Here is a 143,749-nt window from a genome sequence, read left to right on the forward strand (position 1 = left end):
TAGTGGCGTGGGGCATGTGCTTTGGCAAAGTGGGTGGGGTTATATGCTGCCTGTTTGGCCCTGTCCGGGGGTATCGTTGGACGGGGCCACATTGTCTCCCGACCCCTCCTGTCTCAGCCTCCAGTATCTATGCTGCAATAGTTTGTGTCGGGGGGCTAGGGTCAGTCTGTTATATCGGAAGTATTTCTCCTGTCTTATCCGGTGTCCTGTGTGAATTTAAGCATGCTCCCTCTAATTCTCTCTTTTTCTCACTTTCTCTCTTCTCTCGGAGGACCTGAGCTCTAGGGCCATGCCTCATGACTACCTGGCCTGATGACTCCTTGCTGTCCCCAGTCCACCTGGTCGTGCTGCTGCTTCAGTTTCAACTGTTCTGCCTGCGGCTATGGAACCCTGACCAGTTCACCGGACATGCTACCTGTCCCAGATCTGCTGTTTTCGACTCTCTCTCTCTATCGCACCTGCTGTCTCTAACTCTGAATGATTGGCTATGAAAAGCCAACTGACATTTACTATTGAGGTGCTGATCTGTTGCACCCTCTACAACCACTGTGATTATTATTATTTGACCCTGCTGGTCATCTATGAACGTTTGAACATCTTGGCCATGTTCTGTTATAATCTCCACCCGGCACAGCCAGAAGAGGACTGACCACCCCTCAGAGCCTGGTTCCTCTCTAGGTTTCTTCCTAGGTTCCTGCCTTTCTAGGGAGTTTTTCCTATCCACCGTGCTTCTATATCTGCATTGCTTGCTGTTTGGGGTTTTAGGCTGGGTTTCTGTATAGGACTTTGTGACATTGGCTGATGTAAAAAGGGCTTTATAAATACATTTGATTGATTGATTGTGACAGGGTGATATAATAGACAGCCAAGTGGTCAATTGCATTTTGTACTAAAGAAAGGAGAAAGCTTTTTGCTAATGCACTTCACAATCAAAATGACTCTACTCTACTAGTTGAATCTTTTTAGCTGTGGAATTAGCCTACTATTTTATCAAGCCAGGTATTTTTTAATATAACTTTTCATATTTCACATAATACACAATACCCGTCATTGTTGATGAAGGTGTCTGTGTCATCAGGGCAGTAACTCGGGTCACTATCAGAGGCCTCATGATGGTGTGTCCTTTTCATAGGAGTCGAGGAAGACTGGCAACAACGTAGGTGTCAAATGGGTACTTGTGTCGCATGACAGACTTTTATTCTGGACAGACTTTTATTCTTAGGTCTTGCCTAACAAGCTGCGAAAATAGCAAGTGAACACTGAATTAAATTATTTTTGGAGGTTGCTAAACATTGCAATCACATTGCTGGACATGTTGTGATACCCACCTTTGCTCTTTCTGGTATGTCTCGGCACCAATTCATGACCAGAGGATCAGTCTGTCACCCAACTGTGCACTTTGTCTAACAGAAAAACAGGGTCAACGATTGTCATCATCCCTCAATTATAAACATAGCTTGAGAAATAACGTAATCTCGTTTGGAAGCAAATTCTATGCTTTACAGATGTAGATGGACTGGCTCCAGATTAGATTAGATTCAGGCCGGTGATGCCGTTACACTATGCAACCAACTGTGATATGTTTTGCTATGGCCCAGTTAGTACACTGTTGTAGTCAGACATGCGTTAGCTAGTACCACCATAGCTGCATCCAATATGTATTTGTGCCCTAGACATGGGTTGCACTGTTTTGTCTGTTTTGTCTAAATTATACTAATTTAGAGTGGCATGGAAATACGATGACATTGCTTTAGTAGGCAAATAATTAGTAGGAAACAACTTTGCCATATCATGATGTCGTCAAATTTACTCTAGAGAGATGGCAATGTCACCATAGCTGTGTTCGAATACTCATTATAACCTCACAAACCGCACTATTTGTGACATGAATTGAGTATATAGTATGCTTTTTAGTCATAGTATGGATATAGTTAGCATGCCAAAGTTCCCTGATGTCATACTAAATTCAGCAAAATACGAAGTATACACGCAGAGGACACTATTTCCGTATTTTTAGGGCCCATAATGCAATTCTTCAGAAAATGTGCATGGCTTCACAACGTTTTCAGATTTGAAGAAAATGGTGGAAAATATGCAGCCGATGTCCAACGAGAGCGAATACAAATGAATTGAACTAACTAATGACCAATATTAAGAAAATGTTGAGCAATGAAATAAAGTAATGACTTTCAAATAAGTTACGTTACACGGCTGACAATTAGTTAGCTCCGCTGTCCTTACGAGCTGCATAGCATTAAAGCAGTATGTACCGGTATGTTAGTTAGTTACCTAATGTTAGTTGGATACTAATACATCGAACTTGCCAGGCAGTATATTAACTATCTGCTATCTAACTAACTAACCAACTTTATTGACCTGATTATTCACATCATTCTTAGCTAAGTGGTATAGTCGTTGTGCATATTAATGGCCATTGTTAATTCTGGCTATCTACGCCGATTTCAGAGCACTCTCGCGCACCGTTGAATATGGCCGGTATCAGTAAACGTCTGCAAAAGAAAGTGTAATAAATTGTTGCCAGCAGCACAGTTACAGTCACCAACGTTCTGGATAACTTGAAAACAGCCTAACCAGCTCTGCTATGGTGAGTGAAATGGTCAGAGTGAAGTGTTGTCTCATTTGTGTCTGGAAGTAGCTAGCCAACATTAGCCAGTTAGCTTGGGTGCTTGACTGCCATTGAACGCTCGGATCAACCCTACTCCTCGGCTGGAGCGTCCAGTATGCGCTCTAAACGCTCCGAGAGCGAAACGCTCTGAATTTACAATCTGACAACGCTCTGGATTTACGAACGCCCAGAGCGCACTCTGGCACCGCAGATTGAATTTATGAACACACCCAAAATCATTAAATGTTTAGCTAGTCATTTGTTATGCTAGCAAGAGGTTGTATAGCAACAGCATCAACTTCTGGTAGACAGGCAAAGCTCTAGCACACTCAACTGAAACGATTCCATGCATTTACAGTACACTAAAATGAACTAATAGTATATAGTATGTTAGTATGGGTATTCGAACACAGCCCATTACTGTTACTAGCAAAGTTAGTCAGAAATAGCTAGCAATGCTAATGTTAGATAGTTAAAATACAGTGGTCCCCTCAATCTTAGTTAGTTGACTAAAGTTATACTGCATCTAAAATCAATCTGGCAACATCACAATAATTACAAAAGGTTTTCCTACTTATTATTTGCCTTCTTTTGAAATGTTATCATGTTTCCAAGCCAAATTTCAGTTGTATTAAGGTAGGCTAACGTTAGCCAGCAAGCTACAGTAGGTACAGTGGGTCCTCATTTAAAAGTTGCGTCATACCATGCAGAGGGTCTCTGTTTAAAAATATGTTTTCCTAGAAAAACTGCAGCTCCATGCCTACTGATGACAATCAGCAAATACCCGTTTGTGGAAAATATCCTTCCTATTTTAATCTGTTATATTCCATCATATTCGTATAAAAAATATGTGTGAAGAGCTCCTGAGTGGTGCAGCGGTCTAAGGCACTGCATCGCAGTGCTAGCTGCGTCAGTACAGATCCTGGTTCGATCCCAGGCTGTGGCGCAGCTGGCTGTGACCGGAAGACCCATGAGGCGGCGCACAATTGGCCCAGCATCGTCTGGGTTGGGGCAGGGTTTGGCCGGCCGGGATGTCCTTGTCCCATTGCGCTCTAGCGACTCCTGTGGCGGGCCAGGCGCAATGCATGCTGACACGGTTGCCAGGTGTACGGTGTTTCCTCCGACATATTGGTGCGGCTGGCTTCCAGGTTAAGCGAACGTTGTGTCAAGAAGCAGTGCGGTAGGGTCATGTTTCGGTGGACGCATGGTTCTCGACCTTCGACTCTCCTGAGTCCGTACGCGAGTTGCAGCGATGGGACAAGACTGTAACCACCAATTGGGGAGAAAAAGGGGTTACATTTTTTTATTTGAAATGTGTGACTGGTAGGCTGGGGAATATAAGCATGTGATGTCTGCTAAATTAACAAGTTCATTTCATTGACAGGGCGTAGCCATAGCCTCCGTTACTATAGCACAGATAAATACATCTTATAACATGCAATTCTGTTCTTTTCATATACATTGTTGTTTTTTATGACCTTCCTAAACAAAATATCAATGGCTTTCTTTGTGATTGTGTATATTAAATAGATGTATTATTATAACAATTGGATGACTTTGGGAGTTTCAGTAAGCAACAATTTGTGGCCTTCAATTGCATTAGTCTACTTTATTCCAATATTTCCATCATTCAGTGATATTTATTCCCACAGTAATTATTTATGGATCCATCTAGATGTGGTTAGAAAAAACTATACAAAGACATGGGTCAAGTGACATGCCACGTAAACAACCACTAATACATGTCAAGTCCCTAAATGATTGTCCTGCTGATAGCCCATCAAGGGTCGATGGCTTCTTATGTATTCCAGTTTATTGAAAAGGCTGCTAAACCATTTACACCTGGCCACAGCTTTTAGCGTACTTACAGTACAGTGCACTGTGATGGAAAATGTTTGTGCTTTTCTAATAACCAATTTCTGTGTTCTTGCAAGTGACTAATTGAATGAATCCTCACTATCAGCATCTGCAATTTGGCAGTACGCCCAGACCCTTGTTTTAAGAACGAAAGATATCTCAGTTTCAAGGTCTCAGATTAGAGAGAAGAACCCTCGAGAGGTATTGGTCTGTCACATTCATGACCCAGTATTGGTCAGTGACATGAATGAAGCAAACGTTAATGATTAATTCATTAAGAATGATGAATAAGCTAAATCCTGCAAATATAACTTTTCTGTATATGTGTACTTGGTGCATTGAGTTGGTTGGAACCTCTCCAGTGCGCTGATAATGCACTTTCAGTCCATTCTCCGCCTGCCTCTCTACTAATGCCACCACATCAAATCAAACATTAATTGTCACATGCGCCGAATACAAGTGTAGACCTTACGGTGAAATGCTTACTTACAAGCTCTTAACCAACAGTGCAGTTTAAGAAGAGTTAAGAAAATATTTACCAAATAAACTAAAGTAAAATTAATAAAAAGTAACACAATAAAATAACAATAACGAGGCTATATACAGTGAGTACCGGTACCGAATCAATGTGCTGGGGTACATGTTAGTCAAGGTAATTTGTGCATGTAGATATGAGTGAAGTGACTATGCGTAGATAATAAACAGTGAGTAGCAGCAGTGTACAAAACAAATGGGGGGTCAATGTAAATAGTCCAGGCAGTGATGCAACGGGTCACGATGCTCTTGAAGGTGCAGCTGTAGAACTTCTTGAGGATCTGGGGACCATTGCCAAATCTTTTCAGTCTCCTGAGGGGGAAAAGGCTTTGTCATGCCCTCTTCACAACTGTCTTGGTGTGTTTGGACCACGATAGTTCGTTGGTGATGTGGACCCAAGGAAGCTCTCGACCCACTCCACTACAGCCCTGTCGATCTTAATGGGGGCCTAATCGGCCAGACTTTTCCTGTAGTCCACGATCTGCTGCTTTGTCTTGCTCACATTGAGGGAGAGGTTGTGGGAAAGGGCAGTGTGGAGTGCGACTGAGATTGCGTCATCTGTGGATCTGTTGGGGCGGTATGCGCATTGGAGTGGGTCTAGGGTATCCGGGAGGATGCTGTTGATGTGAGCCATGACCAGACTTTCAAAGCACTTCATGGCTACCAACATGAGTGCTACGGGGTGGTAATAATTTAGGAAGGTTACTTTCTCTTCCTTGGGCACATGTAGGTATTACAGACTCGGTCAGGGAGAGGTTGAAAATGTCAGTGTCTTCACTTGCCAGTTGGTCCGCGCATGCTTTGAGTACACATCCTGGTAATCCATTTGGCCCTGCGGCTTTGTGAATGTTGACCTGTTTAAAGGTCTTGCTCACATCGGCTACCGAGAGCGTTATCACACAGTCGTCCAGAACAGCTGGTGCTCTCATGCATGCTCTGTGTTGCTTTCCTCGAAGCGAGCATAAAAGGCATTTAGCTCGTCTGGTAGGCTCCCGTCACTGGGCAGCTCGCGTCTGGGTTTTCCTTTGCAGTCAATAATAGTTTTCAAACCCTGCCACATCCGACGAGGGTCAGATTCAATCTTAATCCTGTATTGACGCTTTGCTTGGTTGATGGTTCGTCTGGAGGGCATAGCGGGATTTCTTATATGCGTCCGGATTAGTGTCCTGCTCCTTGAAAGCGGCAGCTCTAGCCTTTAGCTCGATGCGGATGTTGCCTGTAATCCATGGCTTCTGGTTGGGATATGTACGTATGGTCACTGTGGGGACGACGTCGTCAATGCACTTATTGATGAAGCCGATGACTGAGGTGGTATACTCCTCAATGCCATTGGATGAATCCCGGAACATATTCCAGTCTGTGCTAGCAAAACAGTCCTGTAGCATAGCATCCACATCATATGACCAATTCCGTATTAAGCAAGTCACTGGTACTTCCTGCTTTAGTTTTTGGAAGCAGGAATCAGGGGGATAGAATTATGGTCAGATTTGCCAAATGGAGGGCTGGGAGAGCTTTGTATGCATCTCTGCGTGTGGAGTAAAGGTGGGTGGTCTAGAGTTTTTTTCTCCCTCTGGTTGCACATGTGACATGCTGGTAGAAATGAGGTAAAACGGATTTAAGGTTGACTGCATTAATGTCCCCGGCCACTAGGAGCACCACTTCTGGATGAGCATTTTATTGTTTGCTCATGGCCTTATAGAGTTGGTTGAGTGCGGTCTTAGTGCCAGCATCGGTCTGTGGTGGTAAATATACAGCTACAAATAATATAGATGAGAACTCTCTTGGTAGATAGTGTTGTCTACAGCTTATCGTAATGTATTCTACCTCAGGCGAGCAATACCTCGAGACTTCTTTAATATTAGACATTGCGCACCAGCTGTTATTGACAAATAGACACACCCCCACCCCTCGTCTTACCAGACGTAGCTTCTCTGTTCTGCCGGTGCATGGAAAATCCCGCCAGCTCTATATTATCTGTGTCGTCATTCAGCCACGACTCGGTGAAACATAAGATATTACAGTTTTAATGTCCCGTTGGTAGGATAATCTTGATCGTAGGTCATCAATTTCACTTTCCAATATTGCACGTTGGTCAATAGAACAGATGGCAGTGGGAGTTTACTCGCTCGCCTACGAATTCTCAGAAGGCAACCCGACCTCCTCCCCCTTTTTCTCCGTCTTTCCTTCTTGCAAATGACGGGAATTTGGGCCTGTTCCCAGGAAAGCAGTATGTCCTTTCTGTCAGACTCGTTACAGAAAAATAATTCTTCCAGTTCGAGGTGAGTAATCGCTGTTCTGATGTCCAGAAGTTATTTTCGGTCATAAGAGACAGTAGCAGCAACATTATGTACAAAATAACTTCAAATATAAGTTACAAACAAGGAGAAAAAACGAACGTAATAGCAGAGTTGGTTAGGAGCACGTAAAACGTCAGCCATTTCCATTATAGATCCTTCTTTCTATTGTTGTTGGAAGAGCAATTCTTACAATCTTGTTCTAAATTCAATCACCCTCTTTTTCTTCATCCTCAACATTCAGTTAATTCAAATGAAATTGTAAAGTCATGTGCACAATTATCAGTTTCTATTTGGTTTATAACGCCCATTCATTGGCACATTCATTCAGTGAGGAGAGAGACACATTAGTGCCTTGGGACCAATGCTTTACACTGTACCCAAAAGCATAATCAGTGGTCTAACTCCCCCTTGCGATGGTCTGGAGCAATGAAGCAGTGACGCAGTATAACGTACTATAGCACAATTTACCTCAATGTCCCACGGCATAATCTCAAAACCTTCAATTGAGGAACGTCAGCTATGCTAGCAATGATAGTGATAATGATTATCAAAATATACATAACCAGATTTGGTCCTGCCGTTCATACCTACACATACGCTATGGTCACAAGACGCAGGCCTCCTTATTGTCCCTAGAATTTCTAAGCCAACAGTTGGAGGCAGGGCTTTCTCCTATAGAGCTCCATTTTTATGGAATGGTCTGCCTATCCATGTGAGAGATAGAGACTCGGTCTCGACCTTTAAGTCTTTATTGAAGACTCACCTCTTCAGTGGGTCCTATGATTGAGTGTCTGGCCCAGGAGTGTGAAGGTGAAAGGAAAGGCACTGGAGAAACTAACTGCCCTTGCGGTCTCTGCCTGGCTGGTTCCCCTCTCTCCACTGGGTTTCTCTGCCTCAAACCTTATTGCAGGGGCTGAGTCACTGGCTTACTGGTGCTCTTCCCTGCCGTCCCTAGGAGGGGTGCGTCACTTGAGTGGGTTGAGTCACTGACATGATCTTCCTGTTCTGCCTGCAGCTATGGAACACTGACCTGTTCACCGGACGTGCTACCTGTCCCAGATCTATTTTTTTTTACTCTGTAGAGACAGCAGCAGCGGTAGAGATACTCTGAATGATCGGCTATGAAAAGCCAACTGACATTTACTCCTGAGGTGCTGACCTGTTACACCCTCTACAACCACTGTAGGTTTCTTCCTAGGTTCCGGGCCTTTCTAAGGAGTTTTTCCTAGCCACCGTGCTTCTAAACCTGCATTGCTTGCTGTTTGGGGTTTTAGGCTGGGTTTCTGTACAGCACTTGTGACATCAGCTGATGTAAGAAGGGCTTTATAAATAAATTTGCTTGATTGATAACCAGCACTCTATGATCTAGTGTAACGCCCTGGCCATAGAGAGGGTTTTTTTGTTCTTTATTTTGGTTAGACCAGGGTGTTACATTGGGTGGGCGTTCTATGTTCATTTTCTAGGTTTTTTGTATTTCTTTGTTTTGGGCCGTGTGTGGCTCCCAATCAGGCACAGCTGAAGTTCGTTGTTGCTGATTGGGAGTCACACATAAGGAGCATGTTTTTCCTTTGGGTTTTGTGGGTAATTGTTTCTGTTAGTGTTTTGCACCTGACAGGACTGTTTGGCTGTCATTTTTTTTCTTATTTTTGTATAGTGTTCTTTCTGCTATTAAATATTCAATGATGAACACTAACTCCGCTGCACCTTGGTCTACTCTCTCTCACGACAGCCGTTACATCTAGCTATACTCACCACCACTCGGGACCAACAAACTTCAACCACCTATTCCCCATGATAGAGTCCTTCGACCGGGCATGCAAACCAGTTGTTGGCTGTGCATCCTGCTGGAAGCTTAGGTTCGAAATATTCCCATCTTCAACTTAGATGGAAGCATGCATTGTATGGTCAATCCGTATATGTCTTTCAATCTCAAATGACCCTGATCCTTTGAACATGTTGGTTGGGGGCGATGAAACAACGGAGCCCCATTCAATGAAGGGAAGAGAAGTGGGCGGAGGGGCGATTTGCACGTGGAGCTTGGCAAAAGGGTGCATGATCTGTTGACATAATTGCAATCCAAATCAAACCTTAATTTACTTGTTGTGAAGCACGGAGGTTCCAAATGCCGTTTTAGACGAGACTGACCAAAATTATCCTATTCATACTTTGTAGTCAATTTTGATACTAGAATAAAAATGTTTCTGACTCATATCGATGCCACATAGGCTGTTTTCAAAGGGATTAGTTGTTTTTTAGGGGAAGTCACTCTTTAAATATAACCATAAGGAAACATTATGCTAAAGTACCGAAATTTCCACAGAAGAACGTTGTTTCTTAACGTTCTCTGAACTATTTGAGAACATTCCCAATGTCGAACCAGTTGGCGAACGTTCCAAGAACATTACCAACATTTGAATTAAATGTAACCATGTTAGAATATTTAGGAAACATTCTGTTAAAGTAATGAAATACCAAGAGAATAATGTTTTTTTTGTCAAGTTCCTTAAATATGCTGAGAATGTTCCATAGCCAAGAAACTATCCTACACCATTTCCAGAAAGTTGTGGGAAGGTTTTATGCAAAATAATCAATGGACAACCACGCACTCACAACCAAGCTCTAAGAAACATAAGGTTCTCAGAATGTTATGTGCTAGCTAGGATGTTTATGTGAGAGTCCATGCTTCATTGCTCTCATAGGACCGTCCGTCCTGGACCTTCTCCTAAGGCAACATCTCACAGGCCAATGTCTCATTAAAACCCTGAGAAGAAAGAATAGAAAATGTTTTTGCTTTTCCTCAGGGGTGTGTTGAAATTACAAGTGACATGACACATCACCATAAAACAGAAATATTCCTATAAAATAACACAATAAAATAGATGTATAAAATTAATGGGTGAGCAAGTTGTACTTGTGCCCATGACAATAGCCCAGGGGGTTCCAGTAGGCACTTAATATTATGGTATAATTGTACCCTCCAACCTGACCTGTTAAATATCTGGCAGATTGGCACACTATAACTTCATTAACATAATTTGGAATGTTATTGAACACCTCCCCGTTCCCCTCCCGCACAATCTCTCACATCTATAATGTATGTCAGTTCATCACAGACATGTATTTATTTTATTTAACCTTCATTTTAGCAGGAAGTCACATTGAGACCAAGGCCTCTTTCCCAAGGGAGTACAGCAATTTATAAAATGTACAACATTCAAACACAATACTACAAGCAATTTAAGAAGCAGAAAAATTTCTCAACAATGAGATCCTCCATTAAGTTCAACTGCACTAGACACACCAGAGCATCAAGGTGCAGAGAGCTCTGCAGATCATTCCATACAGGGTGGCACAAAAAACTGAATGCAGATTTACCTAATTCCATAGAGATCAACAGGACCTCTAGAGTATTTCTGTAATTTAACAATTAAGTAAGGTATGGCAGAAGTTTGCACAAGAGTGCTTAATAAACGAAGAGAGCAGGTGCATTGATCTACAAAACTTAAGACAAGGCCAGCCTACTTTCTGATACAGAATGCAATGATGTGAACTGAACCAATCGCCCGTAATAAAGTGTAGTGTGCTATGATAAACTGTGTCCAATGGCTTCAATACAGTGGCAGCTGCATCCATATAGACGATATTGCCATAGCCTAAAGCCAGGAATGAATGTCAACTGAATGATTTGTTTTCTGCTATTTAACGAAAGGCATGCCCTATTTCTATAAAAAGAGCCCATTTTAATTATTGTATGTATAGTGTCAGAAAGTGTGAACGGTCCACCCTATTTAGAGAGGTGAGTCATGTTAACAACATGTTTATGTATTCTTGTGTTGAGCTGTGGAAAGTTAATCAAGACCAGATATATTAAAGATCATATCTGTGTGTTGTTAACACAGCTGGTCATCAACAGCTCAAGGCTACATCAAAAATCGGACTACTAAAACACTGTGCACTTTGATTAGATTATCGCTCCAAGGGAACTTTCCACTTAGAGTAGCACCACATAACAATAAAGGGGGATTAAAAGTGGACAGGAAACTGTAAAGCTCTCTGTTACAAGGCAGATGTATAGAGCCAAGATAAACCCACCCACCTCCTCCTACTCCTCCTGCTCCTCCTCCTCAGCTGGCCTCGGCAAGGTCTCTCTCCTCCTAAAGCTACTCCTCTTTATGTTCCTCTGCCAGCTGGCCTGAGAGAGACCTGGTGAAGGAGGGTAAAGAATCAAAGAGAAAGGGATGGAGACAGACAGAGGTGGACAGAGTGAGATGGCGAATACTCTACAAGTTTGCATTCCCTGCAGCGCGGGACAATTGTCTGTGAAAACAGAGTGATATAATTAAGAGGGCACAACTGTAGAAGTGTGTCACGACTTCCTCACGAAGTCGGTCCCTCTCCTTGTTCGGGCGGCATTCGGTGGTTGATGTCATCGGTCTTCTAGCCATTGCCGATCCACTTTTCATTTTCCTTTTGTTTTGTCTTTGTTTTACACACCTGGTTTCAATTCCCCAATTACATGTTCATTATTTAACCCTCTGTTTCCCCATGGATTTTGTGCGTGTTTGTTCGTTGTTAAGTGGTCGAGATTTCTGTGAGCTGGTGTGTTTCCCTGCGTGGAATGATTTTGTTGTTTTATTTGAGTAAAGGAAGTTTTTTACTCAGTTCTGTGTCCTGCGCCTGACTCCGTCCTACTCGCTGCACGCTGACACTTGACAGAAACACGCACCTCAAATATATAGTCAGCAGGTGCACCCAGTCCTCCGTTACCGGTGTAGAAGCGCGTCCAGAGCACGCGTCGATGCTCCAAAATCTTGGCACAGCCATGGAGTGATGGTAGAGAGGGGGTTTTCCCACACCCCCATCAACTTCACCCCAACCCACACCGCTGTCCACCCCTCCGTCACCTGGACCCAGTGAGATTCGGCTCTCGCTCCCGAGGGCATATGATGGAACGGTTGCCAGGTGCCAGGGGTTCCTGCTCCAGTTGGAGCTCTACCTGGCGACCGTCCACCCGGCTCCCTTGGGACACGAAAGCGTGTCCGCCCTCATCACCTGTTTGTCGGGGAAAGCGCTTGAGTGGGCCAACGCCGTATGGGGAGGAGTAGATGCAGCGTTGGTCCGCTATGAGAACGCTTATTCCATCTCAGACAGGGGATGAGGAGCGCACAGGACTTCACACTGGACTTCAGGACCCTGGCTGCCAGTGCAGGATGGAATGACAGGGCCCTGATCAACTATTACCGGTGCAGTATGCGAGAGGACGTTCGTTGGGAGCTGGCTTGCAGGGACACCACCCTTAACCTCGACCAGCTGGTGGATTTATCCATCCGGCTGGATAACCTGTTGGCCACCCGCCGACGTCCGGATCGGGGTCCGTTAATTCCATCCCCCAGCACCTCCGATCCTACACCTATGGAGGTCGGAGGTGCTGCTCTAAGGGTGACCGGAGGGGGGGGGCGTTTCCTGCACCACATGTGGCCGCAGAGGGCACATCGCTGGTCGGTGCTGGAGAGGTTCCCCAGGGAGTCGAGGCAGCAGGCAGGGCACTGGTGGATCATCCCAGGTGAGTAGGCACCCGACTCACCCAGAGCTCCCTGTTGCGCACATGTGTGTATGTATTGAATTTCCTGAGTTTTCCCCGCATTCCCAGCATAAGGCGCTAGTAGATTCAGGTGCAGCTGGGAACTTTATTGACTGTTCGTTTGCACTTAGATTAGGGATCCCTATTGTTCCTGTTGATGTGCCCTTCCCTGTACATGCCTTAGATAGTCGTCCTGTAGGGTCAGGGCTGATTAGGGAGACCATTGCTCCACTATTTATGATAACGCAGGAGGGTCATGTGGAGAGAATCAGTCTCTTCCTGATTGGTTCTCCTGCGTTTCTCGTGGTGTTGGGTCTTCCCTGGTTGGCCTATCATGACCCCACTATTTCCTGGCAACAGAGGGCTCTCAAGGGATGGTCACGTAAGTGCTTAGGGAGGTGTGTAGGTGTTTCCATCGGTGCTACTACGGTGGAGAGTCCAGACCAGGTCTCCACCGTGCACATTCCCTCTGAATATGCAGATTTGGCTCTCGCCTTCTGTAAGAAGAAGGCGACTCAACTACCACCCCATCGACGGGGGGGATTGTGCGATAAATCTCCTGGTAGACGAAGCATTTCCGAGGGGTTAATACGATAATAAGAAGGAAGTTGTAACCTGTAACACACCTCGTTTATTCTCCTCAGGACTTTAAATGGCCCCACAAACCGCGGACCCAGTTTCCGGCAGGGCAGGCGGAGGGGCAGGTTCCGGGTTGAGAGCCAGACTCTCTCCCCTGGGGCAAACACTGGGGCCTGACTGCGGCAACGGTCCATGCTCTTTTTTTGTTGTCCCCTGGCCCGTACCAGTGACTCCTGGACGGCGTTCCAGGTCTCCCTCGAGCGCTGGACCCAACACACATTGGAAGGGTGACAGGTTGGTCGAGGAGTGGCGAAGAGAGTTCTGAGCTAACTCGCCCCACGGCACGAACCTCGCCCACTCCCCTGGCCGTTCCCGGCAGTAGGACCGCAGAAACCTGCCCACATCCTCTCTACCTGCCCATTACTTTCGGGGTGGAACTCTGAGGTCAAACTGACCGAGACCCGCAGTCGCTCCATAAATGCACGCCACACCCAGGACGACCAGGATCGCGGTGTTGCCCTGGGACGGCGGGAGATCGGTGAGGAAATCCACCACCAGGTGGGACCATGGTCGCTGCGGAACCGGGAGGGGCTGTAATTTCCCTCTAGGCAAGTGCCTAGGAGCCTTACTCTGGGCGCACACCGAACAAGAGGAGACATAGCGCCTCACGTCCTTACTCAAGGTGGCCCACCAGTATTTCCCACTAAGACCACGCACCGTACGCTCAATCCCTGGGTGACCCGAGGAGGGTAGCGTGTGCACCCACTGAATCAACCGATCGCGGACACTGAGCGGGACGTACTTACGACCCACGGGACACTGAGGAGGAGTAGGTTCCGCCCGTAACGCCCAATCGATATCCGCATCCACCTCCCAGACCACCGGTGCCACCAGGCAGGAGGCTGGAAGTACGGGGGTGGGATCGGTGGACCGTTCCTCAGTGTCATGGAGATGAGAGTGCGTCGGCCTTAGTGTTCTGGGAACCTGGGATGTACGAGATTGTGAACTGAAATCTCGCAAAGAACATTGCCCACCTGGCTTGACGAGGGTTCAGTCTCCTCGCCACCCGGATGTACTCCAGGTTACGGTGGTCGGTCCAGATGAGAAAAGGGTGACGCGCCCCCTCAAGCCAATGTCTCCACACCTTCAGGGCTCTTACCACAGCCAGCAACTCCCTATCCCCCATGTCATAGTTACGCTCCGCCGGACTCAACTTCTTAGAGAAGAAAGCGCAGGGGCAAAGCTTGGGTGGCGTGCCCGAGCGATGTGATAGCACAGCTCCTACCCCAGCCTCGGACGTGTCCACCTCTACTATGAATGGCAAAGAGGGATCCGGATGCGCCAGCACCGGAGCATCGGTGAACAGAGCCTTCAGACGACTAAAGACCCTGTCTGCCTCCGCCGACCACCGCAGCCGCACCGGGTCCCCCTTCATCAGTGAGGTGATGGGAGCCGCCACCTGCCCAAAGCCCCAGATGAACCTCCGATAGTAATTGGCAAACCCCAAGAACCGCTTCACCTCCTTCCCCGTGGTGGGAGTCGGCCAATTACGCATGGCCGAAATGCGGTCACATTCCATCACAACCCCGGATGTGGAAATGCGATATCCCAGGAAAGGGACGGCTGGCTTGGAGAACTCACATTTCTCAGCCTTGACATATAGGTCATGCTCCACCAGTCACGCAAGCGCTTTACCCACCAGAGACACATGCTCGGCGCATGTAGCGGAGAAGATCAGAATATCATCGATGTACACCACCACACCTAGCCCTACAGGCTAACTCCCGGCGGACGTCCTCCCTCAAACTACACCGGTAGTGATCTATAAGGGCCCTCTCATTCCACCCCGCTCCAGCGGCCAAGGTCCGGAACTCAAGAGCAAAGTCCTGCGCGCTCCTCGTCTCCTGTCTCAGGTGGAATAGCCGCACCCCCGCCGCTCTCCCCTCCGGGGGATGATCGAACACTCCCCGGAAGCGGCGGGTGAACTCCGGGTAGTTGTCCCTGGCTGAGTCCGGACTGTCCCAAACGGCGTTGGCCCATACCAGGGCTCTACCCGTGAGACACGAGACAAGGACGCTGACACTCTCCTCCCCCGAGGGAGGAGGACAGACGGTCGCCAGGTATAACTCCAGCTGGAGTAGGAACCCCTTACACCCAGCGGCCGTGCCATCGTACTCCTTGGGGGGGGCGAGTTTAACCCCGCTGGCACTGGGTGCTGTGGGTGCTGGTTGGGTGCCGGCTGTTGAACTGCCTGGTCAGTGGGGCCAGAAGCGCTTCGGTCCCATCTCTCCAGGCGCGCCAGCACCTGGTCCATGGCGGTACCCAGATGGTGGAGGAGGGTGGAGTGTTGAGCGACCCTCTCTTCCATGGATGGGGCTGGCGCTGAAGCTCCTGCTGACTCCATTTTCTTTGGTGCGGGATTCTGTCACAAGGTGTGGCTCAAGGAAGAGGTAGAGGTAGAGTCAAGCGCAGGAGACAGATGATTCTGTGAATAATACTTTAATATATCCACACAAAAAAAAACACAAGCACGGTCGGGCAGGGCATAATAATAAAACGCACCACCCTCTCCAAACATAACGCAGGGACGCAGCCCAATATAAACTCCGCGTAAAACACGGGCAGAGGAAAACATAGACCCTCACTTCCAAAACAAGAGCCCTGACAAAAACAATCCCACACAAAACACAAACCTACCTAGCTAGCCTAAATACCCCCCCCCCTACTAACAATTAATACAAAACAGGTGCGTGCCTATCCTAGACCTAACTAACAGAACCTGAAAACAGAGGATCGGTAGCAGCTAGTAGGCCGGCGACGACGACCGCCGAGCGCCGCCCGGGCGAGGAGGGGCGCCACCTTACGTAGGTGTCGTGACAAATATGATATGTATTACGATTCTCACGGTTCTATATGTATTGCGATTCTCACGGTTCTATATGTATTGCGATTCTCACGGTTCTATATGTATTGCGATTGTCACGGTTCTATATGTATTACGATTCTCACGGTTCTATATTATATTGTGATTCTCATGGTTCTATATGTATTGCGATTCTCACGGTTCTATATGTATTGCGATTCTCATGGTTCTATATGTATTGCGATTCTCACGGTTCTATATGTATTGCGATTCTCACGGTTCTATATGTATTACGATTCTCACGGTTCTATATGTATTGCGATTGTCACGGTTCTATATGTATTACGATTCTCACGGTTCTATATTATATTGTGATTCTCACGGTTCTATATTATATTGTGATTCTCATGGTTCTATATGTATTGCGATTCTCACGGTTCTATATGTATTGCGATTCTCACGGTTCTATATGTATTGCGATTCTCACGGTTCTATATGTATTGCGATTCTCACGGTTCTATATGTATTACGATTCTCACGGTTCTATATGTATTATGATTCTCACGGTTCTATATGTATTATGATTCTCACGGTTCTATATGTATTACGATTCTCACGGTTCTATATGTATTGTGATATTTTTTTTATATGGAGAACATGCTGTGAAGGTACAGCCAACTAGCGCAAAAATAATATTGAGTTATTGTCAAAGCGATACAAAATATCGTAAAAATGTATATCCCGATATCTAACTGTATCGACCCCGCCCCGTCACCAATAAAGTATAAGGGTTTGACAGGCTGAACTTCAGTCTGTATTGGGTAAAAATAACCTTTGCTGATGGACAAAAGAAAAATCTATAAATGCAGGAAATTGTATCCAAGCCTATTGACTGGAGTACAGACTGAGAATAGAGGGGAAGTCATCCTTGTCTGAGAACTGGCTGCTTTCATTGACTGAAATTGAGCCAGAGAAAACCCAGGCATAGCCTAAAGGGCCAGCTGGGGGAAACACTGACTCATGTCCACTGCCCCCCCCCCCCCCCCCCCCCCCCCCCACACACACACACAAACACAAACACACACACACAATATTCTTCATTGTGACCCTTGTTGTATTCGTTTTAATAATAGTGGTGTGTGTGTCTAGACAGAGGGAGCACAGGGTTATGAGCTGACTCTCTCGCTCACCCAGTTTGCTGTCCAGAGGAGGGGTAAAGGTGAAGGATGGTGAGAAATGGGAGACAGAGAGAGACAGCAAAATACAAAGAAAGGGAGAGACCGAGAGGAGAACATAGTCAGAGACATAACTTTGTGCCAATATCAGTAGTGCAGTAATCATTTGAGGAGAAATAGAGACAGAAAAACACAAAGCCCTGTGCTTCTAACACTAGTTTTCTTTGGAGCGATGTGCAGAAGCCACAGTGATCCTCTGAGCTGTGAGGAGTGATACACTATGCGTGAAGACTGAGGAGTGCTAATGACCAACATATGAGAGGAGAGAGGTACTTTACTCTGAACATCTAGAACAACTAGAATTCCTTAGAGGAGATACGCTGGAAAACAGCAGTCCTATAGAAAATGAATAATACCCCAGAGTACTAAAACAAATATATCCTCCACACAGAATAATAATTTTAAGCAGAACATATTTTATAACTGTTTAATACACAGTTCATCACCTACTATCGCATAGCTAAACAGATTAATGACTTTTAGGTGGTGTTGAAGAGAGTTCAAAAGAAGGCTTCCAAAGACCATGGTGGATTCATGAGACAATGAATTAGTGGAACAATAATAATGTCCACTGGTTTTACAGTAGATATTGACAGGAGTTGTGTCACATCCTGACCATATACTTAGGTAATTTTGTATTATATTTGGTCAGGACGTGGCAGAGTTATGTTTGGTTATGGTATAGTGGGGTTGTGAGTGTTGGGTTAGGTTCTAGGTTAGGTTTTCTATGTGTAGGTGTATGTCTATGTTTGGTTAATTGGGGTTGAGACTCTCAGTTGAAGGCAGGTGTTGTCTATCTGCCTTTGATTGAGAGTCCCATATAGTGGGGTGTGTTTGTGTTTGGTATTTGTGGGTAATTGTATTTTGCACTGTGTTTCGTTTCTCCTGTGAAACTGTCACCTTTCGCCTTTGCGTGTTTATTTTGTTTTGTCGTTTCCATCAATAATAAATATGATGTGGAACAGTCAACCTGCTCCGTATTGGTCATCAAGTGATTTCGACATATCTTCCGATGAGGGAGAAGACGAGGAACGTGACAGAATTACCCACCAACAAAGGACCAAGCAGCAGAGGAAGGAGCAGCACAAGGAGAGGCACCAGGAGAAAAGCTATCTGGAGTCATGGACTTGGGAGGAAATCCTGGATGGGAAAGGACCATGGGCTCAAGCTGGGGATTATCGCCGCCCGCAGTGGGAGATCGAGGCGGCGAAAGCTGAGAGGCGCTGGTATGATGAGAGGGAGCGCAACGGACACGGGAGGCAGCCCCACAATTTTTTTGGGGGGGGGGGCACACGGGGAGATTGGCGGAGTCAGGTGGTAGACCTAAGCTAACTCCCCGTGCTTACCGGAAGCAGCGTGGTACTGGTAAGACACCGTGTTATGCTGTGGAGCGCACGGTGTCCCCAGTGCACGTTCAAAGCCCGGTGCGCTACATACCAGCCCCCCGCAAGTGCTATGCGAGTGCAGGCATCGAGCCAGGGCGGATGGTGCCAGCTCAGCGCGTCTGGTCTCCAGTGCGCCTCCTCGGTCCAGGTTATCCTGCGCCGGCGTTGCGCACTGTGTCTCCAGAGCGCTGGGAGGGTCCAGTTCGTCCAATGCCTGCTCTCCGCCCGTGCAGGGCCAAAGTGGGCATTCAGCCTGGAGTGTGGGAAAAGAGTGTCCGTACCAGAACTCCAGTGCTCCCCTACAGCCCGGTTTATCCTGTGCCTCCTCCTCGGACCAGGCCTCCAGTGGGTCTCCCCATCCTGGTCCAACCTGTGCCACCTCCCAGGACCAGGCCTTCAGTGGGTCTCCCCATCCTGGTTCATCCTGTGTCACCTCCCAGGACCAGGCCTCCAGTGGGTCTCCCCATCCTGGTCCGTCCTGTGCCACCTCCCAGGACTAGGCCTCCGGTGGGTCTCGCCAGTCAACAGTCGTCAGAGCTGCCCGCCAGTCAACAGTCGTCAGAGCTGCCCGCCAGTCAACAGTCGTCAGAGCTGCCCGCCAGTCAACAGTCGTCAGAGCTGCCCGCCAGTCAACAGTCGCCAGAGAGGTCAGACTGCGCTGAACTGCCGGAGTGGCCAGACTGCGCTGAACTGCCGGAGTGGCCAGACTGCGCTGAACTGCCGGAGTGGCCAGACTGCGCTGAACTGCCGGAGTGGCCAGATTGCCCTGAACTGCCAGTGGCCAGACTGCCCTGAACTGCCAGAGTGGCCAGACTGCCCTGAACTGCCAGAGTGGCCAGGGACGCCCCCCAGCCTGGTGAGTCCTGTGCCTGTGCCCAGGGCCAGGCATCCATCATGTCTCCCCAGCCTGGTGAATCCTGGGTCAGGGCCGTTGGAGTATCCGACACCGGGGTGCGACCCAGAGGATCCGACACCGGGGTGCGACCCAGAGGATCCGACACCGGGGTGCGGCCCAGAAGATCCGACACCGGGGTGCGGCCCAGAGGATCCGACACCGGGGTGCGGCCCAGAGGATCCGACACCGGGGTGCGACCCAGAGGATCCGACACCGGGGTGCGGCCCAGAGGATCCGACACCGGGGTGCGACCCAGAGGATCCGACACCGGGGTGCGACCCAGAAGATCCGACACCGGGGTGCGGACCAGAGGATCCGACACCGGGGTGCGACCCAGAGGATCCGACACCGGGGTGCGACCCAGAGGATCCGACACCGGGGTGCGACCCAGAAGATCCGACACCGGGGTGCGGACCAGAGGATCCGACACCGGGGTGCGGCCCAGAGGATCCGACACCGGGGTGCGGCCCAGAGGATCCGACACCGGGGTGCGGACCAGAGGATCCGACACCGGGGTGCGGCCCAGAGGATCCGACACCGGGGTGCGGACCAGAGGATCCGACACCGGGGTGCGACCCAGAGGATCCGACACCGGGGTGCGGACCAGAGTATCCGACAACAGCTTGCGACCCGGGACTGAGGGGAGCTGCCTGTGACCCAGAACCGGGTGAGTCTGGTCACAATTCTAAAGTAAAGTTGATTAACTATGACTGTGATGATTCTGCCTACAACCCAGAACCGAAGGAGTCTGCTTACAGCCTGGGACCGAAGGAGTCGGCCCACGAACCAGAACCAAAGAAGTCTGCCTACTGTCCTAAGCCCAACAGGTCGGTCTACGGTCTGTTGGACAGTAGGCCAGAACCGGAGCCACCTCCAATATAGGTGGGTTGGGGAGGGGGGGTGTAGCACTGTGCCGTCGTTGACGGCAGCCACCCTCCCTTCCCTCCCTTTAGTTAGGGGTTAATTGTGTGTTGCATTCAGTGTATGCACCTTTAGGGGGGGGTAATGTCACGTCCTGACCATATACTTAGGTAATTTTGTATTATATTTGGTCAGGACGTGGCAGAGTTATGTTTGGTTATGGTATAGTGGGGTTGTGAGTGTTGGGTTAGGTTCTAGGTTAGGTTTTCTATGTGTAGGTGTATGTCTATGTTTGGTTAATTGGGGTTGGGACTCTCAGTTGAAGGCAGGTGTTGTCTATCTGCCTTTGATTGAGAGTCCCATATAGTGGGTTGTGTTTGTGTTTGGTATTTGTGGGTAATTGTATTTTGCACTGTGTTTCGTTTCTCCTGTGAAACTGTCACCTTTCGCCTTTGCGTGTTTATTTTGTTTTGTCGTTTCCATCAATAATAAATATGATGTGGAACAGTCAACCTGCTCCGTATTGGTCATCAAGTGATTTCGACATGTCTTCCGATGAGGGAGAAGACGAGGAACGTGACAAGTTGAAAGATCTGTGTGAAGTCCCAATCCATCAGGGGTGCACTCATAATGCATAATGCTCAAACTAACACACTCACACAGGCACACATTCTAATCTAATAAATATGGCCATTCCTCCAACTGGAAAGACTCCAAATCAAACACATCTCTAACAAATTTGAATCAGCTGTGCAGTGTTAAGGCAAAAACCAAAACGTGCAACCCTTGGGATCCCGAGGACCGATTTTGGGAAAAGCTAGTCTAGCTCTATCTCATTGGCCCTTTGAACATGTAAACTGCTCTCGCTTCTGGACATATGTATACAATTAATTCAGAAAACTTAATTATGTAGTCAGAGAATGCTTTCTTACATTTATCATAGGACTCTAATATCAAAAACACTGTAAATAATGAAAGTGGAATTGTGTGATAAGTGTGAGTTTTGCATTTACTGCATTATCCCTGTTTTGCTTGAGAGGCAGAAAGCCAATCGCAATCAGCAAGGGTGACTCCAAATTCCTAAACCTCCAACATGAAGAATATTACACCACAAATCAAACAAACCCAACTCAGAACATTCCCTCTCTCAATGTGTTCGTTAACAAGATAACAAGATGGCACCGACAGACACGGTCGCCCTGTTTCTTGCTCCAAGCCAACTTGGCAATATTTTGCTTTTTTTGGCGTTATTTCTTACATTATTTGTTTCTAGTATTATTCCTACATCCAAAAATAACTTTTGGACTCCTTTGTTTAGACGTCCCGAGGCAGCCCCATTCATCCCGGGTGCTACACCAAAACGTCGACGCCGGAGGAGAGGTGGGGTTCTAGCCAGGCTTAGGCGGCAAGCAAACCATTCACCGCTTCAGAGTATATTACCTGCTAACGTATAGTCCCTGGACAACAGTCCCTGGACAAGTAGATGAGCTCAGGGCGAGGATCTCCTTTCAGAGAGACATAAGTGACTGTAAAATACTCTTTTTTACGCAATCATGACTCTCTCCGGGTATACAGCCAGCACGGTTATCCATATATTGCACGGACAGGAAGAAAGAACTCTCCGGGAAAAACAAAGGTGGAGTGGAATGTCTCATGGTTAGCAATATGGTGTGATTGTGGTAATGTACAGGTACTCAAGTCCTTTTGTTCTCCCGATCTGGAATAGCTCACCATCAAATGCCGACCGCATTACCTGCGGTTATTGTCACTGCCGTGTATATTCCCCCCCAAGCCGACATCGCAAAGGCTGTCAAGGAAATAAACTGGACTGTGCAAACTGGAAACTGCATATCCTGAGGCTGCATTTATTGTAGCTGTGGACTTTAATAAAGGCAATCTGAGGAAAACGCTCCCGGAATTCTACCAACACATCTCCTGCGTTACACACAGAGAGAACACGCTTGACCATTATTACTCTCCCTTCCGGGATGGGTAAATCCGATCACGTCTCCATCCTGCCCCTCCCCGCCGCCTATATGCAGAAACTTAAACTATAGGCACCCGTGGATTTTTAAAATTTAACCTTTAAAATAGGCAAGTCGGTTAAGAACAAATAATTTTTTACAATGATGGCCTACCCCGTCCAAACCCAGACAACGCAGGGCCAATTGTGCACCGCCCTATGAGACTCCCAATCACGGCCGGATGTGATGAACCAGGTACTGTAGTGACGCCCCTTGCATCGAGATGCAGTGCCTTAGACCGCTGTGCCACTAGGGAGCCCGAAGAGGGACTCTTCAATGTTGGTCTGACCAATTGGAATCTATGCTTCAGGATTGTTTTGATTACGCAGACTGTGAAATGTTCCGGGTCACCTCTGGGGATAGTCACGACGTACAGTGCATACGGAAAGTATTCAGACCCCTTGACTTTTTCCACATTTTGTTACGTTACGGTCATATTCTAAATTGGATTGAATAGATTTTCCCCCTCATCAATCTACACACAATACCCCATAACGACAAAGCAAAAACAGATTTTTAGACATTTTTGCTAATTTATTCAAAATAAAAAACTGAAATATCACATTTACATAAGTATTCAGACCCTATACTCAGAACTTTATTGAAGCACCTTTGGCAGTGATTACAGCCTCGAGTCTTCTTGTGTATGACGTTACAAGCTTGGCACACCTGTACTTGGGGAGTTTCTCTCATTCTTCTCTGCAGATCTTCTCAAGCTCTGTCAGGTTGTTGAGCGTCGCTGCACAGTTATTTTCAGCTCTATCCAGAGATGTTCGATCGGGTTCAAGTCCGGGCTCTGGCTGGGCCACTCAAGGTCATTCAGAGACTTGTCCCGAAGCCACTTCTGAGTTGTCTTGGCTGTGTGCTTTGGGTCATTGTCCTGTTGGAATGTGAACCTTTGCCCCCAGTCTGAGGTCCTGAGTGTTCTGGAGCAGGTTTTCATCAAGGATCTCTCTGTACTTTGCTCCATTCATCTTTCCCTCGATCCTGACTAGTCTCCCAGTCCCTGCCGTTGAAAAATATCCCAACAGTATGATGCTGCTACCACCATGCTTCACTGTAGGGATGGTGGCAGGTTTCTTACAGATATGACGCTTGGCATTCAGGCCAAAGAGTTCAATCTTGGTTTCATCAGACCAGAGAATCATGTTTCTCATGGTCTGAGAGTCCTTTAGGCTGCAGGGCCAGACGGATTTCCAGGACGTGTGCTCCGGGCATGTTCTGACATTTTCAACATGTCCCTGATTGAGTCTGTAATACCAACATGTTTCAATCAGACCACCACAGTCCCTGTGCCCATGTCGGTAGCCATGAAGTGCTTTGAAAGGCTGGTCATGGCTCACATCAACACCATTATCCCAGAAACCCTAGACCCACTCCAATTTGCATACCGCCAAAACAGATCCACAGATGATGCAATCTCTATATCACTCCACACTGCCCTTTCCCACCTGGACAAAAGGAACACCTATGTGAGAATGCTATTCATTGACTACAGCTCAGCGTTCAACACCATAAAGCTCATCACTAAACACCTCCCTCTGCAACTGGATCCTGGACTTCCTGACGGGCTGCCCCCAGGTGGTGAGGGTAGGTAGCAACACATCTGCCACGCTGATCCTCAACACTGGAGCCCCCCAGGGGTGCGTGCTCAGTCCCCTCCTGTACTCCCTGTTCACCCACAACTGCATGGCCAGGCACAACTCCAACGCCATCATTAAGTTTGCAGATGACACAACAGTGGCAGGCCTGATCACCGACAACGACGAGACCGCCTATAGGGAGGAGGTCAGAGACCTGGCCGGATGGTGCCAGAATAACAACCTATCCCTCAACTTTACCAAGACTAAGGAGATCATTGTGGACTACAGGAAAAGGAGGACCGAGCACGCCCCCATTCTCATCGACATGGCTGTAGAGGAGCAGGTTGAGAGCTTCAAGTTTCTTGGTGTCCACATCACCAACAAACTAGAATGGTCCAAACACACCAAGACAATCGTGAAGAGGGCACGACAAAGCCTATTCCCCCTCAGGAAACGAAAAAGATTTGGCATGGGTCCTGAGATCTTCAAAAGGTTCTACAGCTGCAACATCGAGAGCATCCTGAGTGGTTGCATCACTGCCTGGTATGGCAATTGCTCGGCCTCCAACCGCAAGGCATTACAGAGGGTAGTGCATACGGCCCAGTACATCACTGGGGCTAAGCTGCCTGCTTAGCCCCAGTGACACAGCTGCAGGCTGTGTCAGAGGAAGGCCCTAAAAATTGTCAAAGACCCCTCCCACCCCAGTCATAGACTATTCTCTCTACTACCGCATGGCAAGCGGTACCGGAGTGCCAAGTGTAGGACAAAAAAGGATTCTCAACAGTTTTTACCCCCAAGCCATAAGACTCCTGAATAGGTAATCAAATGGCTACCCGGACTATTTGCATTGTGTGCCCCCCCAACCCCTCTTTTACGCTGCTGCTACTCTCTGTTTATCACATATGCATAGTCACTTCAACTATACATTCATGTACATACTACCTCAATTGGCCCGACCAACCAGTGCTCCCGCACATTGGCTAACCGGGCTTTCTGCATTGTGTCCTAATCACCCAACACCCGCCAACCCCTCTTTTACGCTACTGCTACTCTCTGTTCATCATATATGCTTAGTTACTTTAACCATATCTACATGTACAGTTGTGGCCAAAAGTTTTGAGAATGACACAAATATTAATTTCCACAAAGTTTGCTGCTTCAGTGTCTTTAGATATTTTTGTCAAATGTTACTATGGAATACTGAAGTATAATTACAAGCATTTCATAAGTGTCAAAGGCTTTTATTGGCAATTACATGAAGTTGATGCAAAGAGTCAATATTTGCAGTGTTTACCCTTCTTTTCAAAACCTCTGCAATCCGCCCTGGCATGCTGTCAATTAACTTCTGGGCCACATCCTGACTGATGGCAGCCCATTCTTGCATAATCAATGCTTGGAGTTTGTCAGAATTTGTGGGTTTTTGTTTGTCCACCCGCCTCTTGCGGATTGACCACAAGTTCTCAATGGGATTAAGGTGTGGGGAGTTTCCTGGCCATGGACCCAAAATATCAATGTTTTGTTCCCCGAGCCACTTAGTTATTACTTTTGCCTTATGGCAAGGTGCTCCGTCATGCTGGAAAAGGCATTGTTCATCACCAAACTGTTCCTGGATGGTTGAGAGAAGTTGCTCTTGGAGGATGTTTTGGTACCATTCTTTATTCATAGCTGTGTTCTTAGGCAAATTGTGAGTGAGCCCACTCCCTTGGCTGAGAAGCAACCCCACACATGAATGGTCTCAGGATGCTTTACTGTTGGCATGACACAGGACTGATGGTAGCGCTCACCTTGTCTTCTCCGGACAACCTTTTTTCCGGATGCCCCAAACAATCGGAAAGGGGATTCATCAGAGAAAATGGCTTTACCCCAGTCCTCAGCAGTCCAATCCCTGTGCCTTTTGCAGAATATCAGTCTGTCCCTGATTTTTTTCCTGGAGAGAAGTGGCTTCTTTGCTGCCCTTCTTGACACCAGGCCATCCTCCAAATGTCTTCGCATCCCTGTGTGTGCAGATGCACTCACACCTGCCTGCTGCCATTCCTGACAAGCTCTGTACTGGTGGTGCCCCGATCCCGCAGATGATTCAACTTTAGGAGATGGTCCTGGCGCTTGCTGGACTTTCTTGGGCGCCCTGAAGCCTTCTTCACAACAATTGAACAGCTCTCCTTGAAGTTCTTGATGATCTGATAAATGGTTGATTTAGGTGCAATCTTACTGGCAGCAATATCCTTGCCTGTGAAGCCCTTTTTGTGCAAAGCAATGATGACGGCACGTGTTTCCTTGCAAGTAACCATGATTGACAGAGGAAGAACAATGATTCCAAGCAGCACCCTCCTTTTGAAGCTTCCAGTCTGTTATTCGAACTCAATCAGCATGACAGAGTGATCTCCAGCCTTGTCCTCGTCAACACCCACACCTGTGTTAACGAGAGAATCACTGACATGACGTAAGCTGGTTCTTTTGTGGCAGGGCTGAAATGCAGTGGAAATGTTTTTGGGGGATTCAGTTCATTTGCATGGCAAAAAGGGACTTTGCAATTAATTGCAATTCATCTGATCACTCTTCACAACATTCTGGAGTATATGCAAATTGCCATCATACAAACTGAGGCAGCAGACTTTGTGAAAATTAATATTTGTGTCATTCTCAAAACTTTTGGCCATGACTGTACATACCTTCTCCGCTATGCAATCTGGTTTCAGAGCTGGGCATGGGTGCACCTCAGCCACGCTCAAGGTCCTAAACTATATCATAACCGCCATTGAAAAGAGACATTACTGTGCAGCCATATTCATCGACCTGGCCAAGGCTTTCAACTCTGTCAATCACCACATTCTTATCTGCACACTCAACAGCCTTGGTTTCTCAAATGATTGCCTCGCCTGGTTCACCAACTACTTCTCTGATAGAGTTCAGTGTGTCAAATCGGAGGGCCTGTTATCCGGACCTCTGGCAGTCTCTATGGGGGTGCCACAGGGTTCAATTCTCGGGCTGACTCTCTTCTCTGTGTACATCAATGATGTCGCTCTTGCAGCTGGTAATTCTCTGATCCACCTCTACGCAGACGACACCATTCTGTATACCTCTGGACCTTCTTTGGACACTGTGTTAATTATCCTCTAGACGAGCTTCAATGCCATACAACTCTCCTTCCATGGCCTCCAACTGCTCTTAAATGCAAGTAAAACTAAATGCATGCTCTTCAACCGATCGCTGCCCGCACCTGCCCGCCCGTCCTGCATCACTACTCCGGACGGTTCTGACTTAGAATATGTGGACAACTACAAATTCCTAGGTGTCTAGTTAGACTGTAAACTCTCCTTCCAGACTCACATTAAGCATCTCCAATCCAAAATTAAATCTAGAATCGGCTTCCTATTTCACAACAAAGCATCCTTCACTCATGCTGCCAAACATACCCTCGTAAAACTGACCATCCTACCGATCCTTGACTTCGGCGATGTAATTTACAAAATAGCCTCCAATACCCTACTCAATAAATTGGATGCAGTCTATCACAGTGCCATCCATTTTGTCACCAAAGCCCTATATACTACCCACCACTGCGACCTGTACGCTCTCGTTGGCTGGCCCTCGCTTCACTCTCGTCGCCAAACCCACTGGCTCCAGGTCATCTACAAGTCTCTGCTAGGTAAAGCCCCGCCTTATCTCAGCTCACTGGTCACCATAGCTGCACCCACCCGTAGCACGCGCTCCAGCAGGTATATCTCACTGGTCACCCCCAAAGCCAATTCCTCCTTTGGCCGAGTTTCCTTCCAGTTCTCTGCTGCCAATGACTGGAACAAACTGCAAAAAACACTGAGGCTGAAGACTCATATCTCCCTCACTAGCTTTAAGAACCAGCTGTCAGAGCAGCTCACAGATCACTGCACCTGTACATAGGTCATCTGTAAATAGCCCATCCAACTACCTCATCCCCATACTGTATTTATTTATTTATCTTGCTCCTTTGCACCCCAGTATCTCTACTTGCACATTCATCTTCTGCACATCTACCATTCTAGTGTTTAATTGCTATATTGTAATTACTTTGCAACCATGGCCTATTTATTGCCTTACCTCCCTTATCCTACCTCATTTGCACATACTGTCTATAGACTTTTTTTTCTACTGTATTATTGACTGTATGTTTGTTTATTCCATGTTTAACTCTGTGTTTTTGTATGTGTCGAACTGCTTTGCTTTATCTTGGCCAGGTCGCAGTTGCAAATGACAACTTGTTCTCAACTAGCCTACCTGGTTAAATAAAGGTGAAAAAATAAAAATAAAAATACACCTCAATCAGCCCAACTAACCGGTGTCTGTATGTAGCCTCGCTACTTTTATAGCCTTGCTACTGTATATAGCCTCGCTACTGTTATTTTTCACTGTCTTTTTACTGTTGTTTTTATTTCTTTACTCACCTATTGTTCACCTAATACCTTTTTTGCACTATTGGTTAGAGCCTGTATGTAAGCATTTCACTGTAAGGTCTACTACACCTGTTGTATTTGGCACACGTGACAAATAAACTTTGATTTGATTTGATTTGAAATTGTCCCTCAACACCGACACCGTGGTGAAGAAGGCACAACAGCGCAACTTCAATTTTAGGAGGTTTAAGACATTTTTATTGGGACTTTAAGACCATCACGAACTTCTGGTACGGCAACTGCCTTTTCCTGCAGTCAAATGACCTTGTGGCCTCATGGGTAGAATGGTATTAATATTTTTCATAATTTAATAATCAATAAACATTATTTAAAAAACCTGCCAAAAATCTGGTGTTTCTATGTCAAACAGTTTTGTTATATTTCAGTCTTATGTGGTGTATATAAAGTGTAATATTTCAATGTAAACTCAAAACTGAATACATTTCAACTCTATATCTGAAATGGTACAGGTGTATTATTTTCTTTTAAGCCCATAACCATGTGTGTGAGGTGTATACCTTTGTTTCAAAGTAGATTTTTTTATGACAACCAAGAAACACTCTGTGTGACCCTGATTTAGCCCACTGTAGTAAAAGGTTTTAAGAGCCTTGAGGCTGCATGTAAAGAAGTTATCACTGGTGTGCATTAGCTACCACAGCTGCCTCACCTCAGACCTACAGCCAGCTGTTAGCAGTAGCCACTCAGATAAATGATTATCTCTTGGCCTAGTGGGAGAACATGAGTGTTTGAAATGCCGATTATACTTGAAGTGCAGAGTATACGTTACTTATATTTTTGTGAGTGAGTGAAGGTCTGTGAACAGATTTCTGTGCCCACTCCTTTATTCTTGAAAATAAAATAGCTGAGTTTGAGTGGGTTGTGTTTTCCCTGGACAGTAAACAGCACTAGGATCTTAGATACCATCAATAAGCACATGTTTATTCTAGCAACCACACAGTTTTACTCACTCAAACTGACCCGCTTTACAATTTACAAATCACTCAGTTTATTTTCCTTTCTCATCATATACAGTACCAGCTGCCTCACCTTAAACCTACAGCCAGCTGTCAGCAGTAATCACCCAGATACATTATTAGCTCTTGGTCTAGAGAGAGAGTACGAAGTTCTGATTTCATATGGTTCAAATCTTGGATGGGCCTAACAATGCATAATAAAGACATTGAAATGCACTTTAGCCCTCCTCTGGTTTTAACTGTGGGTTGGAGAAGTTACGGCACAAAGAGTGAAAGAGGCGTGCAAGAGAGCTTTCCATCCCATGTAAGCAAGATTTCATCAACACACATCCGCCAATAAGCTGGTCTTTCAGCAAGACTTCTTTGAGAAAATAAACCAGCACCTGAATCTAACCACATTGGTGGAATTTATGACTGAATGTTTTCATTGACCTGAGTAGTCTAAAAGCACGGAAACACAGTTAGCATTTGCCGTCCAAGAGTACTTAGCACCTCTGAACAGAGTGCCAGAGTGGCAGAGTGCCAGCCATACTAGCAAACCGATTCTACATGTAGAATCACGCAAAAATGTTGTCAGTCAGACGTCCACTGGCAGGTGGTCCCTAAAACAAACTGAGCCGAATGAACGGCAGATGAACAACAGATCGACATTCGGTGTGGTGTGTACGCTCCCTAAAGGAGGTGCATGCAAACCCACTCATGTTTAGACCACCCTTTGGGCTTCACTCAGGGACACCAGAAGGAATGTAGGAAAAAAAGCAATCACTCTGTCATGCTGATTGAGTTCGAATAACAGACTGGAAGCTTCAAAAGGAGGGTGCTGCTTGGAATCATTGTTCTTCCTCTGTCAATCATGGTTACTTGCAAGGAAACACGTGCCGTCATCATTGCTTTGCACAAAAAGGGCTTCACAGGCAAGGATATTGCTGCCAGTAAGATTGCACCTAAATCAACCATTTATCAGATCATCAAGAACTTCAAGGAGAGCTGTTCAATTGTTGTGAAGAAGGCTTCAGGGCGCCTAAGAAAGTCCAGCAAGCGCCAGGACCATCTCCTAAAGTTGAATCATCTGCGGGATCGGGGCACCACCAGTACAGAGCTTGTCAGGAATGGCAGCAGGCAGGTGTGAGTGCATCTGCACGCACAGGGATGCGAAGACATTTGGAGGATGGCCTGGTGTCAAGAAGGGCAGCAAAGAAGCCACTTCTCTCCAGGAAAAAAATCGGAATGGAAAGGAATGTAGGAAAAAAGCGGTTAAGAGCGGTGGGCCAGTAACTGAAGGGTGGCTGCTTCGAATCCCCAAGCTGGCAAGGTGGAAAAACCTGCTGTTCTGCCATTAAGTAATACAGTTAACGCCCAAAAACAACTGCTTCCCAGGCACCAATGACCTTGATTCAGGCAGCCTCCCCTCACCTCAGATTCAGAGGGATTGGGTTAAACGTGAAAGGATCATTCTATGAAAATTGTGGATTTTTGAACAGCGAACTTTTACAAATTTGTATTCTTTTTGTTTTATCAAAACTTATAGTCAGATAATAGTTAACTGCTTAACATTATAAATCAACATAAATGACAGCTTAACATCGTTTTTTATTTTTACTACATTACATAAAAAAATGCTTGTGCTGCCTTTTTGTCACTGGTGTTACTTATATTTCAGATGACAATTCAGGCTTTCTAGAATGTAATTTTAGACTTTAATTTGCATATATAATCAAAGGGAGAAAAGGTTAATGATAATACTAAGAAATTGTTTGGATTAGTAATAATTGACTTTAAACACGCTTGTGTAAAGTTCTATTGTCTGACATTTTTTCATTTATACTATTGTTTTTTTGTTGTTGAAACATTAGAAATAATTGAGGTTGAGACATCAAAATTGAATGATCATATTCTTAAAATGTTTACTAATGAATGTAGCAACAGTTAGGTACTGTAGATACAAAAACCATATTCAATTAAATTGGGCAACACCAATTTGCCATACAGTAATACCATTGACGCAATGTAACACCAGTGACACAATGTGAAACCAATGACAAACATAAGATTAATTAAACAAATTGTATACATTTATTAGTAATACCATTGACGCAATGTAACACCAGTGACACAATGTGAAACCAATGACAAACATAAGATTAATTAAACACATTTTATAAATGTATTAGTAATATTTTTAATTACAAATAATTTCAGATTTCATAAAATGGGGTGATTTAATATGAACAATAAAATGATGGTTGTTGGTCAAAGATTAAGACCAAAAGATGAAGTGTATTGACTAAAATGTTTTGCCTGCTGAAATCATGTCTTAGGTAGAACTGTCGTACGGCTCTCTTGTATATTTCAGACAAGCTTGTTTGTCGAGCTCTGTTTCATGGCTTCCAGGCTTTGTATGAAAAACCAATGCTCTGCTCACATAACTTTTTGAATGTATATTTCTTTATCAGCTTTCCTGACTGTCACGTCCTGGCCAGTATAAGGGTTAATTGGTATTGTAGTTTGGTCAGGACGTGGCAGAGGGTATTTGTTTTATGTGGTTCAGGGTGGTGTTTTTGTTGTAAGGGCATTTGATTTAGTATTCCGGGGTTTTTGGGCACTGTTTGAGTTTCACGTATTTCTATGTTGATCTAATTAGTTGTATGTCTATGTTTGGTTAATTGGGGTGGACTTCCAATTGAAGGCAGCTGTGTGGTGTTGCCTTTGATTGGAAGTCCTATATTAGTTGGGTGTGTTTGTCTGTTTATTGTGGGAGATTGTTCTGAGTTTAGCCTTGTGCCTTGCCAGACTGTCTGTAGTTCGTTTTGTTGTTTTGGAGTGTTCTTTTTGATTTAATAAATGTTCAAAATGAACAACCGCATGCCTGCTGCGTTTTGGTCCTCCTTCACCGACAACTGTGACACTGACAGTATATTTACAAACCCCTGTTTGGCTTTGGCTGCTTTGTACTTTGCTCTTAGATCCCCCCAAGAGACCATAGTGGAAGTTTAGAGTTGTTCTAATTGATGAAGAGGCCGGGCAGCCTTGTAGAGTGCTTCTCATCTTCGTTTTTGGACTGTCACAGTCTTGATTTTTAGCCTGCAAACGGTGACGTTTTTGTATCTGTGGTGTAGTCTTTTGTACTTCTCCATCTTCTCTTGCAACACCTGACGTTTTCTTCTGCCTATCTGTGCTTCTCTCCTGCGCAATCTCCACCCTTGGATTCGTTGTCTGTGAAGATGTAATATATACTTGTATTCGATTTCCAGTGTAAGATGCAGGCAACATAATACAAATATGAAATGCTACTCTGTCACACCTATCCACAAAACTACGTAGCTTGTTAAAACAGTATATATCAATTATTGTGCCATGTGACAAATATATCCTTAAAGGGATAGTTCATCTGAATTACGAAATAACATATTGGTTTCCTTACCATGTAAGCAGTCTATGGATAAGGTATGATCGCAATCAATGCTTTGGTTTTGTGCCACAAATGCAAAATAATTAGCATTTGAAACAGTGGCCAGGTAAACAAAAGCATGGCTTGCTGTCATACCTTGTCCATAGACTGCATACATGGTAAGGAAACCAATATGTAATTTTGTAATTTGGATGAACTTCCCCTTTAAGTAACTCTGTAGATACAGAGTACATATGTCTTCCTACAGACACACTGTCTTAATTCTGACCTTGCCGTACTGGGTTCACTGTCTGGAGTGGATGGGGGGGTCAACACTGTCGCTCCTGCTCTCAATCTATCTGTGTTTTGCCTGTCTGACCCGCAATTTAGTTCGCCCCTGTCTTATTTCCCTTTCTGTGAGATCCTTCACTCTCTTTCTTTTTTGAATCTCTAAATCCTTTAAGTAAGTCTGGTGTTTTTGTTTAAGGTAGGCTGCTCTGCGGTGTGGGTCAGCATGCCTGCGCTGTTTGTAGAGTCTTTGCTTTTCAACAGTACCTAATTTCACCATATCTATCAAAAGAAAAGCCATATTATGCGATTACAATATTGAAACAGTAATAAAATGCTAATAGTCTTTTTTTTATATAATTGTTGGGGGTTTTATGAAACATTCCGTTGAGAAAAAAGTTTGTGGTGTTATTGATTGTCACTGGCGTTATCGTCATGTCACTGGTGATACCAGCAAGAACAGTAACAACAGTGACAAATCTGCAGACAAGATGGCATATCTAAGATGGCATCCAATTACCGGTAGCTCAAACCACAAATCTTAAATTGTAAATAAATCACTTAATCATGCAATTTTATCAATAATTGTAACACAATTTCCTTTCCCCTTACTATAAACTGTACAACACCAGTGACACAAGTCCTTGCATGAAATTACCAAGTTAATCATCAAATTGTTAAGAGAGAGAGTGCACACTCACCATGTGCTTTTCAAAACAGTCCCATCTCCAATGAACATGTGACCCAGGAAGAACTTGGCAAGGATGTTGCATTTTTTCAAAGTGGTGTTTTTTATACATTTTAACACCAGTGACATGAAATTAAGGGTCAGCTATTACTTGTAAATTATTTGTAATATTTATTTGATATGTTTGTTTTTTAAGTAGTCCACTAAATAACATACTTTCCTTTGTATTATGACATTTAAAGAGGGATAAAAATATATTTTTTAAATATTTTGCAATATAACTGTCTTACATATGTTTTATTAATAATAAAACACTTCAATTAAAAAAAAATATATATATTTTTGGTGTCATTATCTCACACTTTTAAGTGTTGGGCCTGGGACAGGAAAGCCACCATTTTCGTAGAATGACCCAAAAGACCATTTTAGGTTGAATGTGTTCAGTTGTGCAACTGACTAGGTTATCCCGTTTCTTTTTATTGCCACCATATCCTTCTCTTTCAAAAATCTTCTCTCTCCAGTGCTCTTTCTACATTCCAATCTATCCCATTCCCCCCCCCCTCCCTCCTGTCAAACATGCTTATTTCTTCCTCAACCTCTTGAACTTTATTAAGACGTCTGTTCCCTTTTCCTTTAAACCTCTACATAAAACATTCACTCAGAAATCCTCCTTTTCTCATTTCCTGAATAACTGTCCAAAACTGTTCTGTATTTTATTCTCCTCACACCATTTGTTATCTTCACTGTCAAAGTGGAGGCACTTTTCTTAATTGTCCCAATTAGAATGCTTTATTTCCCTCAAACAAACTAAACAACAACATTTACTCACATCCACGGACCAGGATGGAATCAACATCAACATCTGTACAGCAGGAATGACTTACGCTGAGTTTAGATGGCACGAGGAAGACGGAAGACGGCAAATCGGATGTCATTGTTTTCAAGGAGAGAACGACGGTAAATGCTGTTAAGGTTGGCTGTGAATGCCATCAGCAGCCACCGTAGACGGGACTTGCAGCCAGGGCTCAAATATTTACATTTCTTCTGTCTGCCATAGCGTGGTTTTCTACCGGATGTTGATTTGCACTGTTTGTTTACTGAAATCACCATAGCAACACATACCGTCGTGCTGGCTAGCTTTTATAGTCACTGTTTTTCTTACTTTCTTGTCCCGCTATGCCGATTGGTATGACCGTTTTTGCGTCACATTGACTCCTTTACCGCATCTATTGTATGTGGAGCCCACAGGCTTGCTGCTCCACAAAGGGCTAAACCTCTAGAATGGGGTGTGAAGTTCAGTCGAGGAGACTGTTATAATAGTGTTTAACATACATATTTGCACATTGTTGTTTGAAACCCACACTGGAGTGATTATCATCTCTCTCTAATCTCAGAGATAATCTGGCACATCTCACTAGGGAGGGAGAGAAGAGAAAGAAGTGCCATATTACATAAAGAGAAGAGACATAGAATGAACACAAACACACAGTGTGTTCTCGTTCTACTCCTCTGCTTTACCTCACTTTTGCACTCACCATTCAGCTGTTGGTATATCAATATGAAAAGTTGTTGTTATTATGGCTATCTTAAACAAACCATTTCCGTCCTGTCATGATGATGAATGACAACGACCATCTTTGGCTCTTTCATTGACCTCTGTTCCACGAGGCTGCTGAGGGGAGGACGGCTCATAATAACGACTGGAATGGAACCAATAGAATCGCATCAAACACATGGAAGCCATATGTTTGATGTATTTGATACACTCATTCCACTCCAGCCATTACCACGAGCACATCCTCCCCTATTAATGTGTTAGCAACCTCCTGTTCTCATCAACCAATGGAAGAGTTCTACCAGGCTGCCCATTTACACATAAGGGGAAAAAGCAAACAGTTCTTATATCCTTAAAAGCCTTATAATGGCATGCATTGTTGCATGTATGGGACCCATATATAAACAAACACAGCATAGGAACAGAGAGTCACACATCCACAGGAAGTTACATGTTAAGGCAGACATATATATAGTAGCATGAACCAGCCAAAGCTCTCTGTTAAAGACTGACATTTTTAGATCTTTGACTGTGAGTACTGCTATTGCTATACTGTGTATTAAAGAGGAAAGGATGAGGAAGGGGAGTGGGGAGGAAGGAGGGAGAGGGGGAGAGAGGGAGGAAGAGAAAGAGAGAGTTCATTTGGTGAATGAGTGCCTGTGCAGCCAGGAGGCCAACCCATTGTCAAAATAAACCTGCTGGAGTTGAAATGCAGGTTGTTCCTTAAAAGTGCAATATGCAAAAATCGCCCCGGCATTTCCTGGTTGCTGAAATTCTAATGGTTCACCTAATTTCAGTTTGTGACAAAACAAGCAAATATAGTGTAAAGAATCATTGTTCCATCTAAACCGCTGTGAAATATATTTTCCATAACCAAAAATATTGTATTTTCAGCTATTTTATGCTGGTGTAGAAAAACGAAAGTAAAAGACAAAAACGAAACTTAAGAATGGGATGCATAGAAATAGTGCACATAGAACAGATCTACCCGCTTCTTAGACTTGATTTCAATGAGAATAACAGACCTATAACTCACATTTCTATGTGCATTTGGTGGGGTTGCAGCTTTAAGATTTATGAAGGTCTAGAGTTGAATCAATGTGTGCAGACCATCTGCCTCTGACTGAGAGACAGCACAGGCAGTGTGTGAAGACACAAGCCGTCAAAGGTTACCTGACTGACATAAATCTCAATTTACAGTTTTGCCCACAGACACTGAAAACACAAAACATATCCCACACACCAACTCAACGACTGCCAGCCTGCCATTCAATAAGTTATTTTGTCATAAAACAATACAAAGCAACACCTGTAGATGTGTGAGGTGGTCAATGCAAATAAGTATACTGGAGCAAAAAAAAGTATAAAATACAATAACACGTTTTATATCATTTGCCTGGTTGTGGACATAAATTCCACAGTTCACATACTGAAGAACTTCATTCAACTTCAGTCGGTCCTCCTCCTTGCTTTCCGCAACACCAGGCAGTACCTCCCCCGGTGTTGCCTTGTAACATGAACGAGCCGCACTTTGTTATTCCCTTTTTTTCTTCATCATGGACAAATCTCAGTGAAGATTGGAACGGCGTTCCATTGCGTTCCGTTTGTTTGATGCGCTGGCGATGATGGGACGCGGTCTTTCACTCACTGAATCATACCCGACTGGATGAAATACCGATTTATATATTAAAAGAGGCATTTTGCTGACTTCTGCATTTCTTGTCAAATGCTTGCAGGTATGAGTGTTTTGTTTACTCTCCATTTCAATCAGTTCACGTGTTAGGCAGGAATGTATAGACACAGGCCAGGCATTACTAATCAATGATCATCAGCTTCAATTTCGACTACAGTTGCATTATTTACTTTCCATTGTGATTTTCTATGGGTGATTAGACTACTATGACCATTCTGAGAAAATGTGATCGTTTTATCACCATTACGCTTCACACTATAGCCAATAGGCCTATGTACAGTATTTCCACTAAATCATCATCGTTTCCGTATTAATAAAATCATATTTCTGGTCAGGTTCATACCTATGTTCTTCTTTTATCAAGCAGTTTCTTTTGTAGTCTTGCTGCATTATAATAAAGATTTCGAAAGTCTATGACAATATTTATAGTTGGAAAACAAACATCAAATGGCCTTAGTTCCATTTTTCAATCATGGTATCATCAGGTGAAAGTGGGCTATTGTTGGGGCCCAACGTTAGTTAGGCTACTACTTGTCTGAATAAGCCAGTTGCCTATGCCACATAACTGTTCCAAACGTATAACGGACTTCACTACCAGCGGCATCTGCCGGTGAGACCGCTATTGCAAAGATAAGCCTTCAATAACGCTGAAGCAGTTTGTGATGACTGTTGGGGATAGAGCACCCTCTGCTGGCCTGAGCCCTCATTTTATACACCAGTCACCTATGTCTTTCTTTTAGCTCACTCTTCCCTCCTCTCTCCTCTGTTTCTTAGGCCCTGTTGGAGCAGTGTGATGGGCCCCATTCCCCTGTGTCTGCTGCTCTGTGCCCTGCCCCTGTGTGTTCCTGTCAGGGGGGGCCACGGTGACGATGATGATGATGATGATAAAGAGTATGGCTGGTCCGTGCAGAGTGTCCCGTTGATTCTGGACAGGCACACAGTGCATCTGCAGACTCCCAAATTTGGGGGGAAGGGTGAGGGGGCAGATGGGGAAGGGGAGGGGATGTGTGGGATAGAGTGTCGGAGCGCTCTCCCCCCTCCCGACCAGGCCACGGTGGAGAGCATGCTGGGATACGAGACGGTGTACGAAAACGGCACGCGCACGCACACCGATGTCATACTGCAGGGCCTGAATGAGACAACTTCACGCACACCCTCACACACTCGCAGGAAACGTCAGGTGTACGGCTTGGACGGGCGCTTTGTCATCTCAGACAGCCACTTTACCACCAACTACCCGTTCTCCACGGCGGTCCGCCTGTCCACAGGCTGCTCCGGGGTCCTGGTGTCTGCCAAACACATCTTGACGGCAGCCCACTGTGTCCACAACGGGAAGGACTACCTGCAGGGGGTCCACAGGCTGAAAGTCGGGGTCCTACAGCTAAAATCTAAACGAGGTAGGGGTGGGGGGAGGAGGGGGGGGGGGGAGGAGAGGTGGGAGGAGAGGAGGAGATGTGGAAAGGGTGGGAAAGGTGGAAGGAGAGGAAGAGGTTGGAGAAGAGGAGGAGGATGGGAATGGGATAGATGAAGAAGGACCGAGACAGGAGCAGAGACGGAGAGGAGGGAGGCGGAGAGGAATGAAGGGAAAGGGGGAGATACAGAACGCGGTTGATGGGGAGACCGGAGCAGAGGGAGGTGAAGAAGGGAACACAGAGAAGGAGAGAAGAGAGGGAGGGGGTAGGCAGAGAACGAGAGGTAGCAGAAGTAGCCGTGTACAACGCAGCACAGAAACTAAAAAGCAGCCCTCCTTCCGCTGGACACGCGTGAAACAAATCCACATCCCCAAGGGTTGGATACACACAGGGGACGATGACACTAATGCCGTCACCCCTGACTATGACTACGCCCTCCTAGAGTTGAAACGGCCAATCAAACAGAAGCACATGGAGCTGGGGGTTGCGCCCGCTTCAAAGCCCCTCCCCTTGGGTCGCATCCACTTCTCAGGGTTTGACAATGAGCCAGAGGGAGGACAAACGGAGGGAGAGAGAGAAAAGGTGGTCTATCGCTTCTGTTCAGTGACGGAGGAGTCAGACGACCTGTTGTATCAGCACTGTGACGCCCAGCAGGGGGCGTCAGGTGCTGGCATATACATCCGGCTCAGACAGGAAGTGGAGGGGTCCAATAAGAGGAAGTGGCAGCGGAAGGTGATTGGAGTGTTCTCAGGGCACCGCTGGGTGGAAGGGGACCGGGGTGAAAAGAGGGATTATAATGTGGCGGTGAGGATCACTCCACCTAAATACGCTCAGATCTGCCACTGGATCCATGGGGATCCCAGCATGTGTGCGAAGGCCTGAGAAGCCAGGGATCTGCTGGATCTGTCAGACCGATCAGAGGAAGAAACAAATGATCATCTAGCACTTTTCACTGAGACCTCAAAGTGCTGAAATGGTGGTCAACGAACTATCAAATGGCCAGCACAGACAGATCAGATGGAATAGGATTTTGGAATATGGGATGATTTTCATGCTCCGGTCAATCAAACAGATTCCTATCCAGAATGCCCAAAAATTATTTTGAGGTCTCAAAATTCTATGGTGCTCTCCGAACACTAACAGGCTTTTCAGTCTTATATGTCTTTATGTGTTGCTTCCAAGAAATGACCATTGTGCACGTAATACGGGGGCTAAGATTAATTCCATTGGTGCTTATTTTTATCATCTCTGCATGATTCATAGTTTTGCTATCTGGCTTAAATGTAAATGTGTCTTTTGTTGAGTATTTCCTAAATATAAATTTAGCTTGTTAAAAATAATCTGTATTTCTTTATATTAAAGCCTACCATTGAATACCCAAAAAATGTGTGATGGACTGAACATCAAGCATGAATGACAACAGTGAAGACATCAGTGTATTTGAATTTTATTGGATCTCAATGGGACTCACATGCAAGTGGGGGAGATGAGAGGAGTGATGCCATCCAAGAACCAAACAACACTGCCTTCAACCAAATATATAGCAAACATTGTTATCCACATTATTGTATATGATACGTTTTATGTATCTTTTTCTTTCTCAACACATTAAGATAGTCACTTTGGAAGAAAAACGACACATGGAACATCCAGTGTATATCTGAACACTTTACAGCCAATTAGTTCGCAACACCCCTGGAGTGTTGCTACAGGGGACGATACAACCGTACTGATCACTGCACCACAATGACCTTGTGGAAGTGTCCCAATAATGTTTACAAACATTTCCTTGTCTCATTCACTCCATGACCACTGATAGGTGTAAGGACTGCATTGTTTCCACCAACTGCCTTTCACCTATCGATTCAATTCAGATAATTGGCCGTTAAGGAAAGGAGACAAGTATGTTTTGATTTTTAAAAGTATTTGGATGCAGCCCAGATCAACTTCACTTGACATGCTTAAATGCAGTACCACTTCACACCAATAGGGAGTGCAACAGTAAACACTGGGACTGAGTTTGCATTCAATACTGCCTTCAAATACAGATAGGGAGATACTGTACAAGGGAAAGGATCGTTTTTGAATCTTCTTGCATTTTTTTTCAATCTTACAATTCATAGACATAATTAAAATATATGATACATTTTCTCTCAAAATAAAGACTAAAGAAATATATGTATAATCTATCATTTAAAATGTTCAAAAACGCATATGTCAATTTGAACATAGTCAACAAATTTTGCATGTAACACACAATAAAAAAAACAGACAAAATAAAAACAAAAATGAATTGAATGTAAAATGGAAGTTGTCATATGATTCGTCATCTCGTAAACCCAGATTTGTGATGATACATATTTCAATATTCATCAATATACACCCAAAGAACTGTATAAGAGGCTGGATGGATCAATGAATGGAGAGAAGTACAACTAAGTGTTGAATAACATCAGCAACACAGCTCAGTACAGAATTTGATTGGACAGCAAGGGAGGGGATAGGGCAGGGATTGGCCAGTGAGGTTTACACACACCGAACACAGTCCACGGTTAACAACACATTCCAACTCAGCTCTTTCAGGGAGTACCAGAATGATTCAAAATACAATATAATTTTTTATGTTACATTTTTTGTCTTAATTTAAGTAAAGGATAACATTGAAGTACACTCACACAGACATACACATTTTTGTTTTCTGTATTTATGATTCACATCCACGGTTTGTGCTAAAACATCAGACAGAGAGGGAGGGCGGGGTTACGGGGAAGTCAGAGGGCAGGGGTCGTAATGCTGATGGTTGACTGGCTGAAGGGACTTGGGCGTGACAGGAAGGCGGGGAGTGCACACATCCACATCCATAGAGCTCCAGACACAATGACAACCTCTGGAGAGGAGAGAGAGAGTTGATTACCACAATGTTATTCTGAAACTCTCTCTTTTCATTGCATTGTGTGTATGTAGTTTGGTGCCACTGTGAGAGAGAGAACCCTACCTTGAAGGGTTAGAGGGGTTTACATGAAGTCCTTGATGTTGAGGTCATCCAGGGCATTCTTGGGGGGTGGAGGCCTCCTCGGACTCCCGGCCATCCCTGGAGATCCCATCTGTCACAGGAAACACTGTGTCATGGAATAGGTGTGTGTGTGTGTGTGTGTGTGTGTGTGTGTGTGTGTGTGTCTTACTGGTGCTCCTGGGGTTGCAGGGGCTCCAAAGCCTGTCCTAACCATCGGCATCATGGGAGCTCCAGCCCCGACCGCTCCACCCTGAGACAGAGAGAGGAGACAGTCAGACGCTATGGCAGCTACTATCTCTCACAGTGGCACCAAACTACATGGGCCACCTAATGGGGTCATTGGCCATCTTAGGTGCTCCTAATGGTCCTAGACCGAGGGCGGGGTGGTCTTACCATGCTGAATCCTTGGTTAGACCCCATAAAAGAAGGGGACCCCATTGGAACGTTCTAGGGGTGTGGAGGGGGGAAGAGGAGGTGGGATGTTACTACACTACATACAACACAGGCACAACAAAGACAACACTGCAACAGCAAACACACAGACATATCATTGACACACACACACAACACAGACAAAGACATCATTAAAAGAGATTCAACACAGAGAGAGAGAGAGAGATCACATAGAAAACCTAGCCTCTAAAATCAGGTTCAGGTGATTTGCTCAAGCAGAAGCATTTGAAGAGCACAGGGTCAATTATAGGAACACATGATCAGGCAGACCAGTTTAATCAGCAACTAAATATCAGATTTTTATATCAGTAGTGAGGCTTTGGCTAAATTAACAGCTGAAGCCATGGGGTAATACAGCAACTATAGACCCTATAGCGAAAGCTTTTTGGCCAAGTGAAGCAATGGTAAGTGCAGCATATTAAATTATGAAGCTAAAGTGATCGAAATGTGACTGTTTTGTAGTGTGTTTCATTTGGACCCTAGGAAGAGGAGCTGTTGCTAAAGAAAGCCAATGGGGATGGAAATAAAGATATATGCAGATGAGCAGGGCATTTCGGGGTCAGCGAAGGGTCATGTGGTTTGCTCGAGGTCAGAACCATAAGAGAAGAAACGGGAAGTGGTTTTCCAAGCAGCTCCTTAGTTTGGGACAAACATCAGCCCTCCCAGAGCTCTCCAGGGGTTATTCCCAATCCAACCCCTAGTTTTCCCACAAAATGTTCACCCCTTTTAAACCGAACGCCAAACTCCAAATTTCCATTTTCCCAGTGTTGTGATTGGACCACCCTGAAGAGTCAGAGAGGAACGGCGCGTGTAATTGGTTCCATTCCATGCCTGTCACTGCCATGTCGCTGCACTCCATGCTATTTGAACCAGACAACATTTACCATGGGAGCGCCCCAACTGGGAGGAGCTACCTGAGGAGTTGACCAGCCTCCCATCGTGTTCTCCCCCCTGCGGAAAAGATGTCAATTAGTCAGTAAGCCAAAAGAAAAAGAGAAAGAAAAGACAGCTATAGCCTCCCAACCTTTTAAAATGTAAAGCTCATTGAGCACATGGAAAATGCTATGTGATTGTAATCCATGGCATTAAGTGACATTTCGACACACAAATAGACACAGACTCAAAACAGGAAAACTTACGGTTTTTGGCTCCCCATTCCCAGATCTGAGAGAGAGAAAATAAGACATTGGACAATTAATATTTCCCAGTCACAGAATAATGTCCGTTCAGTATCTTATCACATTTGTAAGTACTATGAAACATGATGTACCGCCACTCTAATGACAATGTACCTAGCAGCGGTATGTAACTCCCATGTAAATTCATGTCTATGCATAGGTGGGCAGCACCATGATTCTGAAATGCTTCAGGCCAATTAGAGGTCACTGTCCTGCGTCTGCTCAGAGACTTACTGCTAGCCATGCTAGCCATGGTGGCGTCCAGGTCTCCTCCCATAGGTTTGACTGGAGACGAGGCTGCCCCGGCCTGGGGCGTCATAGAAGGCATCAACACATCCCCTAGACCATCAAACGCTACAGGAGACACGAGGAGGGGGGAGAGAGAGATAGCAATGGGGAGGGGGGAGAAGAGGATGGAGAGGGGGAGAGAGAAAAGGGAGAGAGAGAAAGGGGTGAGAGAGAGAGAGGGAAAGGGGAGAGTGAGAGAGAGAGAGAGAGAGAGAGAGAGAGAGAGGGAGAGAGTGAGAGAGAGCGAGAGAAAGAGGGTGAGAGACAGGTTTAGATCAAACAGCCACAATAATCCTCTCAGATCATAACAGGAGGGGTCCTCCTTACGAGTGGGATTACCATGATAACATATTGATACGGTCTCCATGTCAACAGTGATCAGAGACGAGTATAGCAAGCCCTCGTACTGACACTCACTATGACTGTGAGGACATGTACTGTGCTTTCACACACACACACACACACACACACACACACACACACACACACACACACACACACACACACACACACACACACACACACACACACACACACACACACACACACACAGTTTAAGTAATGCTCTCCATGTACATGTAATATCAATAAAGAGCATTTATATTTTGTTTACTTAACACTACTCAATAGTGTTACACTCTTGTGGTGTTATCTACAACCTAAAAGGTTTCTTCGGCTGTCCCCATAGAATAACCCTTTGAAAAAACATTTTTGGTTCCAGGTTGAATCCTTTTGGTTTCCATGTAGAATCCTTTCCACAGAGGGTTCTACATGGAACCAAAAAGGGTTCTCCTATGGGGACAGCCGAATAACCCTTTTGGAACCCTTTTTTCTACGAGTGTAGTATCTTATTAGCTAGATTGTTTGAGATAGGGTATCACCCTCTGTATCTAGGTGACAGTTAGGATGCAGCCTCTGCTCTAGAGTGAGAAAGCACTGCAGCCTAGCCAGTACAAAGCTAAATGGGCATTGTGATGTGAGCATCTCACACATTGTATATATTAAGCATCTGTCAGAGCAGAGGGAACAGAACAGCAGCAGTGGCTCTCCTACTGCAATGCAGCAATGCACTGTGGGAAACCAGCACATCAATGGGCCAGAACACTCACCCAATCAGAGTGCAGGAAGCAAGCAATGAGCCAGCCCCAGAGCCAGATGGAGAGAGGGTGGAGAGAGAAGAGAGAACGAGAGGATAGAGAGTGTGAGAGCGAGTGATTGAGAGCGAGAGACAAAGTGCAGAAGGACAAAAAGGGGGAGGGAGAGGATGGAAGGGTAAGAAGAAAGGGAGAGAGTAGTGAAGGGAAAAATAATGGAGTGAGTTAGATGACAAATGTTGCAAGAGAAAGAGAGATGGAGGAGAAAGAGTTAAGCCTTAAGCAGAAGTATTTGCAGATCGTCAGTAACATAGCATGCAGGCTAGTGACAGCCATGACCATGAAACAGGGAACATTGCCACGGTAACCCAGTTACCAGGGTTACCAAGTGGCTGAGTGAAAAACACTCAGTTGTCTCACACTTAGTTGTCTCTCTCATCAACGGAGTGAGAGAGACAACTAAGGACAGAAGCTAGAACAATAATGACCATACAAAACAGCAGTATGCATGTGGAATGGCCATAAAACCAAGTTACATACAATCAGGACGTATTCATTCAGACAGACACATGTTCATATACATGTGTGCTGTCTGTTGTTACTAATACAAGTGTTATTAAATAAGTCAAATCAAGGAATGATCACTGTATACAAAATATGGATGTGAAATAACATATCTAGATTGTCAAAAATACACACACAATATGCTTTTAATATAGCCACTGTAACTGTATAATGTCAGATATATTTGTTAATGTGGTTACATATTACAGTACAATGGAAAATATTATGTGGTACAGTTGAAGTCGGAAGTTTACATACACTTAGGTTGGAGTCATTAAAACTCGTTTTTCAACCACTCTACAAATGTCTTGTTAACAAACTATAGTTTTGGCAAGTCGGTTAGGACATCTACTTTGTGCATGATACAAGTAATTTTTCCAATAATTGTTTACAGACAGATTATCTCACTTATAATTCACTGTATCACAATTCCAGTGGGTCAGAAGTTTACATACACTAAGTTGACTGTGCCTTTAAACAGCTTGGAAAATTACAGAAAATGATGTCATGGCTTTAGAAGCTTCTGATAGGCTAATTGACATCATTTTAGTCAATTGGAGGTGTACCTGTGGATGTATTTCAAGGCCTACCTTCAAGCTCAGTGCTTCTTCGCTTGACATCATGGGAAAATCAAAAGAAATCAGCCAAGGGGACTGATGCACTTCACAAAATACACTGTGTGCACAATTATTAGGCAAGTCAGTATTTTGACCATATCATCATTATTATGCATATTTCCCAACTCTAAGCTGTATAAACTGGAATGCTTATTGGATTTAAGCATATCAGGTGATGTGTATTTGTGTAATGAGGGAGGGTGTGGCCTAAGGAGATCAACAGCCTATATCAAGGTGTGTATAATTATTAGGCATCTTCTTTTCCTCAGGCAAAATGGGCCAAAGAAAGAGGTTTAACTGACTCTGAAAAGTCAAAAATGTTAAAAAGTATTTCAGAGGAATGCAGCACTCTTGAAATTGCTAAGATATTGAGGCGTGATCACAGAACAATCAAATGATTTGTTGCAAATAGTCAACAAGGTCGCAAGAACAGTGTTGAGAAAAAAAGACGAAATTAACTGCCAAAGATTTGAGAAGAATCAAACGTGAAGCTACCAGGAACCCGTTATCCTCCAGTGCTGTCATATTCCAGAACTGCAACCTACCTGGAGTGCCCAGAAGTACAAGGTGTTCAGTGCTCAGAGACATGGCCAAGGTAAGGCAGGCTGAAACCCGACCACCACTGAACAAGACACATAAGTTGAAACGTCAAGACTGGGCCAAGAAATATCTGAAGACAGATTTTTCAAAGGTTTTATGGACTGATGAGATGAGTGACTCTTGACGGACCAGATGATGGGCCCGTGGCTGGATCAGTAACGGGCGCGGAGCTCCACTTCGACTCAGACGCCAGCAAGGTAGAGGTGGGGTACTGGTATGGGGTGGTATTATTAAAGATGAGCTAGTTGGACCTTTTTGGGTTGAAGATGGACTCAAACTCAACTCCCAAACATACTGCCAGTTTTTAGAAGACACTTTCTTCAAGCAGTGGTACAGGAAAAATTCTGCATCTTTCAAGAAGACCATGATTTTTATGCAGGACAATGCTCCATCGCATGCATCGAAGTACTCCATTGCGTGGCTAGCCAGTAAAGGCCTTAAAGATGAAAGAATAATGACATGGCCCCCCTTCCCCACCTGACCTAAACCCTATTGAGAACTTGTGGTCCCTTCTTAAACGGACGATTTACGGTGAAGGAAAACAGTACACCTCTCTGACCAGTGTCTGGGAGGCTGTGGTTGCTGCTGCACAAAACGTTGATGGTCAACAGATCAAGAAACTGACAGACTCCATGGATGGAAGGCTTATGACTGTTATTGAAAAGAAGGGTGGCTATATTGGTCACAGATTATTTTTTTTTAAATGTCAGAAATGTTTATTTATACATTTTGAGTTGTTTGTTTATTATTCTCACTTTAACAGATGAAAATAAACAAGTGAGATGGGGAATTTTTCATTTTTCATTTAGTTGCATAATAATTCTGCACACTAATAGTTGCCCAATAATTGTGCACACACAGATATTCTCCAAAGAAAGCCAAGACCTCACTTTTACTTTCTTAAATATTAAGGTTTGAGGTTTATTAACATTTTGGATTGACCGAGAGCGCTGTAGTTGTTAAATAATAAAATTAATCCTCAAACATACAACTTGCCTAATAATTGTGCACACAGTGTAGATGGCCTCATGAGGAAGGAAAATTATGTGGAAATATTGAAGCAGCATCTCAAGACATCAGTCAGGAAGTTAAAGCTTGGTCGCAAATGGGTCTTCCAAATGGACAATGACACCAAGCATACTTCCAAACTTGTGGCAAAATGGCTTAAGGACAACAAAGTCAAGGTATTGGAGTGGCTAGCACAAAGCCCTGACCTCAATCCTATAGAAAATTTGTGGGCAGAACTGAAAAAGGATGTGTGAGCAAGAAGGCCTACAAACCTGACTCAGTTACATCAGCTCTGTCAGGAGGAATGGGCCAAAATTCACCCAACTTATTATGGAAAGCTTGTGGTAGGCTTCCCGAAATGTTTGACCCCAGTTAAACAATTTAAAGGCAATGCTACCAAATACTAATTGATTGTATGTAAAGTTCTGACCCACTGGGAATGTGATGAAAGAAATAAATGCTGAAATAAATCATTCTCTCTACTATTCTATTATTCTGACATTTCACATTCTTAAAATAAAGTGGTGATCCTAACTGACGTAAAACAGGGAATTTTTACTAGGATTAAATGTCAGGAATTGTAAAAAAAAACTGAGTTTAAATATATTTGCCCAAGGTGTATGTAAACTTCTGACTTCAACTGTATATTTAAGCAATAATGCCCGAAGGTATGTGGTATATGACCAATATTCCATGGCTAAGGTCTGTTCTTTAAGCACGACTCAACGTGGAGTGCCTGGATACAGTCCTTATCCCCCGAGATGCCTTATTGCTATTATAAACTGGTTACCAACGGAATTAGAAGAGTAAAAATAAATGTTTTGTCATACAGTCTGATATAACACGGCTTTCAGCCAATCAGCATTCAGGTTTTGAACCATCCAGGTTAAAATTACTGTTATGTGTCTTGCATACAATGTGAATGGGTCATGCCTGGTGCGTGTGTCATGCATGGTGGGTGTGTCGTGCATCGGTAGGTACGTTACCTGCCATCAGCTCAGCACCAGAGGCAGCTGCAGGGGCAGCAGGCTTGGTCTCTCCACCAGTGGAGTCTGATGGGTCAAACCAAACCAAGCCAAGCCAAACCAAACCATACCAGGCCAAGGTGGGCCAAGCCATTAGCAGTGCAGCATGAGGGCAGAGAAGGGTTAAGAAGTCAGCCTTCCGCTCCACACTAGGAACGCCAAACAGATAGAGCAGCGTTATCACTGCCAGATAGGACAGTAGACATACACAGGTATACACACATACAGTACACACCAATAGAAACTAATTTGATCCCAATATGCTGTGGCAAGTCTACATCTAAACTCAGCAAAAAAAGAAACATCCCTTTTGCAGGACCTTGTCTTTCAAAGATAATTCGTAAAAATTGAAATAACTTCACAGAGGCGGCGGCAGGTAGCCTGGTGGTTAGAGTGTTGGACTAGTAACCGAAAGGTTACAAGATTGAATCCCTGAGCTGACAAGGTAAAAATCTGTTGTTCTGCCCCTGAACAAGGCAGTTAACTGACTGTTCCCCGGTAGGCTCACTGAAAATAAGAATTTGTTCTTAACTGACTTGCCTAGTTAAATAAAGGTAAAATTAATTAAAAACATCTTCATTGTAAAGGGTTTAAACACTGTTTCCCATGCTTGTTCCATGAACATGCACCTGTGGAACGGTTGTTAAGACACTAATAATTTACAGACGGTAGGAAATTAAGGTCACAGCTATGAAAACTTAGGACACTAAAAGAGGCCTTTCTGCGGGCTCTGAAAAACACCAAAAGAAAGATGCCCAGGCTCCCTGCTCATCTGTGTGAACGTGCCTTAAGCATGCTGCAAGGAGGCATGAGGACTGCAGATGTGGCCAGGGCAATAAGTTGCAATGTCCGTACTGTGAGACGCCTAAGACAGTGCTGCAGGGAGACAGGACGGACAGCTGATCGTCCTCGCAGTGGCAGACCACGTGTAACAACACCTGCACAGGATCGGTACATCCGAACATCACACCTGCGGGACAGGTACAGGATGGCAACTACAACTGCCTGAGTTACACCAGGAACGCACAATCCCTCCATCAGTGCTCAGACTGTCCGCAATAGGCTGTGAGAGGCTGGACTGAGGGCTTGTAGGCCTGTTGTAAGGCAGGTCCTCACCAGATATCACCTGCAACAACGTCGCCTATGGGCACAAACCCACCGTTGCTGGACCAGACAGGACTGGCAAAAAGTGCTCTTCACTGACGAGTCACGGTTTTGTCTCACCAGGGGTGATGGTCGGATTCGCGTTTATTGTCGAAGGAATGAGCATTAGACCGAGGCCTGTACTCTGGAGCGGGATCTATTTGGAGTGGAGGGTCCGTCATGGTCTGGGACAATGTGTCACAGCATCATCGGACTGAGCTTGTTGACTTTGCAACCAGTCACAACATTTTGCGTTACAGGGAAGACATCCTCCTCCCTCATGTGGTACTCTTCCTGCAGGCTCATCCTGACATGACCCTCCAGCATGACAATGCCACCAGCCATACTGCTCGTTCTGTGCGGGATTTCCTGTAAGACAGGATTGAGCACGTCTGGGACCTTTTGGATCGGCGGTTGAGGGCTAGGGCCATTCCCCCCAGTAATGTCAGAAAACTTGCAGGTACCTTGGTGGAAGAATGGGGTAACATCTCACAGCAAGAACTGGCAAATCTGGTGCAGTCCATGAGGAGGAGATGCACTGCAGTACTTAATGCAGCTGGTGGCCACACCAGATACTGACTGTTACTTTTGATTTTGACCCTCCCTTTGTTCAGGGACACATTATTCAATTTCTGTTAGTCACATGTCTGTGGAACTTGTTCAGTTTATGTCTCAGTTGTTGAATCTTGTTATGTTCATACAAATATTTACATATGTTAAGTTTGCTGAAAATAAACGCAGTTGACAGTGAGAGGACGTTTCTTTTTTTGCTGAGTTTACTTAGCAACACAAACTCAATATGCTCTAGAGAAGATTATGGGTCATCAAAAATGAGAAATGTTGATGAAGGTGAATGACATGATAAAAATAATCAATTAAATAATCAAATAATAAATCAAAATGATGGATTTTTTGCTCAAGAGAGATATTTTTTCACAAAGGCCACTCGTGAAGACAGTCAACCTGCAGCAAGGGGCATAGTGAGGGGGGGGGCAGGGTGTACAGTTACCCACCCCCAAACAGGTCCATGATCACCCCCTTGTCCATTGGGGGGGCTGAGGAGAGGGGGGTAGGGGAGGAGAAGGCATCTGTTATAAGGGGAGGGTAGAGGAGGATTAGATTGGTACACAATCAGTATCCCTGAAATACAATAATTCACATATAGAAACAGCACTCCAAACACATGCTGAGAAAGACAACAAGGTTTTAATTTATAATACATAAACACACTGAGACCAAAAGTAGAGTGGAGTAAAAGAGAGAGAGAGAGAGAGTTAGAAGCTGAGGCCCTGCTCAATAGCCTGTAGCAGACCCAGAGGAAACCATTCACAATTCCTTTTCTTCACTGATCAAGGACAACAAGATAACCGATGGAGAGAAATAAGATGGAGAATGGAGGAGAGGGGAAAAGAGGGCAAAGGGAAAGAGGGAGAGGGGAGGAGAGTAGCAAGGAGGAGAGCAGTGAGATGACGCTAGTCTGGGTACCTGCTCCAAACATGTCAACACTGGGGGCAAGGTCTGCTTTGGTGAAGCTTGGATCTGGCATGGAATCAAACATAGCTACAGGGCAAAAAAACACCCACCCCCACACACACACAGAGAGATGAGTACAGCAGAGTACAAACACTGATTAATTAGATTAACAATTGTGATTGAAAGTCAATGCAGGAGCAGAGAGGCAGCAGAATGCATCCAAGCTGAAAGGTAGCAGAGGAACAGAAACATGTGCAAGTTAGCCTCACAAAGAGAAAAGGACACCCAGGAAAAATGCAGTCGACTGAAAAAACGCAGAAGAGGAGAGGACATGGATGCAGAGTAGAGGACAGGGACGAAAGGGGACAAAAGCAAAGGTTAAGAAGTACCACACACACGTGCATAAACATTTACCACTCAAGAGGTCTATCGATGGGGGTGGTGGAGGGATAGGTGCTGTGATGATGGATGAGGGGGCAGAAGGGGGCGCCACTGAGTTAAAGCAGTTGTTCTCCATAGGCATCATGGCAAACAGGTCCAGCCCTGGGCCTACTGCATCTGAGCTACCACCAGAGGGGGCAAAGGGGTCTTTGGGAGGAGAGAACAGGGGGAAGGGATGACAAGAGAAGATGAGGATGTTACGCAATGACCACAACACAGTGTAAAACGAAGAGCTATATTCTGTTCAATAGGGAAGAGGAGTAGCTGCATTTGTCTGAGATTCTGAGGGAGAAGATACAAGCTCAGTTAGGAATTCACAGCTCCATATTCTTTAGGAACACACAGTAAATGTAAAAACGATGAAGTACTGTATATGATCAAGAGATAATCTGGAAATATGCATGTCTGATGAAAAATTATAGGAAAAGAGCATGATTTGTGAAGAGGTGTAGCAGGAAACATCTTTGAAAAAACAATATTAGTAGTATTCATCCTCTCTCATTATACTCTCTGGTATCCCAATAACCAGTGGTGTAAAGTACTTAAGTAAATATACTTTTTGGGGTATCGGTACTTTACCATTTATATTTTTATCAACTTCTACTTCACTACATTCCTGAAAAAAACTATGTAATTTTTACTCCCTACATTTTCCCTGACACCCAAAAGTCCTTGTTACATTTTGACAGGAAAATGGTCCGATTCACACACTTATCAAGAGAACATCCATGGTCATCCGTACTACCTCTGATCTGGTGGACTCACTAAACACAAATGCTTGATTTGTAAATTATGTCTGAGTGTTGGAGTGTGCCTCTGGTGATCCGTCAATAATTTAAAAAAATAACATTGTGCCGACTGGATTGCTTAAAATAAGGAATTTGAAATGGTTTATACTTTTACTTTTGATACTTAAGTACATTTTAGCAATTCCATTTACTTGTAATACTTACAGTTGAAGTCGGAAGTTTACATACACCTTAGCCAAATACATTTAAACTCAGTTTTTCACAATTCCTGACATTTAATCATAGTAAATATTCCATGTCTTAGGTCAGTTAGGATCACCACTTTATTTTAAGAATGTGAAATGTCAGAATAATAGTAGAGAAAATTATTAATTTTAGCTTTTATTTCTTTCATCACATTCCCAGTGGGTCAGAAGTTTACATACACTCAATTAGTATTTGGTAGCATTGCCTTTAAATTGTTTAACTTGGGTCAAACGTTTAACGTAGCCTTCCACAAGCTTCCCACAATAAGTTGGGTGAATTTTGGCCCATTCCTCCTGACAGAGCTTGTGTAACTGAGTCAGGTTTGTAGGCCTCTTGCTCGCACACACTTTTTCAGTTCTGCCCACAAATGTTCTATAGGATTGAGGTCGGGGCTTTGTGATGGCCACTCCAATACCTTGACTTTGTTGTCCTTAAGCCATTTTGCCACAACTTTGGAAGTATGCTTGGGGGCATTGTTAATTTGGAAGACCCATTTGCGACCAAGCTTTAACTTCCTGACTGATGGCTTGTATTGTTGCTTCAATATATCCACATAATTTTCTTTCCTCATGATCCCATCTATTTTGTGAAGTGCACCAGTCCCTCCTGCAGCAAAGCACCCCCACAACATGATGCTGCCACCCCCTTGCTTCATGGATGAGATGGTGTTCTTCAGCTTGCAAGCGTCCCACTTTTTCCTCCAAACATAACGATGGTCATTATGGCCAAAAAGTTCCTTTTTTGTTTCATCAGACCAGAGGACATTTCTCCAAAAAGTACGATCTTTGTCCCCATGTGCAGTTGCAAACCGTAATCTGTTTTTTTATGGCGGTTTTGGAGCAGTGGCTTCTTCCTTGCTGAGCGGCCTTTCAGGTTATGTCGATATAGGACTCGTTTCATCTTCACAAGGTCCTTTGCTGTTGTTCTGGGATTGATTTGCACTTTTCGCACCAAAGTACGTGTCACGCCCTGATCATAGTGAGCCTTTTATTCTCTATGCTGGTTAGGTCGGGGTGTGACTAGGGTGGGTTATCTAGGTTGTTTTATGTCTATGTTGGCCTGGTATGGTTCCCAATCAGAGGCAGCTGTTTATCGTTGTCTCTGATTGTGGATCATGTTTAGGCAGCCATTTGCCCACTGGGTTTTGTGGGATCTTGTTTTGAGTTAGTGCATGTAGCACCTGTGATGTTACGGTTAGTTGTTTGTTTCCTTTTGTTTTGTAAGTTTCACTAAATAAAATTATGTGGAACTCAAAGCACGCTGCGCCTTGGTCCGTCTCTCCACACAACCGTGACGGAAGATCCCACCACAACAGGACCAAGCAGCGTGCCCAGGAGGAGATGGCATCCTGGGCTTTGGAGGAGATCGAGCAGAAAATATCCTGGACTTGGGAGGAAATCATGTCAGGACACGAAAGCCTGCTGTGGAAGCAGACGCAAGGAGAGAAGGGAGGACAGCGACGACGCCGGGGTTCGCGGCCACGTAGAGAGCCCAAAAGACAGCCCAATTTTTTTTTGGGGGGGGGGGGGGCACACGGGGTGGTTGGCGGAGCCGAGGGGTGAACCAGTGACAACCTGGGAGGAGGTAGAGAGATTATCAGTCGACCCAGGGAGAGTGCCAAAGCCCGCCTGGGAGTCAATGGAACAGTGCGAGGAGGGATACCGGAGAATGGAGTTGGCGAGGAATATGCGGCAATGCAGGCGTTTGGAGGAGCGTGTCACCAGTCCGGTGAAATCTGTGCCGGTCCCACGCATCAGGTCTCCAGTGCGCCTCCCCAGTCCGGTACGTCCTGTGTCTCCTCCTCGTACTCGCCCTGAAGTACATGTCCCCAGTCTGGTACGTCCTGTGCCTGCTCCCCGCACTTGCACTGATGTACACCTCCACAGCCCAGTACGTCCTGTGCTAGCTCCCAACACTCGCCGTGCGAAGTGTGTCATTGTTCCGGTACAAGTTGTGCAGTACAGTCCGGAACCTCCTGCGACGGTCCACAGTCCGGAACCTCCTGCGACGGTCCAGAGGCCAGAGCCTTCCTCTGCGACGATGCCCAGTCCAGGCACGGCGTCCAGTCCAGCTCCAGGGCCGGAGCTTTTCTCTGCGCCGGTGCTCAGTCCAAGCACGGCGTCCAGTCCCGCTCCGAGGCCGGAGCCTTCCTCTGCGCCGGTGCTCAGTCCAGGCACGGCGTCCAGTTCCGCTCCAAGGCCGGAGCCTTCCTCTGTGTCGGGGCCCGGTCCAGGCACGGCGGCCAACTCAGCTCCATGGCCGGAGACTTCCTCGGCGCTGGTGCCCAGTCCGGGTGCGGTGTCCAACCCAGCTCCATGACCGGGGCCCTTCTCCGCGCCGATGCTCAGTCCGGGCACAGTGTTCTACCCAGCTCCATGGCCGGACCCGTGGTCTGGGCGGGGGCAAAGACCCGCACCAGAGCCGCCACCGACACTAGTATCCCCCCCTACCCTCCCCAGTTGGTTTCAGGTTTTGCGTCCAGAGTCCGCACCTTTGGGGGGGCTACTGTCACGCCCTGACCATAGAGAGCCTTTTTTATTCTCCATTTTGGTTAGGTCGGGGTGTGACTAGGGGTGTGTTCCTATCTAGGTTGTCTAGTTCTATGTTGGCCTGGTATGGTTCCCAATCAGAGGCAGCTGTTTATCGTTGTCTCTGATTGGGGATCATATTTAGGCAGCCATTTCCCCACTGGTTTTTGTGGGATCTTGTTAATGTGGAGTTGCCTGTGAGCACTCCATAGCTTCACGCGTTCGTTGCTCTTTATTGTTTTTGTGAGTTTAATTTAATAAAGATGTGAAACTCTACGTACGCTGCGCCTTCCTGAGTGGTATGATGGCTGCGTGCTCCCCTGCGTGCTCCCCTTCAGGCATTTGGAAATTGCTCCCAAGGATGAACCAGACTTGTGGAGGTCTACAATTTTTTTCTGGGGTCTTGGCTGATTTCTTTTGATTTTCCCATGATGACAAACAAAGAGGCACTGAGGTTGAAGGTAGGCCTTGAAATACATCCACAGGTACATCTCCAATTGACTCAAATGATGTCAATTAGCCTATCAGAAGCTTCTAAAGCCATGACATCATTTTCTGGAATTTTCCAAGCTGTTTAAAGGCACAGTCAACTTAGTGTATGTTAACTTCTTACCCACTGGAATCGTGGTACATTGAAATGTAAGTGAAATAATCTGTCTGTAAACAATTGTTGGAAAAATTACTTGTGTCATGCACAAAGTAGATGTCCGAACCGACTTGCCAAAACTATAGTTTGTTTACAAGAAATTTGTGGAGTGGTTGAAAAATGAGTTTTAATGACTCCAACCTAAGTGTATGTAAACTTCCAACTTCAACTGTAAGTATATTTCAAACCGAATACTTTTAGACAAGTACTATTTTACTGGGTGACTTTCACTTTTACCTGAGTCATTTTCTATTAAGGTATATTTACCCTTACTCAAGTAAAAGTATAATGGTGCCGGAAGGGATGGCTGCCGTTTTACGGGTTCCAAACCAACTGTGCTATTTAGTTAGTTTTTTCGCATTGTTGCAACTCATTTTGTACATAATGTTGCTACTACCATTTCTTATGACCGAAAAGAGCTTCTGGACATCAGAACAGCGATTACTCACCTCGCTCTTGGCAAAGGTTTTTCTTTAATGAGTCTAACGCGAAGGATATACTGCTTTGCAGGGTGCCTTGTAAGAATTTGCAGCTGAGTAGGTAAACCACCACTACCCTCCGTATTATTGACCAACGTGCAATCATTGGAAAACAAACTGGACGATCTACGAGTAAGACTATCCTACCAACGGGACATTAAAATCTGTAATATCTTATGTTTCCCCGAGATGTGGCTGAATGACGACACGGATAATAAATAGCTGGCTGGCTTCTCTGTGCATCGGCACGACAGAGCAGTTACATCTGGTAAGACGAGAGGCGGGGGTGTGCGTTTGTTTGTCAATAACTGCTGGTTCGCCATGTTTAATATTAAATAAGTCTCGAGGTATTGATAGACCAAACTATGTACCTAGAGAGTTGTCATCTATATTATTTGTAGCCGTTTATTTACGTCCACAAACTGATGCTGGCACTAAGACCACACTCAATGAGATGTATAAGGCCATAAGCAAACAAGAAAATGCTCATCCAGAAGTGGCACCCCAGGTGGCCAGCGACTTTAATCAGGCAAATTTAAATCCGCAACCAGAGATGGGGAAAAAAACTCTAGACCACCTTTACTCACACACAGAGATGCATACAAAGCTCTCCCTCGCCCACCATTTGGCAAATCTGACCATAATTCTATACTCCTGATTCCTGCGTACAAGCAAAAACTAAAGCAGGAATGGCCAGTAACTCCCTCAACACGGAAGTGGTCAGATGACGCTACGCTACAGGGCTGTTTTGCTAGCACAGACTGGAATATGTTCCGGGATTCATCCAATGACATTGAGGAGTATACCACCTCAGTCACCAGCTTCATCAATAAGTGTATTGACGACGGCATCCCCACTGTGACCGTACGTACATTTCCCAACCAGAAGCCATGGATTACAGGCAACATCCGCACCGAGCTAAAGGCTAGAGCTGCCGCTTTCAAGGAGCGGGACACTAATCTGGACGCATATAAGAAATCCTGCTATGCCCTCAGACAAACCATCAAACAGGCACTAAGATTGAATCCTACTACACCAGCTCTGACGCTCGTCGGATGTGGCAAGGCTTGAAAAATATTATGGACTACAAAGGAAAACCCATCCGTGAGCCGCCCAGTGACACAACCCTACCAGATGAGCTAAATGCCTTTTATGATCGCATCAAGGCAAGCAACACTGAAGCATGCATGAGAGCACCAGCTGTTCCGGATGACTGTGTGATCACAGTCTCCATAGCCGATGTGAGCAAGACCTTTAAAACAGGACAACATTCACAAAGCCGTGGCGCCAGACGGATTACCAGGACGTGTACTCAAAGCATGCGCGGACCAACTGGCAAATGTCTTCACTGACATTTTCAACCTCTCCCTGACCGAGTCAGTAATACTTACATGTTTCAAACAGACCACCATAGTCCCTGTTCCCAAGAAAGCGAAGGTAACCTGCCTAAATGATTACCGCCCTGTAGCACTCACATCTGTAGCCATGAAGAGCTTTGAAAGGCTGGTCATGGCTCACATCGACACCATCATGCCTGAAACCCTAGACCCACTCCAATTCGCATATCGCCCCAACAGATACACAGATGACACAGTCACACTCCACACTGCCCTTTCCCAGCTGGACAAAAGGAACACCTATGTGAGAATGCTGTTCATTGACTACAGCTCAGCGTTCAACTCCATAGTGCCCACATAGCTCATCACTAAGCTAAGGACCCTGGGACTAAACACCTCCCTCTGCAACTGGATCCTGGCCGCCCTCAGGTGGTAAGGGTAGGCAACAACACATCTGCCACGCTGATCCTCAACACTGGGGCCCCTCAGGGGTGCGTGCTCAGTCCCCTCCAGTACTCCCTGTTCATCCACGACTGTGTGGCCAAGCACGACTCCAACATCATCATTAAGTTTAGTAGTGGAGCGGGTCGAGAGTTTCAAGTTCCTTTGTGTCCACATCACCAACAAACTATCATGGTCCAAACACACCAAGACCGTTTTGAAGAGGGCACAACAACACCCTTTCCTCCTCAAGAGACTGAAAAGATTTGGCATGGGTCCCCAGATCCTCAAAATGTTCTACAGCTGCACCATCGAGAGCATCCTGTCCATTTGCATAACCGCCTGGTATGGCAACTGCTCGGCATCTGACCGTTAGGCGCTACAGAGGGTAGTGCGTACGGCCCAGTACATCACTGGGTCCAAGCTTCCTGACATCCAAGACCTATATACTAGGTGGTGTCAGAGGAAAGCCCAAAAATTGTCAGAGACTCCAGTCACCCAAGTCATAGACTGTTTTGCAACCGCATGGCAAGCGATACCGGATCACCAAGTCTAGGACCAAAAGGCTCCTTAACTGCTTCTACCCCCAAGCCATAAGACTGTTGATCAAATTAATAAAATGGCCACCCGGATTATTTACATTGACAACCCCCCTGCCCCTTTGTTTTTACACTGCTGCTACTGGCTGTTTATTATGTATGCATAGTCACTTTACAAATTACCTCGACAAACCTGTACCCCGCACATTGACCCGGTACCGGTACCCCCTGTATATAGCCTCGTTATTGTTATGTCATTTTCTCGTGTTACTTTTTTTTAAACTTTAGTTTGTTTAGTAAATATTTCCTCAACTCTATTTCTTGAACTGCATTGTTGGTTAAGGGCTTGTAAGTAAGCATTTCACGGTAGATCTACACCATTTATATTCGGTGCATGTGACAAATAAAATTTGATTTGACAATTGAGTACTTTTTCCACCACTGCCAATAACACACCAGATTTACAGAGTGTAACCAAGGAGCTTGCAAAAGCATTTTGGATAGAGTTTACCGAAGGAAAGGAAGCCCCAGGCGAAATCTAGCATGTATCGGTCAACCACTGTTCTCATAGCAACTTCAGCACCAATCTCCATGGTAACAACATCAGCCATGCCTAAAAACAACCAGCAGCATCACATCTCTAGGGAAACTAGCTACACCCGCCCACAACAATGGAATCAACACACTCGCCATACACAAAAGCAAATATACAAATGGATGCACCGAGCACTGGAACACAGCCAAACACACACATGAACAATTACACAAATATACACACAGTCATTTACACAGACAGACGCCACACAGTCACATATATACACATGTCCTGTAACCCACCGGCAGCAACGTCGGCAGCTGGGGTTGGCGTGGAGGCCGGAGCTCCGCCCTCAGCAGAGGCATCAGATGTGGGAACAGGGGTCGAAAATGCATCTGATAGCCAACACACACACACACAGATGACAGAGAGAGAAGTAGAGAGAACAGGGAAAAGAAACATAAGCCAGAGATAATAAGTCAGTCAAGGAACTTCAGAAAAGGAAGGTCAAGAAGCCAGAGTTTAGAAATAGAGTAGAGTTTAGAAATACTACTTTTTACTTTATTAAGGTATTTCATGTACTTAATACCCAGTATGGTACTATACTGTAGATTAAATACTTATGTCATGTCAGGTATACAATATTTAATATATTTGATTAATGTACAAATTGAGTTTAGTTACAAAACATTTACTCTGTGGCATGAGTGATTGACAGGTGAAGGGGTGAATGAGAATACAGACAGGAGGCACAGCAGAGTGTACGGAAGGTAGGCTTTAGCTACAACTAAACTATAAAGCAGTAACTAGGTATTTTACACTACATAACTGGACAAGCATGGCACAGAGTGAACCCAGAAACAAAGCGAGTTTCCCCAACTCGGTCCTGCCCCCCCACAACCTAAAGGTGCCCCCCCCCCCCCCCCCCCCCGCAGCATGTTAAGGTTTTCGCCCTAGCACTATACACCCGATTCAAATAACCAACTCATCATCACGTTTAGATTATTTGAATCAGCTGTGTAGTTCTAGGGCAAAAACCAAAACATGTACCCAGGGAGGAACCCAGGTCTGAGTTTGGGGAACCCGGTCTTAGGCGGTAATAAAGAACGTGACTGATTGATAGATTGGCTTTTCTCTGAAGTTGAGGAAAAGCTTTTGGACTATCAAACAAAAAGAAGCATGTGAAAAATGTATGAGTAGCATGTCTGTGTGTGTCTACAAGTGTGAGCATGCTTGTCTCTGTGTGTATATGTACAGAATGCATACCAGTATGTGTATATACGTGTTGACTGACATGTTCTGACATGTTCTGCAAACATGGTGTGTTTGTTTTGGGGTATCTGTGTCACTGTGTGTATATGCATGTAGAGAACACTGTATGTTCTGTGTGCATGTGGCGGGTTGGTTTGGGTTGAGCTGTCCAGCAGAGATTCTGTTGTAGAGAATCCTCCAGAAGCCCACTAACCTCCCAGCAGATCCATATTCGTCGCGCCGGGGGTGGGGGCGGCGGCCGCACTAGGGGGAGGAGCCAGAGAGACTCCTGGCTCCGCAGCTGCAGGGGTGGACGTTACACCAGCGGCAGAGGGGACGGGTTCTACAGCTAGGGTGGAGTCAGGAAGCATGGACTCGCCCATTTCTGCAGGTACCCAAAAGGTGTACCAACCAACCCCAAAACAAGGTACCAAAACAACCCCATGAATCAACCCAAAATACCCCATAGGATCCAAAGCAACCAAAAAAAATCCCATTTAAAAGAAACGAAGGTACCAAATCAATCCAATTTCAAAAAAACAACCATCCCATTAGAACCAAAGCAACCAAAAACATAAAGTCCCCGTATGAACCAAAACCAATAAGGAAATGCGGGGGAGGGAAAGAAAGGAGAAAGAGAGAAAGAAAGGAAGAGAAAGAGACTGCTTCCTTAGACTAGAGCAACACTGTGAAACACAGTGGGCGATCTAGAGGAACTGACACATACTGTTAACACACTAGAGAGGTTAATACCAGAAGCACTGTGGGATAGCACTCACCTGATCCAAGGAGGTCTGTGGCAGCATCCCCAGAAGAGCAAAAATGCAATTACATGACTGTTAATTAGATAATGTAACTACGTTTTCATTAATAATCAAGCTATGTATCACGTTTTGATGTGGGACATTACCTCCCCAGGATGTAGGAGCTGCTGAGGCTCCTACTGACGGACCAGAGGAGGAGAGAGGGTCCAGATCTAAGAGAGAACTAGAGCGAGACAGAAGGGTGGAGACAGATGGAGAAATGGTGGCAGAGAGAGAGAGGATGAAAGGGAAAATACAGTCTCCCTTATTCACCATTTTATGACATAAAAATGGAACAGATAGAATCCTAAAATGCAAAAACTGAGGAAATCGCTGAGGAGATTATGTAAATGCTGCGGTAGGTAGAGGAAGTGGACACTCACTCGGTGGCTTCTTCAGGTGGCGGCGCTATGGTGGGCACGGCGGCTGCAGATTTGGCGGGGGTGGAGGTCGGGGACACGTTATTGGTAGGGGACCCCTGGAATACAGAGAGAGAAATGCCTATTTGTATCCATGTGTTGACATATGAGCAGAAACAGAAAGGCGGTGAAAATCATGTTTAATCTTCCACTCACCTTTGTTGGAGACCTGAAAGAGAAAGGGAATAGTTAATATGACAATTTCATCACAGCTAGATATCACCTTTCAGAGCTGAAATCATATACATTGAAATTACTTATTTTCATGACTTTACAATAAATTCATCTGTCAGACCCCAAAGAAAGTGTTTATGCTCACCCTTCACTGTGATCCCCAATGATGAACAGAAAGGAACAAAGAGAGAATAACTATTAAAGTAAAAGATAATAACAGAAAACTGTATTCAGAACACTATTGTGCTGGGACAGTACAGAGCCCAAGTTATGAGTTTCCCTCTAGTTTTTCTCACCCTGTCATTTCTCATGTACTATTTTCTCTGTGTAAAGACACCTATGAAGACATTTCCACATTTTTAGCTCTTTCAGAAATGGGTTGGTTAGAATCAGTGTCCCCTTACCCCTTCTTCCCCTCCAAACTGTTCATGTGTGTCTCCAGAGACTCCAGGATGCTGCTGGGAGCCTGAGGAGAGAAGAGAGAACCAATCAGAAACACAGTAACTGCAGGTTTATGGCACGAACTTCCTCATTCCGCCGCATGCCAACACTTCAAGTAACGCAACACCCAATTCTATTTCTATGGCAGCACCACTCCATACCCTTGGTTTTTAACTCACCACACTATCCCACCTTTGTATAAACTCAATGTCCTGTAGAATGAAGTGTTCAGGAACATTTTACTTAAAACTCTACCATATTTTGTGCAAACGGAAGCACACACACATATGCAAACACACACACAAACTGCAGTCAGCAGTGTCAGTCTGTAGAATGATCCCATGCCAACACCCCATCCTCCAAACAGGCACTCTGCCAAGCCACCCTGTGTCTCTATGGTTACCGGGTCCTCAATCGGCTTAAAGGGACAGTCCTCATCATCCGAGTCTACTAGGTCCGTCACCACCCCAGGGTGCAGACACTGGGTTCGCGGGGGAGGGGGGATTATGCTGGATGAGACATCTCTGTGTGTGTTTGTTACAACTATTTCATCATCCTTCCAGAGAGTAAGCACAAAAACAAGTGACTTACATAGTTGATGTCAGGAATATCATTTTTGTCCACTCCGACAGTCTGTGGAACAAAAAACACACACAAGAGACAATTTCACAACCATATCAGTGCATCATTCTATTTGAAGTACAGACAGACACTGTATATAAGGAAGCACTGTGTTCGTTTATTTTGGAGTTAGTTAGAATGCACCCTAATCCGTTAGGAAGTTTCCTTTACCTCAGCAAGCTTCATGAACTCTCCGATCTTGGTGACCCTGGTCAGGAACCTCTTATAGATCTCCAAGGCCTCCTTGCAGTCACTCTTCTTCATCTTAAAGTATTTCTCTACAGACAATTAACAGTTGTTGTGAAAAAGAGCATCTGCTAAATGGCTACATGGTGAAAGGAAGTCATTTATCTATTAATTGTTGAAAAGAGTGTCTCAAATGGCCCCCTATTCCCTTCTACTTTTGACCAGGGCCCATGGGGCTCTGGTAACAAGTAGTGCACTATATAAGAAAAATGGTGGCATTTGGTATGCATCCAATGAAATGTCTAGCTGACCTAATAGATTGATGACCCCATCGTTGTAGGAGGCAAACAGCTTGACCAGATCCTTGAAGAGCAGGAGGAACCCTGCGTTGATGATAGGGTTATTCAGCTCCTTGGGATGGACCTGGGAGAGAGACCTTTTTATTTAACCAGTCATGTAGTATAAAAGAAGAGGATCAATTAACTCAAGCAATTAACTCATTTATTAAACTCCAGCAATATTCTGCTGTACCGAAACATCTCCAATTGTACACCCATACAGAAAGATCAAGGTCAATAGAACGAATAGCATCATTGCTATTGAGAGAGAGAGAAAGAGGGAAGAGAAGGTATTGAAGAGAAGAGAAGAGAAAAAGAAAGTAAAAGAGAATGTTAAACAGGAAAATAAACAGTATTCTTTGTGGCCTGACATATATTACAGTTTTCAGCTAATGACCAAACTGTAAGTCATCAGAACACAAGTCCCAGACAGACAGAGACAGACAGATGTAACCAAATCAATGGTGACCAGCATGTCCAACTCACATCAAACTCTAGCAGTGTGTCGATCTGGGTCTGCAGGACAGGCATGCCTTTCAACAGCTTTTCTGGAGTCATTGTCCTCATCACCCCCTCAGCACTGAGGTGGAAACACACAGGGAAGACCATGAAGAGGGCCTCATGGATGAGGTGAATGACAGTATGAGGTGGGCCTCAGTGATGAGGTGAATGACAGTATGAGGTGGGCCTCAGGGATGAGGTGAATGACTGTATGAGGGCCTCAGGGATGAGATGAATGACAGTATGAGGTGGGCCTCACTGATGAGAGGATTTTGAGAGACAGGGAAGTGAGTGACGCACCCCTTTTTGACTTTGGTGAAGTCGAAAGCCATCTGGCGGTAGGCGAAGGCCCTCTCATTGAGGTAGCGGCCATAACGTCTGATGAACGTAGACATGTCATAGCCTGAGGAACAAATTGAGCATCACATTCACATCACACCAAACATATAGCTCCTGATAAATCCAATGGCTAATGACTAAATGCATGTGCTGAACTCATACATTGTTTCATTTAACATCCACGGTTTCATGAAGGAAGAAGTTGATTTAATGCTGTAACACATTAAAGACAGTCTTCTATCTTATGATTGATCTTGTCGATCAGTTTTCTAAATTATGCATCTGATTTGAGGGTTTTGAAGGGATTGAAGGGGAGGGATCTATAATGACACCAGGGCAAGACACTGGAGACAAGTCAGGACATCGGAATCCTAGGGACATGAAGCAGTTTAGTGTGTGTGTGTGTGTGTGTGTGTGTGTGTGTGTGTGTGTGTGTGTGTGTGTGTGTGTGTGTGTGTGTGCGCTAGGCTTGGTATACCGTATATACAGTATACTGGGGTAATTGGAAATAGCCACAGGATACTATTTCTTTGGAGTTTTACATTTTGTAACTGCTTTTTAAGTTAATACCTGCAGTCAACTTGTGCAATACATTAGGAGATAAAGCAGATTGTGTTCTTCATTTCACCGGTCACATTATTTTACATTATGAAAGCTTACCATAGTTCCCCAGAATAGTTTGTTTGTAAATAACGGGAGAGTCCATCTGTGTATTTGGTTCACTTGCTAGTTATCTCAGTAAGTGGGTGAATTAATAAGGAGACATGGCATCATATAGTGTTAGGTTTCTGCCATGTTTGAGAAGTCAAAGCTCTTGATATCCTTGCATTTATTTTTTCTTCTTTCCGTTCTCGGCCCGTCTGCTCCTCCCCCCTATTCTCCTTCCAAACAGCGCAGGTGGGCCTGTTGCCCTAGCAACTCCACATAGATACAGCGTGTACACACTGCTCCAGAACCAGTACTGTTCTTCCTTCACACAAGCATGAGTCAAAACTTTGTTCATTTGCTTGATGCCTCTCTTCACATTTGCTGTCCAAATGATGTCCAAACTTACCAAATAGGACATTAGGGAAGCTACTACCTATACTTGTATAACTTTATGAACTCAATTGCCTGTCCTTGCAGCTAGTTTATTTTTGTTTGCGCTCATTAGCATGTTTAGCTCGGGGGCACATTGCATGCTTGCTCCTATTCCTCATGTTATTAGCAGTGATGTCCTTTCCTCTTCCCAGACGGCTCCTGTCTCTTCCTATCCTCCTCTCCTCCTCTCCTCTCACATCGGATCTACTGTATCTGTTTATGCTCTCAACTGGAAGGGAATCCACCCGTTTCACTCCCCCAACACACACACCCACACACACAAAGTATTCAGACCCCTTGACTTTTTCCACATTGTGTTATGTTACAGCCTTAATGTGAAATGGATTAAATAAATAAAAAAAATTCTTTATCAATCTACACACAATACCCCATAAAGACGAAGTGAAAAAACAGAAATACCTTATTTACATAAGTATTCAGACCCTTTTGCTATGAGACTCAAAATTGAGCTCAGTGCATCCTGTTTCCATTGATTATCCTAGACATGTTTCCACAACTTGATTGGAGTCCACCTGTGATAATTGCAATTAATTGGGCATGATTTGGAAAGGCACACACCTTGACAGTGCATGTCAGAGGAAAAACCAAGCCATAAGGTCGAGGGAATTGTCCGTAGCGCTTCGAGACAGGATTGTATCGAGGCACAGATCTGGGGAAGGGTACCAAAACATTTCTGCAGCATTGAAGGTTCCCAAGAACACAGTGGCCTCCATAATTCTTAAATGGAAGAAGATTGGAACCACCAAGACTCTTCCCAGAGCTGGCCGCCTGGCCACACTGAGCAGTCGGTGGAGAAGGGCCTTGGTCAGGGAGGCGACCAAGAACCCGATGGTCACTCTGACAGAGCTCAAGAGTTCCTCTGTGGAGATGGGAGAATGTTCCACATCTGGAGGAAACATGGCACCATCCCTACAGTGAAGCATGGTGGTGGCAGCATCATGCTATTGGGATGTTTTTCAGCAGCAGGGACTGGGAGACTAGTCGGGATTGAGGGAAAGAACAGAGCAAAGTACAGAGCAAAGCTCCAGAGCGCTCAGGACCTCAGACTGGGGCAAAGGTTCACCTTCCAACAGTACAACGACCCTAAGCACACAGCCAAGAAAACGCAGGAGTGGCTTCGGGACAAATCTCTGAATGTCATTGAGTGGCCCAGCCAGAGCCCGGACTTGAACCCGATCGAACATCTCTGGAGAGACCTGAAAATAACTGTGCAGCGACACTCTCCATACATCCTGACAGAGCTTGAGAGGATCTATAGAGAAGAATAGGATAAACTGCCCAAATACAGGTGTGCTAAGCTTGTAGCGTCGTACCAAAGAAGACTCGAGGCTGTAATCACTGCCACAGGTGATTCAACAAAGTACTGAGTAAAGGGTCTGAATACTTATGTAAATGTGATATTTCCGTTTTTTATTTGTAATAAATTAGCAAAAATATCTAAAAACCTGTTTTTGCTTTGTCATTATGGGGTATTGTGTGTAGATTGATGAGGGGAAAAAAATATTTAATACATTTTAGGATAAGGCTGTAATGTAACAAAATGTGGAAAAAGTCAAGGGGTCTGAATACTTTCCAAAAGCACTGTACACACACACACACAAACACATTTTTTGGAAAGGAAGTGCATTTACCGTTGGAACCTGTTTTGTCTATGAAGTTGCTGAGGTTGAACAGAGCGGTCCTGGAGGCCAAGTACTGGATGAACCTCTGAGGAAACAGAAGGAAAAAGGCTGACATGGCAAAACCATTATAAAAAACAACAGCAAGAAAATAAAGGCATATTCACTGAAATAATCAACTACAAATTGAATACTAGTATGTTAGTCCAAAATCGAGAGTATATATTGCACAGTGTGGAAAAGCGTGGAAAAATAGCTCTAGACATGCACACTTGTTTTTGATAACCTTGTTTCAGAATGAGCAGCATTCTAAATAGCACTGTTTTCAGCACCATGGACAGCTGTCCGTGGTGCTGAAACAGTCCAATTTTATTTTATTGTGGCGGTGTACTAAATTACTGTCCTCTGACCTCATTGCCATGGACACACATATGGTGTGTGGTGACGAGGGCCTTGAAGACGACAATCCAGCTGGCGTTGGTGGCCCTCTCAAACAGAGTGTCAGCCATCTGAGGGATGTTCACGTTGGTCGCATTGGTGGCCGAGATCAGATCTGAAACACATAAAGAGGTTAGTTTGTATTGGGGGGAGGCTGTTAGGTTCAGAATCAGTGAAACTGTTCTGTTATTGATTCACGATCAGTGAAACAGTCAGCCATTTTGAGAGAGTGGAATATAGCAGGATTCATTTTGATCCAGAGTTGTAAAATCATGATGAGTAAGTACAATTTAAAAGTGTTAAGACATGCTGACCACCAAGAAAATATGTAATGTGCTGCCGTAGCTGATAGTGAAGACAGCCTCACATCGGGTCAAATGAGTTTGCTTCAGTCTCCAGACTGCTCCATTCATATGCTTTGTGGATTTGGAGGTTGAGTGCGGGCTGTGTATTATATGTGCGTGTGTCATTGCCTGTGTCTGTTTGTGAATGTATATGTGTGTCTCTGTGTGTCCGTGTGTATGTGTGTGTGCCCGCTTGGGTATGGATGTTGGTTCTGCTACTGGAATGTGTAAAAGCACTAAAATACCCTCGGAGTTCTTCACTTCACTATGTACCTCATGGAGCTAAGCATTGCAATCATATATTTAAGAGTCAGGACACACATACAAAGGCTAAACAAAACACACACAAGCAGTGGTAGAGAGGATCCAATACACAGAGAGAAATAGTGCCTTGTCATCATGATCTCCCCCATAGAAGAGAGACTGCCACTCAGACAGACCACTCAGACAGACAGACAGGTCTGACTAAGAGCGCAATTCACTCTGAAACACATGTCAACTCAGCACTCTGGGAGATAACATGTGACAGACTAGCTGCTCGGAAGAGAGAGAGAGAGAGAGGCCTTCATCTGGCCTTCATTGTTATCTTTTATCACACATGTCAACCCAGGGGCATCATGCACCTATTATGTTAGAGGGGGCACAAAGTACAAGAGGATGAAGGGGGGCCTGGAGAAATTTGGAGAAAATGCTATTGTCTTATTACAGAGTATTCCTTATTAGTATTAGAGAGAAATAACAAAAACATTTTAGTTGTATTTATTTATGAAGATGGAACCAATAGGCTACACAGCTTGATCACATTCATAAACATACATACGTCCTGAACATCACCGGCAGCTCAAATCAAATCAAATGCTGTGTTTCACTCTACATTTTCTCCTCCTCCACTGGTGATACTGCATGAACTAGAGTATCTAGCATCCTGCCTAGGCATCTCTGTTCTCCGTGCACCTTGGAAAAAGCCACTTACTAGGGAGAATAGGGGGGTACTATTTGCCTGGTCCAGTCAGTGTGCCCCCCCGCAAAATACCACTGACATATTTTTTAAAATAATTATAATACATGGGTTTAAAAATGAAGTTTAGTAATTAATTTAACATCTGACATTTTTGAGGGGCCACGTGCCTTTGTGCCCCCTATGGGCATGATGCCACTGTGCCCACCAACCATCCCTTCTAGGATAGGGAAGGTTGCTACAAGCATGGCTAAACCATGTTTCTGCCCTGTCAAAAGCTGGAAGGCTGCAATATAATACATTATTGTCCAATACTGATTAGACTGAAAAGAGAGAGTGAATGCATGAAGAGGAAGGCTTGTAGGTCATTTCAGGATTAAAGATAGAGGGGCAGGGGCTTTGTCCACAGAATAATATCATTGGTGAGGGGACTGGTGTGGTGACCCCGCCCCCAACAGCCCCACACACACACACACACACACACACACACAAACCATGATGTGCTAATACCGTCTCTAGTTAACAGCTTTTGTCTAATGTTGAAGGATGTACAGACTGTACATAGAGTCACATCTGGGATATTTAGCAGATAATCTCTATCACTTCCTAGAATGATCTTAATAACATCCCAGTACAGTGACAGGACTGACGGCTGATGTCATTATTCCTCTATGGACCTGACACGATTTACATCATATCCTGTTTGGATAGTCCCTGTCCCTGCTCTGTTTACACCACAACTCAACCATATACTCCATCTCAACAGACAACCCTGTTGTGTGTTATGTGTCTATTGTTTAATGTTAATGGAGAGAAACAAGAATATTTGTGGCCCATCGCATTCACACATGCACCACAGAGCAGTGTGTGTGTAAGTCTAATGATGATAGTCTTTATTTTGATCAGTCAATTTCAGTAATCCACAGCAGGCAGGAGAGCTCTAAGAATGAACCGGTAGACCCTTAGGGGGTCTATAGCAATAAAAACAGGACTGTGTGTGTGTTCATGCATGCATGCGGGTGTGCGTGAGTGTGTGCGTGCCTGGCTGTGTGTGTGTGTGTCTCTTCGTACTCAAACACCAGGGCCTCGTTCCACAGTTGCGATGTTACTTAAGAATTACGATCATTGTACCGGATGCATCGTTATGTACAAAAAACTTTTTTAAGAGTGTTTCACAAGCACATAGAGAGAACGTTTGCTAAGTGCGTCGTTAGACCATGTGTCGATACTGATAGGATGGAAAGAAAAGCAGTGCTGCTCTCTGATCAGCTTTATCAATTTAAATCTTACCTTAACATTAGAATGATTCCACAATACTGATGACAAATCAGCTCCTAAAGAGATATGGAGGTGGCTTAATATGCTTACCCAATAATAATTCATTAAAGCACAGATTGGGAACATCATTGCTCTCATGTTGTCACACATCATGATACACATTGAGGCAAAAATTACAGACAGTAGCCTAGTTGCAAAATATAACTCAATTGATTGAACATGAAATATATTTCATTATAATTGAAATAGCCTATATAGGCCAATGTAGCCTATTTATACAATAAGTATCCGGAACATTAGGAACACCTTCCTAATATTGAGTTGCACCCTCCTCTTTTGCCCTCAGAACAGCCTCAATTCGTCGGGGCATGGACTCTACAAGGTATCGAAAGCGTTCCACAGGGATGCTGGCCCAATGCTTCCCACAGCTGTGTCAAGTTGGCTGGATGCCCTTTGGGTGGTGGACCATTCTTGATACACACAGGAAACTGTTGAGTGTGAAAAACCCAGCAGCGTTGCAGTTCTTGACTCAAACTGCTGCGCCTGGTACATACCCCGTTCAAAGGCACTTACAGTGGGGGGAAAAAGTATTTGATCCCCTGGTGATTTTGTACATTTGCCCACTGACAAAGAAATGATCAGTCTATAATTTTAATAGTAGGTTTATTTGAACAGTGAGAGACAGAATAACAACAAACATTTCCAGAAAAACGCATGTCAAAAAATGTTATAAAATGATTTGCATTTTAATGAGGGAAATAAGTATTTGACCCCTCTGCAAAACATGACTTAGTACTTGGTGGCAAACCCTTGTTGGCAATCACAGAGGTCAGACGTTTCTTGTAGTTGGCCACCAGGTTTGCACACATCTCAGGAGGGATTTTGTCCCACTCCTCTTTGCAGATCTTCTCCAAGTTATTAAGGTTTCGAGGCTGACATTTTGCAACTCTAACCTTCAGCTCCCTCCACAGATTTTCTATGGGATTAAGGTCTGGAGACTGGCTAGGCCACTCCAGGACCTTAATGTGCTTCTTCTTGAGCCACTCCTTTGTTGCCTTGGCCGTGTGTTTTGGGTCATTGTCATGCTGGAATACCCATCCATGACCCATTTTCAATGCCCTGGCTGAGGGAAGGAGGTTCTTACATTTACATTTACGTCATTTAGCAGACGCTCTTATCCAGAGCGACTTACAAATTGGTGCATTCACCTTATGATATCCAGTGGAACAACCACTTTACAATAGTACATCTAGATCTTTTTTTGGGGGGGGGGGGGGGGGGGTAGGGGGGGGTTAGAAGGATTACTTAATCCTATCCCAGGTATTCCTTAAAGAGGTGGGGTTTCAGGTGTCTCCGGAAGGTGGTGATTGACTCCGCTGTTCTCACCCAAGATTTGACGGTACATGGCCCCGTCCATCGTCGCTTTGATGTGGTGAAGTTGTCTTGTCCCCTTAGCAGAAAAACACCCCCAAAGCATAATGTTTCCACCTCCATGTTTGACGGTGGAGATGGTGTTCTTGGGGTCATAGGCAGCATTCCTCCTCCTCCAAACACGGCGAGTTGAGTTGATGCCAAAGAGCTCCATTTTGGTCTCATCTGACCACAATACTTTCACCAGTTGTTCTCTGAGTCATTCAGATGTTCATTGGCAAACTTCAGACGGGCATGTATATGTGCTTTCTTGAGCAGGGGGACCTTGCGGGCGCTGCAGGATTTCAGTCCTTCACGGCGTAGTGTGTTACCAATTGTTTTCTTGGTGACTATGGTCCCAGCTGCCTTGAGATCATAGACAAGATCCTCCCGTGTAGTTCTGGGCTGATTCCTCACCGTTCTCATGATTATTGCAACTCCACGAGGTGAGATCTTGCATGGAGCCCCAGGCTGAGGGAGATTGACAGTTCTTTTGTGTTTCTTCCATTTGCGAATAATCGCACCAACTGTTGTCACCTTCTCACCAAGCTGCTCGGCGATGGTCTTGTAGCCCATTCCAGCCTTGTGTAGGTCTACAATCTTGTCCCTGACATCCTTGGAGCGCTCTTTGGTCTTGGCCATGGTGGAGAGTTTGGAATCTGATTGATTGATTGATTGCTTCTGTGGACAGGTGTCTTTTTTACAGGTTTGGTTTGCTGCGGTTTGGAGCACTCCCTTTAAGAGTGTGCTTATAATCTCAGCTCGTTACCTGTATAAAAGACACCTGGGAGCCAGAAATCTTTCTGATTGAGAGGGGGTCAAATACTTATTTCCCTCATTAAAATGCAAATCAATTTATAACATTTTTGACATGCGTTTTTCTGGATATTTTTGTAGTTATTCTGTCTCTCACTGTTCAAATAAACCTACCATTCAAATTATAGACTGATCCTTTCTATGTCAGTGGGCAAACGTACAAAATCAGCAGGGGATCAAATACTTTTTTCCCCCACTGTAAATATTTTGTCTATTCACCCTCTGAATGGCACACAACACAATCCATGTCTCAAGGCTTAAAAATCCTCATTTAACCTGTTTCCTCCCTTTCATCACTACTGATTGAAGTGGATTTAAAAAGTGACATCAATAAGGATCATTGCTTTCACATGGTCAGTCTATGTCATGGAAAGAGCAGGTGTTCTTAAAGTTCTGTATACTTAGTGTATTTCAATGCAGTCATCTCGGTTTTGATTTGAAGCATAAACTCATCCTTCACTTGTTTGTAACAATTTCAAATACTTTGGCAACTTTGTATTTGTAGTCAACTTCGTTCTGAAGATATCGGCAGTCACAGTCAGACAGATAGAATCAAGATGTTTAGCGGATATCTTTTGTGAATAAAGTGACATGGAAAGGTAAAAAAGCATCTAACGACACACTTTAGCAGCTCTACGAGTGGTCTGGATCACTCATAGATGTGTGAAGGTTTTGCGGAGCCACGATACTAACAAAAGTTCTGGGAAACACCTTGGCTACTAAAGATACTGTACATGATTCTAACAATGATCTTAACGCTACGAAGGCTCTGGGAAACGAGGCCCAGACTACTCCCAGGCTAGAGTAACAGAAATTGGCCAGATTAAATCAGCCAGAAGCCTTTGTATTTTCCTGTGAAACACAGCCTATTACTTTAACACTGCTATGAGACCATACACACACCCCCCCCCCCCCCCCACCCCCCATGCATGTGGGTATAGGCTACACCAGGGCTCTCCAACCCTGTTCCTGGAGAGCTACTGTCCTGTAGGTTTCCGCTCCAACCCTAATCTAGCACATTTTATTCTAATACTTAGCTGATCGGTCAGCTGAATCAGGTTAGTTACACTATTAGAAGAAGAAAACAAATTCCAAAAGGGTTCTTCGGCTGTCCCTATAGGAGAACCCTTTTTGGTTTCAGGGAGAACCCTTTTTTTTGTTTTAATCGACATAGAACCCTTTTGGGTTCCATGTAGAACCCTCTGTGGAAAGGGCCCTACCTCAAACCAAAAGGGTTCTATCTGGAACCAAAAAAGGTTATTCAAATGGTTATCCTATGGGGACAGCCAAATAACCCTTTTAGGTTATAAATAGCATTTGTTTTTCTAAGAGTGTACAACTAAGGTTGGATTGAAAACCTACAGGAAGGTAGCACTCCAGCAACAGGGTTGGAGAGCCCTGGACTACACTGACGACATGACCACTGCACCAGTGATTGTTAAGCCTGTCCAGAGGTTTCAGCTCTGGACAAGCTCCAGCAACAATGACTGACTAATTAATTGACTGACTAGATAATTGAAAAGGCCTACACACATAAATACATCCACGCACAAACACGCACAGATATTATGTGTCCATGCATAGAAACATGCATGAGACTACACTGACCACTACATCATTGATTCCTGCCACATCACAGACTACATAGGTCTACATCTTCAATGTCTTTTTAATCCCATAAAGCTCAGAGTTGACTACAAGTTGACTGCAAGTGTGCATCAAGGTTCAGAAACCACGGCACCACATCAGACAGTGACTGGCTGTCAGTTTGAAGTTGGTTGGTGTGGATTGCGAAAAGCTCCAGCTACTTCACAAGCTGTTTTAGCTTGGCCCAGCCATGCTCGCCTTTGGAATATCTTCCCTGTTAGTTAGTGAGAGCTAGTGATAGTGATGCACAAGCTAGGCCTATTTGAAACATTGGGATCTCCTGGCAGCATTTACCCACCTGATTCAGAAGCTCGAAATGTCCATTATAAAAAATATATATAATTACAAAAAAAATCTATAAAAACATAATTCATGATGGTTTTTATTTTTGATCGTTTTGCTGTCAAAGATAGATTTAGAATACTTTGTTTTTCAAGATCTTTTATTTCAGTTTCCTAAATAGTTTTTCTAATTTGAGTTTTTATTTTATTTTCAGTTTTTGTTTACTATAATAACCTTGTTGCTGATGATGTAGGCCTAATTACCAACATGAGACAGCCTACAATGTGAAGCAAAATAAGGAGCTCATTGTGGACTACAGCAGACAGAAAAAGGGAGAACACCCCCATCCACGGGCCGCAAGTTCCTCGGCGTCATTGAGGACCTGAAATGGTCCCACCACACCGACACAGTGGTGAAGAAGCCGCAACAGCGACTCTTCAACATCGGGCAGCTGAAGAAATTTGGCATGGCCCCTAAGAATCTCACAAACTTCTACATATACACCATTGAGAGCATTCTGTTGGGCTGAATCCCTGCCTGGTACAGCAACTGCACCGCCCTCAACAGCATAGCTCTCCAGAGGATGGTGCGGTAAGCCCAACGCATCACCGGGGGCACGCTGCCTGCCCTCCAGAACATTTACAGCACTAGTTGTCAAAGGAAGGTCAAGAAGATCATTAAAGGAGAAGTTTACCCAAAATCCAGAAACGCCCAAGTGATTCCATACATTGAAACTAGTTCATGGAGCTTGGGAGCTTGCCCTCTCCCCCTCTCTCTCCCTGTAGTGCTATACTGAAACACTACAGTATAGCACTACAGGGAGAGAATTTAATTCACTGCTCCGTTGCCAGTGAATTCATGATTCAGAAATCTGCAAAGTGTGGGCAAATGTGTTGTGTTATTGAAAGCATATGACCAAATAAGCTATTTTTGTCTTAAGTACTATTGGCTTTGAGTCGGGAAATGTGTACTTTTCCACATAAAACATTTGTGAGTATTTTAGATCATTATTTTATGTCGCCGATTGCCACAGCAGCGGAGATGGGTAACAACTGCGCATGTGCGCCCTCGTGGGTTAGACCCTGCTACGTAAAAACATTACGATACATTTCCTGACTCAAAACTGATAGTACCTTTTTTTTTCAATAAAACAACGAATTTGTCCACACCGCAGATGATTTAATCATGACTTCACTGGCAAGAGAGCAGAGTGAGGCCTGCATCCAGCATTGGCACGAGTCACGTGACCCGTTTTTCAGCTGTTTCAGTGCAGCACTACAGAGGGAGAGAGAGAGAGAGAGAGGAGAGGACAAACTCCACTTAACTAGTTTCAATGTACAGTGCATTCGGAAAGTATTCAGACCCCTTGACTTTTTCCAAAATATATATATATTTTTTATCCATCATCAATCAACACACAATACCATATCATGACAAAGAAAAACAGTTTTTTTAGACATTTTAAAAAATGTATATAAAAAAGATTAAAACTGAAATATCACATTTCAATAAGTATTCAGACCCTTTACTCAGTACTTTGTTGAAGCACCATTGGCAGCAATTACAGCCAAGTTTTCTTTGGTATGATGCTATAAACTTGGCACACCTGTATTTGGGCTGTTTCTCCCATTCTTCTCTACAGGTCCTATCAAGCTCTGTCTGGTTGGATGGGGAGCATCACTGCACAGCTATTTTCAGGTCTCTTCAGAGATGTTCAATCGGGTTCAAGTCCGGGCTCTGGCTGGGCCACTCAAGGACATTGAGACATGACACAAAGCCACTCCTACTTTGTCTTGGCTGTGTGCTTAGGGTCGTTGTCCTGTTGGAAGGTGACCTTTGCCCCAGTCTGAGGTCCTGAGCGCTCTGGAGCAGGTTTTCATCCAGGCTCTTGTTTCTCATGGTCTAAGAGTCCTTTAGGTGCCTTTTGGCAACTCCATGTGGGCTGTCATGTGACTTTAGCTGAGGAGTGGCTTCTATGTGGCCACTCAACCATAAAGGCCTGATTGGTGGAGTGCTGCAGAGATGGTTGTTCTTTTGGAAGGTTCTCCCATCTCCACAGAGGACCTCTGGGGCTCTGCCAGATTGACTATTGAGTTCTTGGTCACCTCCCTGACCAAGGCCCTTCTCCCCTGATTGCTTAGCTTGGCCAGGCGGCCAGCTCTAGGAAGAGTTTTGGTGGTTCCAAAGTTCTTCCATTTAAGAATGAATGATGGAGGCAAATGTATTAATTTTTTTATAAAAGAATGATGGAGGCTACTGTGTTCTCGGGGATATTCAATGCTGCAGAAATCCTTTGGTACCCTTCACCAGATCTGTGTCTCGACACAATCCTGTCTCGGAGCTCTACGGACAATTCCTTCGATCTCATGGATTGGTTTTTCACCTGAAATGCACTGTCAACTGTGGGACCTTATATAGACAGGTGTGTGCCTTTCCAAATCATGTCCAATCAATTAAATTTACCACTGGTGGACTCCAATTAACTTGTAGAAACATCAAGGATTATCAATGGAAACAGGATGCACATGAGCTCAATTTCGAGTCTCAAAGCAAAGGGTCTGAATACTTATGTGCATAAGGTATCTGTTTTTTATTTTCATAAACTTGACAAATTTTATAAAAACTTTTCACTTTGTCATTATGGGGCATTGTTGTTTACATTGATGAGGATTTTTTAAATCAATTTTAGAATAAGTCTGTAACGTAACACAATTTGGAAAAAGTCAAGGGTCTGAATACTTTTTGAATTCTTCATTGCTGCGACTTGCTTGCTAGCTGAGATTTCTGCTCTTCACTCCGTTGTCAGTTTAGCCTACATTTCACTGATCTTAGTAGCAGAAAGCATTTTTGTCGGCAGTTTTCGGTTTGGCTATTTGTTTCAAGTGTAGGTGGCGGTTCTAGCTTGTATGGCGCCCTGGGCTAACCCCCCCTTTAGCGCGCCCCAGCCCCCCCCCCCCCCCGGCAAAATGGCTCCAGTACCGAAATCCGTTACTGGTTTGTATTAGTCTATAAATCCATCTCTTTGCCAAAATTCGTCATCTCTCCCAAATCTTATTCTACTAGTATTTTTGTAAGTGTAAGGATAATAATTCAGCCATAGTTGTTCTGAAATGTTTATTGCTCAAAATTAAGGTAATTAGAACCGGGGTAGAATTCTGGCAGGGGAGAGATTTTCGGCACAACACCGGGACCGAGAAACAACTTTTCTCACAAGGCCATCAAACTGTTGAACATCCATCGGCTACCTGCCCATTACTCAGCACTGCAAATTGAGGCTAATGCCGCATGTATATTTAAGTGATAATGCCCTCGAAGCCGGTGTTTGGAGGATATATTGGCACCGGTGTTGTTAGGCCTGAGACGAAGTCGAGGCAAACCGTGACAATATATCCTCCAAACACCGGCTTCGAGGGCATTATCACTTTTATGCAACTGGTTACCAACATATTCAAATAATGATTGACATATTTTCATTAAAAACTGTATTTTTATGAATTTATTTATACTATTTCATCCTTCCACAAGATATAGTCGAGACACTAATCTAGGGTTGCTACCCAAGCCGTCTGGTCGTTCGTTCTATCAGTTCGGTTGCCAGAAACATGACCCAGTCTTTCAGTCTTTTTGTTCTGTATCTATGTTCCATTGCCATACTGGCTGGCAACGTTCTTATCCCTTGCTTGCTAGCTACCCAACTATGGCTAACTTACAGTCATGTCAAAAAGTGCAGCCAGAATAACAGCAATGTAGCTGCATTTGTTTAAGGTGCTTTCCAGTGACATTTATTTGGACACATCCATAACAATGAGCTAATGAGGCGTGATTTCGCCTGGTATAAAAAAAATGTGCTCACTCGTCAGGAAACTGTTGTTCAGAGGAGCTAGCCAACAACACAGCTAACACAATCATTTCAAACTGAGGCTGGAAAGACTGCAAACTAGTTGACCTTTGTTTCATTTGACCTTTTTTTCAATTGACATGTCTTTGTATATATCCATAAAAAGGATGCCAGCTGTTTCATTATTTCGACTGGCTGAGAACGACACGTCCATTACTATTTGACAGCTGGAGATCGAATTTGAATATTGAAACAATGTTGCAAATGTCAGAGAGACAGACAGCAAGGTTATACAAATCTCCGCTGTTGAAAACTAAATGTTAGTCTAAAAGAAATGTGAGATAATGTCTAGATGCATTTTATAGTGGAGATCAAGTTTATGAATTGCCTGGCTGGGCTGATGAGACAGTGGATTGCGCAGTCAGATGGAACAGAGTAAATAGGCATTGCCATGTCATAGATTTAGCCGGTAGTAATTTATGGAATAGACACCAGCTGGAATACGGTTTTAAACTATCAGCATTCAGGATTAGACCCACCCGTTGTATAAAGAGTCATTGAACGCTTGTCAGCTCATATTCTGTTTATACTGTTGTTTACGCACTGTGTATGTATACTGTATTCTCGACATGGCTCGTCCAAATATACTGTACCTACAAAATTGTGCACCAATATTGCATTTTAAAAGCCTCTTAAAATGAAGTGCCCTTTAATATAGACCACATGGAGAATTCAATCAATCTGATTTTTATATATGAATAAAGGCTTGCTAAAAGTGCCAAGATGCAGCATTTTGACATGTTACTTTGTCAACCTTGTGTCACTTCTAGGAAGATTTCAACCTACTTAATCCCAAAATGTGTCCAAGTTTGTCCATAATTGTAAAGCCCTAATTATTTTTGTTGCTTTGACAAAGTCATTTCCGTAGTACAATTCTTTTACTTAAACTCTTGAGATGGAAAAATATTTTTGCAAGTTGAACATGTGTTTTTTATGACAGAATGTTAAAAAGGCACCGAATTGGTGGAATGGCCCCACTACCGTGCTAACCATTTTCTTTTCCAAATTATATACTGTCTATACACATTACATATTTATATTATGGATTCTCACACCTGCCTACTCTAATAGATCTAATTTGGATGCTTATTTCTTGATTTATTTGTTCTATTTTTTGTTGTGTGTGTGTGTGTGTATGTATCTGTATCGTATTTGCGAGACATTCTACTGTACATTTGGAGCTAGTAACAAACATTTCACTGCACCTCCTATAACACCTGCAAATCCTTGTAGCGACCAATAAACTGATTTGATTAGAAAATGTAATTCCAAGGATATGTATGCTTTTCCCTAAAATGACTATCTGTCATATCACTCTGGAGTGGTTTGTCCACCACTGTGCCTATCCAAAACCCCCTCTGTCATTAGTATCACCCCCGGAGTCTCTGAGCCTCTCTCCAATCTGTTTCCACAGCAACCGGACTACCGCTCAAGGGTCAGCAATCATGACACAATGACGAAGGAGAACAAGCTCTATATTCTCCAAAAGAATGGCTTCACACAAAGACTAGAGGGGTTTAGATGTTTGATGTATCATCACAGTGGCAAATTGATGTCACCGGCAAAGTGTATAGGGTCAATGAGATATACAAAATTCTTATTCCATGTCCATGTCTTTGTCTAGGCCTAGGGCATTATTTGTGGGATCTGTGTTATGCAAACGCATAAACGGCAAACTATATGTAATATATATAATATGTAAAGTAGAGATACCCTTCCATATCATTATCCCTGAGGAGAAGACAAATAATATGCCCTACCAGTGTTTCCCTTAATAAACGTAGGTTAGGCGGAGCCCTTGCCTAAAAATGTTGACCTAATTTAATGTTTGGTGTTTGAAGCCTTGAATTTTGCCTTGAGGGCATTAGCTACTTGGCAAGAAAATAATATAGGGAGAACAGGGTGCCCTATATTCATCTAATTTGTTGAATGGCCCTGGAAAAGTCAAGAGACAAAGCTATCTATGTCACAACAAAGGGAAGACATCTACAGGTGTAGGATCTTAATTTGACATATATTGTCAAAGAAAAATAATCCTGCAGCAACAGGATTCGAACATTTAAGCTCAGGTGTTGGTCTTTCATCCCTTATCACCCCCTATTTTGTTAGAAAATCCAACTTTGAGAACTGTTTCAGATGCAATATGTTAGCCATCCCTCCTGATCAGCTTCATTTAGCTAGCAGTAAAACAAATGTAAACTACCAACGGGACATTCAAAACTGTAATATCTTATGCTTCATGGAGTCCTGGCTGAATGACAACATTATCAACATACAGCTGGCTGGTTATACGCTGTATCAGCAGGACAGAATAGCGGTGTCTGGTAAGACAAGGGGCGGCGGACTACGTATTTTTGTAATTAACAGCTGGTGTACGATATCTAAGGAAGTCTTGAGGTTTTGCCCCGCCTAAGGTAGAGTATCTCATGATAAGCTGTAGACCACAGTATCTACTTAGAGAGTTTTCATCTGTATTTTTCGTAGCTGTCTACATACCACCACAGACTGAGGCTGGCACAAAGACCGCACTGAATGAACTGTATTCCGCCATAAGCAAGTAGGAAAACGCTCACCCAGAGGCGGCGCTCCTTGTAGCCGTGGACTATAATGCAGGGAAACTTAAACCCCTCTTACCAAATTTCTATCAGCATGTTAAATGTGCAACCAGATGGGAAAAAAAACTCTGGACCACCTTTACTCCACACACAGAGACGCATACAAAGCTCTCCCTCACCCTCCATTTGGCAAATCTGACCATAATTCTATCCTCCTGATTCCTGCTTACAAGCAAAAATTAAAGCAGGAAGCACCAGTGACTCGATCAATAAAACAGTGGTCTGATGAAGCAGATGCTAAGTTACAGGACTGTTTTGCTAGCACAGACTGGAAAATGTTTCAGGATTCCTCCGATGGCATTGAGGAGTACACCACCTCAGTCATTGGCTTCACAAATAAGTGCATCGATGACATCATCCCCACAATGACTGTACGTCCATACCCCAACCAGAAGCCATGGATTAGAGGCAACATCTGCACTGAGCTAAAAGCTAGAGCTGCTGCTTTCAAGGAGTGGGACGCTAACCCGGAAGCTTATAAGAAATCCCGCTATGCCCTCCGACGAACCATCAAAGAGGCGAAGTGTCAATACAAGACTAAGATTGAGTCATACTACACCGGCTCTGATGCTCGGCGGATGTGGCAGGGCATGCAAACCATTACAGACTACAAAAGGGAAGCACAGCCGAGAGATGCCCAGTGACAAAAGTGTACCAGACGAGCTAAACTGCTTCTATGCTCGCTTTGAGGCAAATAACACTGAAACATGCATGAGAGCGCCAGCTGTTCCGGAAGACTGTGTGATCACACTCTACACAGCCGATGTGAGTAAGACCTTTAAACAGATCAACATTCACAAGGCCGCAAGGCCAGACGGATTACCAGGACATGTACTGCGAGCATGTGCTGACCAACTAGCAAATGTCTTCACTAACATTTTCAACCTCTCCCTGTCCGAGTCTGTAATACCAACAAGTTTTAAGCAGACCACCATAGTCCCTGTGCCCAAGAACACTAAGGTAACCTGCATAAATGACTACAGACGAATAGCACTCATGTCTGTAGCCATGAACTCACATCCACAATGAGATAACCAGCCTGCCACTAGCACAGTCACTGTAGTCAGCTCAGCTATCCCCATTGAGACCGTGTCTGTGCTTCGATCTAGGTTGGGCAAAACTAAACATGGTGGTGTTCGCCTTAGCAATCTCACTGGAATAAAGACCTCCTCCATTCCTGTCATTATCGACAGAGATTGTGATAACTCACATCTCAAAATATGGCTAATTAATGTTAGATCCCTCACTTCCAAGGCAATTATAGTCAATGAACTAATCACTTATCATAATCTTGATGTGATTGGCCTGACTGAAACATGGCTTAAGCCTGATTAATTTACTGTGTTAAATGACGCCTCACCTCCTGGTTACACTAGTGACCATATCCCCGTGCATCCTGCAATGGCAGTAGTGTTGTTAACATTTACAATAGCAAATTTCAATTTACAAAAAAAAAACGTCTGCGTTTTCGTCTTTTGAGCTTCTAGTTATGAAATCTATGCAGCCTACTCAATTACTTTTTATAGCTACTGTTTACAGGCCTCCTGGGCCGTATACAGCGTTACTCACTGAGTTCCCTGAATTCCTATCATACCTTGTAGCCATAACAGATAATATTCAAATTTTTGGTGACTTTAATATTCACATGGAAAAGTCCACAGACCCACTCCAAAAGGCTTTCGGAGCCATCATCGACTCAATGGGTTTTGTCCAACATGTCTCCGGACCTACTCACTGCCACAGTCTGGACCTAGTTTTGCCCCGTGGAATAAATGTTGTGGATCTTCATGTTTTTCCTCATAATCCTGGACTATCGAACCACCATTTTATTACGTTTGCAATCGCAACAAATAATCTGGTCAGACCCCAACCAAGGATCATCAAAAGCCGTGCTACAAATTCTCGGAAACCCAAAGATTCCTAGATGCCCTTCCAGACTCCCTCCACCTACCCAAGGACGTCAGAATACAAACATCAGTTAACCACCTAACTGAGGAACTCAATTTAAACTTACGTAATACCCTAGGTGCAGTCGCACCCCTACAAACAGAAAACATCTGTCATAAGAAACTAGCTTCCTGGTATACAGAAAATACCCAAGCTCTGAAGCTAGCTTCCAGAACATTGGAACAGAAATGGCTTTACACCAAACTGGAAGTCTTCCAACTAGCTTGGAAAGACAGTACCGTGCAGTATTGAAGAGCCCTCACTGCTGCTTGATCATCCTATTTATCCAACTTAATTGAGGAAAATAAGAACAATCCAAAATGTATTTTTGATACTGTCGCAAAGCCAACTAAAAAGCAGCATTCCCCAAGAGAGGATGGTTTTCACTTCAGCAGTGATAAATTCATGAACTTCTTTGATGAAAAGATCATGATCATTAGAAAGCAAATTACGGACTCCTCTTTAAATCTACGTATTCCTCCAAAGCTCAGTTGTCCTGAGTTTGCACAACTCTGCCAGGACCTAGGATCAAGGGAGACACTCAAGTTTTTAATACTATATCTCTTGACACATTGATGAAAATAATAATTGCCTCTGAACCTTCAAGCTGCATACTGGACCCTATTCCAACTAAACTACTGAAAGAGCTGCTTCCTTGCTTGGCCCTCCTATGGTGAACATAATAAATGGCTCTCTATCGACGAGATGTGTACAGAACTCACTAAAAGTGGCAGTAATAAAGCCTCTCTTGAAAAACCTTGACCCAGACAATATAAAAAACTATCGGCCTATATCGAATCTCCGATTCCTCTCAAAAAAAATTGAAAAAGCTGTTGCGCAGCAACTCACTGCCTTCCTGAAGACAAACAATGTATACGAAACACTTCAGTCTGGTTTTAGACCCCATCACAGCACTGAGACTCCACTTGTGAAGGTGGTAAATGACCTTTTAACCTCTTATGGCTAGGGGGCAGTATTTTCACGGCTGGATAAAAAACGTACCCGATTTAATCTGATTATTAGTCCTGCCCAGAAACTAGAATATGCATATAATTATTAGCTTTGGATAGAAAACACTCCAACGTTTCTAAAACTGTTTGAATGGTGTCTGTGAGTATAACAGAACTCATTTGGCAGGCCAAAACGTGAGAAGATTCTGTACAGGAAGTACCCTGTCTGACCATTTCTTGCCCTTCTTTGTCATCTCTATTCATTACAAAGGATCTCTGCTGTTACGTGACACTTCCTACGGCTCCAATGGGCTCTCAGAGCCCGGGAAAAACCTGAATGACGTAATTCAAAGCCCTGGCTGAAACACACAAGCGCTTTTGCTAAGTGGTCTATCAGAGGACAAAGGGCTTCATGCTCGTGCACTGGCCGCCCCCGCCTTTCTGTTTTTCCCTCTTTTTACCGAAACGCAGATTCCCGGTCGGAATATTATCGCTTTGTTACGAGATAAATTGCATAAAAATTGATTTTAAACAGCGGTTGACATGCTTCGAAGTACGGTAATGGAATATTTAGAATTTTTTTGTCACGAAATGCGCCATGCGCACGACCCTTCTTTACCATTCGGATAGTGTCTAGAACGCACGAACAAAACGCCGCTGTTTGGATATAACGATGGATTATTTGGGACCAAACCAACATTTGTTATTGAAGTAGAAGTCCTGGGAGTGCATTCTGACGAAGAACAGGAAAGGTAAGACCATTTTTCTTATAGTAAATCTGATTTTGGTGAAGGCTAAACTTGCCGGGTGTCTAAATAGCTAGCCCGTGATGGCTGGGCTATGTACTTAGAATATTGCAAAATGTGCTTTCACCAAAAAGCTATTTTAAAATCGGACATATCGAGTGCATAGAGGAGTTCTGTAGCTATAATTCTTAAAATAATTGTTATGCTTTTTGTGAACGTTTATCGTGAGTAATTTAGTAAATTGTTAGTAAATTCCCCGGAAGTTTGCGGGGGGTATGCTAGTTCTGAACGTCACATGCTAATGTAAAAAGCTGTTTTTTTATATAAATATGAACTTGATTGAACAAAACATGCATGTATTGTATAACATAATGTCCTAGGTGTGTCATCTGATGAAGATCATCAAAGGTTAGTGCTGCATTTAGCTGTCTTCTGGGTTTTTGTGACATTATATGCTAGCTTGAAAAATGGGTGTCTGATTATTTCTGGCTGGGTACTCTGCTGACATAATCTAATGTTTTGCTTTCGCTGTAAAGCCTTTTTGAAATCGTACAGTGTGGTTAGATTAACGAAAGTCTTGTCTTTAAAATGCTGTAAAATAGTCATATGTTTGAAAAATGGAAGTTTTCGGATTTTAGAGGAATTTGTATTTCGAACCACGCCCATCATTGGATATTGGAGCAGATGTAAGAGGTTAATGGTGTCAGACCTTGGCTATGCATCTGTCCTTGTGTTCCTAGACCTTAGTGCTGCTTTTGATATCATCGATCACCACATTCTTTTGGAGAGATTGGAAACCCAAATTGGTCTACACGGACAAGTTCTGGCCTGGTTTAGATCTTATCTGTCGGAAAGATATCAGTTTGTCTCTGTGGATGGTTTGTCCTCTGACAAATCAACTGTACATTTTGGTGTTCCTCAAGGTTCCGTTTTAGGACCACTATTGTTTTCACTATATATTTTACCTCTTAGTGATTCTTAGTAACTTTCACTGCTATGCAGACGACATACAGCTGTACATTTCAATGAAACATGGTGATGCCCCAAAATTGCCCTCCCTGGAAGCCTTTGTTTCAGACATAAGGAAGTGGATTGCAGCAAACGTTCCATTTTTAAACTCGGACAAAACAGAGATGCTAGTTCTAGGTCCCAAGAAACAAAGTGATCGTCTGTTGAATCTGACAACTAATGTTGGTGGTTGTACAGTCGTCTCAATTAAAACTGTGAAGGACCTCGGTGTTACTCTGGACCCTGATCTCTCTTTTGACGAACATATCAAGACTGTTTCAAGGACAGCTTTTTTCCATCTACATAACATTGCAAAAATCTGAAATTTCCTGTCCAAAAAATGAGGCAGAAAAATTAATCCATGCTTTTGTCATTTCTAGGTTAGACTACTGCAATGCTCTACTTTCCGGCTACCCGGATAAAGCACTAAATAACCTTCAGTTAGTGCTAAACACGGCTGCTAGAATCTTGACTATAACCAAAAAATGTGATTATATTTCTCCAGTGCTAGCCTCTCTACACTGGCTTCCTGTTAAGGCAAGGGCTGATTTCAAGGTTTTACTGCTAACCTACAAAGCATTACATGGGCTTGCTCCTACCTATCTTTCCGATTTGGTCCTGCCGTACATACCTACACGTACACTACGGTCCCAAGGCGCAGGCCTCCTTTCTGTCCCTACAATTTCTAAGCGAACAGCTGGAGGCAGGGCTTTCTCCTTTAGAGCTCCATTTTTATGGAATAGTCTGTCTATCCATGTGAGAGACATAGACTTGGTCTCGACCTTTAAGTCTTTATTGAAGACTCATCTCTTCAGTAGGTCCTATGATTGAGTGTAGTCTGTCCTAGGAGTGTGAAGGTGAACAGAAAGGCACTGGAGCAACGAACCGCCCTTGCTGTCTCTGCCTGGCCGGTTCCCCTCTCTCCGCTGGGATTCTCTGCCTCAAACCCTATTACAGGGGCTGAGTCACTGGCTTACTTGTGCTCTTCCATGCCATCCCTAGGAGGGGTGCGTCACTTGAGTGAGTTGAGTCACTGACGTGATCTTCCTTTCCGGGTCGGCGCCCCCCCTTGGGTTCATGCCGTGGGGGAGATCTTTGTGGGCTATACTCGGCCTTGTCTCAGGATGGTAAGTTGGTGGTTGAAGGTATCCCTCTAGTGCTGTGGGGGCTGTGCTTTGGCAAAGTGGGTGGGGTTATATCCTGCCTGCTTGGCCCTGTCCGGGGGTATCGTCGGCCGGGGCCACAGAGTCTCCAGACCACTCCTGTCTCAGCCTCCAGTATTTATGCTGCAATAGTTTATGTGTCGGGGAGCTAGGGTCAGTCTGTTATATCTGGAGTATTTCTCCTGTCTTATCTGGTGTCCTGTGTGAATTTAAGTATGCTCTCTAATTCTCTCTCTCTTTGTCTTTCTTTATTTCTCTCTCTCTCTCTCTCTCTCTCTCTCTCTCTGAGGACCTGAGCCCTAGGACTATGCCTCAGGACTACCTGGCCTGATGACTCCTTGCTGACCCCAGTCCACCTGGTCATGCTGCTGCTCCAGTTTCAACTGTTCTGCCTTCGGCTTTGGAACCCTGACCTGTTCACCAGACGTGCTACCTGTCCATGACCTACTGTTCAACTATCTAGAGACAGCAGGAGCAGTAGAGATACTCTGAAGGATCGGCTATGAAAAGCCAACAGACATTTACTCCTGAGGTGTTTACCTGTTGCACTCTCTACAACTACTGTCATTATTATTTGACCCTGCTGGTCATCTATGAACAATTGAACATCTTGGCCATGTTCTGTTATAATCTCCACCCGGCACAGCCAGAAGAGGACTGGCCACCCCTCATAGCCTGGTTCCTCTCTAGGTTTCTTCCTAGGTTCCGGCCTTTCTAGGGAGTTTTTCCAAGCCACCGTGCTTCTACACCTGCATTGCTTGCTGTTTGGGGTTTTAGGCTGAGTTTCTGTACAGCACTTTGTGACATCAGCTGATGTAAGAAGGGCTTTATAAAAAATGTTGATTGATTGATTGATGAAGTGCTTTGAAAGGCTGGTCATGGCTCACATCAACACCATTATCCCAGAAACCCTAGACCCACTCCACTTTGCATACCGCCATAACAGATCCACAGATGATGCAATCTCTATTGCACTCCACACTGCCCTTTCCCACCTGGACAAAAGGAACACCCAGAGGTGTGGACTCGAGTCACATGACTTAGACTCGAGTCACAAATATGATGACTTGCAACTCGACTTTAACACCAATGACTGGTGACTTAACTTGGACTTGAGCCTTTTGACTCGAACTGACTTGATACCCTCCCCAAGCCCAAATATAAAAAATTATGCTATTCAAAAAAGTGTGCAGCACATCAACTCTTCATTTAACGGATTACAGTTTGAATCGGACAGCAGCCAATCAAATTGTGCCAGCTGAGAAAAAGTTGCGCGTGCCAGTGCAGAGGAACGTCGGTGGTTGAATTCAGATGGAGCTCTTGGAAAGATGATACCAAAAATTATTATTTTCGGATATAAAGACTACGCTGTATCAACAAAAAACGGATGCAACTTGCAAAACATGTGGGAAGAAAATGACACACGGAGGCGCAACAATTTCAAACTTTGTTCGACATTTGAAGCTGCACAAAGAACGGTAAGTTGTGGCTAATATAGCCGACAGCTATATCATTCATAACTTTGCTAGTGTAGCATGTTGGCTAACGTAACGTTAAATCAATGAGCCTCCACACAGTCAGTCAGTGCGGGAACGTGATCATTGCACCCAAGATTGAGCTACGACTAGCTAGGCAGTTGGTAGCCTAAATCCTGCCTGACATTGACATATGTTAGCGTACTGTAACCACACACACAGTATGTGTGTGTGTGTGTTAAGTTTGGGCGATTGTGTACAAGCCTACATCGCCCGATTGCGCCCCATATCGATCCTCGATAGTCGATCGCTATGGGGGGCTTTCTTATGGCTACCCATGTATTTCCATGGAAATATAAAGTTTATTTGGAAAGTAATAAATATATATATTTTTAAAGGCATTCATGATTTGTGTAAATGTAATATACTAACTATTAGTCTTGTTTAAAATATGAAATGGTATTACATTTGCTGAAGAGCACATTATGACTTGTTTAGGACTCGAAACTCAAGTTTAGGATTTGAGACTGGACTTGAGACTTGTTGGTCTTGACTTGAGACTTGACTCGGACTTGCCTGTCTTGACTTGGGACTTGACTTGGGACTTGAGTGCTAAGACTTGAGAATTACTTGTGACTTGTAAAACAATGACTTGGTCCCACCTCTGGGAACACCTATGTGAGAATGCTATTAATTGACTACATTTCAGTGTTCAACACCATAGTGCACTCAAAGCTCATCAATAAGCTAGCGACCCTGGGTCTAAACACCTCCCTCTGCAACTGTATCCTGGACTTCCTGACGGGCTGCCCCCAGGTAGGTAACAACACATCTGCCATGCTGATCCTCAACACAGGCGCCCCTCAGGGGTGTGTGCTCAGTCTCCTCCTGTACTCGGCAGCGTAGCCTAGTGGTTAGAGCGTTGGACTAATAACCCAAAGGTTGCTAGATCAAATCCCAGACCTGACAAGGTACAAAATCTGTCGTTCTGCCCCTGAACAAGACAGTTAACCCGCTGTTCCTAGGCCGTCATTGAAAATAAGAATTTGTTCTTAACTCACTTGCCTAGTTAAATAAAGGTAAAAATCCCTGTTCACTCATGACTGCACGGCCAGGGACAACACCATCATTAAGTTTGCCGATGACACAACAGTGTCTGATCACCGACAACGACGAAACACCCTATGGGGAGGAGATCCAAGACCTGTCCATGTGGTGCCAGGACAACAACTACTCCCTCAACATGATCAAGACAAAGGAGATGATTGTGGACTACAGGAAAAAGAGGACTGAGCACGCCCCCATTCTCATCGATGGGGGTGTAGTGGAGCAGGTTGAGAGCTGGTGTCCACATCACCAACAAAATAACATGGTTCAAGCACACCAAGACAGTTGTGAAGAGGGCACGACAAAACCTATTCCCCCTCAGAAGACTGAAAAGATTTGGCTTGGGTCCTCACATCCTCAAAAGATTCTACAGCTGCACCATCAAGAGCATCCTGACTGGTTGCATCACTGCCTGGTATGGCAACTGCTCGGCCTCCGAATGCAAGGCACTACAGAGGGTATGGTCCAGTACATCCCTGGGGCCAAGCTTCCTGCCATCCAGGACCTCTATAGCAGGCGGTATCAGAGGAAGGCCCTAAAAGACTCCAGCCACCCTAGTCATAGACTGATCTCTCTGCTACTGCACGGCAAGCGATACCGGAGTGCCAAGTCTAGGTCCAAGAGGCTTCTAAACAGCTTCTACCCCCAAGCCATAAGACTCCTGAACATCTAATCAAATGGCTACCCCGACTATTTGCATTGCCCCCGCCCCCCCTTTACATTCCTCCTACTCTCAGTTGTTATCATCTATGCATAGTCACTTCAATAACTCTACCTACATGTACATATTACCGCAACTAACCGGTGCCCCCGCACATTGACTCTGTACCAGTACCCCCCCCCCGTATATAGTCTCGCTATTGTTATTTTACTGCTGCTCTTTAATTACTTGTTACTTTCATTTCTTATTCATTTTTTAACTGCATTGTTGGTTAGGGGCTAGTAAGTAAGCATTTCACTGTAAGGTCTACATGTTGTATTCAGCATGTGACTAATAAAAATAGAAAGCACTGAACAACAGACAGGGATGTTGGACCATCGAAGAGGCGCAAATATGATGAGAACTACATTGATTTGGGGTTCACTTATATTGGGAGTAGTGCCTTTCCTCCGGGCAGCAGGTAGTCTAGTGGTTTGAGTGTTGGGCCAGTAACTAAAAGGTTGCTGGATCAAATCCCCGAGCTGACAAGGTAAAAATCTGTTGTTCTGCCCCTGAACAAGGCAGTTAAACCACTGTTCCCTGGTAGGCCGTCACTGTAAGTAAGAATTTGTTCTTAACTGACTCACCTAGTTAAATTAATAAGTAAATCCTCAGGCACAGTGTGTTATGTGTGCAAAAGTACTATATCTCACAACTTGATGAAACCTTCACTTATAAACAAAACATGCCAATTTGAAAAATAAACCACAGGAGTTTTTTGAGCAAGAACTAAACCGACTTTCGAGTAGTAAGACATGTATAAAAGCAACAGATACCATTAATAAGAAGGGGCTAGAAGCGTCTTATATGGTGAGCTACCGAGTGGCTAGGACAGGCAAGCCCCATGCTATTGTGGAGGACTTAATGCTTTGGGGAAAGGCCAAAAAAACTATACAGACAATGCCTGCTTCACATACAAGTCAGTGAATTCTATGCATTACATCTGGATGAGTCAATGTGGCGGGCCTGGCACAGCTCCTGGTATATGTCCGCTACGTTTATGGGTGGTAAATTAAGAAAGACATCCTCTTCTGCAAACCACTGGAAACCAGGACAACAGGAGAGGATATAAGTACTGAGAGGACATAACAGGAGAGGATATAAGTACTGAACAGCTTTGTGACATCAAATTGACTTTGGTGGTCAAGATGTGTTGGAATCTGTACTGATTGTGGAAAAGCCATGACAGGGAAACATAGTGGAGTGGTAACGCGCGTGCAAGCAGCTGCTCCTTGCTCCCGATGCCACTTGGGTACACTGCAGCATCCACCGAGAGGCTCTTGCTGCCAAGGGAATGCCTGACAGCTTGAAAGACGTTTTGGACACTACAGTGAAAATTGATAACTTTGTTAAAGTAAGGCCCCTGAACTCTCGTGTATTTTCTGCACTATGCAATGATATGGGCAGCGACCATGTAACGCTTTTACAACATACTGGTTATCAAGGGGAAAAGTATTGACATGTTTTTTATGAATTGAGAGACGAGCTTAAAGTCTTCCCTACTGACCATAATTTTCACACGACTGGCCTATCTGGGTGAGTTTTTTTCCGCCTGAATGATCTGAATCTAGGATTACAGGGACTCTCCGCAACTATATTCAATGTGCGGGACAAAATCGAGTCTATGTGAGAGTGGATTTTCGGCCCTCACCAGCATGAAAACTAAATACAGGCACAGACTGTGTGTGGAAAATTATTTAAGACTGAGACTATCTCCAATACAACCCAACATTGCAGAGTTATGTGCATCCTTTCAAGCATAACCTTCTCATTAACCTGTGGTGAGTTATTCACAATTTTCGATGAACAAAATAAGGTTTTATATGTAAGATGGTTAAATAAAGAGCAATAATATTGATTATTATTATATTATTATTTGTGCCCTGGTCCTATAAGAGCTCTTTGTCACTTCCCACGAGCAGGGTTGTGACATAAACTCACACTCATTCTTATGTTTAATAAATGTATGGTGTGTTCCAGGCTCTAGTGAATGACGTTCTCCACGACATGCTGAACCGGTTCATTTTTGTCTACATTGAGGACATCCTCGTCTTCTGCCGCTCCCCCCAAGAACATGTGCTCCATGTCCGGCAGGTTCTCCAGCGCCTTCTGGAGAACAAGTTGTTCGTTAAGGCAGAAAAGTGCGAGTTCCATCGCTCCACCATTCCCTTTCTGGGCTTCATCCTCTCTGCTGAGAGCGTCAAGATGGATCCCCAGAAGGTGAAAACTGTGGTGGATTGGCCTCAGCCTACGTCCAGGATGCAGCTGCAATGCTTCCTGGGGTTCACCAACTTTTATCATTGCTTTATCCGGGATTACAGCACCTTGGCCTCCCCGTCTGCCCTCACCTCTACCAAGGTTCCGTTCACGTGGTCCACGCCCGCGGACCAGGCGTTCCGGGACCTTACACACCGCTTCAGCACGGCTCTGATCCTGGTTCATCCAGACCCTACGATGTGGGGAATCGGGAGCTTCTCGCGGTGAAGATGGCATTGGAGGAATGGAGGCACTGGCTCGAAAGGGCGGAGCATCAGTTCATTGTGTGGACCAACCACAAAAAACTGGAGTATCTCCGCACCGCCAAGCGCCTCAACTCCAGGCATGCAAGATGGGTCCTGCTGTTTACCCGGTTCAACTTTTCCCTCTCCTACAGGCCAGGGTCCAAGAATGTCAAGCCAGATGCCCTGTCTCGCCACTATAACCCTACAGCTACCACCCTGGAGCCTGAGACCATCCTTCCCACCTTGTGCCTGGTAACGGCACTCAGCTGGGGTATTGGGAAACGGGCCCGGCAGGCGCAGTGGTCCCAGCCAAACCCTGGGGGGGGCCCCAGATAACCGGATGTTTGTGATTGACGCTGTCCACTCTGCAGTTCTGGGGTGGGCCCATTCCCCCAGGCTTGCCTACCACCCGGGCTCCCAACGGAACCTGGCCTTTGTGTGACAATGCTTTTGGTGGCCTACCATGGTTCTGGACGTCGCTGCCTTTGTCGCCACCTGCACAGTTTGTGCATGGAACAAGACCCCTCGACAAGCTCCGGCTGGCCTCCTCCAATGTCTGCCCATCCCTCATTGCCTCTGGTCTCACATCTTCTTGGACTTTGTCATGGGTCTCCCCGTCTGATGGCAACACCACCATTCTGACCGTGGTGGATCACTTTTCCAAGGCCGACCACTTCATTCCTCTCCCCAAGTTACCTTCTGCTAAGGAGACGGCCCAGTTCATGATGCAACATGTCTTCCGGATCCATGGACTGCCCGTGGACATGGTCTCCGACCACGGCCCTCAGGTCTCGTCTCAGTTCTGGATGGCGTTCTGCACCGTCATTGGGTCATCGGCCAGCCTGTCCTCCAGGTTCCACCCCCAGTCTAACGGTCAGTCGGAGTGAGCCAACCAGGACCTCGAGACCACCCTGCACTGCCTAGTCTCCGCCAACCCACCACCTAGAGCCAGCAGCTGGTGTGGGTGGAATACGCCCGCAACACCCTTCCCTGCTCTGCCACGGGCCTATCACCATTTGAGTGTTCCCTAAGGTATCAGCCCCTGCTTTTCCCCGAGCAGGAAGAGGAGGTCGGCATACCTTCTGCCCAGATGTTTGTCCGCCACTGTCGTTGTACCTGGCAGAGAGACCGGTCGGCCCTCCTCAAGACCACCTACAGGTGTCGACGACAAGCGAATCGCCATTGGATCCCGGCTCCCCAGTATCGTCTCGGGCAGAAGGTATGGCTATCCACCCGGGATCTGCCCCTCCGGGTGGAATCCTGTAAACTCTCCCCCCAGTTTAATCGGCCAGTTCCCCATCTCTAAGATCATTAGCCCCTCTGCTGTTCGTCTTTTGTTGCCCCGTACCCTTCATATACATTCCACCTTTCATGTGTCCAGAGTCAAACCCATGTCTCACAGCCCTTTGTCACACTGAGTCTGCCTGCCGACCGGTATCTTTGCTCCCCTCTGGATTACCGACCTCTGCCTTACCCTGACCTTGAGCCTGCCTGCTGCCCGGTACTGTTGCCCCACCTCTGGTTTTCTAACCCCTGCCTGCCTTGACCTGTCTATTGCCTGCCCGTTGGAATATTAAACTATTGTTTATTCAACGTGGTCTGCATCTGGGAATTACCTTCATACCTGATATGTATAGAACATCCATAATTGATAAGTAAGTATGTACAAGGTTCATGGCATGCTCACTTATCTGGGTTGAGAGAGCGTGCCGAACCACAGACCACACTGATAGTGTGGACATAAAATTGAGGCTGTAGGACCTCAAGTGTGTTGCCCAACTTGCAGCAGCACAGATAGAGTCCAGGGAGGCCCCTCTGGACAGGTTCCATGAAGTGCCATACCACTGGTGAAGTGTGCTACCATGCCGTCTGGAGATGGTCTACATACTGCAGCTTGAAGATTTTGACACTGTATTGGTAATCTAATGTGCCAGTCTCTGTTTCGAGACAGCTCACCCTTTGGTGTTCTCCCCATAGCACACAAAAAGCTGTCTGATTGACGAACAGTTCTTGTTGCAGCATGATAGGCAATCAATGCCCTAACCGGGAAAAATGTATGCAACTCACGACCCTTCTGTGATGAGTGGGGAGGCGGGTGAAGGATTAAGGGATGGCTAGCATGTGATGAAGGCACCTTAGGTAAGAATGCTGGATTTGGCAAAGCACTGCCTTAGATCCTTTTTCTGCTAAATTAAAGCATGAAGGGTGGGTAGGGTGGCTGAAATAACAGCCAATATAAAGGCAGTCTTAAATGAGAGCTCACATAGCTCAAGTGAAGAAGGGGCTCAAATGCTGGGCTCATAAGTGATCGTAGGACAAGATCTAACTCCCATGATGGTACTGAAAGAGCCTTGGGATGCCGTAGCCTGCGGGCACATTTCATGAATTGCGATACCTGAGGGTGTGCCCCTGGTGATGCACCACAAGCTGGTCATAGAGATGGCTGCCATATAAACGTTCAATGTAGATGGGGACTTCCCTGGCCATAAGCTCCTAGAGGAAAGTCAAAATGACAGAAATTAACCAATCACCTGGTTATACTGAATGAAGGATGGTTTTGATTGTCAGAATTTTAAAGGGAAGTGCTGAAAGATGATGATTCAGGCACCTTAGGTCCAGGATCGGATGAAGATCTCCGCCCTTGGTACAAAAAAATAGATAGAACCCGCAGTTTTGTTAAGCTACCTCATCGATTGCATGCTTTTCCAGGAGCGGGGAGTTTTCTGAGCATCATTTGGTTTTGAGAAGGGTTTCAATCTGTTGTTTTCAAAACAACCCTCAAGCGTGTACAAAATTGTACTGCGTAGCCTTGTGTTAGAGTGCGTAACACCCATTTGTTGGCTGTTGACCTTTCCAGCTGGAAATGTGGTGCTCAAGGAAACTGTGTTGCGCTAGAGAGTCTCATCAGGAGCGAGGCTCTGCATGCTGTGGTGCAGAGGGGACACGGCAGGTGCAGCATGATTCTGAGCCTGGTTTCTTGGCATCCCAGTTGGGGCCCTTGCACGGGAGTAATGGGTTGCTGGCTGATGCATTCTATGCTTTGGAATGAGGTGCTGAAGCTCCATCTGTGCTTATCTGTCCTCCTTAGACACATGGAGGTGGTGAGCCCCTGCTGGGCCAAATGTCTGGCATGGTGATATGGGTACATCTAGGAGTTGAACCCTTTCTTTTTCAGCTTGGACTGCACTAACCATAGGTGGCACCATGCAACACACAGTGTTGCCAAAGATTTCCCAACCATCGGAGCATTGCCCTGAAGGCATTGGTTGAGCAGATCTGTAACTGTAGACAGTTCTTTCATGGGCTCAGCATCATAGTTTGCGGAGAGGCTTTCCTGCAGCTCCTACTGATATAAGGCCAGTTTCGTTGCTGAATTGCTTAGCCTAGTGGCTGAAGCAGTGCTGGGAAATCGACAAAACCATTCTAATCTGCACCATAAAGTGTAGCTAAGCGAGTGCATATGCTTGGCATGGCAGGGGTTCTGTCATTTGGCGTAAGTGCATTGAAATCTGGAAGTCTTTGAACAACGGGATGGATGTCTCAGTCTTTGAAGAACCTCAAGCTGAACCTCGGCAAGACGGAGCTGCTCTTCCTCCCGGGGAAGGACTGCCCTTTCCATGATCTCGCCATCACGGTGGACAAGTCCATTGTGTCCTCCTCCCAGAGTGCTAAGAGCCTCGGCGTGACCCTGGACAACACCCTGTCGTTCTCCGCTAACATCAAGACGGTGACCCGATCCTGTAGGTTCATGCTATACAACATTCGCAGAGTACGACCCTGCCTTACACAGGAAGCGGCGCAGGTCCTAATCCAGGCACTTGTCATCTCCCGTCTGGATTACTGCAACTCCCTGTTGGCGGGGCTCCCTGCCTGTGCCATTAAACCCCTACAACTCATCCAGAACGCCGCAGCCCGTCTTGTGTTCAACCTTCCCAAGTTCTCTCACGTCACCCCGCTCCTCCGCACACTCCACTGGCTTCCAGTTGAAGCTCGCATCTGCTACAAGACCATGGTGCTTGCCTACGGAGCTGTGAGGGGAACGGCACCTCCTTACCTTCAGGCTCTGATCAGGCCATACACCCAAACAAGGGCACTGCGTTCATCCACCTCTGGCCTGCTGGCCCCCCTACCTCTGCGGAAGCACAGTTCCCGCTCAGCCCAGTCAAAACTGTTCGCTGCTCTGGCACCCCAATGGTGGAACAAGCTCCCTCACAACGCCAGGACAGCGGAGTCAATCACCACCTTCCGTAGACACCTCAAAACTCCACCTCTTTAAGGAATACCTGGGATAGGATATAGTAATCCTTCTAACCCCCCCCCCAAAAAAAGATATAGATGTACTATTGTAAAGTGGTTGTTTCACTGGATATCTTAAGGTGAATGCACCAATTTGTAAGTCGCTCTGGATAACAGCGTCTGCTAAATGACGTAAATGTAAATGAATTCATCAAACTTGGACGTGTGCACCATGACAAGAGGTGCATGTTCCAAGTTGAGGTTCCTGCTTGCCCTCTCAAAGATTTTAGACAAGGATATTTTCTGGCCGGAAGGCTGGGACTGGATGATGCTAGAGCTGTGGTACATAGCATAATCAGAGCGCTCATAGTCTGTGTCATAAGAGTGGGAAGCTGACAATTACTCCGGAGGTGCTGACCTGTTGCCCCCTCTACAACCACTGTGATTATTATTATTATTATTTGACAACCCCCCCGTATGAACATCTTGGCCATTTACTATTATAATCTCAACCCGGCACAGCCAGAAGAGGACTGACCACCCCTCAGAGCCTGGTTCCTATCTAGGTTTCTTCCTAGGTTCCTGCCTTTCTAGGGAGTTTTTCCTAGCCACTGTGCTTCTACATCTGCATTGCTTGCTGTTTGGGGTTTTAGGCTGGGTTTCTGTATAGCACTTTGTGACATCGGCTGATGTAAAAATGGCAGACTCATCCGAAGGAAAACCAGAGGCTCCGCTCCAGCAGCATGTTCAGATCCCAACGCAAAGAACGCAAAGTGTGTGCTCATTTGAAGTTGGGAGGTGTTTTTCACATTCTTAACATGGGTGGAATGACATCATGTGTACAGCACTGAATCAGTGTGCAAAGAACGAATTTTAACATAAGAGAAGTGTGTCCCAAGAAAAAGGTAACAAAAACTTGCTTTTTGTTTCAGTGTGTCTCAGTGTATGCTTCGATTACCTCGGCATCGGTCTTGGATGCTTACCGTTGGCTCCAACCCATCGTGTTTCGGGTTCGAGACTCCAACCTAAATATATATTAAGGTCCGGCTCAAAACTCCCGCCTATATGAAACTATCTGGGTTAGGGTTAGGGTTGAGCTCCCAAGTGGCATAGCGGTCTAAGGCACTGCATCTCAGTGCTAGAGGCGTCACTACAGACACCCTGGTTCGATTCCAGGCTCTATCACAACTGGCCGTGATTGGGAGTCCCATAGGGTGGCGCACAATTGGCCCAGCATCGTCTGGGTTTGGCCGGTGTAGGCTCTCATTGTAAATAAGAATTTGTTCTTAACTGACTTGCCTAGTTAAATAAGGGTTAAATAAAAAATATTTAAAAAACATACAAAAAATCTGACTGGCAGAGTCAAGCACGGACTGTCAGTCTCGGCGTTGGTGGACTTGGTCAAGCGAGGACCGGTAGCCTACAACACCGCTGAGCTCCGTGATCACAGCAAAACTCCAAGTGAGGGAGTGGTAATGTTGGATCAATGGGCTGGTGTCAAGCACGGACTGGCACAACACCACGGGTCAACAAGCACCAACAGCCTCCCGAGTGGCACAGTGGTCTAAGGTGTGCAACTAGAGATTCTGGGTTCGAGTCCAAGCTCTGTCGCAGCCGGCCGCGACCGGGAGATCCATGGGGCGGCGCACAATTGGCCCAGTGTCATCCGGGTTAGGGGAGGGTTTGGCCGGCATGGATGTCGTTGTCCCATCGCGCACTAGCAACTCCTGTGGCAGGCTGGGCGCAGTGCAAGCTGACTTCAGTCGCCGGGTGTACAGTGTTTCCTTCGCCACATTGGTGCGGCTGGCTTCCAGGTTAAGTGGGCATTGTGTCAAGAAGCAGTGTGGCTTGGTTGGGTTGTGTTTCGGAGGACGCACGGCTCTCGACCTTTGCCTCTCCCGAGTCAAGTGATGAGACATGACTAACTACCAACTGGATACCACGAAATTGGGGAGAAAAAAGGGTAAAAATGTAATAAAATATTAAAACAAGCATCAACAACAGGCGATGTACAATTGCATGACTAAGACTTCCTCTGAAAAAACGTCTAAATTAATGAAAGATTTCTTCATTTATCTTAGATTAATTGTGACTATTTTAAGGAAGTGACTATTTTGAGGAAGTGGCCATGTTGTTGCTACGGTGCTAAGGTACGATATGTGAACATAACACACCCACATCAAACCACACTTCCCAAGACTTCTGGTTTTTGGCATCAGTCATGGCCGCTAGCATTTCTTAATGAGCAATCTTCAAAACAAGGACAAATCAGGAAGTACATTGCAGGAAAGTTCTCCTGCAACAGGGTGATCAAATGAAGATCCTATAACTGTACAGTAAACATTAAAATATATTTTGTTGGCTAAAGAGCTCAGGTCTTTCCCTTGACAGCCATTGTGTGAATTGTCTCTCTCTGTCTGTGCTATGCTAAACTAATCCCTAGCAGTCTCCTGCCTACTCTACCATTAGCATTGCCACCTTTGGCTGTGTAAATAATACAGGCCAGACGTTGGCTGATTAATGCATTATTCAGTGGAGAGCGGATCACACAGTATAAGGCATGAGTCCTGCTAGACCTAGCCTAAGACTAGGCCGGCCACCTGACCACAACCACATAGGCAGGTGGAACACCACCCATCCACACAACGCAAAGGCTGCAGGGCTGAATGACAGTGATTAATAATGTCTTGTCATGAGGCAGACCCTGTGTCTTTATAGAAACAGAGCTGTTTGGTATGAAGTTGCAATTCTGTGGTAATTCAGGAAAGATTGGCTACTGGTTAATAAGCCAACTTGGATGTAAAGGCCTATCTACCTATAGTCGGGCTACATATATCTGTTTTCGAGTTGTTGCCCATGCATTGTCAGTGGATGTACGGCATAGTGTGTAGGCTATACCTGTGAAACCAAGTAAGGGAGCTCTTTAGCTAATCAATAACAAAACTAGCAGACACTGCAGCCCGTGAAGACTTGAAGACATGCCCTCCTGCCATATGGATCCGTTAAGGGAAGTTTGGGAGGGGTAGTGTGCAAGGGCAAGTGAACAAGAGCATCATGTATTATACCTATAGGCCTCTGTGTATGTCAGCCTGTCTTGAATTAGAACCACCTCTCTCTCCAATCACTATGGGCTGCACATGTAAGATGACTAGGGGTCACCATTGGGGTCATCTCCATGGAAACATCAATTAATGTTACCATTCTGCCCACATGCTGGGCAGGAACATAGAAATGTAATGCATTGGTGGAAGATTTGCCTAACATCTAGTGACATTCTAATGAATGTCAAACAAATTGTCCATAGATATCTAATACAAATGATGCAGTTTACAGTGACATGTGTTCTACACTTGATATTGCCTGTGTGTGTACAGTATGTATGTGTGTTTCTGTGCGTTCTGAATAAACAATTGTCTATCCTGATCAAGTTGGAGATTAGGCCTAAAGACCAGAATATCAATATATGCTAAAAAGGGTGGGGATGAGAGTGCTCTTACATTCCAGGTGCTTTTTCTTGGGCGCCATCACCTCATGAGTGGTGGCTTTGCAGACGGCGCGAGATACCTCTGATCCCGTCAACTGGTACTGCGCAGCGGCAATACGATCCGTGAGCGTCTGCCCCGACATTTTCTCCCCGTGTAGTCGACCACCTTAATAACTTATTTCACTAATGAGGAAAAAAATATGAAAAGGTTGTCTTCCTACAGGAATATGGGTATCAACGATGTCAGTGCAGTGCGGTCCTCTCCAAATCCCTCACGGATAGGCCTGTGACCTTCTGGATGGGTAACACATTTTCAAAATTAGCTCAAGTAAATAAATAAAGACATAATTTGAAATTAAATCATTAGGTAACGTTTATATGTGTGTTCTGACATGGTTAGACTTACGCTAGATTGCTCTCTTCCCTTGCCTTGTGTCCCGTTATAACGTTCAGTTCAGCACCTTGGATAACGCCGCTCTTACGTAACACTACACTGGCAATAGAATATATTTCCTCGCACCACAGCAATAAAGCAATAGGCCTAACAAAGAATCAATCAGGAGATTGAAAACGTTGCGACCGCGCAGCGCTTCTTGTCCTCGGAATGAATGGATTTGGCCAAATGTCCAACCTTCATAAAAAATCCACAGAATATTCCCTTATCCGTTTTGCAGGAACATCGGATTGACGGTCAAGTGTTTCTACTCCCCACGACGCACGCAAAACGGTAAACCGGAGGAGGTAAATGCACGGGTAGAATGTAGAGCTTTCAAAAATAACCGTTTTGTAGTAATGACGCACAGTGTCCTTGTCGGCTCGTGGGTTAAAATATTCCTACCGGACCTTTTTTTCTGATCAGGAATGTCTGATAGGCGCGTTGCCCTTCTCTCTTTGTCTACAGCAGATGCGCCTCTTCCCCCTGTGGCAGTAGCCAACACTGACCGGCGCACCAATTCAAGGACGCGGAATAGGCTACTATATGAAGATGGAGATGTTGGAAATAATAGTGTATTTAATTCACTCGTTCGTTTATTTATTTATAGTGTATATCTGTCTGCCTTTCTATCCTCTCTTCCCTCAGTGCAGTCAGTGTTAGGCCAGGGTCAGGTGACGCTTTATTAACAAACCGACACACGCCTACGTCTACCACGCTCACCGTCGTGCGTTCTTAAAGGGGAGTATTCCTGTAGACCTACAGTATAGAACTCATATCGCTAATATGACAAAGGGTTAATTTACGAGTGTGCACTGCTGCAAGGGTGCACAATATTAGAAGCCAGGTTCGAACACACTGCGCACAGGGATTAGCCTATATTTTCCAAATGGCAGGTGCCCTCACGACGCTACTCTTTCAATTAAACTACTCTCTCATTATTACTGTAGCCTTGCCTGGTCATTCACATTTTGCCGCACACTGTAGCCTATAAAGCCATATAATTAGCCTAATAGTATTGCCTAGACCCCTTATAAATAAAGTAGCGTTATCTGCCGTTTGTTGCAAAGGCTATACAGAGCAAGATCATATAATCGACAATAACTGCATTTTATTATAGACACATTTATTCTAGGCACCTTATCAAAGGCTCTATGATTAAAAAGATACAGTATTTTTTGTCTTGGGTGGGAAAAAACATTGGAAAAACAAACCCACTAATTGTTCCACTAATTGTTCTTGTTGGAAATCGTCGTCTAAAACGGTGGCCACTGAATAAATGCATCAAACCAGAATGTGTAATCCGCCCTGTTCATGTGCTCAGATTATTGGGTTCGTTCCAAGTAGCAGCGCACCACTGTTGAAGGGCGTGGTCACGTGACGTACCCTGAACCGCAGCCACGTCGCCAGGAGAATCAGGAAGCTTTCCATTCACTCCACTTCCTTGGTAGCTTATTCTTCAACAACTGCAAGTAAGTGAAATAAATACAATTGATCAGTTTAGTAAGTATTTTGAAATGAATAGCCTGTATTCGATTGATCGTTTAACAAGTAAATTACGCCGCACGTATGTTGCTTATCAGTCTGTCAGAGGAGCTCAGTCATATTTCTGCAGTAGCTAGCTGGTTGACATCAATGTTCAGCACAGATAACGTTACACCTTTGCCCCGTAAAGTATGTCCTAGTAGGGCCTAGGTTTATGGTGGATTAACGACGAATGCATGATGAACATGTTTTCTCAGTCACCTCATTAAATTGACCGATCAAATATTGTAATAGTGTTTACAAAGGTTTAAGGCTGTCATCGTTATTATTGTAAGGTGTTCGGGATGAATATCAGATTATGATGATTCTTTGGGGTTCCTAACATGGTTAGCCCCTTGAAGACTATAAACTACATGTTATGAAGGAGAGGAGCTGAAGAGAGGAACCCACTTCAGACTATCAGGACTTCACCTTTGTTTCCCTGTTATGTGTTTCAGGAATGGCCCAGTTTGAAGAAGTATCCCAGAAGTCTGCTGTCCACCCTAAGCCTGTAGGGTTGGTCCTACAGTATGGTACTGCTGGGTTCCGCACCAACTCTAAGCAGCTAGACCACGTCATGTTCCGAATGGGTTTACTGGCCACACTCCGCTCCAAGAAGACTAAGGCCACCATCGGAGTCATGGTCACTGCGTCACACAACCCTGAGGTGAACAAAACATGAAGTGCATTCAGTAGCCTATTAATCATTCACTGTGTCTGTGTGGCTTCAGAGTCTCTCTTTAACTGATAGTCTCTGGTGTTCTATTCTGGTGTGCTCTCAGGGCCGATTTTCAGATATTATTAGAGGAAGGTTGTCTAGTATTGATTTGGTTTCAGGTAAACTATTGCTTTTCTGACTTACACAATATCCATCTTTATCTCTTTCTCTGCCCCTCCCTCCATTTTACCTCACCCTTACTATCCAATATACTACAACGACCCCTTCCTATTCCTCTCATCATACCCCTTCTTTCCGTCTCTCCACCTCTCCCTTCCTATCCACTATATCACCCCCTCTCCAGGAGGATAACGGGGTGAAGCTGGTGGACCCCATGGGGGAGATGGTGACCCCTGCGTGGGAGGGCTATGCCACCCAGCTGGCCAACGCGGAGCAGGAGGAGCTCCTCACCGCTCTGAAAGACATCATAGAGAGAGAGACCATCAGCATGGCCCAAGAGGCCAGCGTGTTCGTGGGCAAAGACACCAGGTACTGGGGTGTTAGCATTCTCTAGAAACTAAACTATAACCATGAAAATCAATGTAACGGTGTGAGTTCCTTTTGCATCACCCGGTGCCCTGGGTGGGTGGAGATTTCACTTTAGGACCAATGGAATGGTCTTAAATACGTAAACTCTTTCCACCTGAGGCACCGGGTGATGCAAATGAACGCAACCGTTCTGATTGGTCCCAGAAACCAATGGGTTGGGCCAGAACACACGTGGGTAAAGCAGCGTCTAGAAAATGTGTCATTGGCTTTGATACTCTGATTGGTTAGATATGATCCAGTCACTGATGACTTTGCTTTGTACAACATTTTGACGTCACCACAAACAACTTCAAAGATGGAAATCTCAGACTGAACTATGTAGCGAACATACAGCAGAGGAAGAATTCAGTTTTAGTCGTCAGGCAACTCCGATATCTCCTCAGACGTTTAATCTGATTGTTTGTGTTACTTCAGGCCCAGTAGTGACAGCCTATCACAGGCAGTACTGGATGGAGTCCACGCCCTGGGAGGCCACAGTAAAGGTGCGTTAACTCTTAGGCTTCCTTAGCTGTCTATTATGTCAATCCTTCTGTCATTATTATTCGACTACACCTTGGTGTGTGATTGATTGGTTATTTTTCTTTTTTGTAAATCACTGATTGGTATCTCTCCCTGTCTATCAGACTATGGCTTGGTGACCACACCCCAGCTGCACTACATGGTATGCTGTCAGAACACCCAGGGTCGCTATGGTGAAGCCACTGTCAAAGGTTACTACCGGAAACTCTCCCAGGCTTTCATCCAGCTCACTAAGAACGTAAGACTACATCACTCTGTCTGTCTGTAACACTATAATAACCTCCATTTAATAAGCATGATGATAAATAAAACATTTGTATTCTATCATTTATAATCACGTACACACATTTGTAAGCAGTTTTAAGCATGTATATTGTTTTACAAATCACGTATACACATTTTCAAGCAGTTAATAATGATTGTGCATGAAAAATAATGTTACCCATTCCGGCCCCTCTCTCCAGGTGCCTAACCGTACAGATGATCAGAAAGCCCTGCTGGTGGACGGCGCTAATGGTATCGGGGCTCTGAAGGTGTGTGAGATGGAGACCTACCTGAAGAATGAGCTGCAGCTGTCCCTCTTCAACGACGGCTCCAGTGGAAAACTCAACCACCTGTGTGGAGCCGACTACGTCAAAGTACAGCAGAGAGCTCCCAAAGGTGGGACTGCAGTCCAGTAGACCTCACCTTGTCTCTTATCTTTCCATGTGTGCATCTCAATAGACCACAAATAGCATCCTCGCCCAGTTTTCTGTATTTTATTTGTATTGCTGTGAAGAGATGGGGTAAGTCAAGTGAAAGCTATATGGAGAATATCCACTTGCAACTGTCATTTTGCATTTCTGATCTGTATAGGGAAAGAAACAAGGAGAAGAAGCTACTTAAGATGATTTACGTTAGTCATTTAGCAGACACTCTTATCCAGAGCGACTTACAGTAGCAAGTGCATACATTTTCATACTTTTTCCCCATACTGTCCCCTTTGGGAATTGAACCCACAACCCTGGCATTGCAAGCTCCATGCTCTACCAACTGAGCTACACAGGACCACAGTTGTTGAGGTAGGGCTCACCTCATGGTGTGTCCTAATGCACGGTGAGGTCGAAACAGAACTTTGACTCGTGGGTGTGTCTCTCAGACTACAGGTGACTGATAAACAGACCTGCTAGATCTCATTATGAAACACAGGACAGTCAGGATTGTTATATTATGGTTTCCATGTTTGACAACCAGAGGAAAGACATCTCAATGAGTTGCATTTAATAAATACTGTAGGCTACAGCCAGACTCCTGAAGTGGATGGCTCTGACCCTTCTTCTCTCTTTTTTTCCTCTCTCTCTCTCTCTAGGGGTGGAGATGACTGCTGGGGAGCGTTGCTGTTCCTATGATGGCGATGCTGATCGTATAGTTTATTACTACAGCGGCTCTGCAGGGAGATTCCATCTGCTAGATGGAGACAAGATTGCCACTCTCATCAGCACCTACCTCAAAGAACTGCTCACACAAGTATAAACACACACACACACACACTCGCTATACTTACCTAGGATGCTTTAATCTCTGGTGGGCAGACTGCAGTAAAGATAAGTGGTACCGTCGATCGGTCTCTATACTATGAGCACCGTTAGCTAACGAGCAGCAATAGTTCTGGGGCTTGGGTTTTTCGTCACTGGTTATTTGGATAAATCACGATTTCGCAGGTGTATGGCATCTTTTGAAATGTGTAAGGGGAGGTGACATTTGGCCCATAGCTTGCGAAGACCGAGGGTGGAGCTACTCATTCCGGTTCTGCTCCTCGTTCTAGCATTTCTTCATCGCTTCTCTTAAAATGTATGGACTCAGAACTTAATCGAGCAGCTGACCAATTACACAAGACTTTAGTTCTGGGTTAACAGAGATGAATGATGCTTAAACACGCCCCTACATAACACACACTGACTCAGTACCATCCTCATTCAGAAGTGTGCACACACTAACCTGTGTTTGGTTTGTGCAGGCTGGTCTTGACCTGCAGATAGCTGTGGTGCAGACAGCGTACGCTAATGGCAGCTCTACACAATACCTGGAAGATACCATGAAGGTGTGGACACACACTCCTCAGTCTTTCCGACACATACACTCCTCAGTCTTTCCCGACACACACACTCCTCAGTCTTTCCCGACACACACACTCCTCAGTCTTTCCCGACACACACACTCCTCAGTCTTTCCCGACACACACACTCCTCAGTCTTTCCCGACACACACACTCCTCAGTCTTTCCCGACACACACACTCCTCAGTCTTTCCCGACACACACACTCCTCAGTCTTTCCCGACACACACAGTCTTTCCCGACACACACACTCCTCAGTCTTTCCCGACACACACACTCCTCAGTCTTTCCCGACACACACACTCCTCAGTCTTTCCCGACACACACACTCCTCAGTCTTTCCCGACACACACACACACATGCGATCAGTGCTGACCTCTCCTCTCTCCTCCCAGGTGATAGTGAGGTGTACCAAGACAGGAGTGAAACACCTTCACCATGCAGCCCAGGAGTTTGACATTGGTGTTTACTTTGAGGCTAACGGCCACGGGACTGTGAGTGAGCAACATACAAATACACACTCACACTGAAAGCACCCGATCAAAGGCCGCCCGTCTGACTATGGTTATGTTGTGGTCCTGTCTCAGGTTCTGTTCAGTAAAGCAGCAGAGGAGAAGATTCAGAAGCTAGCCCAGGACTCCAACACCAACGACGAGAGGAGGAGAGCTGCACTTCTACTGCAGAACACGGTCAACCTCATCAACCAGGTATGGCCACACATTGTCATGTCAACACGGGGTGTTTCTCAATATGCATACTACAGTGCCGTGGTCCGAGCGCGGAAATTGGAGCGTGCATCAGTCGGAGTCCAAATAAAAGCACGCAGGGCACTTCTTGGATGCGTAATGCGCTTGTACACATTTCTAAGCATTTAACCTTTATTTAACCTTTATTTAACTAGGCAAGTCGGTGAAGAAATATAACACAACCGCGGTGGACATTATTTGGGCTGATGCAAGAGAAAATAAACTCTGATTTTAGAATGAAATATTGCCTATTCACATCTCATATGTTGCCTGACCAATATTTTATCTTGATATGTTAAAGGTCCAATGCAGCCGTTTTTATCTCAATATCAAATCATTTCTGGGTAACAATGAAGTACCTTACTGTGATTGTTTTCAATGAAAATGGTCAAAAAGAAACAAACAGTTTCTTAGCTAAGCAAATTCTCAAGAGAGAATTTTGCCAGGACTGTCTGGGAGTGGTCTGAATGGGGAGGGGAAAACTGAAAACTAGCTGTTATAGACGGCTTAGCTGAGAACGTCACAAAAAAGAATGTGCATGCTTCAATGGGGCGGCAGGTAGCCTAGTGGTTAAAGCGTTGGGCCAGTAACTGAAAGGTTGCTTGATTGAATCCCCGAGCTGACAAGGTAAAAATCTGTCGCTCTGCCCCTGAACAAGGAAGTTAACCCACTGTTCCTAGGCCGTCATTGTAAATAAGAATGTTCTTAACTGACTTGCCTAGTTAAATAAAGGTTAAATACATTTTTAAAAATGGGACAGAAGTCCATGTGTTGTTGTGATTCTGGATGACCAGATAGCTAGCAACAATGACAAGAAACTGTCATGTGGGGATTGTAAGTTTTCCATCTAGTTTTATCTTGTTCTTGATACCGTGACTTGTTTTGACTGACGTCACCTCTATGCTAATATTTAAAAAATTCACTAGCTGGCTAACCAACAACTGTAACAATGTATTTCAAAGACAACAAGTGTTCATGTGCAATTTATTCAATAAACATTGGAGGCAAAATATAGTTTACATGTTGTCAATAATCTAAGCCAACCCTGTCTTTTTTGCCCCATATTTTCGCACGCATCGGTTTTGTTGCTAAACAACCAACCCATCTATTGGCAGAGAGGTTTGGAACTGCCTTTATTATTGGTCTATTAACAAATTTTCGGGTGATGTCACCAGGCAGGCCAAAACTCCATCTCACCAAAACAGGCTGAAATTTCAGTTCTTAAGGCTCGCACACGTCGTACCGAATGTGGATCTAGCGTTTGTCTGCCGATCGTTCAGCACCCGGTGTTTTAGGGACCACCCGGTGTTTTAGGGACCACCCGGTGTTTAGGGACCACCCGGTGTTTTAGGGACCACCCGGTGTTTTAGGGACCACCCGCTGTAGACGTCTGACTGCTGACATTTTTCACCCAAATAAAATATCTGCTTAGCTAGATTATTACTACTGACATATATCTAGCTGATAGTTATGAAGTAAAACGTTTGCTTTGTGTATATCTTGTTTCGTCTATTGTTGCCATTGTCCTGGCTGCAAGAAGGTTCCGTGAATGTGGGAGGGGCAGTGTGAGGTAATACAGTAGGGGAAGTGCGAGTGCTTCTCAAATGTAATGTTTTATGCGATCTCCACACTCTCGTCCTCACAAGAACATACTCAAGAGAACGTCCTCTGAGAATTCCCTCGGCACATGAGTGTGCAGCATGGTAGTATGCATATTGCGAAACACCCACAGTCAACCATTTTAGCAATTCAGGGACTACACACGGTCATTGCAATGAAGGGTCAAATCCTGTGTGCATTACTTAAAAAATGGTCTCTCCCTCTATCTGTAGACAGTAGGAGATGCTATTTCTGACATGCTGCTGATTGAGGCTGTGTTAGCCATCAGAGGAATGACAGTACAACAATGGGACGCAATCTACACAGACCTGCCCAACAGACAGCTCAAAGTCAAGGTTTGTGTTTGTGCGTGTGTGCACTCAGGGAGTTGCATCATATGTTACTATAAATGACTGTATATTAAAGGAAACTAGTACATACGTTTTAACACAGTTCATCCCAGTGCCTCACAGTTGCAGTTGTTGTACGGCCTATAGGTGGCAGACCGGCGGGTGATTGACACTACAGATGCAGAGAGGAGAACAGTGAGTCCAGCAGGTCTGCAGGAGGCCATAGACAGCCGGGTGAAGAAGTACAGACAGGCACGCTCCTTTGTCCGTCCCTCTGGCACAGAGGATGTGGTCCGAGTGTACGCTGAGGCAGACACACAGGTGGGACTGAGAGGCTGAGACATGGAGTGATAGTGAGCCACTCAATTCACCTTCCATGTTCACTCACTATGCCTTTAACTTTCTTTGCACGTTCTTTTTCTGTCTCTCACTGGCTGATGGTGGTGATGGTAATGATGGTGATGTGTTTGTGTGTGTTTCAGGAGAGTGCCGATGCCCTGGCACATGAAGTTAGCCTGGCAGTGTACCGCCTCGCAGGAGGAGTAGGAGAGGAGCCTAAACCGTTATAAACACACACACTATGCAATTTAAGTCTATTGAAAAATCCATTAATCTCCTGAAGATGGACCACACTTCCTGAACCCAGTCCCATTTTGTAGCCTTTTTATCAGGTGCCAAATCATTTTATACGGTATACTGCATTTAATACTGTATTATTGCTACTTTTCTATGAGTCCGAAAAATGTGATTGATTTCAGTCAATGGGAAGGGAGCATATGCTAAATAAGGTTACAATTTTAATCCCCTTTCTTACCCAACCTTAATCCTGTCAATATATTTGTTTTGTACTATTCCCATTTAATTATAAAAGTGTTTACATTACCAGTTATTATTGTAGATCAATTTAGCATTTCTGTTCATATCTGAGTAACTGCACTGCTATGAACAGACTTCAACTGGAAAGACTGTGCTGCTATGTAATTGTTCAACACCAAGAATAAAGATATGAAAGTGAAACTGGCATAAAACTTGTTCTGCATTTCTTTTAGTTCGTATCCTCCCAAAAACCCTCTAGTTACAAGGAATACATGTATTACTACATAGACTTAATTTACTTATTATGTAACAGAATAACCCAAATACAGGTATACTCTCTGAAATGACCACATCAAGAGAAAATATGATAAATTGCTTTGCTGTTTTTTATTTTTTATTTGTTGCTTATAGAGCGAGATGGTTCTAAGACACAGAGAGTTAAAGGCTAACAGAAAGTCAGTGTGAGGCTCAGATGGTTTAGTGCAGCCAGAGACACACAGAAGAGGACCATAGGCATCCTGATCCTGAAGACCATTATCCTAGGGGGTTGGTGTAGGATACATTTGTGGGTGGAAGGGCTTAGGTCTAAAGGGTATTGGTCTAACATTCTAATCCTCGTCTGTGTTGTCAGCAGCTCCGGAGATGGTGATGGTGCGTTCCTGTTTGTCACTCTCATACATGTCTTCTGTCTCAACTGTTCTGAGAGAAAAGGCCAGGACAAAAGTGTTTTGAAAATGATACTGGGTGACACAAATATATATATGTATACAAAAATGTCCACAATTAGCATATTTTCAGATGACAAAACAGATTACCGGTATTTCATATTTTATCGATAGGTTATGATTGAGGTTATGACCCAGGCTTGCTCTACCTGATAAGAAGAGTCTTCCATGGTACTGAGACTGGTGTCCTCGCCCTCGATCAGCGCCCTGACAAATGCACAACCACATAGAAGCAATGACAAAACACATGTACACTTAACTAACATATCAAAAGAATAACCATATCAAAAGACTTGTGTTGCTGCCTTTCCTTGTCTTTTTAATCTCCTCCACAGATCTGACAAAGCCAGGACAGGTGAAAGCAATATGGATGATTCCTACTGTGAATTTGCTTTCACCTGTCCACTTCTGTCTATTCAAGAAGGAGATAAGACGCGAGAAGAGCAGAAGCCTGTTTAGACTATTGGGGAAGGTGTGATGTCACCTGTAGGTAGGTGGTGATCTCAATCTCCAGGGCCATCTTGACGTTGAGCAGCTCCTGGTACTCCCTCAGCAGCAGAGCTATCTGCTCCTTCATCACCTTCAGCTCCAGCCCCACAATACGCTCCTGTGGGAAACACACACAAGCTTTTAGGTCATATGCATCCAACTCTAAGCGGCTGTTACGAGTCCATTTTAAAGAACCCACTTGTTGCCCACTTTTAAAAGAGCCCTGACCTGCTGTGCTTCTTTCTACAGTAAAGATGTGTTGCGAGAGTAGCTCTACTCACCAGATGGGTCTCCTCTTCTTTCTACAGTAAAGATGTGTTGTGAGAGTAGCTCTACTCACCAGATGGGTCTCCTCTTCTTTCTACAGTAAAGATGTGTTGCGAGAGTAGCTCTACTCACCAGATGTGTCTCCTCTTCTTTCTACAGTAAAGATGTGTTGCGAGAGTAGCTCTACTCACCAGATGGGTCTCCTCTTCTTTCTACAGTAAAGATGTGTTGTGAGAGTAGCTCTACTCACCAGATGGGTCTCCTCTTCTTTCTACAGTAAAGATGTGTTGTGAGAGTAGCTCTACTCGCCAGATGGGTCTCCTCTTCTTTCTACAGTAAAGATGTGTTGTGAGAGTAGCTCTACTCGCCAGATGGGTCTCCTCTTCTTTCTACAGTAAAGATGTGTTGTGAGAGTAGCTCTACTCGCCAGATGGGTCTCCTCTTCTTTCTACAGTAAAGATGTGTTGTGAGAGTAGCTCTACTCACCAGATGGGTCTCCTCTTCATTCTACAGTAAAGATGTGTTGTGAGAGTAGCTCTACTCACCAGATGGGTCTCCTCTTCTTTCTACAGTAAAGATGTGTTGCGAGAGTAGCTCTACTCACCAGATGGGTCTCCTCTTCTTTCTACAGTAAAGATGTGTTGCGAGAGTAGCTCTACTCGCCAGATGGGTCTCCTCTTCTTTCTACAGTAAAGATGTGTTGTGAGAGTAGCTCTACTCACCAGATGGGTCTCCTCTTCTTTCTACAGTAAAGATGTGTTGCGAGAGTAGCTCTACTCACCAGATGGGTCTCCTCTTCTTTCTACAGTAAAGATGTGTTGCGAGAGTAGCTCTACTCACCAGATGGGTCTCCTCTTCTTTCTACAGTAAAGATGTGTTGCGAGAGTAGCTCTACTCACCAGATGGGTCTCCTCTTCTTTCTACAGTAAAGATGTGTTGCGAGAGTAGCTCTACTCACCAGATGTGTCTCCTCTTCTTTCTACAGTAAAGATGTGTTGCGAGAGTAGCTCTACTCACCAGATGGGTCTCCTCTTCTTTCTACAGTAAAGATGTGTTGCGAGAGTAGCTCTACTCACCAGATGGGTCTCCTCTTCTTTCTACAGTAAAGATGTGTTGTGAGAGTAGCTCTACTCACCAGATGGGTCTCCTCTTCTTTCTACAGTAAAGATGTGTTGCGAGAGTAGCTCTACTCACCAGATGGGTCTCCTCTTCTTTCTACAGTAAAGATGTGTTGCGAGAGTAGCTCTACTCACCAGATGGGTCTCCTCTTCTTTCTACAGTAAAGATGTGTTGCGAGAGTAGCTCTACTCACCAGATGGGTCTCCTCTTCTTTCTACAGTAAAGATGTGTTGCGAGAGTAGCTCTACTCACCAGATGGGTCTCCTCTTCTTTCTACAGTAAAGATGTGTTGCGAGAGTAGCTCTACTCACCAGATGGGTCTCCTCTTCTTTCTACAGTAAAGATGTGTTGTGAGAGTAGCTCTACTCACCAGATGGGTCTCCTCTTCTTCCTACAGTAAAGATGTGTTGTGAGAGTAGCACTACTCACCAGATGTGTCTCTTCTTTCATGAGTCTCCCCACAGCCTCACAAATCTGATTCTCCAGGGCTCATTCCTCGTCTTCATGGACTTCAACTCACACTCTAGGTTTAGGATCTACACACACACACACAGAAGCACACCCATGTTTTTAATCTGTTGACCGGCGGTGTCAATAACAGTATCAATGATGATAAGAAAATAAGTTTGCTCTTACATCTTTCTTGTAACCTCAGACTTCCTCTCTCACACTTTGAACTCTTTGAGCATATTTGGTCGTCACATTGTTCATGTCCTGAAACTTTGACTTGTACCAAGCGTCAATCTCCTGAGGAAAATAAAATAAAAATGGATTCCGTTTTCGATGTAATAATATATGTAGTTACATATGTGATACAGTATATATGTAATAATGTGTAATTACATACGTACTACAGTATATATGTAATAATATGTGTAGTTACATATGTAATACAGTATATATGTAATATGTAAAGTTACATATGTAATAATGTGTAATTACAGATGTTATACAGTATATATGTAACAATATGTGTAATTGGTACCTGTAGGTTTCTAACGGCAATGCTGTCACACTGTGACTGAATTTGTTTGAGGGCGGAGGAGAGGTCATGGAGGGCAAAGGTCATGTCCACTTTGGCAACTGTACATCTGCTGCATCAGCTCCTCGATTTCCTGAGAGGGGCAAACAAAATGGAGCCGACTCCTTCCTTCTATGAATTTGCTTTTATTCCTTTCTGTGTAAGCCTCCCATGCAGTTTTCACAGTAAGTCGCTAATTGGTTGTCCATCAGTCTGCCAATCCACACCAATCCACACTCTCCCCTTGTAACTCATGACCTGTCATAAAAAGTCATTAGCAGGTCATTACAGCAGTCGTGTAAACCAAATGCATGCCTGTGATGACCAGAAGCCACACTAAAGGCAGTTCCATGGTAACAGAATTATGCAGAGACTCAGATTTTTCCCTTTAAAATATATGCCAAACAAAAACCATTGATTTCAAAGTTTAAGAAACCATACAACTCTATGCACAAGGATTACTTTAATCAATTCCCACAGATTTATTTTACAAGAACACATTTACAGGAAGAACTGTGCAGATAAAGTTTGATAACAGAATAAAACTGATGGAGATTTTACTGTTATTGTTACCAAACTTTGCATCTGCACAATTATTCCAGTAATTCTTTTTTTTACTGTGTAAATTGTTCAGAATTTGATTATTTGTTCAACATTGAAATCAATGGTTTTACTTTGACATACATTTTAAAGGGAAAAATCGGAGTCTCTGCATAATTCTGTTACTATGGAATTGCCTCTAAACAGATGCTGCTAATAGACACAGGTATATGTGGACAGTCCACCTTTGTGGACAGATAGACAGACAGTTACCACCTCAATGTGAAAATAGATATAGACAGAGGTATGTTGCCCCTTTGTGACTCAAGGCAGTTAAAGACACTTACACAATGTGAATACAGATAGACACACCTACCTTCCTCATTATGAACAGATATAAATACAGATATAGACCCAGACATGTTACCTCGTTGTGAACTCTGGTCAGGAAGGCCAGCTCCACCTCCAGGTTCTGCAGCTGTTTCTCCAGGCCAATACGGGCCGAGGTAGCTCTATCCATATCCTGCCAGACAGCAAGGTTAGGGGATCAAGTTTCTTTGAGTGTGTACACAGGAATAACTGGGAAGATAGAAAATTGTTTCATGAAAGCCTGACAAATGAAGTAGGTGATTCTGTGTGTGTACAATTTGAGTTTCTCATGTAGATATTGTTTAATGGTTATGTCTGCATCGGTGTTTGACTCACGGGGCGGTAGGTTTCGATCTCCAACTCGGCCTTCTTCCTCTCCTCCAGAGCCTCCTCATATTTGACCTTGAGCACCTCCACCTGTCCTGCCATGGCCCCCTTATCTGCTACAGCCAGGTCCTTAGAGTGGAGGAAACACAGTCAAACCCAATACCTGTGAGTCCCATCCCAGTTGTAAGAGTAAATATCATGCATAGGCTATACTAGGTGGGCCATATTGGTGGTCATAAATCTCACCCTCTGCACTCTCATCTGCTCAGCGATCCTGTGGAGCTCTCTCAGCTGGCCCTTGTAGAGCTGTCTCAGCCCAGATGGCTTCACATAGCGGTTCCGCAGAACATCAATCTCAGCCTCCAGCAGGTTGTTCTGCCCCTCCAGAGTACACACCTGGAATGGATCATGGGTTTGTGAGTGAGAGATAGCACAGAGAAAGGCAGGCTGGCATGACTGTGAAGAGGTACAGGGTGTGTGACAGACAGAAGTTAGAGAGGAGAGCTCGACGCAGACAGTTTGAGAGAGAGGAGGAGAAAATTAGTGTGTGAGATGAGGTGTGGTCTTGCCTTCTCAGTGTAGATAGCTAGGCGGTCGTTGAGGGCCACCATCTCCTTCCTCTCGCCGGTGCGTGTGCTCATGAATTCCTGGTTCTCCGCTGCAGCTACATCCAGATCCAGGCTGGACCCAGCCCCATGCCAAAGCACAGGGCACCCATACTCACACTGCTATGGCCAGGACCGGAGGGGACGAGGCCAGCCATCAACCATCCACTACATTTAACTTTGTAACACTTTTAATCTGTTCATGTAATGAAAGCATAGGAATAGGTCTAATATTCAAAGTTTAAAATATCTTATCAAGAGAAATGAGTGTCCTATCTGAATAAATTGTTATTTTGTAAACAGTGATTATTATGCTATGCCTACAATTATAAATGGGGCACTATTCCAGTGAAATAATAAACGGATATGAAATTAAAAGCAAAACTATTACAATTTTACAAAAATGGTCATATCCACAGAGAATAAAACTTCAGGAGAAGTCCAGTTGTATTACTTGGTCATGCGGGATTTGCGGAGGCTGGGGGTGTTCCTCCTCCCCATGCTTCCCACGCTGCGGCTGTAGCTGGCAGAGCGGTGACGGAAATCCTTGCGGGTTGGCGAGGGGCTCGAGATCCGCACCTGGTAGGAAGAGGAGGCGGCGAGAGGGCCCTCGAAGTGGCGGCGGTAAGAAGACATCCTTTCTGGGCTGCGACTCATGATGATTGCCTTTAAATGTCTTCACCTTAACTCACCGCTGGAAACTAATCACAGACTTCGTTAGTAGATAAAAATAAAGGGTTGAATGAGTATTCATTATTTATACAATGTATTTTATTACACTGGGTTTAAAGAATGTTTACAGACAATAATAATCTAGGCTAGCCTACTCTCCTAAATTAGTGGACCATTAGTGGATGGGGTGAATGAACTGCGAAATTAGCCCGCCTCACTTTTCCACCCCCCTCTTCACCTTCTTCACTAATGGGACAACATTTTTGATGTCACTTCTAAGGTCATATGGGTTCTGAGGTGCCAAGTGCATTTCATCGACAGGTTTTCTTGTCATGGTCCTTAATTTATAAACATAATTTTTCTCCACACAGATATTATATATGGAATAATCGGGATATATTGTATAAAAATACTTCTTTGTTTTTAGAATATTGGTTCCGAAATAATATCCTATTGGTGAGCCAACTGGTAAATAATATCCTATTGGTGAGCCAACTGGTAAATAATATCCTATTGGTGAGCCAACTGGTAAATAATATCCTATTGGTGAGCCAACTGGTAAATAATATCCTATTGGTGAGCCAACTGGTAAATGCAGAGGGTATTTTACTCAGTTATAAGGAATTCTTATCACTTTACAAGGTCCCTGTAACACCTAAAGATTTTGCAATTGGTTTAGATGCCATTCCCTCAGGTGTTGCTTTATGATTCAGGAACGTGTCAAGACCTGACCCTCAGAGCCTACCTTCTATTGACTCTTCAGTAGGAAAGATTTATTTATCTTTTGGTCCATTCAACAACAGAGCGATACGAACCTTGTTTCAGCAGGATATTGTATCTATACCTTATGTCATGCCTTATTGGAATGGATTTATTGATAATATCTGTTGGAAAAAAGTTTTGATGTTGCCACACACATACCTACTTGTTAACAAAATTAAAGAAGTTTCCTTTAAAATTATTAATAAATATTATCCTGCCAACCACTTTATGAAGAAGTTTAAGGAAAACATCAACTCAAATTGCTCCTTTTGTATTGACCACCCAGAAACAGTGTTGCATCTTTTTTGGCATTGTATTCATGTAAGAAAACTGTGGCAAGACATCAGTAGATTTATAATTGAACACATTTATGAAGGTCTTACACTATTGTGGAGAGATGTATTGCTTGGATTCTTTACCTACGATAGAAATAAGCTGAAACATTTTTATGTAATTAATTTCATTATTCTTTTGGCCAAATTTCATATTCAAAAATGTAAATTTACAAACAAAAAAACACATTTTCTTACCCTACAAAAAGAAATTGAACTGTATTTTAAGACAATTAAATACTCTACTAACAAAAAAGCTGTTAGAATTATAAGTGATATTGTACCCCCTAGCTCAATTGTCCATTGTATATTATCCATATATACTTGTGTTCCCTCATGTACTTCCTGTATTGATTTGTTGTTAATAAAAAAATAAAAAGGTGCCAAGTGCACTGCTGTGAAAGTTGTTTTACATAATGGGACAGACACAATGTTGTGTCCTCTAACTATCAATGTGTTAGGCTCATAGAAATATAATATATTTCCATTGTTAAGATACTTCGGTACAGTAACAATATTATCTTTACTAGCTAATTTCATAGACGAAAGGAGATGTTCCTTTCCCCACCATTTACTACCCCGGAACCTCTTCGTGGAACACAGGCATAGCACGCCCAGTCACCGTCAGAACAGCATTGAGTGATGCCACTGCAAATTGATTAGCTGACAATTTTCTATTGGTTGTCACTAGTTACCACAGCCACAAAGTCAGAAGGCCAGCCTAATCGACCAATCGGATGAGGGAGTGTGATGACGCGTATGCCAGCTCAGAAGGCCCACCTATCCGACCAATCAAATGAGGAAGTGTGAAGTCCCGAATTCCGGTTTGCGGGAAAATACTCATTTTCGAAATGGCATGTCTTGATTTTAAGTTTGAGGACCAAATAGAGAGATCGACAGAGGAGGTGCAATGACGAAGAAGCGTAAGAATGGTGCTGTTAAAATCAGAGATTAGTCTCCTGAGTATACACCTTCGTTGAGATGTACATGTTTTATTTAACTAGACAACATTTTACATTTACATTTTAGTCATTTAGCAGACGCTCTTATCCAGAGCGACTTACAGTAGTGAATGCATACATTTCATTTTCATTTCATACATATTTTTTTTTTCTTCGTACTTGACAAGTCAGTTGAGAACACATTCTTATTTACAATGACGGCCTACCAAAAGGCCTCCTGCGGGAACGGGGCTGGGATTTAAAAAAAAATAGGACAAAACACACATCACTACAAGAGAGACCTAAGACAACAACATAGCATTACCACAACATGGTAGCAGCACAAAACATGGTATAAACCTTTTTGGGCAATAATGTGTACATGCCTATGTCTGCTCATTACAAACCAAGTAATATAACTTACAGGTCTTAATTCTTTGAAATGGAGTCAGACTGCAGTGGTGAGTGCTCAAGTTTGAGCCAGTCCAGGATGAAGTGGGTCTACCTGCGGAGTGGATTCCTGCTTTTTGGTCTACCCATACATTGCGTTGGGCTGGGAAAAGGACAAATTGGGGATGGTTACATCTGTGAAAGTTTTGAGAAGTGGAATTGTTTATATTTTTTGGTGGGTGCCTCATCACGCGGCTTGGGGCTCAACCTGTGGTGTGCTTTGCAGGGTGCCACTAAAAGTGGTGATCAGAGGGATAGCGTTGAGTGTAGAGGTGGATCAAATGAAAAATAATATTTCTAGTGTTTCTGACACCCACCGTTTGGTGAGACGTGGACCCGGTGGCAATGGCGTGACAGAGAATACTCTCTGTCTTGTTGAGCTTTGACACCGAGTTTATACCTGATAAGGTTAGGTTAAATTTACTATTCTATGAGGGCCTATGCTCTGAACCCGCTTTGGTGCTTTAGGTCCCAAGGATTCGGACATGTTGCAGCTGTGTAGAAGGGAGATCTTACGATGTGAGAAATGTGCATGAGGGAATAGTCCAAGGGAGTGTACAGTTTGGATAGAGGAAGCACTGTGTGTCAACTGTGGGGGTGCCCATGCAACTGGGGATCTGAAGTGCACTGGGAGAGAGCGAGACTGGCTGAGATTGCCGGAGTTCAAGTGGAGCAGAAAGTGTCCTATGCTGATGCAGTGAAGAGAGTCGAGGATAGGGTGAGTAAGTCGACTGGGAGCCACCCAGTGAGTAGGCCTGAAGAGAGAGCCAGTAAGGTTAGATTTCTTGCATTCATAGCCATGGTGATCAACTGCATTGCACTGATGGAGCACAAATCACAGAAGATAGATGTGGTAGTTGCAGCAGCAGATACATATTTGGGTGTGAGAGAGTGCAGAAGATCTACAGGAAGTGCAGAAGATCTACAGGAAGTTTTGAGAGAAGGGGTTCCATCCTCCCAGGCCGACGGCATGGTGTTGGATCGTTTAGGGCCCAAGTAGTGGGGTGTATAGGTGCAGGGTTAGTTGTTGGTGCAATTACATTTTTTCCTATTCCCCCTTTCCTTTAATTTATTTTTGTCACAATGTGGAATGCAAAATGTGTTTGTTTAGATGCCATTTTAAAAACAATGCAGATATTGACGTAAACCTATTGGATCTAATAAATGTATCACTAGTCACTTTAAATAACGCCACTTTATATAATGTTTACATACCCCACACTACTTATCTCATATGTATATACTGTACTCTATACCATCTACTGCATCTTGCCTATGCCGTTCGGCCATCGCTCATCCATATATATTTTTATGTACATATTCTTATTCATTCCTTTACACTTGTGTGTGTATAAGGTAGTTGTTGTGAAATTGTCAGATTACTTGTTAAATATTACTGCGTGGTCGGAACTAGAAGCACAAGCATTTCGCTACACTCGCATTATTATCTGCTAACCATGTGTATGTGACAAATAAAATTTGATTTGATTTTCACAAGTAACTATGAGTAAGGGCAAACATGAAAGCTTGCAAGCTGAGTTTGATGAAGACATCTGATTACCACTTGCATTTAGAACGGTTGGTTTTAGACTAATAAATAGCCAAATCATTGATGGATCACTAGATAAAAGAAAAGCATCTCTCGTTTTCTCCTGCAAGCCGGTCGGCACACGCGTCATCACACTCCCGTCTGATTGGTTGTTTCTCATTAACCATAAACCGGCATAAGCGTCATCACAGTCAGTCATCTGATTTGTCGAGTAGGCGGGCCTTCTGACTTTGTGGGTGTGGTACCTAGTGACATCCCCCATTTGGTCTTCGTTTGACAAATTTTTCAAGACAAATGAACACAATTTAAAGTTGCGTTTTATACCTCAACTCTTAAGCCATGGCGGGGAACTTCTGGCAGAGCTCGCATTAGTAAGTGTTCTGGCCAAACGTGATGTATAAGGACTGTGCATGGCAAAGAAACTCCTTTGTTTTGAGGACTAAGTAGTTTGCTAGCTTGCTAGCTTAGCCCGCTTCACAGTAGCTAGCTAACGTTAGCTAGCTAACAGCTAGCTAACGTTATTGTGTTCGCCCACTCTCATGTTAGGTCAATATTAGTGTAGCGGATAAACATTTCCAGTAGCTATCGATGCAATTCCAAGGGCTAATAACCTAGTTATGAATGCTAAGGTTTCTTTATTGAGCCAGCTAATTATTTATTGTGCCTCTTTTGTGACAGTCTAGACACTGGTCGTCAAGGCATTTTGTGTTGATTCTTTCTGACGCACCGCTATCAGATTTCCCATCTGCAGCGGTTTGTTGTTATGATACTGTGTGTATGTGATCGCTCGTTGTGTAATTCATCGTCTCCTTTTTGTCATTAGCTTGCAGTGGGTCCTGGACAAACAGGACCTGATGAAGGAGCGTCAGAAGGATATGAAGTTTATGAATGAGGAGGAGTACTGGAAACTGCAGATCTTCTTTGCCAATGGTATCTAAAGAAGGCTATCTTTAACTCTGTATTTCTTTTGATTCCACCTATTATGATACATCAGTGTGGTGGGAACAGTTTTCTGTGATGTGAGAATTAGCCTACAGTTGGTACAATATCACAACATTTATCACCCAAAGGTCTGGTCTCGTAGCACTCTGTTCAATAACCAGCAATAATGATCTTGTTTACATGTCTTCTCATATATTTTAAATTATCTAGTGTCTTGTATGGTTGCTTTTTGATATGTTTGAGGTTAGATGTGCGCTGAGTTTGACTTATTCTGTTCTAGTCATCCAGGCCCTGGGTGAACACCTGAAGCTCCGTCAGCAGGTCATCGCTACAGCAATCGTCTACTTCAAACGTTTCTATGCCAGGTGCTTATGCCATTTTCATGGCAAGAACACTATGTTCTATTCATTATGGAATTCTAAATGTCATTGGGGGAGCATCTGGCTCCTGAGTGGCGCAGCGGTCAAAGATACTGCATCTCAGTGCTAGAGGCGTCACTACAGACACCCTGGTTCGAATCCAGGCTGTATCACAACCGGCCGTGATTAGGAGTCCCATAGGGCGGCGCTCAATTGGCCCAGCATCGTCCAGGTTGGGCCGGTGTAGGCCGTCATTATAAATAAGAATTTGATCTTAACTGACTTGCCTAGTTAAATAAAACAATTCAAAATGTTTTATAATAACTAATGGCCTCTTCCTAAAATCTCTCTCTCTGTTTGCAGGTACTCCCTGAAGAGTATAGACCCGGTGCTCATGGCTCCTACATGTGTGTTCCTGGCCTCTAAAGTGGAGGTATATGGCCTGATTTCCCGTTCTTTATGTTCCACATTTCATAGTCTGTGGGAGTAGGGATGTGGTTAACTGCTTTGTAACATAATCTGTGTGGGAGTAGGGTTAACTGCTCTGTAACATAATCTGTGTGGGAGTAGGGTTAACTGCTCTGTAACATAATCTGTGTGGGAGTAGGGTTAACTGCTCTGTAACATAATCTGTGTGGGAGTAGGGTTAACTGCTCTGTTACATAATCTTTGTGGGAGTAGGGTTAACTGCTCTGTAACATAATCTGTGTGGGAGTAGAGATGGGGTTTACTGCTCTGTAACAACCCCATCCCTAGTCCCACTCAGATTATGTTACAGAGCAGTTAAGTAGGATGGAGTTAACTGCTGTATGACGTAGTCTGTGATAGAGCAGTTAACCCCATCCTACTCCATGACAGCATCATCATAGCCTCTCTGTCTCTTCCAGGAATTTGGTGTTGTTTCAAACACTCGTCTGATCTCTGCAGCTACGTCCGTGTGTAAGTCAGGAGACAATCAAGCGCTTCCATATAGATATTAGTTTATTTTGAAAATGACAAATGCACTAGTGCTGTGGTACGAAGGCTACATTCATTCTGATGGGTTGTGTTCATGTGATTCCAAATCTAACAATTGTTTTTTGTTTTGTACAGTAAAAACCAGATTTTCCTATGCCTTCCCAAAGGAGTTCCCTTATAGAATGAACCATGTAAGTCTTACCTAACCTTACTATTCACTTAGGATGTGCTATATAAACAGTTCTTAGGTGTAATAATGTAATATTTATTATACAATTATTAGATAGGATATCATTCATTGTTGTAGCTAGATGTTACGATCATGTTGCATGGTGGTGGGACAAATCTCTTACGCAACATACACTCACTATATTGTGGAATATTTATCGACCACTATGAGTCCATTATGGTGTGTGTTGTAGTTAGGTATCAGTATGTTGATGCTGCATTCCACTAGCAATCTCATGCCTATGGTGAAACTCCCATCACCGTGGGAGGTGATTTTTGACTCGCCGGGGCGCATTTCTCCCTGCGGTGCTAAGTGGAGAAGGTATGGCAACACCGATGGCAGCACCGGTTATTTATCAACGGTCTCCACAGAGTTGCCAGGACCCCGTTAAAGCTGCCCTAACACCTTGCCTATCCAAAAGCTGTGTAGACTATTATTGATTTGGTGTGGAGCGAGTGAGGAGATGATGGTGATTCACGCTGTGGAAATTCAGTTAGCAGGATGCTGCTAGTACCAGATACTATAGACTCCAATAGAGAGAAGGAGGGTTATAAATTGTGACTATGAAACTGATATAGTTACTAAACTTCGTCTGCTTTCCTCATGACAGATATTAGAATGTGAGTTCTACCTACTGGAGCTCATGGTGAGTATAGAATGCTTTGTCTCTCTCAATACACTCCATGCTGGATCATGTCATCCATTTGATGGATGGATGGATGGATTAACTGATATTGTGTGTTCCAGGACTGCTGTTTGATAGTGTACCACCCCTACAGACCCTTGCTGCAGTATGTGCAGGACATGGGGCAGGAGGACATGCTACTGCCGTTGGCCTGGTATGAGTTATTCTTTGTGGGAGCATGTATTGATTTGATATGAACTGTTGAAACACTCATGGTTTGCCCTTTCTTCGTTCTATAGGAGAATAGTGAATGACACGTATAGGACAGACCTCTGTCTACTCTACCCTCCCTTCATGATCGCTCTAGGTAAGACTCCCCATCAGACCGCTCACCTTTACTACTGCTAGATATTCAGCTCAATAAAATATAGTTGAGGTGTTACACTAAATGTCTTCCTCCTGCATCCACAGCCTGTCTGCATGTTGCCTGTGTGGTGCAGCAGAAGGACGCCAGGCAATGGTTCGCTGAGCTCTCTGTAGACATGGAGAAGGTTAGGCAACACCATACAAATGGCATATTTCTCAATCAGAGGGGATAGCTGATTGTATGTATATAGAGCCAGTTGCCTTAGGGATAATAGAGTACTGTGCGGTGACGTTTATTCCTTGCTCAGATTCTGGAGATCATCCGAGTCATCCTAAAGCTTTATGACCAGTGGAAGAACTTTGACGAAAGGAAGGAGATGGCTACTGTGATCAGCAAGATGCCTAAACCCAAGCCTCCTCCCAACAGGTACTGAGATCTTTCCTAATCTCACCTCAATGTCCCAGTTATTGGCCGTTTACATGACGCATCCACTTCCTGCCTAAACTAACTGTTTCCTGTTTGTTTGTGTACCAGTGAGAATGACCAGAGCTCTAATGGAAACCAGAACAACTCCTACAGCCAGTCATAGGCAACGAGATGGTATCCATGGACAGGGTGCAGGGGGAAAACTTATGTCGCACAATAACGTTGTGACATCAGAGACGAATCATATGTATTTCAACTGATAGAATAGCAGAAAAAACAGGGTACCAAAAAAGCCCAAACCCTCTTTTCTGATATGGTTATCCCAACCAGAAGACCAAGTCTGCACACGCTCAGTCCGCCTTTGCTCATACGATAACTCATCAGAGAGATGGCCACAGGAATGCTGGCATCAGTCAATCGGTGCCAGCAGTCATGTGTTGCCACGATACTCCATCTCTCAACAGTTAACTTTATGGACCTAAACCAAACTGCACGAAACAGGAGGATGTAGGCAGGGAGGGGGGGACTTTGAGTTGCGATTATCCTGACATCCTTGAACTCTCTCAGGGATCAGTCATGTAATATGGAGCTCCGTGGGACCAGAGAACTTGACCATTAGTGAGTGTGTGCGCGTGCGTGATTGAGTGGCCCATTTTGATAGTTGCTTCATTCCTCAGGGATAATAGTAGTCCTTTATACTGGTATCTGTAAGATGATTGTACCCTGTACTGTTTTAGATGCGGTCTGATAGGATGTAAGGCTGTTTGATTGTTACTCGATTGGATGTCCTGCTATCTGAGGTCTACATTGATTGGTTGCAGAGTTTAGCAGGTGAAGTCACGGGCGAGAATGTAATTTCCAGGGGTACACACTAGATACAGATGTCTTCATTTACTGTTATATCTCCTGCCCAGCCCATCTCCAGCCTTTGCAAATAGCCTTACTCATATCTTTATTCCTTTATTTTAATCTTTTGTGTTTCGCTTGATGAGCAAATTCGCATGGGTAGAAATCATGAACTGTATTAGCTAAGTCTGCTTCAAGTAAAAGTGCTCAAATGTGTTTACTATCATGATAAAAAAAATTAAAATACATTGTGTAAGGACCACATTTATTTGTTTTTGGTGGGGAAGGAAGGTCGTATTTTAGCCTTGTTCTTTATTGCATATTGAATCAGTCCTACATTTGCTAGGGTCCAGTGTTATTTCCTGTCTGCACCTGCCGTGTATTACATCAAATTGAAGTGTCACAATACCTTTGTGCATATTTTCTTGTGGATATTGATATATTGTCTGTGCCGTAAATAATACAGTGGGAGTGATTAGTGTTTGGGGTTGAGTTTCTCTTGTGTTGTGTATATGTGTCCAGAACCGGGTGCTTGAATGCCTTACAAAATAAAGCTGCTTGTCAAGGGACTTCAGAGCACAACTGTGTCCTATTGCATGGAAGTGTAATGTTTTGGGAGGGTGTTCATTCTAATAGTCCCCTCTCTTTGGGGGCATCACAATAGTGAATTCCTCCTATATTTTGCTATATATACCCCGATGTGAAAAGAAAGTCAAGATGAAGTCAGACTTGGTCATCCTCCATATTACTTTCACCTACCGGCTGTTCGCAAATCATTACAGATGCAGGAGAGGAAAATAATTAGAGGAAGACAGTTTTGAGACGATTGAGAGTTTAGTTTGGACTTGTTTGAAATGTGTAATGGTCTGGGAGTTTCTATCACACTGCACTGGACATCTTGCATAAAAATATGTCAGTCTGCCAAAGTCACAGGCTACACCACCATTCTGAGGAAATAGTTATGTGGCTGTAGTGCGACATCTAGTGGTAAGCAGAGGTATTGCAGATTCGTTACATGTAAATGCTTGCAAAGCAGACCGGTCCATTATACTGGGACTACTGGAAAAAACTAAATGTAGCATAGACAACTGCATTGACTTGGCAGGAAATGTAGTATTGTCCAACTTATTGCAAAAACAGAGTTTGTTGTTGGAGCAACATGTTGTATTTATTGATGTTTTTGCTCTCCACCTCTGGGAGCTGGTACACAAAGGTACAGCCTTCGTGACGTCACTCCTCATCCGCGGCAGAGAGAGAGAGAGCGGCGGCGATCCGCTGCGGAGGATGCCTACCCCGCTGCGGGGATAACCGCAAGGCGAGATGGCCGTTACTTTCTTCCTCGTCACATCCCGCACCGCGACGACCCCTCGGCACCCATGAAGCCCCCGTTGATGAAGCCAAAACCGGCCAAAGCAAGGCGGAAAGAGGCCACTGAGCGAGAGAATGTACTGGCGCGTCGGGTTCGCCTGGACGCGCTCGTGTGTGGTTGATCTTGGCCGGAACCAGAGCTTCTCCTTCGGCCTTGGCGGCTCCGATGAGCAGCTCTCGTTTTATGGGTACATCATCGCCTACCCTCTGCAGGACTACGGCGGGATCATGTCTGCCCTTGGGTCGGACTCGTGGTGGCGGAAAACGCTTTATCTGGCCGGGGGCGCTCTGCTCGCCACCGCTGCCTATCTATTGCACGAGCTGCTCGCCATCAGGTAGGCCTACCAAAAAAACAGCCCTGTCAATAACACTGTAGATGCAGAACACGCTTGTCTACAGTCAATTACTCGTGGCATTGATATCAATATGAATGGTTGCCGTAGTGCCTGGGCATTATTTAGGAACATCACATGTCTATATTATTGTTGTATTTTCAATATATGATATTACTTCATCAGGGCGAGTTGAGCGCTGCACGAGCGGAATAGGTTAATAATAAGGATTCGTGAGTGGGTGGATTGTGAATGTGATGTAACCGCCCTCTTGAATGAGATTCCATGTTCAGTCGCGTTATGGAACAATAAACCAATGAGTCATGCGGGCGTTATGGCTCTTCGTATTCTAGTGATGTGCCTATCAGACGCATGTTATTAGCGATTGTTCATTGTAATTACAATAATTTGAAGATCATGTTTATTGCTGCAAAGGTTGTCTTTCATTTATTTACAATTTCTCAAGGGCATGGGATGATAGTGCATGTGTGATATTGGTTAAATGGCTTTACCCAAGCCAAAGATGTCTCCTCGTTTTCTGTCTCTCTTGCAGTAGAAAAACACTGCGGTTGTGATAAAATGACCTTTACTAACCTCGCACGTGAGATAATTATTAAGAGAGAAGCCAGGCCCAAATAGACATGAGCTAACAGAAATTGCCGATCCGTTAACCTGGGAAACGGCAGCTTCGCCGTAGAATCCCTAGATTTTTGCTGAAATAACGCACTGACTTCGGTCGCTGCTGTCCTTACAAAAACATATCGGGTTACCTGCAGCAACAATAATAGCCCAAGGCCTACTCAGCAATGACGTAGTGTTTGTTTTTGTTCAGCCTGTGCTCTTTACTTAAAAAAAACTGTCATGAAGATCCATTCTACATCGATCTCTAAGTAGTTACTCTGTAATTTACTCTTCCTGTATGTCATTATACCGAAGCAATTTACACTATTAGATAATGGGATCAAAACGCTTTTTTGTTGTTGGCATGTGGGCATTTCAGCACCACAGCTAACTGGACAGCTCCTCGGAATTTCAGCAATGACGTTGCCCTCGCGTTTAAGCACCTTTATGAAGTTAACAACTTCCTTACACATCGACTTAATTTGTGACCACGTTGGTAAGTACAAACGTGTAATATTATCTGCTACAGTGGCCATGTTAATGTATTGCAATATTTCATCCGGTTGTGTCCTAATTGTTTTGACATTGTAGTGTCCCGTTGGCAATGGCGCCCTTTCCCGAAGAGAGCTTCAGCCTGGGTCTTGTGCAATGCTCTCTGTGCTAGATAGCTGTAAAACGTGACATACTATTGCACATGGGATTGATGCATAAGATCTAAGAATATTGACTTAAAAAAAAATGTTTTTACAATTTGATCATTAGCCTATAATCGCCTGCAGGTGAATGTGTCATGAACATGTGAACTAAAGCCTACCAGGGAATATCAGACATCGAGAGATAGTAAAACAGTCTACAGTGTATTTGAATTGGGACTTAATTTCCACTTATCCAATCTGAGGATGGCCATACATGAGGATGGCCTTACTACATCAGAGTTGATGGTTTGTTTCCCACACACAATTCATGCATATAATTATGCCCTAACTGTAAGTTCCTTTGAATTAAATGTCTAAAGAGGAGTAATTAGAATGTGGAGCTCACACTGCCTTGTCCTGGCTGGTCCATAGGAAAGAACAGGAGCTGAACTCTAAAGATGCCATCATCCTTCACCAGTTCTCCAGGCCAAAGAGTGGTGTCCCTTCCCTCTCCCCCTTCTGCCTCAAGATAGAAACCTACCTACGCATGGTAGACCTGCCCTACCAGGTGTGTGTCTGTGTGTGTGTGTGTGTGTGTGTGTGTGTGTGTGTGTGTGTGTGTGTGTGTGTGTGTGTGTGTGTGTGAGAGAGAGAGATGTTTGGGTTAGTGCGTGTTTGAATGAGTGATTTTGATGTAATGGTTGTGTAATTTTCTATTGAAGAGGAATTGACCATTGAAATTCATTTTCCCTCTTTCCCCTCTCTCTCTCTCTCTCTCTCTCTCTCTCTCTCTCTCTCTCTCTCTCTCTCTCTCCCGCTCTACTGCAGAACTACTTTGATGGGAAGCTTTCTCCCCAGGGGAAGATGCCATGGATAGAGTACAACCAGGAGCAGGTGTCTGGTACAGAGTTCATCATCGACTTCCTGGAGGAGAAGCTGGGCGTGAGCCTCAACAAGAACCTCAGTTCCCAGGAGAAGGCTGTGTCCCGGGCTGTCACTAAGATGGTGGAGGAACACTTCTACTGGTGAGACACTTCCAGACAGTACCGAAGGACATCCACTAGATACTGGGAAAGGATATATGATACACTGGTGAATGTGATTGTGTCACAAACCACAATATCTAATCTGTCCCTTGAATGAAAACCTGAAACCCTGGTGTTGCAAGCAGCATGCTCCAACCAACTGTGCCGTAGGGAGCACATGTTATATCAGCAAATAGATTTGAGATACTGTGGTCTAGGGCTCCCCCACTGGAGAATTTGGCAATTTTATTATCCCTCCCTCCAAGTCTCCGGTGCCTAAAAAAAACTAAGTTTCTATAAAAAAATAAAATAATTGTTGGACATAAAAGACTGAAAAAACACAAGCAAATCAGCTCCAAGTGATTTTAATTTTGGAAATCTGTTTCAAAAATCTCAAGCATGATAGAGAGATATACTGTATGTGATCATATACAAATGAAAGCAAGATTTGAAACGATTATGTTTTGTTTGGGCTTCTTGTTGTCAATTTGTAGTCTACAAATTATTTGTAATTATGTTCTGGCCCCCTGGTCATCCGCTCAAGAAAAAATCGTACCGCGGCTGAATCTAGTTGATGATCCCTGCTGTCGGCCAAATGAAAATCTCTGCTGGTCTGTGTGTGATGACAGGACCATAGCGTACTGTCAGTGGGTGGACAACCTGGAGGAGACCCAGAAGATGCTGGCGGTGAGCGGGCCGCTGAGTGACCTACTCAAGTGGATCCTGAGTCACCTGACCGGCGGCATCGTGAAGAGAGAGATGTACGGCCACGGGATTGGACGGTTCACCAAGGAGGAGGTCTACACTCTGATGGAGAAAGACATGCGGACGCTGGCCACCCTGCTCGGTATGTAGAGTACACTGTAGATAATCATTAAGATCACACTTAGTCCTAAAGATCATCATCCCGTCTCATTTCACAAGGTACAATCTGCAGCCTTAGAAGCATGCTTCATTTCATATCTAGGCCAGGCCTAAAGCCAGCTGTAGGTTCCTTTGTTGTTTTATAGATTATTCGGGTATCAGAGGACGCTGGTGAGAAGAGCTATAGGAGGACAGGCTCATTGTAAAGATGGAATGGTATCAAACATATGGATACCACAGGTTTGACTCCGTTCAATGTATTCCATTCCAGCCATTACAATGAGCCCATCCTCCTATAGCTCCTCCCACCAGCCTCCTCTGTCGGGTATATAGTACAATGGCCAGTTTCAAGTGCTAGATGGAACAGCCTTGTACAACTCTGTCCTCTTCTGGTGAAAGATGGATACTACACCATGTGGACTAATTTCCGGTACACATTTTACCCCATGGCTCTTGTTTCCATACAGCATTCTTTTCGCTCACTGATTCTTGATGTGTTTCTCTGGGTAGGTGATAAGAAGTACCTGATGGGTCCTAAGCTGTCCATGGTGGATGCCACTGTGTTCAGCCATCTAGCCCCTGCCATGTGGACCCTGCCGGGCACACGGCCAGAGCAGCTCATCAAAGGTGAGCTAACCATCAACCACATTGCCTGTCATGGTTGACATCACTCCCCAGAAAGAACATCCCAGGCGAATTTTTTAATTTATTTATTTTTTATCTAGTTACAGCGATGAGGAAGAAACCTTGAGAGAAATCAGACTCTAGAAGAGACTCCATCTTTAATTATTAAAATATATTTTTTTTACCCATTCTCAGCTGATCTTGTTGACCTTTGCCTCTGTGTTAACCTTTGACCCACCCTGTCCCCTCCAGGCGAGCTGATCAACCTGGCCATGTACTGTGAGAGGATCCGCCGGCGCTTCTGGCCCGAGTGGTTCGTTGATCTGGAGGACTTCTGTTACGATGACACCACAGAGGACGATGACTCCCTGTCCAAACTCCAGGACCTGGGGCTGTACTCCCGCACAGACACCTTCCAGGATGAGGCCAGTCCTCCTCACACACACACACACACACACACAATCTCCCCAGACAGTGACCGCACGGGCCACTCGCTCTACGACTCGGACATGGACACGGAGTGCTCCGAGATGGAGCAGCTCAAGTGTTGACCGCCATATGACTCACACACAACACACACACACACCGCCCCCATACAGTGCCCTCTACCTGTTGAGGAGGGAATAACTACTGGGGGGCATTTCTGTTGCCAGTGGCTGTTGTTGCCTGTGCTAATGAAGGATGGTATCAGAGCTTCTACACACAATGTGCTAGAGGAACAAAAGACTGAATATCGAGATAAAGGAATAGCAAGACAGAGAAAATAAGGGTAATATAGCAATAGAGAAAGAGCCCAAGAGGGATAGAGAGGAAAAGATCAACCTGAAAGAGATAAAAGGGAAAGAGAGAGGGATGGAGAGGAAAAGATCAACCTGAAAGAGATAAAAGGGAAAGAGAGAGGGACGGAGAGGAAAAGATCAACCTGAAAGAGATAAAAGGGAAAGAGAGAGGGATGGAGAGGAAAAGATCAACCTGAAAGAGATAAAAGGGAAAGAGAGAGGGATGGAGAGGAAAAGATCAACCTGAAAGAGATAAAAGGGAAAGAGAGAGGGGTGGAGAGGAAAAGATCAACCTGAAAGAGATAAAAGGGAAAGAGAGAGGGACAGAGAGGAAAAGATCAACCTGAAAGAGATAAAAGGGAAAGAGAGAGGGACAGAGAGGAAAAGATAAACCTGAAAGAGATAAAAGGGAAAGAGAGAGGGACAGAGAGGAAAAGATCAACCTGAAAGAGATAAAAGGGAAAGAGAGAGGGACAGAGAGGAAAAGATCAACCTGAAAGAGATAAAAGGGAAAGAGAGAGGGATGGAGAAAAGAGTTGCGAAAGAGAGATCAGGAGTTAATGACGCAATCACTGAGAAACTCCTCCACCTGGGTGACGTCAACACTTGTCGCCCAGTTTCCTGTTGTCGAGTTGCTCTTACCATGGCAACCGTGTGTGTGTTACCTGTGTTCCCCAATTGAGCTGCATTGCCCCAACCATGTGTGTTTGACATACTGACCCCCTGACTTGCATCCTTGCAAAATATGAGTCATTATATTGATATTATATATGATATGTGAGGAATTGTTCAGGCAAGATGTGAATGAGTACAGTTCAATATGAGTATAAATAGTATAGATAGCCTGCAAATTATATATATTATCCCAATGTCATATAATGTAAATACTCTGTGTGGTTCTTCTGTACAACCTCTCAGTGCTTGTTTGATATGATCAAACTTCCTGGTGACCTTCAACTAACCCCCTTGTGCTGATCTAGGTTTTAGGAATTCTAATGCATCTATTTCTACCCAGATGACTGACACTTTGCATCTGCAGTCAGGACTTAACCCATCATTGAGTATTTCCTCAGTCCTTTGTAGAATAGTCATTGATGTTGAGGGCGAGTTTCAGATACTGTGGATTGAGGGCACATCTCAATAATCTAAAGGGGATTCATCTCAATAATCTAAAGTGGCTTCCTTTCTTTGTCTCCTCTTCTTCATCTGCACAGATCTGAAAACATTGGATAGGTGAAAGCAATATGGTGGATGCTTACTGAAACTTTATTCCACTTGTCCAATTCTTTCACATCAGATGAAGAAGAGGAGGAGAGGAGGCTACTTGAGCTCTTTAGTTGTGTGTATGTACATTCAGCCATTGAGAGCGGATGAAACAACCATGTAGAAATAGACTAAATAGACTAGATATACTTGGAGGTGCATGGCTAATAGGTGCCAATGAAAATCACACTACCCTGCTGGTTATCTGTTATCTACGTTTCAACGCTGGCCTGTTTTAATGTTTATTGTGATGCTGTGTGTGTGTGTGCCTCAGGCCAGAGAAAGCGCACAAAGATGCAATAGATTTAAAATAACTGTTAGGCCTTTGCTCAGCCTCTCTGTTCTCATCAAATACATGGCGTGTCTACTCCCCTTTTAGAATGAACCGATTCTAGAAATAGAAGGAATAGAATGGCCATTGTTACTTATAGCATCAATTCACTCTGTGCTATGCATGAAACAACTACTGTAATCCACAGTGTTGATTGCCAGTCTTATTTAATAGTAGGCTACAGTATGTGGAATAGTGAAACAGTCTACTCTAATCTTTCTATTTCTAGTGCATCGCTGATGTATGATGGTGAGATGTGGACATTACAAGTGTTTGTCATTCAGCAGACGCTTGTGGGTCCTGTGTGCGTGTGTGCGTGTAGCAGAGGGTGTAGAATTCTGTCCAAATGGTGCATCAATGAGTCATCGTACCTCATGAGTTGATTTTGAGGCGTACACCATTTATTCAGGCTGAGTGCTAACAGCTGACCCTATACAGATACAGATACATATAGACACAGATACAGCCAGATACAGACACAGATACAGACACAGATACAGCCAGATACAGACACATACACAGATACATACAGACACAGATACAGACACAGATACATACACAGACACAGATACAGCCAGACACAGACACAGACACATACACAGATACATACAGATACAGACAGATACAGACACAGATACATACACAGATACATACAGACACATATACATACAGATACAGAGAGAGACCGACACAGATGCAGACACGTACAGACACAGATACAGACACACATACAGATGCAGATAGAGACACAGATACAGACGCAGATACAGACACAGATACACATACAGATATAGACGCAGATACAGACACATATCGATACAGATATAGATACAGACACACATACAGACGCAGATAGAGACACAGATATAGACGCAGATACAGATACAGATACAGATACAGACAGACACAGATACAGATACAGACACATACAGACGCAGATACATACACATACAGATACAAACGCAGATATAGACACAAATACAGATATAGACACAGATACAAACACAGATACAGACACAGATATAGACACAGACACAGATACAGACACACATACAGATACAGACACAGATATAGACAGAGATACAGACACAGATAAAGACACAGATACAGACACAAATACAAACACAGATACAGATACAGACACAGACACATATACAGATATAGATACAGATACAAACACAGATACAGATACAGATACAAACACATATACAGAAAAAGATATAGACACAGACACAGTTACAGATACAGATATAGATACAGATATAGACACAGATACAAACACAGATACAGACACAGATATAGACACAAATACAGATATAGATACAAATATAGACACAGATACAGACACATATAGACACAGATACAGACACAAATACAAACACAGATACAGATACAGACACAGATATAGACACAGATATAGACACAGATACAGACACAGATATAGACACAGATACAGACACAGATACAGACACAGATATAGACACAGATACAGACACAGATACAAACACAGATATAGATACAGACACAGATAAAGATACAAACACAGATAAAGATACAGACACAGATACAGACACAAACACAGATACAGACACAAACACAGATAAAGATACAGACACAGATACAGATACCTGGCCACAGTAGAACACACAGAGACAGGACTCTCATCTGTTCTAACGGTCGCAGCAGAGAATAGTAATGAATGAGTAGTGAAGTAATGGGCGCTCTTCAGGGCAGGTGTAGACGTTAGTATGGAAAAGATGATGATTGTAATGGTTATGATGGTGATGATACGATGAAGATCCTCTGCAAACCTTATTAAGAAGTTTACTCTCCTGAAAGGCTAAAGTGCTCAGACCACATCTTACTACAAAACAGAGTCCTCTATATGGGGTAAAACGGTGTGAATTTACACAGTGATACATAAGCCTTTGTGTGTAGATGATGCATCAGTCTGTCACTGTCTGTGTCCCTATACCCTGTCTGCATGTTTCTTGCCTTCACTTATAAGAGCCATGTGAGAGACACAGCCTTATGGATTTACTGTAAGTCCTTGGTGTTTACCTTTTAAGCCAGTGAAAGCATATTATTTATGTATTTACATGTACATTGTTTATTTGTTTTCTAATAGTTTGTTTTCTATTTGTTTTGTGTATTCATGTTTATTGATTCTGTTGGTTTACATTTGGAGGTGATGTTATAATGAGGCATTATTTGACACTATTAGTAATGTAGATATTTATTTTCTTATATTTTTGTACTTTTGTTCTATTGCTGCCAATCACGTTTTTGTTCAGACTCTCTCCTATTTGAACACGGTAAAGAGCGGAGTGTGATTGTATGTCTATGTTGTGTGCAGTCCTCTTATTTTACTGGAACTGGGTTGCCATTGGATGTCAGAACTATGTTAGAATCTAAATCTCAACCTGAAGCAAACCTCTCTTAATGGTTGCCAGAATCGTGACATGTTCAAGTAATGTTTGATGAATGCTGAACTTTGGTAGTTGGGTTTAGGCTTGAGTCTAAACCCAACTACCAAATGACTTGTGAGTTTCATTGGGGCATGCTTATGTCCCTTATTTAGTACACTGGCCTAGCAAACACACCCAATCCCCCCTCCCCCCTGCAAATTATTATTTTTGGGGGTACTAATCTAACATATGGAATTGTTTTAAGATGGTCATACCATGGATCATTATAAAAAATATTATTTGATAAAATATTGAATTTGGCCTTTTCTACCATAGCCCATTGAAACACATTAAATAACACCTTTATAAATGGCAACAAAAGACAGTAAAAATATAAATAATAAGGATTTGAAGTGTCTGTCCTACATCTAGGAGATATAAGAAAGCTCTGGAAATATATACATTTTATTTTCTTCACATATTTAACCCCTTATTTTTTGAGGCACAAAACTACCTTCATACTTCCATGCATTTGTATGTGTTGCAGTCAGATAAGTGATTGTCGTAGAGCAAAACTGAGACACTGTCGTGTTCGTGAGAGTCTCCGCTTTCCATAGATTGGTCATAAGAGTTTGTAACCATTCGGACGCTACAGAGGTTTTCGTGAGAAGACCGATTTTTGGGATGTTTCATGATCTGATAAAGATGGCTGTACCTCGGCCACCTTCCATTGCAGATGCGGAAGGCCGACATAGGCAGATGTGGTGGATTGAGACGCAGCCCATGCAGGGAACCTGATATCTCTATCTTAAACTGACAGATTTTGATGGGGATTTTTTGATAATGTGATTTAGATTGATGCACGGGTCAGTCTGTATCACGGAAAGAGCAGAGGTTCTTAATGTTTCGTATGCTCAGTGTATGTCAACTTTCAGACACCATAAAAGGCATTTCATTTTTACAACTTATTGTCCAACAAGTGTTTAATTTGTAGAAAACAAAGAAGGAAGGGAAGCGCTGCTAAGGTACACAATAGTAGATTTTTGTAGACAGAAGGTGCTCTTTGGTAAAATGGGTAAATTGGTTATCAAAAAGAAAGGAGGACCAAGGCACTCTACATATAATTAATTAAAATGCCTTCATTTGTATGGCATGTTCAATGGAAACAAAGATTCAAAACTCTGACGCGTTTCGGCTGCATAGCCGTTCGTCAGGGAGTACAAAGATACGATAATACAATGTCCTTTTTCGAACAACATTTTCCAATCAACCCTGATTTGAAGAGGGAGTGGTTACATCATTCATTGGACAACAACTAGTAAGCAATACTATACACATTAAAAAGTCCAATCAAAATGCAAATCAAGGCAAGAAGCATCAGAACTTCTAGAAAAGTGGTTCTAACCTTGAATATGAGCCATCTAATTTATAGTACACTAGGTGATCTTTTTAATGTGTATAGTATTGCTTACTGGGTGTTGTCCAATGAATTGGGTAACCACTCCCTCTGCAAATCAGGGTTGATTGGAAAATGCTGTTCAAAAGAAGACATTGTTTTATCGTATCTTTGAAGTTGTGAATCTTTGTTTCTATTGAACATGCCAACAAATAAAGGTATTTTAATGAATTATATGAAAAGTGCCTTGGTCCTCCTTTCTTTTTAGTGTTTAATGGCCTTGATTGTTTCAGTCTAACATTAGATTATTCAAATATGTAATACCGACCTCCAAACTGTTTTGTTTTATAGCGCTATTAAATGCTTGGCTAATTTCATTAGCATTCTGGCATGTTTTTCTAGATTTAGAACGTAAAACAACATTTATAAAGCAAATATTATCCCTTAGGTCCAGCACAGCAGATACATCAACTGTTTAAGCATATGTTGCAGAACAATGATACAAATATTCTTCCAGAATATTGACAAAATAATCACATTGACTCCATCAGTGACGGAGTTGACAAACCACTGACTGAGTTGAGAGCAGATACTCAAAACAGACACGTTTTTGTCTTTAGATATAAAAGCTCAATACAAACATTTGTAAAATATGGAAAATAATTCATTTGAAAATTCCCAATAAAAGCAACTATTCTATAAGATATTTTAACACTTTGACAGAGTTAACAATATTGTTTGTAGAGAACTTTACAGATCATGAGTGGTCCTGTTGCACTACATGTAATGAGGACATGAATAAGGGGTCCTTAAGTGTATAGCTGACCCTGCTCATTCCTGATTCATTTAGGATTTTAGACAAATCTGACTGAGTACACCAAATCTCCGTACACATCTTTTAGGAATCACAGAGAAATATTATTTCAAGTCAAAGAGGGCTATTGAAAGAAACTACATAAGATCATTTCCCAGTTAATATCCATTATGGCCATTTTTTATTTTAACCACTTTTTTGGAGTGTTTGAAATTGGAATAATTTGCTCCGGACAAGGGCATTTCCAGGCAAAGAGTTGACATGGAAATTAACAATATAGAAAGTATTTTGAAAATTACCAAAACAAATATTTGCAAAATTCCCCTCAATGTACATTTTAAGCTCAAATAATGCAGTAAAAACTTTTTTTTTTTTTCAACTGTAAAAAAAATCAGGTTTCTCTGCCGGACTGACGGATGGGGGGGGGGGGGTGCTAGCTTTCCGGGATCCTCTTAAACATTTTTTTTACCACCTTTTTCATGATTCCAAACTTGTCTCATCGCTGCAACGGGCTCAGGACAGGCGAAGGTCGAGTCTTGCATCCTCTGAAACATGACCTGCCAAGCCGCGCTTCTTAACACCCGCTCGCTTAACCCGGAAGCCAGCTGCCCCAATGAGTCGAAGGAAACACCAAAATCACCCCGTCACAAGGAGTCGCTAGAGCTCAATGAGCCAAGTAAAGCCCCCCCGGCCAAACCCTCCCCTAACCCAGACGACGCTGGGCCAATTGTGTGTCCCCGTATGGGACTCCCGGTCATGGCTGGTTGTGGCACAGCCTGGGATCGAACCCCAGGCTTTGGTGACACTGCAACACTGCGATGCAGTGCCTTAGACCGCTGCGCCACTCGGTGGGCCCCTACAGATAACCCTTAAGGTAGAAGTTGCCCATAGGCATAAATCTAGGATCAGCTTGCCTCTTCTCCAATTCTAACCTTAACCATGAGGGATGGGAACACAACCTTGACAGTGTCTATGGGCAACTTTGTCCTTCTCCATTCTAGATAGTCAAGGTCAGGGGTCAGAGTTCAGCCCTATTGTGTCACTTCCTTGACGAGATCTTTGCTATTAGACCACTAGAGCCATATAGACAGGTTGTCTGATTCTGAATGGTCAGATACCTACTGTAGCAACAATGACAAGAAGCTGCCATGTGGGTAATCGTAGGCAGATTGTTTCAGATAGTTGTATCTTGTTCTTGATACCATGTCTTGTTTTGAGGTGTTTTGACTTATGTCACATCTAAGCTAATACGGCTAAATTTTGCTATGTAGCTAACCAACAACTGTAACAATATATTTGATAAACAACAAGTGCTTATTGTGCAAATGTATGTTTTCAATAAACATTTGGAGACTAAATATAGTTTACATGTTGTCAATAATCCTTTGGAGTTGACAGTTGTTTTGCCCCAGAGTTGCGCCCTCATCGGTTTTGTTGCTAAACAACCCAGCCAAACATAGTCAGTCTGTGTTGTGTGCTTAAACCAATGATGTATATAAACCCTGGATTGCTGATGCTATGTATTGGCCATTGAGAGGCTTTAAAGACACTGGTCGGCCATATTGGTACTCCCCAGTAGAAGCAGTCCTCCATAGGAATGAATTAAATTCTACAATATTTCTATTAAATGTTTCAAGGACAAAATTGCATGTATTTAAGTATTTTGATGTTGTAGTGGGTACAGTAACATTAGTAATCTCTACAAATGATAATTTAAGGAATATGTTTTATGTATTTTTTTATCTAACATGTTTATGTTTAGCTCACATAATCTAATGCAAAAGTTTGCATTAAGGTGTCTGTAATAGAATAGATGTGGAAAAAACGAATGACATTAAGAAATGCATTTCTAGCTCCCAAAATATTTTTTTACAACGGTAGGGGAGTGCTAAGATGAAGGCACGGTGGTGTCAACACTGTCATCTTGTGTATTTTAGTATTCTAGTGTATATATAGATCATTGGCTGAAACACTTGTGGACTCAGACTGTATACTGGATAATGTAATAGGTGAGCGAGAAATAAAAACTCTGTAACATAATAGATAATAACTTCCTATGAACGTATGATAACTAGAGGTGAGTGGCTGTGTGAAAATCTGTTATTCATAATATTTCATAAAAAATAGCTGTGATAATTTTACCCTGTTTTTGTTTTTATTGTGTTTTACCTCTGTGTGACATCATTTATAGGATTGCTTAATCTCCCTGAGTGTCTATCAGTACCATACGCTCTGCCTTTCGTTATCTCTGTCTCTCTGTCAATCTCTCTCTCTCTCTCTCTCTCTCTCTCTCTCTCTCTCTCTATTTCTCTGTCAATCTCTCTGTATTTCGCTCTCTCTCTCTCTCTTTCTCTCTGTCTCTGTATCTCTCTCTCTATCTCTCTCTGTCTGTGTCTCTCTGTCTCTGTCTCTCTGTCTCTGTCTCTCTGTCTCTCTCTCTCTCGCTCTCCATCGCTCTTTCTGGATCTCTGTCTCTCTCTCTCTGTCAATCTCTCTGTCTGTCTCTCTGTCAATCTCTCTCTGTCTCTGTATCTCTGTCTCTGTATCTCTGTCTTTCTCTGTCAATCTGTCTCTCTGTCTATCTCTCTCTCTGTCTCTCTGTCTCTGTATCTATGTCTCTGTATCTCTGTCTCTGTCATTCTCTCTCTCTCTGTCAGTCTCTCTCTCTGTCTCTCTGTCAATCTCTCTCTCTCTCTGTCTGTCTCTGTCGGTCTCTTTCTATCTCTGTCTCTCTTTGTCTCTGTCTCCCTCTCTCTGTCTCTCTGTCAATCTCTGTCTCTTTATCTCTGTCTCTCTCTGTCTCTTTATCTCTGTCTCTCTCTGTCAATCTCTCTCTGTCAATCTCTCTCTCTCGCTCTCTGTCTCTGCATCTCTCTCTCTCTCGCTCTCTATTTGTCTCTCTGTCTCTGTATCTCTGTCTCTCTCTGTCGCTCTGTCAATCTCTCTCTGTCAATCTCTCTCTCTCGCACTCTGTCTCTGCATCTCTCTCTCTCGCTCTCTATTTGTCTCTCTGTCTCTGTATCTCTGTCTCTCTCTGTCGCTCTGTCAATCTCTCTCTCTGTCTCTGTCTCTGTCTCTCTCTGCCTCTTTCTCTCTCGCCCTCTGTATCTCTCAATCAGCATCTAGGGATCAACATCGTACAACTCCATAGGTCCCCTAGACATATCTTATCATCACTTAGTTTTATACTGTGAGTCTATCAATGTGTGTTATCACCCACACACACATCTGTCTCTGTCCCTCTCAGTGTGCTAAGACAATACTAAGCCAACCGAACAATAAGAGAGGATTAGCCTCTTTGCCCTTTTGTTTGTGTCTGTTTGTGTGTGTGAGGGATGGAGGGTGCAAGAGAGAGGGTAAAGACAGAGCAGGGGATAATGGAAAGACAGAGCAGGGGATAATGGAAAAAAGACAGAGAGACAGACAAACAAAAAAAGAAAGCCAAAGAATAAGCGCTGGAAAATAAGATTTGGAGGATTTGGGCTCATTTTCAGTCTGTGGCCATATTGTGTTGAAATCCATTGAGGGTCTCTCCACATAGACGGTGGGTAGCTCTCCTCTCATGTCTTGCCTCACTTTTGGAATGGGAAATCCAGTTCAGACAATGGCATTGGGGCAGAATCCCTATTACTATAAAGCCCTGGTGAGTCAGAGATGGTATACTACAGTGCTGGAGCCAGCAGCAGAGGACTCTGAGAGTGTGTAAGTGTGTTTGTGATGTGTGCAAGTGTGTGTGTGGCACGTGCCTAGGAGCATGATATGTGTGTGTGGGGGGACGGACGTGCTTCTGTGTATGTGTGTGCCGGAGGAGCGGAACGTGCCTGTGTGTGTGTGTGTGTGTGTGTGTGTGTGTGTGTGTGTGTGTGTGTGTGTGTGTGTGTGTGTGTGTGTGTGTGTGTGTGTGTGTGTGTGTGTGTGTGTGTGTGTGTGTGTGTGTGTGTGTGTGTGTGTGTGATATGAATAATGCAGAGGATGCCTGTAGGAGCGTGAGGGCCTGGAGCAGGGCAGATGGTCGCCTGCTGATATGCAGAATCCAGGCAGCAGGCTCCTCCAGAGAGATGGGTTTATACACACACACACTCTCTCACTTCCATTTTCCTGCTCTCCCACAAACACATTCACACTCCCATGCTCTTTTCTCTATTTTTTTCTTTCCCTCTCTGTCTCTCTCCTTTAAACACACACAAACACAAGCACTCTTCTCTTTTCACTTTCTCTCTCTCTCTCGTGAACACATGCATACAAACAGTAGAGCCATATCCTTCACAATTGGAAAAACTGTATATTTGTTAATTTATTGTGCTATGTGTGGACATACATTTCCTATTGCCAATATCTAGGATATTGGGTTCCTGAGTGGCGCAGCGGTCTCAGTGCAAGAGGCGTCACTATAGTACCTGGTTCGAATCCAGGCTGTATCACATCCGGCCGTGATTGGGAGTCCCATAGGGAGGCGCACAATTGGCCCAGAGTCGTCAGGGTTTGGCCAGCGTAGGCCGTCATTGTAAATAAGAATTTGTTCTTAACTGACTTGCCAAGTTAAATAAAGGTTAAATAAAAATGAATAAAAAATATTCTTATCCTATGAGGGCATGCTCTCTCTCTCCCTCTCTTTCTCAGAGGCTTTCTTCCACTGCAGAACTCCAGACTTTTACAAGGAAATAAAAAGAGGGGCGAGTCAGAAGGTGAGATCATCTCTCACAGGGATGTACTTGCTCAGTGATAAAAAACAAGCAGCTACCTAGAACCCCAACCTAGAGCTGCACACAGTACAGTCCACTAGATGGCACTGTGAGACTGCTTCAGAGGTTGACAGAGCAGCACCCCACTGTGTTCTGCTCAGAGGCAGCGGGACCATTGACCGTAAAAGGATAGGACACCCTGAAGCAGTAAAGGAATCAGGAATGTTTTCGACGAGAAAAACTCCTTTACAACTAATAACTAGCCTACATCACACCACAAAATAATAATATGCGCAGAAGCTGACCATATAGCCTTCTCAAAATGTGGAATGATATTTAATGCATAAGCCCAAATATTAAAATGTTACTGGGGAAATCACACCGGCGGTCAGAGTAAACTTGTATATAGTCACTTAGAATTTATTTCTACTTTTCCCCCAAAATGTAATAGTCTGTATTTATTTTACCTTTATTCGACCAGGCAAATCTTCTTGAAAGTAAAAGTTACAGAAAGTGATACCTTACCAACTACAATATTTAATAACGCATTAATGTATTGGTTGTCGAGTATGACATTTTTATCGGCTGAATGTGAGAATAACAGGGGTCTACGTTCTAGCATGTGTAGGCTATCCGACCGTCTGTTGAGCCCTGGTCACAAAAGTTTGGTTCCTTTGTCTACATTATGTAATAGCATATTGTTTTTCTGAAATCTAATAACATTTCAGGTAAGCTATTTGGATATTTTTTTAAAATATTTTAATAATCTATTTTACATAAAGACCAATATTTCGTCTAAAAGCGAATTGTTTTTATAATTGTCGCAATTGTTTCATGTGTAGGCCTACATCTGTGCAACCTTAGGAAAACGGTGACTGAAATAGTGGAGACGGAAATGACGCTAAAAAACAATGTTATTGTTAGTATAGGCCTACATGTTATTGACTGGCTACTTCTGTAATGACACGATTTATTTTCACAAGACAATGTGTGCAAATCAGCGATAATATACAGTTATCGGAAACCGCTCAAGGACATTTTGTGCAACCTAGACAGATTTATAAAATCCATAATTGTAATGCAGGCTCGCGTGGCCAAGACTATTGGTACAGCGTTGTGCGTGACAGTAGTGATCCAGTCGTCAAGCTAAAATAATATGAGAAGAATACAAAAGGATTATAAAAAAAACAAATACATTTTAATGACAAAAAAACATAATATAGAAATTGTGCAATTCTTGATTTCTTTTCCCCATTCATTTGATCAGTCACAGGGTTGGGGTCAATTCAGAATGCTTAGATAAACTCAAATCCAATACAGCATTTTGAGTTTGAACTTGAATGGTCAAGAAAAATAATAATTGACATTTACATTTTAATGACAGGAAATACAATTCAAACAAATGTAATTTCAGCTATTCTTAAATGTATTGAATGTGCAGGCCTACTCAATTTGAATTTTCCTAGGCAGCCTTTTCAATTAGGTTTACAATTCATACGCATAGGCGTTAGACGAGTCAGGTGTCAATAAATAGGCTAAGCCTATAGGCTACATTTTCCATGCAATGATGAGTGAAATACTTGTTTTGTATATCAGTGCCACTAGGCCAGGTGAGTATAAGTGATATTGATAGCTATTTGTCACATTATCTCACTGAAGTGCCTTAGTCTACATAATATAAGTTGATGTTATGCCTATACTTTGAGGTAAATAACGAAAATATGTAATGCTATTCAAACCAATTTGGTTCACAAATATTAGCTATACAAATTATCTAATTTATGTCAGTGTGTGGAGAATTTCCCATTTATTTAATTATATTTCCTGTCATTCCATTTCAAATTCGGAATCAGCCTCCTCCTGATTCCATTCAATTTTAAATCGAAATTCTTGAAATAATGAACCAATTTTGACTCCAGGAATTGCCAAAGTTGACCCCAACCCTGCATGCTGTCATATATTTATCACGAGTTGAGCGGCACAAGAGCACGTGCACGTACGTGTTTGTGCTTTGGCACTGGTCTGACAAGAGAAAATTCAACAAACAAACATACAAAGCGATACAAAAACAAATGTAAGTTACATCCCACGAACAATTCTTCTTGGTGAATTAATCATTGTCTAGATTAATTGGAGCCACTGAAGACAGAGCTGGTACAGATATATTCCGTTATTATCTTCTTACGAAACGAAGGCAGAGGGCAGGCTTCAGTGATATGGTATGGTCCTTACAGTCTCTCGGTCTTTCTGATCACAGGATTTTGGAAACACAAATAAATATACAAACACAACACATAGGCTACTGTAAACAGGCGCGCAGAAATGTACACATGATGGACACGACATGAGGTGTCAAGAGAAAATTAAATTAATTTTGACCTCATACATGGTGTGTGCCTCG

The 143,749-nt window shown here is 44.1% G+C and overlaps 7 protein-coding genes, 2 long non-coding RNA genes and 1 pseudogene across 16 annotated transcripts in view; 4 read left to right on the forward strand and 6 right to left on the reverse strand.

Annotated features, from left to right (window-relative positions):
* Positions 1-9,799: 9,799 nt before the first annotated feature.
* LOC115191500 (uncharacterized) lies at positions 9,800-35,333 on the reverse strand. The gene is made up of 3 exons (XR_003877705.1): positions 34,970-35,333; positions 11,411-11,517; positions 9,800-10,075 (listed from the first exon to the last, which is right to left on the reverse strand). It is a non-coding gene; the product is annotated as an uncharacterized LOC115191500 (long non-coding RNA).
* Positions 35,334-37,128: 1,795 nt separating this feature from the next.
* On the forward strand, positions 37,129-40,130 carry LOC115147179 (serine protease 23). Its single transcript, XM_029689641.1, has 3 exons — positions 37,129-37,376; positions 38,108-38,736; positions 38,777-40,130. The coding sequence occupies exons 2-3, from the start codon at positions 38,127-38,129 to the stop codon at positions 39,625-39,627; spliced, it is 1,461 nt and encodes a 486-aa protein (XP_029545501.1). The 5' UTR covers positions 37,129-37,376; positions 38,108-38,126; the 3' UTR covers positions 39,628-40,130.
* A 46-nt stretch (positions 40,131-40,176) lies between these two features.
* Positions 40,177-101,129, reverse strand: LOC115191509 (clathrin coat assembly protein AP180). Of its 7 annotated transcripts, none has more exons than XM_029749324.1 (25): positions 100,345-101,126; positions 99,952-100,121; positions 67,346-67,488; positions 66,948-67,023; positions 64,177-64,279; positions 63,862-63,955; positions 63,349-63,460; positions 63,023-63,129; positions 62,822-62,863; positions 62,194-62,255; positions 61,935-61,940; positions 61,772-61,784; positions 61,580-61,674; positions 61,304-61,380; positions 61,173-61,187; positions 60,608-60,778; positions 59,445-59,537; positions 48,547-48,612; positions 43,624-43,743; positions 43,351-43,375; positions 43,096-43,162; positions 42,152-42,205; positions 41,928-42,008; positions 41,741-41,849; positions 40,177-41,632 (listed from the first exon to the last, which is right to left on the reverse strand). In XM_029749324.1, the coding sequence occupies exons 2-24, from the start codon at positions 100,079-100,081 to the stop codon at positions 41,760-41,762; spliced, it is 1,842 nt and encodes a 613-aa protein (XP_029605184.1). In that variant the 5' UTR covers positions 100,082-100,121; positions 100,345-101,126; the 3' UTR covers positions 40,177-41,632; positions 41,741-41,759. The 7 variants fall into 7 exon arrangements, with proteins under 7 accessions (XP_029605184.1, XP_029605180.1, XP_029605192.1 ...); XM_029749320.1 differs by having other exon boundaries at positions 99,952-100,232; XM_029749332.1 differs by having other exon boundaries at positions 43,624-43,728; positions 99,952-100,232; positions 100,345-101,123.
* LOC115191572 (uncharacterized) lies at positions 50,722-51,704 on the reverse strand. Its single transcript, XR_003877740.1, has 3 exons — positions 51,616-51,704; positions 51,214-51,288; positions 50,722-50,816 (listed from the first exon to the last, which is right to left on the reverse strand). It is a non-coding gene; the product is annotated as an uncharacterized LOC115191572 (long non-coding RNA).
* A 603-nt stretch (positions 101,130-101,732) lies between the features above and the next one.
* Positions 101,733-109,499, forward strand: pgm3 (phosphoglucomutase 3). Its single transcript, XM_029749357.1, has 13 exons — positions 101,733-101,843; positions 102,354-102,562; positions 102,918-103,102; positions 103,577-103,644; positions 103,786-103,919; positions 104,146-104,341; positions 105,030-105,187; positions 105,678-105,761; positions 106,172-106,270; positions 106,364-106,483; positions 108,355-108,477; positions 108,619-108,792; positions 108,954-109,499. The coding sequence occupies exons 2-13, from the start codon at positions 102,356-102,358 to the stop codon at positions 109,038-109,040; spliced, it is 1,635 nt and encodes a 544-aa protein (XP_029605217.1). The 5' UTR covers positions 101,733-101,843; positions 102,354-102,355; the 3' UTR covers positions 109,041-109,499.
* A 233-nt stretch (positions 109,500-109,732) lies between these two features.
* LOC115148057 (keratin, type I cytoskeletal 18-like) lies at positions 109,733-110,736 on the reverse strand (the record flags this gene model as incomplete). The annotated part of the gene is made up of 3 exons (XM_029690349.1): positions 109,733-109,981; positions 110,162-110,222; positions 110,504-110,736. Coding segments are annotated over 3 exons (543 nt in total), but the record flags the coding sequence as incomplete, so codon positions are not given.
* A 1,591-nt stretch (positions 110,737-112,327) lies between these two features.
* Positions 112,328-115,506, reverse strand: LOC115201578 (desmin-like; annotated as a pseudogene).
* Positions 115,507-117,364: 1,858 nt separating this feature from the next.
* Positions 117,365-124,788, forward strand: ccnc (cyclin C). Of its 2 annotated transcripts, none has more exons than XM_029749387.1 (12): positions 117,365-117,438; positions 120,279-120,385; positions 120,678-120,762; positions 121,120-121,189; positions 121,644-121,695; positions 121,849-121,904; positions 122,553-122,588; positions 122,690-122,781; positions 122,867-122,934; positions 123,039-123,118; positions 123,242-123,360; positions 123,469-124,788. In XM_029749387.1, the coding sequence occupies exons 2-12, from the start codon at positions 120,310-120,312 to the stop codon at positions 123,521-123,523; spliced, it is 789 nt and encodes a 262-aa protein (XP_029605247.1). In that variant the 5' UTR covers positions 117,365-117,438; positions 120,279-120,309; the 3' UTR covers positions 123,524-124,788. The 2 variants fall into 2 exon arrangements, with proteins under 2 accessions (XP_029605247.1, XP_029605239.1); XM_029749379.1 differs by lacking the exon at positions 117,365-117,438 and adding an exon at positions 119,681-119,826.
* A 548-nt stretch (positions 124,789-125,336) lies between these two features.
* Positions 125,337-130,507, forward strand: faxca (failed axon connections homolog, metaxin like GST domain containing a). Its single transcript, XM_029749369.1, has 6 exons — positions 125,337-125,909; positions 127,595-127,730; positions 127,991-128,187; positions 128,817-129,034; positions 129,562-129,678; positions 129,928-130,507. Exons 1-6 carry the CDS (start codon positions 125,650-125,652, stop codon positions 130,224-130,226), a joined length of 1,227 nt encoding a protein of 408 aa, XP_029605229.1. The 5' UTR covers positions 125,337-125,649; the 3' UTR covers positions 130,227-130,507.
* Positions 130,508-142,164: 11,657 nt separating this feature from the next.
* The window catches only part of LOC115191603 (POU domain, class 3, transcription factor 2-like), a 5,309-nt gene continuing 3,724 nt past the window's right edge, over positions 142,165-143,749 (reverse strand). The window contains exon 1 of the mRNA XM_029749393.1: positions 142,165-143,749. This exon is cut by the window's right edge and continues 3,724 nt beyond it. The gene's annotated coding sequence lies outside the window, so the exon portion shown is untranslated.

Source organism: Salmo trutta, chromosome 1, assembly GCF_901001165.1.
Source record: "Salmo trutta chromosome 1, fSalTru1.1, whole genome shotgun sequence".
Lineage (NCBI taxonomy): Eukaryota > Metazoa > Chordata > Actinopteri > Salmoniformes > Salmonidae > Salmo > Salmo trutta.

What these genes read in the sequence shown, in the direction of transcription:
- pgm3 (XM_029749357.1), top strand. Translation starts at nt 102,356, where the DNA reads ATGGCCCAGTTTGAAGAAGTATCCCAGAAGTCTGCTGTCCACCCTAAG. An exon ending in AGGCTAACGGCCACGGGACT is followed by an intron (nt 106,271 to 106,363) that starts GTGAGTGAGCAA and finishes GTCCTGTCTCAG; the next exon opens with GTTCTGTTCAGTAAAGCAGC. An exon ending in ACGCTGAGGCAGACACACAG is followed by an intron (nt 108,793 to 108,953) that starts GTGGGACTGAGA and finishes TGTGTGTTTCAG; the next exon opens with GAGAGTGCCGATGCCCTGGC.
- faxca (XM_029749369.1), top strand. Translation starts at nt 125,650, where the DNA reads ATGTACTGGCGCGTCGGGTTCGCCTGGACGCGCTCGTGTGTGGTTGAT. An exon ending in TGGTAGACCTGCCCTACCAG is followed by an intron (nt 127,731 to 127,990) that starts GTGTGTGTCTGT and finishes GCTCTACTGCAG; the next exon opens with AACTACTTTGATGGGAAGCT. An exon ending in GACGCTGGCCACCCTGCTCG is followed by an intron (nt 129,035 to 129,561) that starts GTATGTAGAGTA and finishes TTCTCTGGGTAG; the next exon opens with GTGATAAGAAGTACCTGATG.
- LOC115147179 (XM_029689641.1), top strand. Translation starts at nt 38,127, where the DNA reads ATGGGCCCCATTCCCCTGTGTCTGCTGCTCTGTGCCCTGCCCCTGTGT. An exon ending in AAAATCTAAACGAGGTAGGG is followed by an intron (nt 38,737 to 38,776) that starts GTGGGGGGAGGA and finishes GAGGTGGGAGGA; the next exon opens with GAGGAGGAGATGTGGAAAGG.
- ccnc (XM_029749379.1), top strand. Translation starts at nt 119,795, where the DNA reads ATGGCGGGGAACTTCTGGCAGAGCTCGCATTA. An exon ending in TTCAAACGTTTCTATGCCAG is followed by an intron (nt 120,763 to 121,119) that starts GTGCTTATGCCA and finishes CTCTGTTTGCAG; the next exon opens with GTACTCCCTGAAGAGTATAG. An exon ending in CCCAAGCCTCCTCCCAACAG is followed by an intron (nt 123,361 to 123,468) that starts GTACTGAGATCT and finishes TTTGTGTACCAG; the next exon opens with TGAGAATGACCAGAGCTCTA.
- LOC115191509 (XM_029749324.1), bottom strand. Translation starts at nt 100,081, where the DNA reads ATGTCGGGGCAGACGCTCACGGATCGTATTGCCGCTGCGCAGTACCAG. An exon ending in AGTTCATGAAGCTTGCTGAG is followed by an intron (nt 62,864 to 63,022) that starts GTAAAGGAAACT and finishes TTTGTTCCACAG; the next exon opens with ACTGTCGGAGTGGACAAAAA. An exon ending in GAATATGGATCTGCTGGGAG is followed by an intron (nt 59,538 to 60,607) that starts GTTAGTGGGCTT and finishes GTTGGCTATCAG; the next exon opens with ATGCATTTTCGACCCCTGTT.